The following is a 138,936-nucleotide window of genomic DNA, read 5'->3' on the forward strand; positions in this document are numbered from 1 at the left end:
ATGCCCCTTCTTAACAAAGAGAACGTTTCTAGCTAGACTTTACTAACATTGTTTTATTTGCATACTATTTATTTTTATGATCTTTTTCTATTTGTGGCAAGTTATACAAATTTTCTATTTACCTAGCTATATGAAATAGCCTTTAAGATACATGTAGATCCTACAAAGGGAAATGATTTAAAGAAAAATGCTAGGTAAATAAGGGCATGAGTGTCATGTGTTAGTGGCAAAAAATGGTGGCAGTGATATAGGAAAAGAGAACTGCTGAAGTGTGGGAAATATTGACACACGCCTCAAAAACCTGACTGTCCTGAGCTGAGAGGGCCAGGCTGCCAGAGAGAAACCCTGCCGAGATCACTGGGGAGGCTGACGCCAGATTAGCCTTGCATTCAGAGAGGCGCCTGGAGGTGTTGTTCTAGAAAGAGAACGACAGTAAAATTGAAACAGTCAGATCTGGGATCTGACATCTCATAGGGTGACCCCGGGCCAGTTACTCGAGATGATCCTCTGGCCTCTGCCTCCCAAGTTAGCTGGGGCTACAGGTGCGTACCACCACACCTGTCTAAACTTTTTATCTTTTTGTAGAGACAGAGTGTCCCTATATTCCCATGCTGGTCTTGAACTCCCGGCCTCAGGCGATCCTCCCGCTTCGGCTTCCCAAACCACTGGGATTACAAGTGTGAGCCGCCGTGCCCGGTCATTTCTGATCTTCACTTTTCTCATTATGAGAGGGTGGTAATAACACCCAGCCCCTAGGTAACTAAGATAACATCACGCAAGCTGCCAAAACCTGTGGCCAGCACCTACTTTGGTTCTACGATCGGGTGGATCACGTCACCCCACCCTAGCCCCTGCAAAAGACATCCTCAGGACAATATTTATTGCTTCTCCCTAAGAGAGAAGGCCTGATAGTGATGAGGTTATAGCTGGAGTTCACGTGCACCATCAACTCAGTCTCCACCACCTTCCCTAGCCCCATTTCCACCTCCAAAAACTCTGGGCAAGACCTCTGGGCTCTTGATCCAAGGCTGTTACTGGCTGTAGGACCTTGTGCAAGTCTGAGCCAAGAGCCTCTGAGCCTTCATTTACTCAGCTGTAAAACGTGGATGCCCTTGTCCTCTTGAGTACTCAAACCCCACATATATCCCCTATCTATCTCTGGCTGGTGAACAGACGCTGTCAACATTCAGCCACGCATAACAAATACAAAGCAAATGAATCGACAAGTGAAACTGCCAGTCTTGCAAAGTATGGGATTTCATGAAGTTGGTGGAAGCAACGCAGGAGAAATGGAACAGCCGCTGCCCACAGAGAAAGGGAACGTCTGCAAGGGAAGTGACCCAGACCCGAAAAAAGGCACTGGACTATCAAAGGATTCAGAGTGATCCTTGAGTTTGAGGAAGCTCTCAAATATTTTTGCAAAAATGAATCTCTTACTGCAAAAACTAATTCAGAAGGGAAGGATGCTACATACTCAACTATTACAAGAAAAAGTAAGACTTCCAGTGTTAACATCTGATTCATTCTTGGTTCATTTTAAGGCGTGCCTGGTTGCAATCATAATCTAAACTCCGTTAATCATGGGGTAAAACTAATTTATCTTCGTAATATTTAGCTTCTTTTTCTAGGTAAAATCCCAATCAGGCCAGGTTTTCCCCACCATCCTGGTGAATTTTTGGTCTTCTTTTAAATAGATTCACCTCGGGGGCCTTCCAGGGTACAGGATGTGGTGGGGAGCCCTCCAGACGCCTGTCCCGGCTTTCCAGTCAAGACCACAAACACCCTACCCTCAATAGAGAGAAAGCCCCAAAACAGCTGGGCGCCCCCGAAGGCGCATTACCGTAATTCCCCAGGGCCTGCCAACCACCATCGCAATGCAAAGAAAAGTCTCCGCCCGTCGGGCCGAGTGCTCCCCGCGCCCCCCACCTCTTAACAAGCGCGAGGTTGATTTCGTCAACCCTTTTGTTGTACAGAAAGAGAAACTGAGGCCCGATGGGCACAGACTTGTTGGCCCACTTCCACTCGGTGGCAGAGCTGGCCCAGGGGAAAATGCAGGTAACAACAGTGAAGACTTGGTAAGCTCGCTCCACGTGCCGAGCTGGGACCCGCGGTAGCCGTTTCAGCGGGGGGCGCCTCGTACGTAGTTGGCGCTGAGGAAACCTGAACCAAGAAAGCCGAGCCCCCCCCTCCAACTCTCGGCCCCTCACGGGGGTGGGGCCTCCGTCGGGGTCCGGACCGCTCTGCAACAGAGCCCACCGCCCCGGCCCGCACCCCTCGCCCCGAAGTTAGGCTGGAGCCCCAACCCCAGCAGCTCGGCGGGCCGGGGTCACAGCGGGGCCGCAGCCTGCGACCGCTTCGGGGGCCTCGCCGCTCCCCCTGCTTCCCCTCCCCCCGGGAGGGAGGAGGAGACTCCGCGGCCCTCCCTCGGCCCCTCCGGCGGCGGTTGCAGCTGCACGGTGCCCGCTCCACCCCGCCGCAGCGGCTCGGACGTCCGGAGCCCGCAGGTCCCGGCCCGAGGTGAGCGGGGGCGGCAGGCCGGGGGACGGCAGGCAACGGCGACCCGGGAACTCGCTCCAGGCCGCGCGCCTTCCGCGGGAAGGAAGGGGTTAAGTTTTGGGGCGTGCTGGAGGAGCAGACACAGTCGGGGCGCCCGCGGCAACCCCCGAACTCAGAGCAGAACTTTCTAGACCCCTCCCCGGCCTCCCTCACCCCCCGGAACCCCAGGTCTTAGGTGGGGAGGGGCCGCGGGGAGATGGGGGAGGGGAGGCGCCTCCGGAATGCCGCGGCCCGGGCCGGACGGGAGGGGGCGGCGGGCGGGGACGGAATTTGGAACTCTCCCGGGGGACCCAACGTGGTCGCCATGGCGAATATGGGATGGACGGGCGGCGCTGGCCAATCAGAGCACGGCTCCCTGCCCAGAGCCGCGGCGGCTGCCAATGGGGGCCATGCGGTGGGGTGGGCGGGACCGCGCGGCGCGGGCCAGGAACCCCCTACACCCTCCTCCCGCCGCTAGGGGGAGCGGGGCGGTTCGCAGGGCCGGCGGCTTGGGAGGGGGCGACTAAGTGAGGACTAAGGCGACGCAGGGCTGGGGCTTCAGTTTCTGTACCTTAGGTGGGAGTGGTGTCCACCTTCCCACCCCCGCTCTTCCAGGGCTCTTGTGCGGGTTGGATTGGTTTGGGTTCGCGAGGTCTGCCCACCTGTTAGAGCGTTTAGGAATGTTTTTAGTGCCTCTCCCCATCCAGTAGGTAGGGGAACTGAGGCCCAGAGAGGGCAGGGACTTGCAGATATCACACAGCATATCAGTGATGGAGCTGGGACTAGCGGGATGTCTGCTGTACGAGAGTGAAGAGTTCACGGTGTTGCTGAGAGGGGTGGGGCTGGGGTCGGGGTGGGGTTGGGGTGGGTCCCCATGAAGGTTCACCCCACCATCCCAGCTGTGCGTATCCACTTGGCCTGGTGCCTGCAGACCCCATCGTGTAGGTGCTCCCGGGGGCATTGTGCCCCTCAGGTGGCTAAGATCCAGAAAAGGAGGCATCCCATCTCCAGCTCCCTACCCTAGCCTTGCTGCTGGTCTACGGTGTGGACACAGACACGTAGCTGTCCCTCTGGGCCTCAGTTGGTCCATATGTAAAGAAAGGAGTTCAAATCAATGATCCAGGCTGTCTCTGTGGCTCCTCAGTCTAAGATGGGGGTACCTGGGAACAGGCCAGGGGTCCGTACCCCTGGGCTCAGGTCCAGCCTGGAGGCCTAGCCCCCATCCCTTCCTTTCCCACCAGCCAGCTACCCCCGGAGGTCCTACAGCTGGAGCCTGGGCAGCAGGTCACAGGGACAGGTGCCCGCAGTCTGTGGGCTGACCAGCCTTGGGCCCTGCACTTATTCAATCAGGCTGTCCTCTGTGGTTTCCCACTGGGCTCTGCTTTCTGTCCACAGCCAGGCCTGTGGCCATGGGCTTGTCCCAGGGCCCTACCTGAAAGGCTCTGGGAGGATCTACAGGGTTTCAGAGCTGGGGGAAAGGGTTGGGCCACTGGGCTCCCCATCCCTTCAGCTGGCCCCTGTCCAGGCCTTGGCATTGCTCATTCCTCCCACTGATACGGAGAGACCCATCCAAACATGCTGAGGACAAAACACAGCGTTGTTCCCCAGTGGGTCAATTAGGCTTCCCCAGATAAAAGGTGGGACAGCCGACCTGGCCGTGAGATGACCTCTTACTCCGACCCTGGCCACAGGCAGGCTCAGATACCTACCTGTCTCAGAGCCTGGCCACGGACTGACTCCTGATCCTTAGGATGACTCAACCTTCCCAAACTCTGCATGGTCACAAGGGTACCCCTAAGAGTGGTACCACCTTCTTAGGGGTACCTTCCATCCATCACGCATCTGCTGTATGCTGGGCCCTGTGCTGATGTCCTCGTTCGTGGACTTCAAAGTGAGGCCTTTGCTGTAGAACAGGGAGGTGCCTGGTGCTTTGGGAGCATACTCTGTGCAGAGAGGTTAGAGAAGCCTTCCCAGGGGAGGGGACACTGGAGGTGGGTTTTGAAGGATGTGTAGGAGTTTGCTGATGAAGGAAGGAGAGATATTCCAGACAAGTCCACAAGCAACAGGAACCACTGGGTCACTTTCTGTGGTCAGGGCTGATGAGGGCCTAGCCTGCAGCAAATGTCAGATCAAAATATTCTTGTTTCTGTCCTGGAGTGAGCTACCAGTGAGCACAGCTGTGGGGCTGGGGTTCAGGAGCTCTGGTTCCCACTCAGCTCTGCTGCCCAGCTAAGGGGATATGAGGTCATAATTCAGTCTTCTGCTCTCCAGCCCACCAGCTAGCATTAATCAGCTAGTATCTGTGGGGCCTGTCCCAGAAGCTCTAAGTGGCACAAGTGTCCCATCTGGATGGGGGAAGCCTGTACTGCCAGAAGAGAGATGGCAGCTTGCCAGGCCTGGCTGTGGGAGGTTGTAGGGCTGTGGTCCCCAGGTGGAGGTGGGGGTGGGGAGATCAAGGCATTTCCTGGAGTTGGTGGCAGCTGAACTTGAAGATGGGTGGGGGTTTTGGAGTCTGGAACAGGGGCATTTGGAATACAAACCCAGAGACTTAAAGCAGTAATAGACCTGTTGGGAGGCGGGACAAGGGAGGGTGGGGTAGGAAAGGCTCCCCGGGGCCTGTGGTGGCTGGTCCCTCCCTGACCTGTCCCTTGGTGGGGCAGTGATGCCAAGGGGACAGGAGGCCACGCCCCACGCACATACACACCCCATGGCAAGAGGGCACTGAGCCTGGTGGAAGGGGCGGGCAGGGCAGCTGGGGCATCTCCACGACTGTGAGCCATGCTCTGCGCTGCTGCTGCCCCTCAGTGAGTGTGTGCGTTACCGGGGCTGTGTGTGAGTGTGAGTGTGCATGTTACTGGGGCTGCATGTGAGTGTGTGCATTACCAGGGCTGTGTGTGTGTTGAGTGTGCATGTTACTGGGGCTGTGTGTGAGTGCAGGTCCCTGGGGCCATGTGTGAGTGTGAGCGTTACTGGGGCTGTGTGTGAGTGCGGGTCCCTGGGGCTGTGTGTGTGTGTGTGTGTGTGTGTATGTGTGTATTACTGGGGCTGTATGTGAGTATGTTTCCCCAGGGCTGTGCTGTATGAGTGGGGCAGGGTAGGGGGAGGCGTTGCAAGGCAGGGTCTGGCTGCCCTTGGGTCTATGTGGGAGTGCAGGATTCCTGGTGCGCTGGGGGCAGGATGGGCTTCTCCAGAAAACTCCCCTGAGGACCCCGACCCCCACCCCTTCCCACACACCCGCTCCAGGGGACCCTGGGCCTGAAATGCAAAGGTAGGAGTGCTGTTCCAAAACTTCCCTGCTCCTGCTGTGCCCCTTCCTCCTCCCCCAGCCCCTAGGAGGGGCCTGGCCAGGCCGCTGGGAAGGAGAACGAGCTGAGTCTGGAGCCCCCATCTCTGCCTTTAGCGTGGGTGCCTGGAAGCCATTAGAGACCTGGGTGGTGCCTGCCCTGGCCCTGCCCAACAGGCTTGGATTCCTGGAAGGAGCCGGTGGCCCTCTCCGGGCCAAGCCCTGTGCCAGGACTGGCAGCTCCCAGAGGCAGGGAGGATGTGGCAGTGGCCCCCTCCCTGCCAGGCTCCTAGTTCAGCAGCTGCGGTAAGGACCCAGCAGACAGGGCCCGGGCCCCCATACCCAGCACAGCTACCGGCTGGCACTCGGGTTTCCTGCCTCCTCCTCCTCCTCCCCTCCCCCACAGGCTCTCACATTGTTTTTCTTTTCCAAGAGCTTCTCTATGTGGAGCTAGGCCAGGAAAATGAGGAGTGTGTGTGTCTGCCTGTGTGTATGTGTGTGTGTGTGTATCTGCTTCGCTTGGGGATGAGCATGTCTCCTTGCATGTCCTTGTACCTGTGTGTCAGTGTACTGGCATGCGTGTCTTCAGGCGTGTCTGTGTCTACAGGCGAATATCTCTCCATGCAGCCGTGCAGTTGTGTGTGCCTATCGGTCCATCTGAGCATATGTGTGTCTGCCCCTGGGTCTTTGCATCTGTGCATGGGATTGCATGTCTGTGTGTGCACAGATGTTTGTGAATGCACACCGGCATCAAGGCCAGCCAGCTCACTGCACAGTCGGAGAGACTGGGTCACAGAGGCACAGGCTGCTAGGGATCTCCCGGAGTGTCAGTGGTGTACATGGAACCAGAGCCTGGATCTGTATGGCTGTGTCTGGGTGTGTGACACAGATGTTATCAGGGTCGGGATGTACATGTTGTGTTTATGGAACTGTGGGTAGTAAGAAAGCATTGCCAAATACCCAAATATCCCAAACTAATAAAATGCAAATTCCAAGCTCCACACCTACCAAACATGACTCTCTCAGGTATAGGGCCATGTGTCCGGGTGAATCTGAAGGATACCCTGATGAAGAAGCACTGGTCTCTCTCACACGTCCCCCCTTCTATACATGGGGAAACTGAGGCCCAGAAAGGGACAGTGGCTTACATGAGGTTGGTGTCAGAGCTGGGCCTAGACCTCATGCATGGTAAAGGCAGACAGACAATAAACAAACAGCACACGGCCTAGAGAAATGCAGCGGGGTCACTGAGCAGCACGGAGGAACCTTTACAAAAGGTCACGAGTTTTAAAAAATACTGCCCCACGTGGTGGTGTAAACCTCCAATGCCCATAGTTGAAGGTAAGAGTGGGCAAAGCAGTGGCGGGAACAGGGTTGGCGTTTGCCAGGAGAGGCCAGAACAGGAGGGGCCTAGGGCACAGAGGTTGCTGGCAAGGGAGAGATTAGGAGAACAGAAGGTGAGCTGGGAAGGAGAGGGACATGGGGGTGGGCAGTGCAGTGGTGGGATCAGTGGCTTGCGGCTCCTGCTGGGATTGGAGAGTATTTGGAGTTGAGTCCTAGAAGGAGTAACCTTAGAATTGAGGCTAGGAAGGAATCAGTATTGGTAATGACACAGGGAGGGGCCACCAGAGTGGTCAGGTTCTTATAAAAACTCACTCTGGCTATTGCTGTTGAGAATGGATTTGAAGGAGGTGAAAGTGCATGATGGGCAGGGAGGTGGGTGTGGGTACTGTTGCCCAGGTGAGTGAAGGTGGTGTGGACCCTGACAGGTTAGTGACTGTGGACAAAGAAGGTGGATGGAAGGCAGATGCACAGCAGATAGACTGACAAGGTTTGGCGGTGGGTGGGGGAGGAGAGAAGGCAGATTTCAGGGTGCCCCCAAAGCTGGAAGGAGTGAGGAAGTGCCTTCTCTGGAAGGAGTGAGGAAGTGCCCTCTCCCAGAGGAGCATCCAGGTGGAGCTGGTCACGGGGGGAATGGAGGCAGCAAGTTCTGTTTCGACCAAGATGAGCCTGAGTCGTCTATCAGGAATCCGGTTGGAGGTATGGGAGGCTCCGAGGGCAACCTGGGCTGGAGAGAGACTTGGAGTTGGGGACATAGCGAGATGGCTCGGGCAGGGATAGCATGAGAGGAGAAGGGGGCCCAGGGCCCGATGACAGTCACACTCGAGGGATAAGCCCAGGGGGTTCACCTGGGAGGCTGACGAGCAGCTGGAGAGGAGGGGAAACCTGGAGAGGAAGACCTGGAAGCAAGTGAGGCAGGGAAGCAGGTGCCATGGTGGGTCCAGAGGGCACACCGTCACAGGGGACTGGAAACCAGCCTGGCACAGGTGGCCGGGTGACAGAGAGCCAAGGAGGTAGACAGAGTGGAGACAGCAAGTGTGGACCACTTTGGAAAGGCCTTAAAAGGGAGGTGCCAGGGGAGGGGAGAAGAAGGTGTCTGGAGACACTTCAGCAGGGGTAAGACCCCTGGAGAGGACGTCACTGGCTAGGGTGGGACTGGCAGGAGGGAGGCCTTCGGCTCAAGGAAGGAGAACCCCTCTGTCCGCTCAGGGGCAGAGAGGAGGGGGCCGTGGGGCTTGACAGCTTCCTTTTTCACTGCAAACCATGATGATAGATCATCTGCTGAGAATGAGGTGGGTTAGAGATTGGAAGAGGGTGGAGAGGGGACATAGAGGGCTGCCAGGCAGCCTTGGGGACAGCCAGTGCCGAAAGTCCCACCGACAGTGCACTGATCACTCAGAAAGGGTGGGTCTTAGGGGCAGGTGTGAAGATCTGTGGACCAGGGCTCTCTGCCTAATGAGGAAGGAAAGGTGTGATGTCCCAAGGGGCTGTTGGTGGGTGGCAGTCAACAGAGGCCGCAGTGGAGGGAGACTGGGGACAGAGAGGGACATGCCTCTCATTTAAGGAGGGGGTGCATGGCCCATAAATGGCAGAGCCCAGTGCTGCGTGATGGGGACGCTGAAGTGAGACACAGAGAACAAGAGAGCTGTTTGCGGTGAGTCAGGGTGTCAGGGAGGGGTGGTTCCGGCGAGAAGGGGAGAGAACATCCTGCTGCACTCTCAGAAGCCCTTTCCATCTGAGGACTGGTTTATTTCCATCATCATCCCCAGTGCGTGCATTCATTCGGCAAATCCTTACTAGAGTTTGAATTTGGACTCATAGATACCATAAATGGAGGTAATCATTTTCTTCACCTCCACTCTTTAAGGAATAAATGAGATCGTTCACCTAAAGCCGTGGGCACAGTGCCTGGCTTGTGGCCTGCCCTCCACAAATATCATTGTCGTCATGTGTTGGGACTAAAACAGTGGCCAGGACCCAGTCATGGACCACAGCGAACCCTCACAGCCTTGGTTAAAGGTACAGAGCAGACACATAAATGAGAGGGTAAGTTAGTGCAGTGATGGAGACACATAAGGGGCTGATGGACCTGGCCTGAGGTGCTCCAGGAGGGCTTCCAGGAGGAAGTGATATCTCAGAAGAGTCTTAAATATGAGAAGAGTTAGCCCCGTGCAGGAAAAGGCAGGGAGGGGACTCCTGGCACCAGCCCGGTGCCCCCGCCTGGGTCCCGTGCGGAAGTTGGATAGTAGTATAGTATAAGCCATCAGTGTGTGAGACGGGACCAGGAGAATAAAGAACAGATCAAGGTTTCAGATCAGCGCCGCTGGGTGAAGGGATTGGAGCAGGGAGTCTGGAGGCCACTGAGGAGGCCTTTGCGGGCCCTTGCTCCACCAATCCTGCCTCACTGGGACTCTCCTGGAATAGAACTCTCTCCTCCCACCTTGGCCGTTCTGTTGCCTCCGCCAGGGCCTTAGCGCGGCTGATCTTCCAGACTGACGGTGCTCACAGTCCAACAACGGTTGTGTTCTCCCGTAGGTCCGAGGAGGCGTCCTCTGCCCGGTGGCCCAGACGTAAGCAGGGCACGGCGTCATCATGCACAGTTGTATCGCGTCCGCCGCGCGTCCCCGGAGCCGCCCCTGAGCCCGGCCGCGAGTTCGAGCCCAGGGCCCGCCCGGCCGCACCATGAGCCACGGGCCCAGCCCTCGGCTGGCCGAGTCCCCGCAGCTGTCCAAGGGCAGCCTCCTGACCATCCTGGGCAGCCCGTCGCCGGAGCGCATGGGTCCTGCCGACTCCCTGCCGCCCACGCCGCCCAGCGGCACGCCCTCGCCCGGGCCGCCGCCCGCACTGCCTCTGCCCCCAGCGCCCACGCTGCTGGCCGACGGCGACTGGGAGAGCCGCGAGGAGCTGCGGCTGCGGGAGCTGGAGGAGGCGCGGGCGCGGGCGGCGCAGATGGAGAAGACCATGCGCTGGTGGTCGGACTGCACTGCCAATTGGCGCGAGAAATGGAGCAAGGTGCGCGCTGAGCGCAACCGCGCGCGCGAGGAGGTGCGCCAGCTGCGCCAGCGCCTGGACGCGCTCACCAAGGAGCTGGCGGGCGCACGGCGCGAGCGCCAGGAGGCGCAGGGCGAGTGCGAGGCACGGGGCCGCGAGCTGGCGCGGCTGAGGGGCGCCCGGGGGCTCGCCGATCAGACGCGCGACGGCCCCGAGCCGGAGGCGGAGCGCGAGCCAGTGCGTGACGTCGGGTCCGAGAGGCCGCCAGGCAGCCAGGTGCGCGGCGCGGGCGGGGCGTTCGCGCTCCAGTCTCGAAGTGGGCGGGGCCGATTGGCCTGAGCTGCTGGGCTCAGAAACGAGCTAGTAAAGGCCTGGCCTCCTGGAGGTTTCACTTCTACAGGTCGGGTTCTACCCTTGAGGGGCCTCACGTCATCTTCCTTCCGGAGACCTCAGGGTGGAGAATCCCAAGTTCTGTGATCCCTCCACTCCCACACCTGAGAAGTCAACTGAACCAAGGAATCATCCCCTTTGAGCAGGAGAGGGATCCAGCAGCTTGCCTGGAAGTTAGCCGATTCGTAGCAGAGCTGAATCCATTGATTCAATCAGAGCTGAGCGGTGGGAGAAATCAGGGCACTGGGATCACAGAGGAGGTCCCTGACGCAGGCTTCACAGAAGCTTTCCTGGAAGAGGTCACATTCAAGCTGAGACTAGAATGATGAGTAGGAATTAGCTGTGAAAAGTGCCAGGAGGGCAGGACGACGTGGCTCGTACCTGGAGTACCAGCTACTTGGGAGGCTGTGGCTGCAGCGGGAGGATCCCTTGAGCCCAGGAAGTCGAGGTTGCAGCGAAATATGATTATACTGCTGCACTCCAGCCTGGGCAACAACTCCATCTCTAAAAAATAAAAATTAAGAAAAAAGTGCCCGAAGGCATTCCAGCTGATGGAGACTGCCTGTGCAAAAAGTCTAGAGGCCGAGAGGGCCTGGTGAGTTTGGAAAACGGCAGTAATAGCAACGGCCGTCATTCACTGGGCGTCCGTGCAGCACTTAGCCGAGCATGTGCGTTATCTAGGTAACCCCCACAGCAACCCTCTAAGATATTTGCTCCATGGGGAGGATTCTGAGGCACAGATTCAGAAGCAAGGTCTGGGCTGGGCGTGGTGGCTCACACCTGTGATCCCAGCACTGTGGGAGGCCAAAGCTGGTGGATCACCTGAGGTTAAGAGTTCAAGACCAGCCTGGCCAACATGGTGAAACCCCGTCTCTACTAAAAGTACAAAAATTAGCCGGGCATGGTGGCGGGCACCTGTAATCCCAGCTACATGGAAGGCTGAGGCAGGAGAATTGCTTTAACCCGAGAGGTGGAGATTGCAGTGGGCCGAGATCACACCATTGTACTCCAGCCTGGGCAACGAGAGTGAATCTCCATCTCGGAAAAAAAAAAAAAAAAAAAGCAGCAATGTCTGCCAGCCAGTGACAACTTGCTGGGGTTTGAACCTGGACAATCTGGCTCCAGAGTCCACGGTAATAATCAGGATGGCTGCTGCATTAACAGTGGGTGCAGAGGGCACCCTTTCCTGAGCCAGCAGGCCTGTTACCAGAAAGCCATCTAGGGGCAAGGTCCAAGCTCAGATCCCCAGCTTTGTCCCCACTCAGTCCCTGGACAGGCCAACTCCTCCAGATAAGACTGCCCCCTCCTCTCTCCTGCCCAGCCCTCTCCATCCCGTAGGGTAGCGCGGGCACTGCTGCCTCCTGTGGCTGAAGTCCCCTCTTCCCTGGGGCGACCTGGTGTTTGGAGGTGGTGTTCACTGCGCACAATGCTGTTCCTGTCCTATCCTTATTCCAGTTGTCGGTCACAGGCCAGAGGGCTGTGGGCAGTGGCAGGCACCCTAGGCTTGCAGTCTGAGTTTGTTCTCCAGCCCAGCCTTTTCATGCTGTGGTCCAGAACAAGTCCTTCCTCTCCCTGTTCCCCATTCATAAAACGGGGCTTTGGACCAGGTGCCACCTCCACCTGAATAATCTGAGATACGGAAGAGTAGCTTTCACCCCTCAGGGAGTCCTCAGGGCCACTGCTCCTGTCCAGCTAGGGAAACCGAGGGCCAGGCCAGGAAGAGCCTGGCCCAGACTCATCTGGAAAGGCTGTGGGAGAAGCTGGAACAGGGGCTGTGGTCCTTGTGGGTTTGTGTCAGAGACAGGCCTTGGAGATGGGCAGGGGCGGAGAAGAAGGGCAGAATGGCAAGGAGGAAGGGGGCTTGGCCCTGGGTTCCTAATTTCTCACTGCTTCCTGTCTGGGAGCTGGCTCTCCTCACAGGCACTGCTTGCCCGTGCCACCAGGCTTCCCATGCCTTACTGTTTGCCTCTGAAAAAACAGGATCTTAGAGCTAGAATTCCTTTGGAAGGAATCTAGGCTTAAGCCATTATAGGAATTCCTGCTTCAACATTTGTTCCCATCGGTGCCCCACCATAGGTTTGCATACTTCCAGTGACGGGGAGCTCACCACCTCTCCTGGGAAATCTTCTAGGATACAGGGAACCCTGGTGGCTGACACTCTGCAGCTCCAGGAGGTGAAGGGGGAGGCCCAGAGCAGGGCGTGTCTTCCTTCTCCAGAGATGGAGAGGCAGGCAACAGAAGAGGAAACTGAGGCCCAGAGACACTGTGTGACTTGCCCAAGGTTACCCATCAAGCTGATCTCAGACCCAGGGCCTGGCTTGGAGGCCACCGGTCCAGGCTCCACCTTGGTCCCCGCAGGAACTGGAGCTGGTGGAGAGCCTGCTGAAGAGCACGCCAGAGGAGTCTGAGGACTGCTGGGAGGCGCGCAGCCTGGGGGCCGGGGGCCCGCGGGGCAGCTCAGGCCGCCAGGAGCGCAGCCGGCTACCCTGGGAGGACACAGCTGCCACGGAGGAGGAGGCCTCCAAGTTGACCGCCCTGCGGCTACGGCTGGATGAATCCCAGAAGGTGCTGCTCAAGGAGCGAGAGTGAGTCGCGGGAGGCAGGAGGGGGCAGGGACAGGGCCAGGCCGTGCTACAGCGCCCTCAGAATCACAGAACATTAGACTCAGGAAGATGACAAGTGTCTTGGAACTGTAGAGCAGTGGTGTTCCACCCGAGAACTCAGTGCAAATTTTTATTTACTCATTCAAATAATACGTTACCAGGCACCTGTTCTGGGCCAGGCACTGTGCTCTGCCCTGAGGATACAGCCGTAAATAAGACAGAAGCCCCTGTCTTCCTGAAACTTACTTTCTAGTTGGGGGAGAGGGCTGTGGGCAGGGTAAAAGCAGGGAATGGAGACAGGGAAGTTGGAAGGTTGCAGCTGGGACCTTGGTTTTGGACATGTGAGTTTGAGATGGCAAGGAGGCAGCTGAGGACGTGAATGAGTCTGGAGTTCATGAGACAGGCCTGGGCTGGAGATAAAAATGCAAGAGTCACCAGTGAAGAGATGATATTGAAAGCCATGAGCTGGGCCTGGCGCAGTGGCTCATGCCTGTAATCCCAGCACTTTGGGAGGCTGAGGTGGGCAGATCACTTGAGGTCAGGAGTTCGAGACCTGCCTGACCAACATGGTGAAACCCCATCTCTACCAAAAATGCAAAAATTAGCTAGGTGTGGTGGCAGACACCTGCAATCCCAGCTACTCAGGAGGCTGAGGCAGGAAAATTGCTTGAAGCCGGGAGGTGGAGGTTGCAGTGAGCCGGAATTGTGCCACTGCACTCCATCCTGGGCAACAGAGCAAGACTCTGTCTCAAAAAAAAAAAGCAAAACAAAACAAAAACAAAAAATCATGGTTTTATTTTTTTTTTTGACAGAGCCTCACTCTGTCGCCCAGGCTGGAGTACAGTAGCACAGTCTCAACTTACTGTAACCTCTGCCTCCCATGTTCAAGTGATTCTCCTGCCTCAGCCTCCTGAGTAGCTGGGATTACAGGCATGCGCCACCAGACCCGGCTAATTTTTGTATTTTTCATAGAGACGGAGTTTTACTGTGTTGGCCAGGCTGGTCTCAAACTCCTGACCTCAGGTAATCCACCGACCTCAGCTTCCCATAGTGCTGGGATTACAGGCATGAGCCATTGTGCCTGGCCTACAAAAAAAAAAAAAAAAAAAAAATTAGCTGGGAACGGGGCTGTGCCACTGTAGTCCCAGCTACTTGGAAGGCTGAGGCGGGAGGATCGCTTGAGCCCAGGAGTTTGAGGCTGAGGCAGCTGTGATTGTATGAATGCACCAGTACCCTCCAGCCTAGGTGACAGAGATGCTGTCTCAAAAAAAAAAAAAAAAAAAAAAAAATTCTGTATAATGCCTCTGTGAAGATGTAGGCAGAGGTCAGGGTGATGCTTTTGTGGACATTGTTGCATCTTTGGCCAGGGAATACCAAAGATGGCCAGCAAACTGCCAGAAGCTGGGGGAGAGGCATGGAATGGATTCTTTTCTCGCAGCCCTCAGAGAACCAGCCCTGCCAACAGCTTGATCTTGGACTTCTAGCCTCTAGAAATATGAGAGAATAAATTTAGACTGTTTAAGCCAAACAAGCAAAAAAATCAACCTAGTGCACTAACTGAAATATAAAGTAGAAGTGAAAGTAACTTTTTTTTTTTTTTTTTTGGAGACAGAGTCTCGCTCTGTTGCCCAGGCTGGAGTACAGTGGCGCTATCTCAGCTGACTACAATCTCTGTCTCCCTGGTTCAAGCAATTCTCATGTGTCAGCCTCCTGAGTAGCTAGGACTACAGGCACACACCACCACGCCCAGCTAATTCTTTGTATTTTAGTAGAGACGGGTTTTCACCATGTTGCCCAGGCTGCTCTCGAACTCCTGAGCTCAGGCAGCCCACCTGCCTTGGCCTCCCAAAGCACTAGGATTACAGGTGTGAGCCACCGTGCCCAGCCTGAAAGTAACTTAAAATACACGTGTTGTGATATGGAAGTGCTTAGGCATAGCTCCTCTAGAAGAAATGGTGAAGTGGTCAGAGTGGGTATCTTTAAATGGGATGATAGTGATGATAGTTATAACAGCAAACACATAGCACATGCTCTGAGTCAGGTGCTATGTTGAAGGCTTACATGTATCTGTGCATTTAAGTCACCTTGCAGGACAGCTGCAAAGGCGGCTCATGCAGGTGTGCAGAGTTAGCAACTCATGCAGGTGTGCAGAGTTAGCAACTCAAAGACACAAGTGGTGTCACTGTGATGAGCTTTCTTGGGAGATGAACAGCCTTTGGTAAAGTTCTGAACAAAGCAAAGTGCAGCCGGGCACAGTGGCTCATGCCTGTAATCCCAGTACTTTGGGAGCTCGAGGTGGCAGGATCACTTGAGCCCAGGAGTTCAAGGTTGCAGTGAGCTGTGAACAGACAGGAACACGGTGGTCTTTAACAGATGAGCCTGGGGTACAGCAGGAGGGAGGTACTTGTCCAGAGATGCCCAGTGCTCTGGAGCCCTGACCACCTCCCCACAATATGAGCTGGGCACTTGCACTTGGGTAGGGAGTGCAGTTCCAGGGGGTGAGCTGTGATCTGCACTCCAGCCTGAGCAACAGAGCCAGATCCTGTCTCTAAAAACAAAGAAAAGTGTAGTCTTCCTTCAGTTTATACAGTGATTCCATTCCTAGAAAATTCAGTGTATGTTAGTATAAAAATTACTTTCTGTTTCGATGTAAATCAGAATGAGGCTGTAGGCTCAGATCATCTCCACCCCGAGCAATGTCCGGTGGGCTGTGCATGCGTTCAGTAGGATGCAGGATGCATCCTGATGGGCAGGATGCCCAGGGCATTGCAGGGAGTCAGGCACCCTGGACCCCGTCCACTAAATGACCCCTAATCATTGTGATAGGCAAAAACGTCGCCATGGGTTTTCAACATGCCTCCTACAGGGTGACGTTGTCCCCTCTGGGAACCCCATGTTGGAGGCGTGGAGTGTTCCACTCTCAGAGAGAGAGGCCAGTGTGGTGTGGGGTCATGAAGGGCAGCGTGCTGGAAGGTGATGCTGAGCTCAGCCATTGGTGAGCACCTACTCTGCCAGGGCCAGGCATCATACTTGTTACCTACAGTGCCTTATTCAAGATCAAGGCAGGGTGGGGGTTATGGGAGGGTGTAGGGATCCCACACAGTGACGATGGCAAGAGAGGACCCTCTCTTCGGGTCACTGGACAGTGTTTTCCAGTGTTTCTATCTGCAGAACCATGTGTTCAGACCAAGCCTTGCAGGGAACATAGTCTAGAAAACAGACAGGATCAGGGTGGTCTTTGACAGCCCTTCAAGAAGAACAAGTGGGGCAAGGAGTGGAGTGGCCAGTGCTGGGGCCGCCACCTCCTAGAGACATTTTCAGATGAGCCTGGGGTGCAGCAGGAGAGAGGTACTTGCCCGGGGATGCTCAGTGCTCTGGAACCCTGACCACCTCCCCACAATGTGAGCTGGGCACTTGCACTTGGATAGGGAATGCAGTTCCAGGAGAACTGCAAAGCCAGGGTGCTTCTAGCCACATACGGTGCCTGGGCCTGAATACCAAGGCAAGGATTTTGGACTTGGGCTCAACAAGTGCGGAGCGCAAACAGCAGGGCCACCCTTGGTGAGGACTCCAAGCAGAGGGCCTCGGTGGGCTCACCCCCATATCTGTCCCTTCCCCAGGGATAAACTGGCATTGAGCAGGAACATTGAGAAGCTAGAGGGAGAGCTCAGCCAGTGGAAGATCAAGTATGAGGAGCTGAGCAAGACCAAGCAGGAGATGCTCAAGCAGGTGAGTCTTGGAGACCAGAGGGGCTTCCTGGAGGCGGCAGGATCACACTGTTGAATTTCAGTAGTGGAGATGGAAGAGAGAATTCATTCATTAATTCATACGACAGTTGTTCTTTTTTTTTATGAGACAGAGTCTTGCTCTGTCGCCTAGTCTAGAGTGCAGTGGTGTGATCTCGGCTCACTGCAACCTCCATCTCCTGGGTTCAAGCGATTTTTATGCCTCAGCTTCCTGAATAGCTGGGATTACAGGCGCCCACCACCATGCCCGGCTAATTTTTGTATTTTTAGTAGAGACAGGGTTTCACCATGTTGGCCAGACTGGTCTCTAACTCCTGGACCCAAGTGATCCTTCTGCCTCGGCCTCCAAAGTGCTGGGATTACAGGTGTGAGCCACCGTGCCTGGCTTTATTTATTTATTTATTTTATTTTATTTTTTCTGAGTTGTTCTGAGTGCTGGGCAGGCAAGGTCCCTGCCTTCAGGAGCTCACTTTGTGGGGGCCGTGGGCATGGGAGACTGACAGTCACCAGGCAGATTCATAAGTTATGAAGGAGTCAAAACAGAATGAGAGCAATGGGGTGGTAGATCAGGGAAGGCCTAAGAAGGTGGCATTTGAGGCAAGACCTAAAGGGGCTAGAGGAAGCTGTCCTTGAGAAGATACAGGGGAGAGTGTTCCTGGCAGAAGGCACAGCGGTGCAAAGGTCCTGAGGCAGGAACAAGCCCAGTGTGTGCGGGAAACAGGGAGGGCCAAGTGGCTGGAGAGCAGGAAGTGAGAGGCGAGGCCGCAGGAGGGGGCCTTATAGACCAGGATGAAGATGAGGAGTCTGGATGTGGCAATCATTGGGTTCCTATCTGTACTAGGTGTTACCGAAGCCTCATGGCAGTCCAGGGAGCTGGGTCCTCATGTCCCCATCTTACAGATAGGGAAACTGAGGCTCCAGAGAAGGGAATCCACCACTGCAGTGTGGGGGCTCAGAGCAGGCTGAGCTGCCACTATGGCTTCCTGTGCAGGCCTCAGTGGCCACCAGAGGGCGCAGCCACCCAGGGAAGGCCACACTGGATGGGTGGGTTTCTAGCAGCTGGGAGGATCACAGAACTTCAGAGCCTGAAACTATCCTGGAGGGGACCGAGACTGGTCTTACATGAGAATCTCTTAGGAAATCTCCTAAAATACAGATTCCCAGACCTCGCCTCCACCCTTCTGAATCAGCACATTTCGGGGCTGGGTCCAGGACCCTGTTTTTTTAGTCTTTTCAAATTATGAAGTATAATCATTCGAAGAAAAGTGAGTGAAACACAAATGTATAATTTAGTGGAAATTATGAAGGTTCTCTTTTGTATCTGGTGTCTCTCCCTCAACATTGTGTGTTGAGAACTCATCCGTGTGTTGCAGGGAGCAGCAGTTTCTTGGGGTTTGCTGTACACCGCAAGAAATGTTATTGTCTTAAATGCACGCCAAGCAATTCTGATGCACCTGTGTGCAAAGCAGTGTTGGAATCAGTCACTGTACATTGAGGGCGGCCCTGTGCCCAGGCCATACAACGACACAAAGGTGGACAGACACACAAGCTCCCCGTCCTCCCAGGCTAGCTTTCCAGTGGGGAGTGGGTTGAGGAGGCCCCTCCTCCAGGCCAGGTGGACAGAAGAGGCATTCCTAAGGAGGGGGCCTTTAGGTCAAGGCCTGAGAATAAGAAAAATCAGTCCTACGAAGTGTCTCAGAAAGAATGTTCCACGCATGTGCAAAGGCCCTGTGGTGGGCAGGAACTTGGTGTGTCTGAGGAACAGAAAGGAGTCCATGGTGCCTAGAGTACAGTGAACTAAGGGGAGAGCGGCGGGTAGGTGTCCAATCGTGCAGGGCTTCGTGAGAGCGTGGAGAGGAGTTGGACTTTACCCTAAGGCACCTGGGAGCCATCAGGGGCTCTGTGGGAGGAGGGTGGTATGATTGCATTCATCTTCGTTAAAAGCTCCCTCTGGGCTGGTGTTGTGGAAAACGGGTTGACAGAGAAGGGCCAGGAGTAGACACTGGGAGGCTAGACAGCAATGAGGAGGAAAGACATTGGGAGGAGCAGAAGTGGTCAGATTCGAGGTCTGTTTGGAATACTTGGTGCCTGCCCCATTGGGTGCTGCCTCAGGCTCCAGGCTGAGCACTCCTGCACTGGCGCCCACCCCCGGAGCTGGTTCCAGGCTATATCCTGGTGGTTCTCATGAGCAGGTGGGGCCTTATCCCTGCAGCTCAGCATCCTGAAGGAGGCGCACCAGGACGAGCTGGGCCGCATGTCTGAGGACCTGGAAGATGAGCTCGGTGCACGCTCCAGCATGGACCGGAAAATGGCCGAGCTGAGGGGCGAGGTGAGGCCATGGATGGGACCCAGGAGGACCTGGGTTTAGGGGTCCTGGGGCCCTGCCTCCATCAGCAGGTCACTGGGAACAGGGCAGGGGCCAGGACTGTGCTCTGAGGGGGGCCAGCCACATCCAATGGTGTCCTGATCTGCAAGAGGCAGGCCTCTCTCCCACACAGAGACCAGAAGCGCCCTCACATCCTGTACACCATGAAATGAGCCCAGCTTAATTATAGCCAATGCAGCTGGATCTGCTTCCTGGAGCCAAAAATGGCTCCAGGAGGTGGCGGGGGTGTCCAGCTTAGGCCCTGCATGCCCCCTCCCCTGGGAGTCCTCACTCTGTCCTGCCCTGTTGCAGATGGAGCGGCTGCAGGCCGAAAACGCCTCCGAGTGGGGCCGCCGGGAGCGGCTGGAGACAGAGAAACTGGGCCTTGAGCGGGAGAACAAGAAGCTACGGGCACAGGTCGGGGACCTGGAGGAAGCGCTGGCCCGGCGGCGGCGGCAGACAGCCAGCGCACTGGACTGCGACCTGAGGGCCAGCCAGGCTGCGCTCTTCGAGAAGAACAAGGTGGGGCAAGGAGTGGAGTGGCCAGTGCTGGGGCCACCACCTCCCCATCCAGACAGAGTGCAGCCTCCCTACTATGTGTCAGGCCTGGTGATAATTATGGTAGCTGCATGTATTCAGCACCTTGTGTGCTAGACCAGTTGGTATTTGTAGTAGCCGCATTCATTGAGCACTTACTGTGTGCCAAGCTCCACTCTAGGTGCCAGGGACACAGCACTGAACAGACAGATGTGGCCTCCCCTCTTCCCCTCATGGAGCTGAAGGCTCACTTGGGGGATGTACATGTGGCTCTCTCTGTCACACAGATTCATGCCAATCACACAGCTTCATGGTCACCAGCAAGAAGAGGGGATACCAGGAGACCTGGCTTAGGCCCACGGTCCTGGAAATACCTCCTGGAGGCAGTGACATTTTAAACTGAGTTCTCAGCCAGGCGCAGTGGCACACACCTGTAATCTCAGCACTTTGGGAGGCTGAGGCGGGTGGATCACCTGAGGTCAGCAGTTTGGGACCAGCCTGGCTAACATGGCGAAACCCCATATCTACTAAAACTACAAAAATTAGCCCAGCATTGTGATGGGCACCTGTAATCCCAGCTACTCGGGTGGCTGAGGCAGGAGAATCGCTTGAAACCGGGAGGTGGAGGTTGCACTGAGCTGAGATTGCACCACTGCACCCCAGCTGGGTGACAGAGAGAAACTCCGTCTCAAAAAAATAATAATAAATAAACTTTGTTCTCCAGGAAAAGCAGCCATTAACTGGTAATGTGTGGATTTAGGGGAGGGGATGGAGAGAAGTTAGGAATAACATGAATAAATGTCCATGGTGAAAGAGACACAGAGCTTTGGAGGAACAAGGCCAGTGTGCTGGAGGGGAGTGAGCGGGGGGATGTGGTAGGTGAGGCAGGAGTGGTGGGACTCCTCGAGAGAGTTTAAAGCAGGAGGAGAGTATGAGCAGGCTGTGTGGGCAGAGGATGGGAAGATAGGCTGGGGGGAAGCTGTTGACATTCCCTGGACAGCAAGAGAGGGAGGAGACCTGGACCAGGTTGCAGTCGGTAGAGATGGAACAAAAAGGATGGACTCAAGAGACCTTTAGGCAATGCCTATTCCCATTTTACAGAAATGGAAACTGAGGCTTGGAGAACTCACAGAGCTCTGGGGTGGGCACCTCTTTTGCTGGCTGCCCTTCCTCTTCCCAACCACTCTGAGCTCTGAGACACCCACCCATTCCCCAGCCTAGCTCATTCCCAACCCAGGGCTTTCAATGCCATATGCCCCTGAAGACTCCAGACCTCACCTTTCCCCAGAAACCCGACCCTGCTCCAACAGCTCCAGGGCAGATCCAGTAGCATCTGAAAGTTACACATCCAAACCGGAGCCACAGGTTCCACCCAGCCAGCCTTCTCACCTCCCTAGAAGGCACCTCCAGCCTCTGGCTGCTCAGCCAAACCTCTACTGCTGATATTTCAGACAACAGATGGAGAGATTCTGGGAGGGAGAGACACCCAGCGTCCCTAGAACTGCCTGACCTCGTGGGACTCCCTGGCATGGCGCCCAGGCTGATACTGATCCCCCCTCCCTCCCACCCCATCCCTGTGCCCTGTAGGAGCTGGCAGACCTGAAGCATGTGCATGGCAAGCTGAAGAAGCAGTTCCAGGAGAAGGTGGCAGAGCTGGCACATGCCAACCGGCGGGTGGAGCAGCATGAGGCCGAGGTGAAGAAGCTGCGGCTGCGGGTGGAGGAGCTCAAGAAGGAGCTGGCCCAGGCTGAGGATGAGGTGAGGACCACGGAGGGGCAGGGGCAGCCACAGACCTTGGCCAGGGAGGAGTAGGGGCCGCAGGGACCTCCTGGCTTCTCCATTCTCAGCCCCTGGTGCCTGGCACAAGCCTGGCTCTCAGGAGGCGCCCAGGGTAGAGTGGGTAGGTGCGTGATGAATGGATGGCAGGATAGACATGTGGGTGGGAGGATGGGAAGAAAAATGAACAGAAGACAAGATGGATGTGTGCATGGATGAACCGATGGGTGAAGGAATGAATGGATGGATGAATGGGAGAGAGAGGCAGGGCGGGCGGATGGATGGGTGGATCCAATGGATGTATGAACAGATGATGGCTGGATGGGTACACAGTGGACAGACGGATGGACAGCTGACTGGGTCAGTGGGTGGAAAAACGAATGCAGAGGGAGAAAGAAGGCCAGGTTGACGGGAAGATAGGTGTGTCCGGGAGAGCGGGAAGGCATGGCTAGGCATGCTAGATGGGCAGCTGATTAGATGAATGGATGGGGAGTGGTGGGTGACTGTCTCCATGGGCAGATGAATATCTCCCTGGACGAATGGTCTGATGGACAGACTGATGGGGACAGAAGGATAGGAGGTGGATGGCTGCATCAGTAGTGCAGGGCCTGGGAGGATGGGTAGATGTGCAAGAGGAGGCAAAGGGGATGGAGAGGAACCAAAGGGATGCTTTTCTAGAAGAGGTAAGCCTTAGCCTAGACCTCAAGGAGCAAGCGCTCTCGGAGGAGCACCTTCCCAGGGAACGGCAGTAGGAGTGGTTTTCCCTGGGCGGGTGGCCGGCATTGCCCAGCCCTGGGTGACCCTCATGCTTTCGGCCCTGCTCACCCCCACAGCTGGACGAGGCCCACAACCAGGCACGTAAGCTGCAGCGGTCACTGGACGAGCAGACGGAGCAGAGCGAGAACCTGCAAGTGCAACTGGAGCACCTGCAGTCCAGGTGGGCCCCGGGCAGGGAACAGAAACAGGGTGGAGACTTCCAGCCAGGGAACCCTCCAGTCAGGGATGGAGCCCAAACCAAGGCTGGAGGGGGAGACGAAGAAGGAAGAGATCCAGGTGCCTGGAGCCAGAATCCTGTCCCCTCCGGGCAGGAAGGGCCAGAGCCAGGAAACCAGGGCAGGGGGTGCAGGAAGTCAGGCCAGCTGCAGGCCCTGGAATTGTCTCCTCTAGCAGGAGGGCTGGTGGGTGGAGTGAGGGCCGGAAGAACGGGCTGAAGAGGTCAGGCCTAAGGGGTGGGGCAGTGGGTGGGGCCAGCGGGGCTCAAATAAGCAGCCTTCAGGGTTACTGGGCCCAGGTGACACCAGGACAGCAGGGATCTGAGAGACTGGTGAGCAGGGAATCGTGGAGGGGCCCCAGGCCTGGATCCCCTCCACTACCAACAGGCCCTACCCAGCACAGTCTGCCTCCCTCCCCCAACCCTGTCTCCATCCCAGCACTCTGTGAATCACAGAGCCAGGCAATATCAGAAAACTTCAGTCCAGGTCCCTCCCACTTCACAGCTGGGAGGCCCAAGGAGCATGGGAGCCACAGCATTGACCTGTGCCGGGCCTTGAGAATGCACTTAGTTCCATTCTCTTCTTTTCGTGGAATAGAGGATGCTGGGTTCTGCAGCCAGACTGCTTGAATGATGTGAAGCCTGGCTCAGCATTAGCAGCTGTGTGGCCTTGGGACACTTATTTAACCTGTGTCAGTTTCTTCATCTGTAAAATGGGGATGATGATAGTTCTTACCTCTTGACTGTTATGAGTATTAAATGAGCTGATCCATTCTTATGAAAGTACCTGGAGGCATGGTAGCTCACACCTGTAATCCCAACAGTTTGGGAGGCCAGGGCAAGAGGATTGCTTGAGACCAGGAGTTCGAGAACCCCTGGGCAACATAGCAAGACCCCATGTCTACAAAAAATACAAAACTTAGCCAGGCATGGTGGTGTGTGCCTGTAGTTCCAGCTACTTGGGAGACAGAGGCAGGAGGATCACTTGAGCTCAGGAGTTCATAGCTGTAGTGAGCTGTGATCAGGAGTTCATAGCTGTAGTGAGCTGTGATCACTCCAGCCTGGGAGACAGAGTGAGATCCTATCTCTAAGAAAAAAAGGAAAGAAAGAAAGAAAGAGAGAGAGAGAGAGAGAGAGAGAGAAAGAAAGAAAGAAAGAAAGAAGACACCTGGCACATAATAAATGCTGAGTAATTGTCAGCAGCTGCTGCTATTACTACTATTACCACTACCACTGGGGAGGGGCTTATATTTGGGTTACATATTGTGCTTTAGTATCACGCTGCTTCTATGAGAGAAAGGAAAGATGTTTTTTCCGAGGGGGCTGACAGATGAGGAAACTAAGGCCCAAGAGGGTAAGTCTTTCCATGGCCACACAGTTGGTGGGTGGCCAGGCAGAATCACCCCTGGCCATCAGCCATCCAAGCCCTTATTTATTGAGCATTTACTATATGCTGCTGTTTGCTGAGATCTTGTGGCTTAGAGTATGGGCTGCAGAGACCTAACAGCTATTGTGCCATGGTAAACTGAGCCTCGATTTCCCTATCTGCCTGGAATGATGCCCATAAAGTGTTGTGCAGGGGCCCAGGTGTGGGTCCAAGTCAGGACCCATGCCTGGCTGGCTCTGCCCGTTCTGACCCTGCAGCACACACCCTTCAAAAGACCACTTAGCCTTGGGGCTTTCTCGCAGTCTGGGTCACATTGTTCGGGAGCCATAAACTCCAGAAGTGGGCAGGCAGGCTCTGCTGGGCCTCTCAAGTGCTTCCATCAGGGAGGGTGGGGCCACCCAGGACCGCTGTGTCGTTTTATTTTCCAACTTTTTGTGCTTTAATGTTCCGGGGACAGCTCACTAAATCACTGTGCAGTAATGGAGGCCCCCGCCTGTGCCCCTCCCTTACGTGTTAATAATTCATGCCTTCCAGTAAGATGCAGCCAGGGCGGCCATTTTGCTGGGGGGTTGGGGGGAGGGATCGGCATCTCCTTCACCAGCCCTTCTTAGAGTCAAAGTTTTCCTCGTAAATTTTGACTTTAGGAATTTTAATGTGAGGAAGAACTAGGGCTGAGCCCTTTCTCACTGACACTGGGAATATAGAGAGCTCAGCCCAGCCCCCACTGTCGCCACCAACCAACTCTGCTCCCTGTGCTCTGAGAGCCAGGCTTGGGTTCAAATCCCGCAGCATGACCTTGAGCCAGCTCCTTCACCTCTCTAACTGCCCAGCTGCTCTGGCACCACCCACTTCAGTTCAGAGCTCTGCCCCACTCCCCACCATCTGTGTGACTTTGAGCAAATGACTTCATCTTTCTGTACCTCAGTTTCCTTGCTTGTAAAATGAGAGTGATAATGGCACCTCCATCATATAAGATTACAGGAGAGGAGACAGCAGGGAAAGCGCCAGGGAAGGCTTAACTGCTCCAGCACCAGCTGCAGCCGCCTTATGCGGGGACTACCGGCCAGGCTGCTCTAACCTCCTGTCACCCCCACCCTGCAGGCTCCGCAGGCAGCAGCAGAACGCTCCCCTCTTCGGGAAGATCCGCAGTGCTCGCTTTGGCACCGAGGAGGCCGGGGATGGAGCCAGTGACCTGGATGAGGATGAGGACCTGCAAATCCAGGTGGCCTAGAGCTTCCTGTGGCTGGGCAGGATGGGCCGCCCCATACCTGCCCAGGGTCCAGGCTAACCAGCCACTCAAACTGATGCAGCGCCTAGGCTCACTCTGGGACCAGTCCCTGCCACAGCCGACTTTCTTCTCTCCCAGGGATGGCGTCAACAGTCCCACCTACCAACACCCTGTGGAAAGGAAGTCTATGTTATACACACACACACACACACACACACACCCAGGAGTCTTTGGACCCATTTGGTTTTATAAATACAGGACAGCTCCAAGGCCCAGTTCAGATGACCTCACACACCCAGGACTTCATGCAGGGCTGGGCATGTCGGGGGTGGTTGTTGGAGCCCCAGCCTGGGCTGCCTCTCTAGGCTTCGCTGTTCATCATACAATGCAGTGAACCCAGTTATTTGTAATAAATGAAGTTCAAGTTCTTGGGGCATCTGAAAGTGTGGCAGATGTGGGCGGGGGTTGTGGGGGACGGCATCGGCCTGCACCTGACACTGAACCAGAGCTCAGGAATGTCAAGTAACTTAATAAATGAGTGAGTGTGAAGAAGAATGAATGAGGCCAGCCACAGTGGCTCACACCTGCAATCCCAGCACTTTGGGAGTCCAACACAGGTAGATCGCTTGAGCCCAGGAGTTCGAGACCAGCCTGGGCAATATGGCCAAATCCCGTCTTTACTAAAAACACAAAAATGAAAAAAAGCAAAAACAAAAAGAAACACAAAAATGAGCCAGGTATGGTGTCGGTCGCTTGTAATTTCAGCTACTCAGGAGGCTGAAGCAGGAGAATCACCTGAAGCCAGGAAGTGGAGGTTGCAGTGAGCCGAGATCACACCATTGCACTCCGGCCTAGGCAACAGAGCAAGACTCAGTCTCAAAAAAAACCCCACAAAGAATGAATGAATGAACATCTGAGCTGCTGAGCAGTCTGGTATCCACTCCTGTGGCGAGAAGGAAGAAAGTACAGTGCGTGTCTACTCTAGAGACTTCAGTTCTGGCCCCTAATGGATTCATGTCTCTGCCCCTTATTAGCTGTGCAACCTCTGGGAAGTTACTTGCCTTCTCTGAGCCTCAGTTTCTTCATTTATAAGATGTCTCAGAGCTGTCACAAGAATTAGATAGATTAACCCAGAGCTCGGTAAAGGTTAGTTATATTAAATACCTAAAGGTTTTCCCTGGAGAGGAGGGATTTGCCAGGTGGGCACAGGGGATGAAGTTCAGGTATTGATAGAAGTTTACCTAGAGGTAGGTGTGGACACAATAAATTACAACCCCTTTTTTTTTTTCCCGCAGCCCTGCCCTAGGTAGTGAAATTACCGGCAGTTTTATTTTTGGTATTTAATTTCCACACCTTCTAAAACCAGCAGATTTATGTTAAATCTGATGGAAACAGTGATTAGAAACATGGTAGCAGGCGGGGCATGGTGGCTCACGCCTATAATCCTAGCATTTTGGGAGGCTGAGGCAGGCGGATCACCTGAGGTCAGGAGTTCAAGACCAGCCTGGCCAACATGGTGAAACCCCGTCCCTACCAAAAATACAAAAATTAGCCGGGCCTGGTGGCAGGCGCCTGTAATCCCAGCTACTTGGGAGGCTGAGGCAGAAGAATCGCTTGAACTCGGGAGGCGGAGTTTGCAGTGAGCCGAGATTGCACCACTGCACTCCAGCCTGGGCGACAGAGCAAGACTCCATCTCAAAAAAAAAAAAAGAAACACGATAGCATACACTTTTGATCTTTCCCAGTCAAAGTGGCTTTTGGGGCATCTGCTCTTTTGATGGGACCCTTTAGGTAAATTCTCAGTACCCAGGCCTGCTTTCTGCAGAAGGAAGCATTGCCAGGATTATTCTAGCATAAAGAAGGTGGTGAGCTCCCTGTGTTTAGGGCTGTGCAAGGAGAGGCTAGGGCTCCAGCCTGGCACCAAAGAGCAGTTAAATTCAGTTGACAAAGGGGCTGCCTGCTAGGGGTGGGAGAGCTGCACTAAATGATTTTCTCTCTTGGAGTGGCCTAGTTAAGAGGGAGCCCTGAGGCCACAATGCTCAGAGCTGTCCCAGGGACACCAGGAGCCCTGGGGACTGTGAAGAGGAGAGAGGCAGACCCAGGAGCCCAGCTGGGCGCTAATAAATACGGGCACTGAAAAATTTTCCGTTGCCAACACTAAATTAATGATGTTAGCGAGGTGGGTTTGCTGCCATGGCAAAGCCCCTGGGCTCTGAGGGGGATGGAGAGGCTGAGTGACACAACCATGGGGACTCCCGCTTTGTGGCCAGTGGAAAGTCAGCGCCAGTGGAAAACAGGGCTTTGGGAAGAAGGTCATTTCCTGCCAGGGATCTGTCTGCTTTCTCTCCCAAATAGGAAGTTGGTCCCAGAAAAGGCTGAAAGTGCTGCCCTTTGACCCTGAAGAGCTAGGAGGCAGGAGCCAGGCCCTCACTGACACTGGCTCTAAGAGCCACCTCCGGCTGGACCTGCCAGACCTGCCATTCCCAGACACAGAGCAGACCCCGTCTGGCGCGGCCAGGCTCCCCCAGACTCGCTGGCACCACCTGTGAGATAGCACTGAGCAGGGGCCTCATTACAGCCCTATCTCCCAGGCAGACTGCTCCTAAGAATGTCAGCAAGGAGAGGGTCTGGCTTCCCACCTCCATGGTACACAAGAAAACAGGCCTCGGGAGGGGAGGGATGGTTGCAGATAGGGCTTGGAGATGGTCCCACCCTGGAACGCGTGCTGCTTCTGCTCACAGCCCTTCTGTGGCTCCCCAGCTTACCTGCAGAGAAAGTCACCTAGTGGTCATGGCGGCCACTGCCAAAAGAAGCATTAGCCTTGCCGCAAGTGATACTTTAAAAAAATATTTAATGCGTTGCTAACATTAGTAATGAGAGGTTTTCCCACAAAAGCGTGGGTTTACCTCTCTTGAGAAGTTAGCATCTCTGACCAGCCTGGACTCACTCCCACATGGCTACAGCTGCTGGGCTGAGAGGAGGCTGCTCCCTGGGGTGGGACATAGGCACCCTGGGCACCACAGTCCCCACCACTCCCTGCAGGCTTCCCCTGCACCACCCTCACTCATTTAAATTACTGCCCCACTCCTGGAGGCATTTGAAGATTTTTCCTCGGGCTTAGTCCAGTTTCTCTTTGAGCAAGTGAGGAAACAGAGAGAGGGGAGGCGCTGAGCCCGCCAGCATGAGATGTAGTCACGCCAAGAGCACATGTCACTCGCGGGCTCAGATCCCCTGCAGGCTCCTGGTCACTCCAGGGGTGACTGTCAAGAACAGCTAGAATGTGTTGAGCCCCCCTCCCAGCCCCCTGTGCCTCACAGGCATCATCTCACTGATCATTCCCAACAGCCACATGTGGTAGGTGTCACCATCATCGTCCTATTTTATGCTGAGGATCCAGGGGCTCAGAGAGACGGAGTGATTGTTCCAAGGCCACATAGCTGATTAGACATGAAACTGGGATCCCAGGCCAGAGCCCACACTCCTTTATTGTTTTTATTTATTATTATTATTTTTTGAGACAGTGTCTCTCTGTGTCGCCCAGGCTGGAGTGCAGTGGCACAATCTCGGCTCACTGCAGCCTCTGTCTCCCAGGTTCAAGAGATTCTCCTGCCTCAGCTTTCCATGTAGCTGGGATTACAAGCATGTGCCACCACGCCCAGCTGTTTGTTGTTGTTGTTGTTGTTTGTTTGTTTTTAGTAGAGATGGGGTTTCACCATGTTGGCCAGGCTGGTCTCAAACTCCTGACCTCAAGTGATCCACCTGCCTTGGCATCTCAAAGTGCTGGGATTACAGACATGAGCCACCGCATCTGGCCCACACTCCTGATCGTGGGCCGCCACCCCACCCTCCAAGGCAAGGCCCCATGTTGCCCCTGCCCTCTGCCGCACCACCACACTCTACTCTGCAGACGCTGCAGCTCCAGCCATGCCAACCTCCTTACTGCCCCGAGTACTGCCCTGCACTCATCAAAGTCCCACCAGCCCTTCAGAACTCGGTCTACTGGGTTCATTCTTAGCACATTAGAGGGTCTGTTTATGTGTCTGCTGCTTCTGCCTCCCTGGCTGCTCCTGGAGGGCAGAGAATCCTCTAGCAACCAGCACATGCCTTGGGCCTAGTGGGAATCTTTAAGTGTTAGAGGGGAGGCAGGAGGGAAAGCATGATGGATGCATGGAAGGATAGATGGAGGAAGGATGGATGGGTGGGATTGTAGAAGCTGAAACCAGAACCCCATCCCACCTCCAGCTCCACTGCAATAACTGCCAGGCCAGTTCTAGGAGGGTCTTGCTGCTGCCCAGCTAAGTCTTCCTCCTGGAGGAGGGCATGGAAGTCCCCCAAGCCCAGGTACCAAAAGCCACAGCAGCCAAGGGGCAGCAGTGCCAGGGCCTCTCCTCACAGGCCGGAGTGCCCAGGCGGACTGGAGAACCGGCTGAGCCAGACACTACCCCACCACCCGGCCCCTCCTCTCCTGTAGTGGGAGGGCTGGGGGCCCTGAGCCTATCCTTCCTCTTCAGCCAAGGCCATTTTGTCCAGCCTGACTCTACCAGGCAGCCCCTAGGGGTTCCTGCCTAGAAATCCATGTCCAACAGTGAGCCCTCTGCACTCCAGCCCTCCAGACAAACCTGGCTTCTGGCCCCAGCCTGCTCTCTGATTGACTGTGTGTCTTCCGGTGAGCTCCTGCCTCTCTCCCAGCTTTGGTTTCCCGATCTGTCAAATGGGGACAGGAACAAATGGGCTGTCCAAACCCGCCTTCACTGACATGACTGTGCCGTTCTATTCCTCCTCTGACTCTCCCTGCTGCCCTGTATATCCTCCCAAGCCCACACTGCCTTGTCTTCCTGGGGCCCTCCAGCCACTCCAGGCAGCACTTCTGGGCCAGTGGAGGGGGGCTGGAGGCAGCCGCAGCATCCAGAAGTCAGCTGCAGCTCTCAGCCAGCCGCCTCCCACCCCCACCACCACCGGCTCCCCTGCCTACTTTACTAATTGCAGGGTTGCAAGATGCCATCTCCCTCCCAGGCCCCAGGCAGGCGCCTCCCAATGGAGCAGGGCCCCCCCGGAAAGCCTCCCAGTCTTCCTCAAGCCCCACAGACCCAGCTGCACTGGGGGTGGTCTCCAGAGTGCTCAGATTCCCTCCACATCCCAGGGAGGGGGCCTGAAAAGGTGGAAGCATGAAGCCTTCCTCCGAGGCTTTCCCATTTCCCAGGCTTCCCCTACGTCAGAGAGGAGCAGCCTGGCCTTCCCCTACCCTGCTGAAGGCCTAGCAGGGCTGGCCACATCCTAGCTCCTGGGGTGCCCCAGACTCTCGCCCTTGAGCACATTCTCCAAGTGGGCTCAGCTCCCTGTTGCTCTAGGAAAAAGTCCAGATGGGCCCCTTGCTATGGCCTCTCCTCTTCCCCAACTGCCTTCCCCAACAATGCCACTGCACCTGCCTTGCGACCTGAGCACCAATGACCTGGTCTGACCGCATGCCAGAGAACACAGGGATTTGGGACCATGCTCCATCAGCCCACCCCTGGACCCTGAGCTCTGAGCTCTGAGGGCAGGAATCCTGCCTGCAGGAATCTGAGTGTGTCCCCAGGAAAGGAAGGAGAGTGTCATTCAGGGCTCATGCTCCTTCTCTATTTTACTGTTTAATTTTTACCTTCATAACCCCCTGGGAGGTGAAAAATGGCAAATGAGAAAACTGAGGCCCAGAGAGGGAAGGATCCAGCCAGGAAGTGGCAGGATCAGGATTCGAACCAAGGTAGCTCCAAAGGCTGGGCATTTGCAGCTACAGCACTGAGCCAGTGATGAGCTGACGGCTGTCACCAAGCCCTCTCCCTTCAGATCATTCTGCAAAGCCCTTTCTCACCCAGAGTCTCACCTGATCCCCTAACTTAGAAGGGTTGCAGTTGGGAATCTCATTACCTAGATGAGTAAACTGAGGTCCTGCGAGCAAAGTGGTTTGTCCCAGGATATCCAGCATCTGTGTCCTGAGAATCCCCAGATCCTCTCAATTGGGCCATAATCCATCACTCCTTTATCCCCCACCCATTCTTTTTTTTTTTCGTAGTTAAGGAAATAATGACCCCTTCATTATCATAAATTCAGAGAGCGTAACCAGACAGATGTGGATTTGCCTCCACCCCTAATCATGCAAGCCGCACAACTTCTCGGAGCCTCAGTTTCCACCTATGTAACATGGGATGTGCTGTGGGGCTTAGAAAGGACCTTTGTCATGCCTCTCGCACAGGATCCAGTATTGCTGTGTGTCCACCTTTGTCCCAGGGCACCTGTCAGGTCTGTGTGGGAGACCAGTTGTTCAGGCAAAAAAAGCACACTTGTCTACACTGGGGCAGTATCCTTGTCCAGGATCTGCCTGTGCCTACACGGCCTGCCCTACCCAGCCGCACGTGTCTCTCCCTGCCCTCAGTCCCCTCAGAAACCTCCACCCAATCACTCACCCAGTTATCTTTTTTTTTTTTTTTTTTTTTTTTGAGACAGAGTCTTACTCTGTCACCCAGGCTGGAGTGCAATGGTGTGATCTTGGTTCACTGCAACCTCCGCCTCCCAGATTCAAGCAATTCTCCTGCCTCAGCCTCCCAAGTACCTGGGACTACAGGCATGCACCACCACATCCAGCTAATTTTTGTATTTTTAGTAGAGACGGGGTTTCACCATGTTGGCCAGGCTTGTCTTGAACTCCTGACCTCGTGATCCACCCGCTTTGGCCTCCCAAAGTGCTGGGATTACAAGCGTGAGCCACCGCTACTGGCCCACCTAGGTATCTTAATGCCGAGCTATCTCAATTCCAGGATAGGATGGGATTGGGAAGTGGCGATGCTTGGAGAGCAGTGACACCTTTGTCTGTCCCTGAACCACCACTCTGTCCCCACCACTCCCGCCCTGATGGCTGATAAACTGGACTCAGGTGTATAACAAAATCCTGTAGGAATCAGTCTGGTAGAAATCCTTTATCAGATGAAGCTTATCTGGTCCCCCAATCCCTGAAGTGTAAACTGAAGAAGCTGCCAATCTAAGAAAGGTAGGGGCAGAGGGAAAAAAGAGGTGCCAGGCTAAACAGGCTGACTTCGTTATTTCTTTTGATGCTCCTGACAGCCCAGTGAGGTGATCACAATTATCCCCTGTAAGGGGATAGTAATTAATTATCTTACAGGTGAGAAAACCAAGGTTGAGATCTTCAGCAGCTTCCCAGGGTCTCAGAGCAACTAAGAGGCAGGGCTCGAACCAGGGCTGGTAACCCCACTGCATCTGCTGCCCATGGCACACCCTAAATATAACACACACCTCTTCCCAGGCCTCCCCGGGGCCCTGAGGTCTGGATGGTGTCTCTTTTCACAGCTTCATCTCCCCACAGCGCCCTCTCCCTGACTATATTCCAGTCCACTGGCCTCCTTTCCACTTGGTGTTGGAGACACCCCAATCCCACTCCTGCCTCGGGGCCTCCAGCCGGGCTGTTCCTCCTGCCCAGAACCACCTTTCCCTCCTTCACATCCTTCCAGTCTCATTTTAAAGGTCACTTCCAGGCCAAGTGCACTGGCTCACACCTGTAATCCCAGCACTTTGGGAGGCTGAGGCGGTGGATCACTTGAGGTCAGCAGTTCGAGACCAGCCTGGCCAACATGGCAAAACCCCATCTCTACTAAAAATACAAAAATTAGCTAAGCATGGTGGTGCACGCCTGTAAACCTAGCTACTAGGCAGGAGAATCACTTGATCTGGGAGGTGGAGGCTGCAGTGAGTGGAGACTACGCCACCGCATTCCGGCCTGGCTGCAGAGTGAGACTCTCTCTCAAAAAAAAAAAAAAGTTAAAGGTCATTTCCCAAGGGCAAGGAAGTGGTAAGGGCTTCCCTGACTCCTCTAGCTAAAAGGATACACCCTCTCCTGTGCCCCTATTAACCTGCATTTCAGTCCCTTGACATTGATTTTTCTAGATGGCTTTACTTTCCTCATTGCCAATATTTTCACCTAGCTGGTGCTGCCCTCCTGTGCCCTTGCCAGCCAGCGAGTTCCTCCTTTTTGCTCACCTTGGTGCCCCCACCACCTATGCCTGCCACATAGCGGGAGCTCATTAAGCATTGGGTGGATGGATGGATGGATGGTTGGATGGATGGATGGATAACCTCCCATGCTCCCTCTCAGGCCCCTGCTCTGGGCACTCGAAGGCAGCAAGAGCTGGAGAGAGAAACCAAGTCAGGCAAATGCACCGCGCAAAGTTTTTTGAGAGGAAACTCAAAGATGCAGTGCTATTAAAAATTGATATTTCAATGAGATAATCCCTCTCCTAGGCTTTTAATTGATTGTCTAAAAAGCCTTCTTCTGTTGTTGTGCTTCTTTATTTGCAGGGACCATTAATTTTTTTATGGACGATCAAACCCGGATAGGGTGGAGGGGCTACCACACGGCTGATTCAAAAACAGTAACAGAGGCGCCAGGGAGGAACATCTGGGGTCTGGCCATGGAGCTGGCCTTGGCCGTGGGTCCTGGCAGTGGGGGGGCCGACTCCCTTGAGGAAGGAAGGGAAGCCCCTATGCATCCAGGATACACACGCACGTGCACACACACACACACCCCTCTGCCCTCAGTCCCAAGGGACAGGCTTCGTAAAGGGAGGAGAAGGTGGAGGCTCAACAAGGGACTGGGGCAACAGGCCCCCCAACATTGAGGCAAAGTCCCATTCTGGGAGGTGGGACTCCTGGGTTTCTCCCTTGCCACTGGTGGCCAGTACCCCATCCACTCCAGGCATTGGTCCCTTGCAGGACAGGGCTGGAGGTGGACAAGGAAGAACAGAGAAGGGGACTCAGGATTTCTAGACGCTGCCCCTTCTCCCTTCTGGGCCTCTTTCCTCCTCTATTCAGTGGGGTAACAGTGGCTCCAGTCTCAAGGGATGGCTCTTCGGGCCAAGCACAGCACCTGGCACCCATGAGTGTGCAGGAAGAGCTTCTGTTGCTCTTACTGTTGTTAATCTCAGCTTTCTTCTCCCGCTCCCCAAGCAGCCGTCAAATCCTTGCCACGCCACTCCCTCCCACATGCTGGGCTTCCACAGCTTTGTGGCTGCAGAGGTGTTATGCAAGCACCTGTCTGCCAGGTCACCGGCCCCATCTGCTTCTACCGCATCTATCCACTCCATCAGCCTGACAGGCAGCCTCAAGGAGGCCCCAGAGGCTCTCCGGCTACCCGGCAGTGAGCCAGGGCTGGGCTGGGCTGCTCGCTGAGCTGGTCTCCCACCCTTACCTCCTCTCTGCTGCTCCACGCCTGCAAGACCTCTTTTCTGGGAGGAAGAGACTTGCCAAGAAGGCCCGCTTCATGGTCATGCGGGCAGCCTGTGCTGTCACTTGGGGCCCTACACTTCCGAGGGCCCAGGGCTTGGTTAATGCTCTATTGTCACTCCTCAGCAATTTATTAATAATTTGTCGGCAGGGCACATATTCTTTTTGTACTGGGCCCCGAAAATGATGTGGCTGGTCTTGCAGCCAAGGGACAATGCCGCTTCAGGAAATGGCCACAGGGTGCATCCCCAGGGCAATGCCCATACCTTTAGGACATGGACTGTTTCTGCAGAGGGTTGACCTAATCCCCACACCTTCCCTCTTCACCTTACCCGGGTCCTCCCAGCTGCTCACTGCAGATGCCCTTCAGGGGATGCGCAAGTTTGTGGGGAATGATTTCTCCACACATCGCTAAGTCTCAGACCCTGGAGAGGGGACTTAAGGGTTTGACAAGGGGGGTCCCCAAACCCATATGTTCACCAAGTCTCATCTGTGGACTCAGCAAATAATGTTTCACCCAAACAGGTATGACTCTTGTCAAGTGGAAGTTTGGAGTCCACATAGCAGAGGAGGAACAAATTAATTTAAATCGTCTGGGGAATTCCTAATAGCCTTTGGTCAACATATTGGTCTTGGAAGGGTTTTTTTTTTTTTTTTTTTTTTCAGGTACTGAATATTAAAGGTAAGACAGCTTTGACCTTGTGGGCATCAGAAGGTTTCCTCCATCAATGCCCGCCCTCAGATGGGAACAGGGCAGGCTGGCGAAATGCAGCAGAAACAGTTCACTTTGAGAAATCTCTCCTAAGGAAGTCTGTAAGCACACATCATCTCTAAGTGCAGGCGCAAATATTTAGCCACATGAGTGCTCATTGTGGCATTGTTTACAAAAGCAAAAATAGAGACAGCTAAATGGCCACGGTCAGGGGCTGGTTAAATAAATGACAGTGTGTTTCTCCAGAGGCATGTCAGAGACTGTTGGTAAAATTCACCTTGTCCTGCGAAAGAAGAGGGAGTGAGTGAAAAATCAGTTTTGGAAAAAAGCGTCCAACGTGGGCTTGGTTTTCTGTCTATATCTGTGGAGGCACTGAGACCATAATGTTCGTCTCAGGGTCATTGTTTTTCTTCCTTCTTATCCTTGAGTGTCCTGGCTTCCAGTAGCCAATCACCAAGGAGTCGGGGACACTTGTCATTCTGAAGATCTCTCAGACCTCTTCAGAGCCACCAACCTTCTCACTACTCACCACCTCTCTCCTTCGAGACTTGCTCTTGCTTCCTGTCTTGCTCCCCCAGTTCCACTCGGCCCCCTCCATATGCTCTCTAAGGACAGCCAGAGGGATGCTTTCTCAAAATATAAACTGGGGCCGGGCGCGGTGGCTCATGCCTGCAATCCCAGCACTTTGGGAGGCCGAGGCAGGTGGATCGCTTGAGGTCAGGAGCTCAAGACCACCCTGGCCAACATGGTGAAACCCCATCTCTACTAAAAAAAAATACACAAATTAGCCAGGCATGGTGGCATGTGCCTATAATCCCAGCTACTCAGGAGGCTGAGGCAGAATTGCTTGAACCCGGGAGGCAGAGGTTGCAGTGACCCAAGGTCGCGCCACGGCACTCCAGCCTGGGCGACAGAGTGATACTCCATTAAAAACAAAAAGTCAGTTGGACCTTATCTCCTGCTTCCTGTAAAACCCTTGACTGGCTCCCTGTTACTCTTAAGACAGAGATGGACCCTGGGACTGGCCTTCAAGACCCTGTGTCTGGCCTCTCCAAGCACCACACTTCCCCTCCTCACTGCACTCAGCCGCCCTGGCCTCCTTCCAAGCCCATCTCCAGGCCAGGTTCTCTTCTGCCAAGGGGCCTTTACACGTGCAGTTTCCTCTACCCAGAACACTCTCCCTCTCTTCTTCACCACGTTAACTAATCTTTCGCTTTCACCTTAAGGGTCCCTTCCTTAGGAAGCCTTCCCAGACAAATCAGATCTCCCTGTATCTCTGTCTTTTGTTTTTAGTTTTTAGAGATAGGGTCTCTCTCTGTTGCCCAGGGTGGAGTGCAGTAGCATGATCTTGACTCACTGCAGCCTTGACTTCCTGGGCTCAAGTGATTTTCCTGCCTCAGCCTACCAAGTAGCTGGGGCTACAAGCACATGCCACCATGCCTGGTTAGTTTTTTTTATATTTCCTTGTACAGACAGGGTCTCACTATGTTGCCCAGGCTGGTCTCGAACTCACAGCCTCAAGTCATCTTCCCACCTTGGCCTCCCAAAGTGTTGGCATGAGCCACTGTGCCTGAGCCCCGTATCTCTTCTAGCACCCTATAGCTGTTTCCACTCCCTCTGCCCTTCTCACAGTTGCACTTGCTGGTCACTTGCACTAGACCGTGAACTCCTCAAGGCCATGGGCTCTTTCTGTGGAACACCATGTCCCCAGTGCCCAGCGCCTGGCACAGAGTAGGTGCTCAGATGTTTGCTGAGTGAATCCATGAATCAGGCAGGGAGAGGAGGCTGGCCCAAGCACTCCTCCTGTCCAGGGAGCAGCTTGTCAGACCTGCTATTAGCATCTCATGCATGTGCTCAGGAAGGCAGTCCAGGGAGAACCCTATGCGGGGAAGTGGGGCTGGAATGTTGTCCCGGGCCTCCTTCCTGTGAGCTGCTCTCTGAGCCCATCAGAAATCACCCCTCGCCCAGCCTCCTCAGGAGGAAGCTAAAGGAGCTAGGGGGCCCCTGTCTCCTTCCTCTCCACGCCCCTCCTGGTCAGTCCACTTTGATGTGAAGGTTCCTGGGGAGGCTGGTTTGTGTCACTGTCGAGTCGGGGAGGGAGACAGGAAGAGGCCTCATCTCTCTCTCTCTTTTTTTTTTTTTTTTTTGAGATAAGGTCTCACTCTGTCACCCAGGCTGAAGTGCAGTGACACAGTCATGGCTCACTGCAGCCTCGACCTCCCAGGCTCAAGTGATCCTCCCACCACAGCCTCCTGAGTAGCTGGTACCACAGGCATGCACCACTGCGCCTAGCTAATTTTTATTATTATTATTATTTTTTTGTAGAGACAGGGTTTCGCTTTGTTGTCCAGGCTGGTCTTGAACTCCTGGGCTCAAGCAATCCTCCCACCTCAATCTCCCAAAGTGCTGGGATTACAGGCGTGAGCCACCGCACCTGGCCAAGGCCTTATCTTAACTGGCCAACAGGGCCAACTCTCAGTGCTCCTGTGTAGCTCTCAAGACACCAGCCACTCACCAATGTCATTTGAAAAGAATTCATGGCCAGGCATGGTGGCTCATGCCTGTAATCTCAACACTTTGGGAGGCCAGTGCGGGAGGATCATATGAGGTCAGGAGATTGAGACCAGCTTGCCCAACATAGTGAAACCCCATCTCTACTAAAAATACAAAAACTAGCCAGGCATGGTGGTGGGCACCTGTAGTCCCAGATACTCTGGAGGCTGAGGCAGGAGAATCATTTGAACCCAAGAGGCAGAGGTTGCAGTGAGCCAAGATCGTGCCACTGCACTCCAGCCTCGGCAACAGGGTAAGACTCCGTCTTTAAAAAAAAAAACCAAAAGAGAGAGAGAATTCACCAGTCTTCTGCCTGCGGTGACATTGCCCAGGATTCAGGGGACTCCAGGTGTCTTCCTCTTCCCTGGGCCTGGCACCTGGCTCTGTGGAGCTTACCCTTTTCCCCAAGAGTAGACCTGCGGGGTGTGGGGGGAGCAAGGACCTTGTGAGAGGCCCCATAGAAGGCTGACATGAACAGGGACCCCCATCCTTCTAGGTTATGCCAAGGCCCCAAGCAACAGAGTCTCCAGGGTCACCAGTTCAAGTCCTGGCATGACTGCATCATCTTGGACACATTCTTCTATTTCCTGGGCCTCAGTTTCTCTATCTGTGAAACGAGGATTGCTGCCGTGAGGTTCAATAGGCTAGTAAGGTGTCTCCCCAGGTGTGGAGCACACCATGGTGATAAATACAGTGATGTGAGCCACACTCCACAAAATGGCCTTAACCAACACTGGGCTGAACTATGAGAAAGCAATTCCCTATTCGTTTTTCTTGTCCTTCTCTGACTATTGTCAAGGGGAAAGCCTGAGACAGGTGGTAGCTTGGGTTTGGCCTCTCTCCGACATGTGCTGAACTCCTTTTAACAAAAGCCTTAGAGCTTTCCAGGCAGGCATTGTTTGCCAGCCCCGGTTGAATGTGCTTGTCTTATTTTCAAGGTATTTTATTTATACAGTTTGTTCTTGAGGCAAATAGAAAAATGTGAGGTGATTTAAAGAAAGGTCTTGAGCAAATAATAGTAGAGATGCTTGAATCTGGCAAAAATCACAGAGTAGCTAGAATGGCCGGGCTTGCGAAATGCTTTTATAACGTGGGCAAAAATTCCCTGAAAACTTTCATGTGTGGTATAAACACGGTTTGAGGTCGAGGGCATGGAAAAGTCACATCACAGAAGGGCTTTGCCTTTCCTGGGTGAAAACTTCAGGCTTGCGGGGGCTAAGGCCCAGAGAAGATGATTAAAACAGTGGTCGTCTGGGCATAGTGGTTCACACCTGTAATCCCAGCACTTTGAGAGGCTAAGGCTGGAGGACTGCTTGCGGCCAGCCTGGGCAACATAGAACGCTGTTTCTACAAAAAATATGAAAATTAGCCAAGCAGGCATGGTGGCACACATCTGTAGTCCCAGCTACTCAGAAGGCTGAGGCAGGAGGATCACTTGAGCCCGGGAGTTCGAGGTTGCAGTCCATGATTGCACCACTGCAATCAAGCCTGGGCAACACAGTGAGACCCTATCTCAAAAAACAAAAGCATACAGAAATTAGCTGGGTGTGGTGGTGCACGCCTGTAGTCCCAGCTACTTGGGAGGCTGAGGCAGGAGAATTGCTTGAACCTGGGAGGCGGAGGTTGCAGTAAGCCAAGATCGCACCACCGCACTCCAGCCTGGCGATGGAGCGAGGCTCCGTCTCAAAACAAAAACAAAACCAAAACAAAGCAAAAGCAAAACCCTTCAGTACTTGTGACAACAGGCCTCCCTCCATTCCATGAACCAGGTGGGTGCTTCCTCGGGTCTTATTTCACTGAACTTTTAGTGTTCTGATTTCCAGAGGAGGAAATTGAGGCTCTCAATGGTGAAAGGACCCAAGGTGGAGCTGGGATTGGCCCCAGATCCTTCCCTGCCTCCATTCTCAGTGTAGATTTCCAAGTGCCAGGGACGCCGCCTCCTTCCCACCCTCTCCCAGTGGATGCCTGGGTTAGGCCCTGAGGCGTGGGCTGCCATCTGTGCCCAGGAGGTAATCAGAGTCCAGTATGTAACCCCTCACAGAACACTGTCCCCACAGCACCCCCAAAACAGCCCATGGTGGGTGGGTGGGTAGAGGAGGGGCAATCACATCCCCACATGCCGGAGCCTGTTCCAACAGCTTTGTATCTATTTCCTCATGATTCTAGAAGGAGAGACACTCTTATTATCACCCTCATCAACCCCACATTACGGACAGCAAAGCTGAGGCACAGAGAGGCGAGGTGAGTTGCCCAAGTGTGGAACCAGGGCTCGGACAGCATGGTTTGGCTCTAGAACAATGTACTTTAGCACCATCCTTCTCTGCCTGGAATCTTCTCATCCTTTACAGCACAGCCTCTTGGGCAGGCCATGTGAGGTTCGCCCACCCCCATTTCCAGGGGGAAACAGAAGTGCAGAACAGAGTCCACCTCATTCACTGTCCCTTAATTGCCTCAGTTTCCCTAAGCATCACATTCTGACTGGAGGTCATGATTACCAGGGCCTTGGTGTTCCTTCCTGGCCGAGGAGTCGAGGGAAGCCCCAGTTCTGGGCGCCAACCTGGGGCTGCCATCACAACCCCAGGCTTCACCAGATAATGCCCAGGAGAGCATCCAGCTCTCTATCTCTCCATCTCTCTCCTTCATGGCTGCTCAAGCCTATTTCCTCCTAGACAACTTGAGGCAAAAGCCAGCACCCAGAGCCACCAAAAGCCCCAATAATGCTCAGGTGAGGAGTAAAGCCAGTCTTCCCACCTAGAAAGAGTGTTGGCCGAGGAATGAAAATGTAAGACAATAAAATCCATTTGTCGGGTGGGGCTGAGGGGCCCTGGTGAGGGCCATTTGGGGCTCAATGGACTGCTAACCTCCCATGACAGTGACGGCAGCCTTTTGACTCTGCAGGCTGGGGCCCAAAGGATCTAATAAAGCAAACACAGCTGGGACCAGCATGCTGCCCCCAGCCCCTCCTGGCCTCAGGCCCAGCATCAGTGCTGGACTGAAACAGGCTGAGGCCCCTGGCTGTGAGCTGGAGGGGTGTGCCCAGTCACACCATCCTCATTTAACCTCTCTTAGGCAGTGCTGGGGGATGGAGCGGAGACTGTCATCTATAAATTTCAGTGCAGCCCTGGGTCTCACCCAGGATTTTATTTAATTTATTTTTTGAGACAGTGTCTTGCTCTGTCACCCAGACGGAGTGCAGTGTCCCTATCCTAGCTCACTGCAGCCCCCAACTCCTGGGCTCAAGTGATCCTCCTGCCTCAGCCTCCTGAGTAGCTAGGACCAAAGGCATGCACCACCACACCTGGCTAATATTTAACAATTTTTTTTAGAGATGAGGATCTCGTTATGTTGCCCAGGCTGTTCTCAAACTCCTGGCCTCAAGTGATCCTCCAGCCTCAGCCTCCCAAAGTACTGGGATTACAGGTGTGAGCCACCACACCCAGCCCTATTCATGACTGGGGGCCCTGAGATGCCAGGAAGGAGAAGCACTTGCCAATGGCCTCACAACCAGAGGACATCAGGCTGTAGCTGAGACACACACTTCAGTCTCCACTCAATCAATTCTTGGTCATCCACAGTGCCCACAACCCCCGGCCCCGCCCACACCCAAGGGCGGCATGAACACCTATAGGGTCCAACTTCTAAGATCAGATTTGGAAACTGGACCTTGGGAAGATTTTTCGTAGCAATAGATTGCAAATACTCGATTCCAGGTAACACGTGAATGAAACAGTTTCAGATTTTGGTATGTGATGGAGGTATATATTGTAGATGCTGTATTGTGATACATATGCGTTGTGTGTAAGCATATGTGTGTGTGTCTCTGTGTGTGTGCACACGCGTGTGTGTATGGAATCATACAGAATGTACTTGTCTGGCTTCCTTCACTCTTACTCAGTGTAATTATTTTGAGATTCATCTATGTTGTTGCAGTAGTTCACCCCTCTTACTGCTGAGCCGTATTCCAATGTATGTATATGTCTATTAAATTATTTTAAAATGCAAGCTGGCCAGGCACAATGGCTCACACCTGTAATCTCAGCACTTTGGGAGGCTGAGGCAGGAGGGTGGTTTGAGCCCAGGAGTTTGAGACCAGCTTGGGCAACATAGTGAGACACTGTCTCTACAAAAAATAAAAAAAATTTTTTTAATTAGCCAAGTATGGTGGCACATGCCAATAACCCTAGCTACTTGGGAAGCTGAGGCAGGAGGACTGCTTGAGCCCAGGAAGTTGAGGCTGCAGTGAACCATGATCACGCCTCTGCATTCCAGCCTGGGTGACAGAATGAGACCCTGTATGTAAAAAATAAATAAATAAATAAATAAACAAACATGTAAGCTAATAGATAGTGATTGAAGATAAATCAGTGGTTGCCTGGGGACTGACAGGGGCAGGGAAATGACGAAGAAGGAATGTAAGGAAGAAAAAAACTATAAAATGACAGATATACACACTAACTTAACTGTGCTGTTAGTTTCCTGTGTGTATAACTATGTCAAAATTCATCAGATTGTACATTTTAAATACGTGAAGTTTACTGCATGTCATATACTTCAACAAAACTGTTTATACATATGCATACACACACACACACACACACACAAACTAGCACCATCAGACCTGTGATTTAATGGATATTCTTGCTTATTGCCTAGTTCAAGGGCAGAGCAGAGCTGGTGCTTATTTCTTTATTTTTTTAAGTGAGTTGGTTCTTCTGCTTCTGAGATGATGGAGTAGGCCTACTTTTTCCTATTCTTCCCAGTAAGTACAACTAAAAACCCTGGAAGTTATAACCAAAACAAACACAAGAAGACTCTGAAAGATGGAGAGAAGGCAGACAGACTAGGGAATGTGGGACTCAAGCAACAACACAGTGGTGATTTTCCTGGGTTTTCCTTTTGCCTCATACATGACACACTTGGAGCTGAAAAGGCCAGCAACCCAGAAATGTCAGTGGGCACAGAGCAAGAAACACCACCAAATGAGAAAAGCCTGCTCTCTCCAGCCAAAGGACCAAGAAAGGGACATCCTGGCTAGACATAAAATGTTTGGACAATAAGCACTCAGCTCCAGCCAAAAACCACAAAAACAAAACAAAGCAAAACAAACAAAACAAAAAAACTGGTCTCACCTCCACCCATACCAGCAAAGGCTTAGTGGAGACTCTAGGTTTCTTTTGAGACAGGGTCTCACTCTGTCGCCCAGGCTGGAGTGCAATGGCATGATCTCAGCTCACTGCAGCCTCGACCTTCCTGGGCTCAGGTGATCCTCCCACCTCAGCCTCCCGAATAGCTGGGAATACAGTCTTACACCACTATACTTGGCTAATTTTTTTTTGTTTTTGTAGAGATGGGGTTTTGCTATGTTGGCCAGGCTGGTCTCAAACTCCTGGGCTCAAGCAATCCTCCCACCTCAGCCTCCCAAAGTGTTAGGATTACAGGTGTGAGCCACTGCGCCCAGTCCAGGACTCTAGATTTCTGCCCTCGTCAGTCTATAACAAGGCACCTTAACTTTCCCACCAGCCAAAATTGAGACTTTCCTGCTGCCGTGTCAGTGTAGACCACATGGGAAGCCTGGACCTGCAACTGACCTGGTAGTAATGAAGTGTCCCTCTCCCTCCCTTCTGGGGTGATGTCAGAGGTGAAGAGTCAAGTCTTTCACTACTGCCCAGTAGTAATGAAGCCACCTCCACAGTGGTATCAGTGGAGAACATGAGGATGCTGGAACTTCCATCCCTGCCCAATAGTAATGAGTGGGCAGCCTCCTGCAAGATATAAACAGAGGCCAAGTGGAGAACGTGGACTTCTATCTCCACCTAACTGTAACTAGGTGGTGCTCCCCTTCCCCTGCTGGAGCAGTAATCAGAGAAAGCCAGCTAAAACAGGAGGCTTAACAAACTCCAAAGTCTCATAACATAATACGAAAATATCCAGGTTTCCAAAAAGCACTCATCCTAAGAATCAGAAATATCTCATACTGAATGAAAAAAAGGCAATCAATAGATTTCAACACTGAGATGACAGAGATGTTAGAATTATCTGACAAAGATTTTAAAGTGGCCATTATAAAATGCTTCAAGGACCAACTGCGAACGTGCTTGAAACAAGTAAAAAATAAAACATAGAAAGTCTCAGCAAAGAAACAGAAGGTATAAAGAGATCCAGTGGGAATTTTCGAACTGAAAAACACAATAACTGAAATAAAAACCTCAGTGGGTGGGCTGAATAGCAGAATCGGGGAACAGGAAAGAATCAGTGAACTGGAAGAGAGAGCAATAGAAATTGCCCAATTTGAACAACAGAGAGAAAATACACTGAAAAATACAGGACCTGTAGGACTATAACAAAAGATTTAATATTTGTGCCATCAGAGTCCCTGAAAGAGAGAAGAAGGAAGACAGGGCTAAAAAAAAGTACTCAAAGAAATAATGGCTGAGGCCAGGCACAGTGGTTCATGCCTATAATCCCAGCACTTTGGGAGGCCGAGGAGGGCAGATCACCTGAGGCCAGGATTCAACACCAGCCTGGCCAACATGGTGAAACCCTGTCTCTACTAAAATTATAAAAATTAGCCAGGCTTGGTGGCACACGCCTGTAACTTCAGCTACCCAGAGGCTGAGGTGGGAGAATCGCTTGAACCCGGAGGCGGAGGTTGCAATGAGCTGAGATCACGCCACTGCACTCCAGCCTGGGCAACAGAGCGAGACTCCATCTAAAACGAAAAGAAAAGAGGCTGGGTGCGGTGGCTCACGCCTGTAATCCCAGAACTTTGGGAGGCTGAGGCGGGCGGATCATGAGGTCCAGAGATCAAGACCATCCTGGCTAACATGGTGAAACCCTGTCTCTACTAAAAATACAAAAAATAAAATAAAATAAAATAAAAAATTAGCCAGGCGTGGTGGTGGGCGCCTGTAGTCCCAGCTACTCGGGAGGCTGAGGCGGGAGAATGGCATGAACCTGGGAGGTGGAGCTTGCAGTGAGCCGAGATTGCACCACTGCACTCCAGCCTGGGAGACAGAGCAAGACTCTGTCTCAAAAAAAATAAATTAACAAAAAATAAAAATAAAAAGAAGAAAGAAAGAAAAGAAGAAATAATGCTTTTCCACCTATCTTGGTTATTTCATCGTGTTAAAGATCTAAGTTTTTGGCTGGGCGCAGCGGCTCACACTTGTAATCCCACTTTGGGAGGCCGAGGCGGGCGGATCATGAGGTCAGGAGTTCAAGACCAGCCTGGCTAACATGGTGAAACCCTGTCTCTACTAAAAATACAGAAATTAGCCAGGTGTGGTGGCAGGCACCTGTAATCCCAGCTACTTGGGAGGCTGAGGCAGGAGAATTGCTTGAACCCAGGAGGCGGAGGTTGCAGTGAGCCCAGATGGTACCATTGCACTCCAGCCTGGGCAAGAGAGCAAGACTCTGTCTCAAGGAAACAAACAAAAAAACAAACAAAAAAAAAAACAGGCTGAAGATGAAAAATCATATATTATATCAGTCAGTATAGAAAAGCATTTGACTAAATTAAACATTCATTAATAGTAAAAGCTCTCAAAAAATAAGAGAGGAGTACTTCCACAATTTGATAAAGAGCATCTACAAAAAACCTACAGCTAACGTTGGTCCTTAACAATGAAAAATTGAACGCTCTCCCCGAAGATCAGCAACAGGGCAAGGATGTCAGCTCATACTACAACATAGTGCTGAACATTTTAGCCAATGCGATAAACCACTAACAAATAGGTAGAAAAAGAGGAAAAAAACCTTTTCTACATGCAGATCACATGATTATCTATGTAGAAAATCTCAAAGAATCTACCAAAAAAAAAAGAAAAAACCTCCTAGAACTAATGTGTTCAGCAAAGTTGCAAAATATAATTATACAAAAATTATTTCCATATACTAGCAATGAACTCATTCATAGGCAGCAAAATTAAAATGCAATACCATTTAAAATCACCAAAAATAAGTAAATAAAATAATTAGGTGGAAAGCTAACAAAATGTGTATAGAACCTGTATGCTGAAAACTCCACAATGCTGATGAAAGACATTAAAAATAAATAAATAAATGGAGAGACATACTGTGTTCTTGAATTGGAAGACTCAGCATAGTAAAAAAAGTCAATGCTCCCCAATTGATATACAGGTTTAATGTAATTTCTATCAGAATCCCAGCAAGATATTCTGTAGATATAGATAACATTATTCTAAAATTTATATAGAAAGATAGAGAATATTACTAGGACAGCTGAAACAATTTTGAAAAAGAGTAAGTTGGGGCTGGGTGCAGTGGCTCAGACCTGTAATCCCAACACTTGGGAGGCCAAGCTGGTAGGATCACTTAAGGCCAGGAGATTGAGACCAGCCTGGTCAACATACAAGAACTCCATCTCTACACAACAATTTAAAAAATTAGCTGGGCATGGTGGTCTCAGCTACTCAGGAGGTTGAGGGTGGCAGATTCCTTGAGCCCAGGCGCTCAAGGCTGCAGTGAGCTATGATCATGCCACTGCACACCAGCTTGGGGGACAGAGTGAAACCTTGTGGCAAACAAACAAACAAACCAATAACTTGGGAGGAATTAATAACAATCTACCTCAGAGGTCCCCAACCCCTGGGCCACAGACCCGTACGGGTTGTGGTCTGTTAGGAACCTGGCTGCACAGCAGGAGGTGAGCAGCTATGAATGAAGCTTCATCTGTATTTACAGCCACTCCCCATTGCTCACATTACCACCTGAGCTCTGCCTCCTGTCAGACCAGCAGCGGCATTAGATTCTCATAGGAACAAAACCCTATTGTGAACTATGCGTGCGAGGGATCTAGGCTGTATGCTCTTTATGAGAATCTAATGCCTGGTGATCTGTCACTGTCTCCCATCACCCCCAAATGGGACTGTCTAGTTGTAGGAAAACAAGCTCAGGGCTCCCACTGATTCTACATTATGGTGAGTTGTGTAATTATTTCATTATATATTACAATGTAATCATAATAGAAATAAAGTGCACAATAAAGGTATTGTGCTTGAATCATCCTGAAAACAACTCCACAACATCCATGGAAAAATTGTCTTCCATGAAACTGTCTGTGGTGCCAAAAAGTTGGGGACCACTGGTCTACCTGATTTTGAGACTTTTTTTTTTTGAGACAGAGTTTCGCTTTTTGCCCAGGCTGGAGTGCAATGGAGCGATCTTGGCTCACTGCAACCTCTGCCTCCCAGGTTCAAGCGATTCTCCTGCCTCAGCCTCCCAAGTAGCTGGGATTACAGGCACATGCCACCACACCCAGCTAATTTTGTATTTTTATTAGAGATGGGGTTTCACCGTGTTGGCCAGGCTGGTCTTGAACTCCTGACCTCCAGTAATCCACCCACCTCGGCCTCCCAAAGTACTGGGATTATAGGCATGAGCCACTGCTCCCGGCCTTAAGACTTACTATATAGGTATAGTAATCAAGACTGTTATTAACAGAGAGATAGACATGCAGATCAGTGAAACAGAACAGAGAATCCAGAAATATGTCCAACTGATTTTTTACAAAGTTGCAAAAGCAATTCAATGAGAGTCTTTTCACCAAATAGAGCTAGAACAATCAGACATCCACAGGCAAAAAAAAAAAAAAAAAAGAAAAAAAGAAAAAAAAAGAAATCAAACCAAAACCAAAAAAAGACATTAAAACCTCTATCAAATCTCACACCTCCTATAAAATTCAACTCAAAATGGATCACAGACTTAAATGTAAAATAAAATTATGGAACTTTCAGAATAAAACACAGGAGAAAATTCAAAGAGTGTTTAGATTGGGTAACAAAAGTGTGATCCATAAAAGGAAAAATGGATAATTCAGACTTTATCGAAATTTAAAACTTTTGTTTTGTGAAAGACTCTGTTAAGTGGATGAAAAGACAAGCTACAGACTGGGAGAAAATATTTGCAAACCACATATTCAACAAAGGACTAGTAGGTAGAATATACAACTCTCAAAATTCAACAGTAAAAAAGCAAATCATCACATGGGGTGCAGTGGCTCATGCCTGTAATCCCAGCACCTTGGGAGGATGAGGCAGGTGGATTGCTTGAGCTCAGGAGTTTGTGACTAGCCTGGGCAGCATGGTGAAACCCTGTCTTTACAAAAAAAATCCAAAAAATTAGCTAGGCGTGGTGGTGCACGCCTGTAGACCCAGCTACTGAGGAGGCTGAGCAGGGAGGATCACTTAAGCCGCGAGGCAGAGGTTGCAGTGAGCTGAGATCACACCACTGCACTCCAGCCTCAGTAACAAAAAAAGATGGCTTTTTATTGTGAAAATTCATTTGTGTTGTTGTTGTTGGCCAAAGCTCCCCTAAAGGTTTCTGGTATTGAAAAACAGTTTGCTGTGATGAATCAAGTGCTGGGAGCTTTATGGGCTGTGGTTTGAAGCAAAGCAGGTGAGGTCAAGTTTGAAAGATGCATAGGGAGGTCAGGAGGTCGAGGCCCAGGCTAGCGTGGCCATGGGCCTGGGGCTGGTTAGCTCAGGCTGATCACAGACACCACAATGACCATCAGGGAAATTTTCAGACATCTAGAGGCAGCCTCCTTTTAAGCTCCCTGGGCAAGGTTCTCCAGACACCTGAGGCCCAGGTGTCTCTGGGGCAGGGGCATGCATTCCATGGGTGGGTGTTGGGATCCTTGGTCCCTCACTGCTTTAGGCCTATTCCTCTGAGACACCTGGACAGTAGCTGGATGTGGAGGTATTTTCACTTCTCAGGATTTTGGCTGTTCAGGTGGCCTATTGTTTTGTTTTGTATATGTGGTCTAGAGCAGTGGTTCTCACACATTAGTGTGCATCAGAATCACCTAGCCTGTTAAAACACACTTTTCTGCTGGAAACCCCCAGAAATTCTGATTTCATAGGTCCGAGTAGGGCAGGGAATTTGCATTTCTAACAAGTTTCAAGGTGATGGGAAGCTTCTGGTCCAGGGACTACACTTTGAGAAGCCCTGGTGTAAAAAGGTACAGATGTGAAAACCAGAGGGGGGACAGCTCCTCCCCAGAGGAGGCACTGGGCAACTTCTCTTGTCCCTGCCTGGCACAGCTGAGGCCTGTAATTGGGGATTCCGACAGATCAGTGACTCAACCGCTGCACAGGCCCGAAGGGCAGAGGTGAGGGGGTGGAGGCTGGGTGGGGGGAGCAATGAAGGGGAATGAAGTTTGGGCTTGAGGGCAAAGTCTCAGGGGGACCCAGAATGGGAGAACTGGATGTTTTGAGGGTGGAGAGGAGACCAGGGAAGACAGAGGCGCTGGTGCGGCTACTTGAGGAGGGGTAGCAGAGGAGGTCACTGTGGGACTGGGAGAGCTGGGCTGTGAGGGCCCAGAGAGTCATGATCGGGTTAGGGGAGCAATGGGTGTGTATGTGATTCCTGAAGAAGTGAAGGGGTTGAGATGTGGGGGTCTGGGAGCTGATGTGGAGTTCAGCTTTCAGGGGCTGAGAGGCGATGTGGGCTTTGGGGCCCAGGGAGGGGCGGTGGGAATGAGCTGGGGGTACCGGGGGCGACCTGAAGCGGGTGCGGGAGTGCCAGGGCGCCAGGGCAGAATCGCGTGTCCCGCGGCTCGGAGGAATACGGCGGGGGCCGGCCGCCAGGGCGGGGCAGGGGGCGGGGCGCAGCGGCGAGACCAGGCGGAGGAGGTAGCGGAGCGAAGTCCCAGCCCCAGCCCCGGCCCGAGCCCGATCCCGAGCCCTGCGGCCGCGCCTCCCTCACCGTACCCGCCTGGAGCCCGGCGCCGCCGCCGCCCTGCCGCCCCCGCCAGCCGCGCCGTGACGCGGGCATGAGCCTGCTCCGCGGCCCCGCTGAGCAGGCGCTCCTGGCCCGGGCCTCGGCGCCCAGGTAAATTGGGGGGCGCGAGGCAGGGAGGGGGACATAGGCCGCCCAGAGCCTGCGAGAGCCTCGGCGACTCCCTCCCCTGAGGACCCTCAGTCACTTACTGAACCTGAGGACGCTCCGTCCCATGGGACCTTCCTACTCTCGGGTGGGGGACTTAGAGACCCGCCCCCCAAAAGCCAGTGCCTGGGCCCTGAAACTCCCTGCGCTCTCTCCACCCGCAGCTTTCCTCTCCGGGGGAGCCCAGGTCGCGAGCTGACCTCACCCTCACCCACACAAACCTCATCCGAGCAACCCAGGCCCTGCGCTCCCGGGCCTGCCAGCCGGAAGGGGCATAATCCAGCCCCTGGCAGCTCGCAACCTTCTCTCTGCCTTCCTGCTCCTCCCCGGGGCCTCCTGTTCTCTCAACTCCTCCAAATTCCAAGAGATGATATTCTGTACCCCAGCTGGCACCCACTGCCGACCCCCTCCTGCGTATGGGGTTTCTCCCCACAGCCCAAACTCATGGCCAGCTGCCTTCTGTCCTTGACTTTCTCCATTGGCCCCCAAGGTCCTGTCCACCTTCTCCCCCATGGCCCGCAAGGCCCTAGATCCAGTTACATGCTTTGTATTACTGAAAAGGGGCATGAGCCGAGGCTGGGCACCTGGGTGATGTGGCAGAGCAGGGGCTCCCAAGCCATGGGGACACGTCAGTTGCTGGGGTGCTTCCGCTTGGATGGAGGGTGTGGGTTGGAGGGGTCTGATGGCCAGGGCAGCGAGGGGCCTGGCAGCAGCTCTAGGAGACTCCACTTGGGCAGTGTGGGGTGGGCTTGCTTAGGGCGGGTTCTTTCCTGGACCCTTTCAGAGGGATGTGGCGCTGGTACAGGCTCTTCCTGCCCCTGCCCCCAACTCTGATCCCAGGAGCTGTGCCTCCTCTCCCCAGTTGCTTGCCTTGCCGTGCTGGTACTGGTTACTCCCAACACTTCCCTCCTGGGCAGGGCAGCAGGGCTGGGCATGACCTCACCCCACAACCCTGGCCAAGGTGGGGCCACCCAACTAGGCCTGGCCTCGGTGTCAGCAGCACGCTCTTCCCTGAGGCAGCTCTGAACCACACTGCGGGGCTTGGGCGCAGCTGGTTCTCCAGTAACAACAGCCTGCTGGCCATGCCAGTCAGCTCTGAGACCCAGGAGCTGGGAGCCCACTGTGGCTCACGCACCTCTAGAAGCTGAGCCAGGTCCAGCCAGATGGAGGCTGGTGGTGGTGGAAGAAAGGATGGGGAGGAGGACAGGTCCTGGAGAGAATTACGCGTTCAGCCCCCAAATATTGAGCATCTCCTCCCCACCGGGCACCATTCTGGGACCTGGGATAGAGCTGTTAACTAGACAGATGAGGCCGAGCCACCAGGGAGCTGACATTCCAGATGTCTCTCTGTGGCCAGAAACAAATGGACAGATGTAAGAACAAGAAAATCCCATGGTGGTGTGCGATGAAGACAGCTGCACCTGATGTTGTGAGAGAGGCTGACTAGTGGGGGTCCTTTGGTGACGGTAGTCAGGGAAGGCCTCCTGGAGGAGGTGGATGAAGCAGTGGAATGAACCATGAGCATGTGAGGAAACAGTGTTGTAGCTGGGAAACAGCTAGTGCAGTGGTCCCTCGAGGGAGGGGGTTTGGCATGTTGAGGGGTGAGCAGGGGACCCAGGAGAACCAGAGTGGTAATGGGGCCACAGCATTACTCTCCTGGCTTAGGGTCTGGGAGACCGTGGCTGTTCAGATGCCCCCTCCTTCTGCCGTCCCTGTCTGCCTAGGTGTGTATTTGGTCTGTCTTTGCCATCCATCTTGATGGGACTCACCATGTTGCGGCTGGTGGCCCCTATGTGGATCTGTTGGGAGCACTCCCAGCCGGCCCCTGATAACAATCTGGGAGTGGGGTGGGGGCAGAGCAGCAGGTGATGGGAAATGGCCCTGGTGCTGGAGAGAATCCCACAGATCCGATCTTCGCCGTCGGGTGGAGACAGCCAGACGACACTGAGATGGTGTCCAGGTAGTGCTGTTCCTGCAGCCCTGATAAGATCCGATCTGTCAGGGGCGGGGAGGCCCAGCCAGGCAGGCAGCCGCCCGCTCGGTCGCTGGTTGCCAGCCTCAGCGAGTAGTGTTTGTTCTGGAGCCAAAGCCTCCAGGCAGAATCCAGGTGCGAGAGGGAGTGCTCAGCATGGCTGCCCCGTGGGGCAGGTGGGCAGTGAGGGCCCTGGGAGTCTCCCTGCTCCCCCCACCCCAGGACACCTGCCCTTCCCCGGGAGAGGAGCATTTTGGAGCTGGCTCTCCCTGCGCGGAAGCCTGTGGTGGCCTGGTACCAGGCAGGTACTGTCCCTGCGTAAGCAGCAGTGTTGGTAGCAGGCTGGGAGGTGAGATGCGGGGGGCCCTTACTCCCCTCCTCCCTCACTGGAACCCTGAGAGGAGCTGCTGGACACCCTGCTTAGCTGGGAGCTTGGAGTTCAGTGTTGGGGAAGGACCCAAGACCTCAGGTCCTCTCGAAGCAGCAAGCATTCTTCCTGCTGCAGGCCTGTGAGGCTGGTGGTGGCTCAGGAGTGATGGGGACAAGGGCCTGAGGGACAAACAGGGCAGGGGCTACTTCAACCCAATTCCCGGCCTGCCTAGCCTCAGCTGCCCTCCACTTTTTTTTTTTTTTTTTTTTTTTTGAGACGGAGTCTTGCTCTGTCGCCCAGGCTGGAGTGCAGTGGCGCAATCTCGGCTCCACCACGCCCGGCTAATTTTTTGTATTTTTTTAGTGGAGACGGGGTTTCACTGTGGTCTCGATCTCCTGACCTCGTGATCCGCCCGCCTCGGCCTCCCAAAGTGCTGGGATTACAAGCGTGAGCCACCGCGCCCGGCCCTCCACTTTTTATATTTTTTTAATTGATTTTTTTGAAATTTTTTAGAAACAGAGTCTCACTCTATCACCCAGGCTGGAGTGCAGTGGCTTGATCATAGCTCACTGCTACCTGGAATTCCTGAGCTCAAGTGATCCTCCCACCTCAGCCTCCCCAGTAGCTGTGACTACAGGCACGTGCCACATGCCCAGCTTATTTTTTCATTTTTTGTAGAGACGGGGTCTCTCTGTGTTGCCGGGTCTGGTCTTGAACTCCTGGCCCCAAGTGATCCTCCCACTTTGGCCTCCCAAAATGTTGGGATTACAGGTGTGAGCCACAGTGCCTGGTCTGCCCTTCACTTCTTGCTGTCCTATTGGGCCTTCACAGGCTCAGCTTGGGGGCTGCTTCGCTTGCTTAACGCAGTGCATTCCTTCTGGAGGATGGTGAGTTGGTTCTGGGCCCCCCTCACCACTTGACCCCACTGCCTGTCAAATTTGTGGGTCCACCTATTGGCCCTGACCTTTCCCTCCTCCCCTTCCCAACCCCTCTTTGCCACACCATTTTGGGTCCTAAGTTAGGTCTTGCTCTTGCAAACATCATTAAGGACTAAGTGTGGCCAGGGGTCCCTGTGACTCAGGGCCGGAGTGAGCTGGCAGGACTTTGGCACCCAGCCTTTCCCGTGAAGGTCACTCTTCCCGCTGGGGACCTGGGGTATGGGACAGGGTGGGGCCTATGGACAGATGCAGCAGGAGCACTCCTGAGAGCTTGGGGCCACAGTCCCTGGTGGGGCAACACTGGGAAGGAGCAGGCTGGCTTCTGGTGGTTTCACCGCCCTGTCTGGGCAGCAACTCTTGAAGAAAACTATATATATATATATACATACACACAGCCCTTGGAGTTTTCAAGGCAGAAGCTCTGGCCAGGCACGGTTACTCACACCTGTAATCTCAGCACTTAGGGAGGCCAAGCCTTGTGGATCACTTGACCCCAGGAGTTCAAGACCAGCCTGGGCAACATGGTGAAAACCCATCTCTAGGGGCTGGGCGCAGTGGCTCACGCCTGTAATCCCGGCGCTTTGGGAGGCCGAGGTGGGTGGATCACAAGGTCAGGAAATCGAGACCATCCTGGCTAACACGGTGAAACCCCGTCTGTACTAAAAATATAAAACAATTAGCCGGGTATGGTGGCGGGCACCTGTAGTCTCAGCTACTCGGGAGGCTGAGGGAGGAGAATGGCGTGAACCCGGGAGGTGGAGCTTGCAGTGAGCCGAGATCGGGCCACTGCACTCCAGCCTGAGCAACAGAGTGAGACTCTATCTCAAAAAAAAACAAAGAACAAAAAAAAACAAACAAAAACCCCATCTCTACAAACAAGTTTTTAAAAATTAGCTGGGCATGGTGGTATGTACCTGCAGTCCCAGCTATTCAGGAGGCTGAGGTGGGTGGATCACTTGAGCCTGGGTGGTTGAGGCTGCAGTAAGCCGTGATGGCACCCCTGCACTCCAGCCTGGGTGACAGAGCAGGACCCTGTCTCAAAAGAAGAAAAAGAAGGCTGGGCGCGGTGGCTCACGCCTGTAATCCCAGCACCTTGGGAGGCAGAGGCAGGCGGATCATGAGGTCAGGAGATCGAGACCATCCTGGCTAACACGGTGGAACCCCGTCTCTACTAAAAATACAGAAAATTAGCCAGGTGTGGTGGTGGGAGCCTGTAGTCCCAACTACTCGGGAAGCTGAGGCAGGAGAATGGCGTGAACCCAGGAGACGGAGGTTGCAGTGAGCCGAGATCGCGCCACTGCACTGCACTCCAGCCTGGGCGACAGAGGGAGACTCCGTCTCAAAAAAGAAAAGAGGAAAAAGTAAAAGGGTAGAAGCTCTGTGTCCCAAGTGGGCAAGCAGGTGCCTCATGAATTCATTTCCTCATTTAAAGTAGGTAGATTTATTCTCATTTTTTTCCAATGGGGAAATTGAGGCACAGGGTCCTAAGTGGCTTGCCCAGGACCACACAGCCAGCTGGATTCACACTCCGGGCTGTGCTATGTCTGGGCTATGTTGGATGAACCTGGGGGTCCAGTGGCTTCCTGTGGGCGTGTTCTGACTGGGGGCTTCCACACTGTAGACCCACAGCCAGTGATCAGCCTGCTAATCATCTTGGAGGGGAACTCCTGAGCTGGTCCTTGCTCTGGGGAGAAGGCAGCCCCAGAGGCAGACGGTGAAGACAGAGCTGAGAAAATTGACCCATCTCTGGCTGCCAGAGCCCAGGTGTGGCAGAGCTGTTGGGGATCAGTTGCCAGTAAGGGGACCCCAGACCAGACCTTATAGGAGGAAAGTAGACCGCCTAACTGTGGGAGGGTCTTGGACCCCAGGGAGCTGGGATAGAGGCAGTGAATGGGCAGGAGTGGAATTGAGGGGCTATCCGGGTGCAAGTGGGATAGGGGCACATTACCCTCTCTGTCCCTCCCTTGTTTGCGTGTGCCCACTGGGGTAGTCCCATCTGTTCCTTGTTAGGCACTCAACAGACAGGCCTCCAGGACATTAATTAATGCCAAGCTGCTGGCACAACCAGCAGCATGCTTCTCCCAGGGCCCCGTTCTGGCAGCACAGATACCCAGCTGACCCCAGAAATGCTGCTCCATTCCCACCCAGTGATCCTGAAGACACAGGGGCCACATTGCTGGCATAACCCTGCCCCCGAGGCTGGATGGCAGGGAAGGCTTAGGTGGTGGCAGGCAGCCAGAGATGGCAGCAGGATGCTCCCCCCACAGACTGGTCTCCATCACCACCCTGGACCTTCTCCTTCATCCCTGGCTCTGCCCCAGGCCTGCTGTGTGACCTTAGTCATGTAGCTTACCCTCTCTGGGCAACTTTCTTTCCCCATTTATAAAACTAAGGGGTTAGACTGGGTCATCACTGAAGTCTCCCTCTGAGTCTGAGTCTTTGTTTTCTGTAGATCTGCCTGATTTGAGGTGGCTCTGCTGGTACCCCCATTTCCTGCTCCATATTTACCTCCCCTTGGTGTCCCACATTGTCTCCTGCATGTCTTGTTGCCCAGGCCCTGGCTGGTTCTCCTATAATTAACTCCTGCCCATGCTCAGGACATGGAGGCCCTGCTTGGCTTGGCCAGACCCAGTGGCCTGTTGGGGCCCGGGCCCCACCCTCACAGACTGGCCGGCATTCCCAACCCCAGGGCCAGGGCAAGGCGTCTGCTCCCACAGTGGCTACCTCCAGCCGGCCCAGCACATTCCTCAGGCTTATCTGGGGGCCCGCCCCACTGGACTCTGCCCTCCCACCCAGGAAGCAGCACCCAGAGCTATGTGCGGAAGAGTTGCAGGGCCTGGGAACAGGCCCTGCGTGAGCTCAAGGTAGTGATTCTTAGCCTGGGGCTGGAGAGAAACAGAGGACCGGGTGGGGCAGGAGGGCAGAGGGGTTTGTGGGGGCTGCTGAGCTGACCAGGCAAATTGTCTTTAACATTGCAGAGCATAGGGTTCACTCAGACACCCAGGAGTCATCTCCTGGGACCCTCCTCCCCCATCTCTGGGAAGCGCTTCCCCGCTACCCCTGGGAGTTCTTGTACCCAGGAAGGGGCTTTTGTTCTTGGCAAGTTGCCCTAAATTTGCACCAGAGTTATCACAGCTGATGGGGCCACGAGCCCAAAATGCTGAGGGACAGCAGCTCCCTGCCACTTCCCTTCCTGGATCCCCACCTCCACAGTAGGAGCCGGAGCCAGTCCTCCCAGGAAGGGGTTAACTGCCAGCCCCAGCCGTGAGGGAGGGGACTGGGCTGGACCATTTTCCTCACTGCTGCCTCCACCTCGGTTTTCCTGAATGGTTCTGTCGTCCTGGGGTGGGGAGGGAAGGGAAGGAAGAAGGGCGGGAGGAAGGAGGGAGGGAGGAGGGAGGGAGGAGGAGTGTGGGAAGAGGAAGGAAAAAAGAGCGAGACAGCGAGAGGAAGAGAAAGATGTCACTGTCTCTAATCTCCCTGTCATTTTTATTTCCAGCAGGCGAGGGGCAAAGGAGCTGCTAGAACAATGCTGAGGCGGGTGAGGTGAGGAGCAGCCCCTCGCGGCAGCCCGACAGAGTGTCTGGAACAGGTGATTGGAGGAGCCGGAGACCCAGGCACCTGGGCATCCTTCCCCTCGCCTCTGCCAGGCCCTGCGCCCCTAAAAGGTGGGAATACCATGGCGACCAATTTCAGCGACATCGTCAAGCAAGGCTACGTGAAGATGAAGAGCAGGAAGCTCGGGGTGAGTGACCCTGAGCTGCGGAGGGGCCCTGCCGAGGGATGGGGGCCTGAGGACTCGGTCCCAGGCTTGGAGGCATGGCGTGTGGGGCACGCGGCTGCCCTCCGGCTGCTGGGCATCGTGCATCTGTGGTCTTGGGGCTCCTCGCCAGCGTGCTGCCTGGCATGTGCCTGGGCTGGGTTCTGCCTGCTGCAGCCCCCGCCCCAGAGGGCTGGCTGGCATCCCAACAGCTGGGCCAGCGGTGGTGATGGTGGCAGCAATGGTGGCCACCGATGGGCAGGCGGCTCCCCTGCTATTGTTGAAGTTATCACCACAGCAGCAGGAGGAGCGGCTGGCAAGGCCGGGCTGTGTCTGAGCTGAGAAGCAGCGTCTCACTTCCCCTGGCCTCCTCTCCCTTCCGTTTGCCCCCCGCCCCCGGCCTCCCCTCACCTCTCCTGGCCTCTTTTCTTTTAGGTCATCCTCCCCCCTTGCTTCTGACTGCTTTCCATGTGCAGATATTTAGTAAATTTTTGGTTGTCGAGTTTAATGTTAAAGAAGTGTTTGAAAAGGGGAGTGGTTGGCTGGGGGAGATGGGGTGGTGTGAGGCACTGAAGCTGATATTTATGTGGTTTCCAAATGAGAACTTTGGGCAGAATGGTCCAGTGCTCTGGGACAGGCTGCTTCCCTCCAAGTTGTTGGCAGGTGACTCTGTGCTTGCTTGGTGCTTGGCCCTGAACTGGGGGCTTGGAGGGGCTACGGAGAAGAGGTCTTACTGGGCATGCATCCTGTCCTACCCCCTGTAGACCCCCAACTGGTGAAGACCCCTCAGAAGACAGGAGCAGAGGGGATCAACTTCATGATCTCAGCGAGGCTATCTGAAAGCTGCCTCTATTCCTCTGCCAGGCCCCCCTGCCAAAGACAGGTCTGGCGGCTGCCCCTTCCCCTGTAGGAAGGACAGCCCTGGTGACTGAGGTCACTCAAGTCTTCTGTTTGACCCAGGACTCCTGTCCCTCTCTCCCTTCTCTCTCCCATTGCCTTGAAGGGGGCGGGTCGGCTCAGGCTGCTCAAGGATCCCTGGCTCAGCCTGAGTGGGGTGGGGGGCATGCGGAGTGGGATAGGGATCTGCCACCCAGCTTCCCTACCTGGGTACCAGACAGAGCAGGGCTGGCCTTGGAAAAGGTGGTTCTGGCCTCACTTCCCCTCCTGTGCCTCCCTGCCCTGGGGCTCAACCTAGTTGAGACTGGGCCCTGGCAGCCATGGGCTACTTTGCTCTTCCTCTGAAAGAGGGATCAGCCCACTGACTTGGAGCACAGAACAAAGAGAGAAGCTGAGGCTGAGGTAGGGAGGCCAAGGAGGCAGAGGCTTCGCTTCTAACATCACTCCTCATTCCTATGGCCTCAGACTTAGCAGGTCCCCAGGGGCCAGCTGGGCTGAGGCCTTGCCCAGGGCAGAGCGTGCCAGGAAGGCACCAGCCACAAGGGCAGCCACTTGGGCTCAGTATCAAACCTGTTCCAGAGGGAGACTGAGTGGCTGACAGGTGGGCACAGCCCGGATGGGGAGGTGGGATGCAGCCGGGCCCTATCCATGCAGGGAATTCTCTTCCCTCTAAAGCCAGGAGCCTCACTTCCCCTGGTGTGAGAGGCTGTGGTCCCTCCCCAGCAGCCATTCTCATCTCAGCCCACAGAGGTGAGGGGGGAGGGGCTGAAAGAGATCAGGAGCCGGCTCTCCTACCTGCCAGGGCCTTTCTCCCGTGGCAGAGCTGTGGCAGAGTGTTTCTGAAGCACTGATCAAAGCCCTGTAAGAAGTGGGAAGGAGGGCTCTTGAGCGCGTGGCTCCCTGGGGCTGTGAATGTGTATCCTGTAACCAGGCAACCGGCATGCTCAGGCCCCCAGGCCTTCTGCCCCTGAAGCTGTGGGCTGCATGGAGCCCACCCTGGCAGGGTGTGTCTGGGTCGGCAGCATCCATCCATTCATCCATCCATTCATTCACGGTTCCTTCATGTGGTCATTCACTTGTTTAGCATGGCTGTTAATGATGCTACCAGGATATGAGTGAGGATTCCGTGGATAAAATTCAGTGTCTGTCTTAAAGGAGCGCTGCAGCTGAGAGCTGAGGGCTGCTGTGGTTTAGGTGGGTAGAACAGGGGCCAAGCCAGGGTCAGGGGCGCAGGAGCAGACATGCCTCCTAGGGTCCCAGATACGAGCCAGAAATGGCCTGGCTCTGAGTGGTATCTTGAAATGGGGGCTGCCTAGGGCCACTGCACCCTGGGACCCTGCCTGCCAAGGACCTAGTTTACCCATGGCACAGTAGGGCCGAGGAGGGGGTGGGGCCCAGTGGTCCCCGGCCTCCTCTGCTGTGCTCTCGGCCGCCACTCAGTCTCCCTACTGTTCCCAGTAAGAGGAACACCAGAGATGCCTGGGGAACAGGCTCTGCCGGGCTTTTGGAGTGCCCGCTGCAAGGAGTAGGTAAACCCCAGCCACAGACTTTGGGCAGAAAAAAGCCTAGGCAGGAGGGAGGGGTCGTGCAAGGGCAGCTCTGGCCGGTGGCTGGGGCCAACCTCCCCTTCACCCCACATGAATGATAGGCCGGTCTGTCCCTTCAATCCTACAGTGGTCACTCCCCTCCCCTCCCCTCCCCACCCCCTTGGGGGAGTCCCTGAAGCTACAGAGAATGTAGGTGGTTTAAGGTACAGGGGCCTCAGCAGTGGCCAGGACCAGGAGGGAAGGCACCATACTGTGGGAGGAGCCTCAGATTCCTAGCTCCGCCCCTTTACCTCAAACAGCTTTGGGTTCCCAGCTGGAACAGGGCCCCTTACACTTCAGGGTTGGTAAGAGAATGAAAAGAGAGGGTGAGTGAAAGCCCCAGGAGACAAGAGTGGGGGTTACCTACGTAAAGACCCTCACCTGACTCAGAGAACTAGGGGCACGGGGATGTACAGGTGGGCAGGGGGCAAGGGTCTAATTCCTACCCCCAGGAGACCCCTCTGTTGTGGCTGGCACTGCCCGAGCCCTGGCCAGATCCTGCAGTGGGCTGTGAGGGTCTGCCCTGGATCTAGACTGTCTGCTGCAAATACCAGCATCACCATTCCTTAGTGTTTTGATGCCTCCCTTTCCCCATCTATAAAATGGGGATGCTAACAGAACTGATCTCAGGGAGTGGCCCTGAGACTGTGCAGTGCTAATAACAGGTGTGAGCAGGAAGCACTCAGGAACGTTGGCTACTCACACTGAACTCAGCAGTGCACACAGTACATGGCAGGTCAGGAGAGCACCCTTTGTGGAACAGCGTTTTGGAGCCAGCCAAGAAGTCAATGACTTTGCAATTTGGGGAGGAGGCTTCTCTCCCAGGGAGGTGACACTGCTGGTGACTCCCACCCCTGGTGTCCCCAGGCTGGTGCTCCAGGGATGGCTGTGCAGCACCACCCCCTGTGGCAGGCAGGGGTGGCTGCAGGGCCGTGCTGGTGGGGTGGGAGTGGTCCAGGGAGGCCTGACCCCGTCATCTCGCTCCACAGATCTACCGGAGGTGCTGGCTAGTGTTCCGGAAATCCTCCAGCAAGGGGCCCCAGCGGCTGGAGAAGTATCCAGATGAGAAGTCGGTGTGCCTTCGGGGCTGCCCCAAGGTTAGGAGGCCTGGGCCCTAGCTCCCCCAAGTGGCAGGGCTGTGGGGGATGGAGAGAGAGAGAGAGGGAGAGAGGGAGAGAGAGAGAGAGGGAGAGAGGGAGAGAGAGAGAGAGGGGAGAGAGAGAGAGAGAGGGGGGAGAGAGGGAGAGGAGAGAGAGAGGGAGAGAGGGGGAGAGGGGGAGGGGGGGAGAGAAAGAGAGAGAGAGAGAGAGAGAGATATGCACTGGCCTGGCTAAGTCCCTTGTGGATGCTGTCCCAGGTGACCGAGATCAGCAACGTCAAGTGTGTCACGCGGCTCCCCAAGGAGACCAAGCGGCAGGCAGTGGCCATCATATTCACTGATGACTCGGCACGTACCTTCACCTGCGACTCAGGTGAGGCGCGAGTATGGGCCTCCATCTGCCTCCCCTGGGGTGGTCGTGGTCAGAGGTCCAGCTAGGAGCAGGCAGAGCAGGGCTAACCCTGGGTGGAGATGGTGGTGTGGTGCGTGTGGGGTTGGGGGTGCTTTCAGGGAGCAGGCCCTCAGGGTTGAGGCAGGACAGGCAGGCAGAACCCACTGTCCTTACCCTCCCTGCTGTGCATGGTGGCATAAGTCAGGCTGGGCAGATGGGGTGGGCTACCGGGCTCTGGAGCCGCATGATGAAGTAGCATTTTCTTCAGAGCTGGAGGCAGAGGAGTGGTACAAGACACTATCTGTGGAGTGTCTGGGGTCCCGCCTCAACGACATCAGTCTGGGAGAACCTGACCTCCTGGCCCCAGGGGTGCAGTGTGAACAGACAGGTGAGGCCGGGCCCTGGCCCTGGGGGTAGGGAGGGGGAGGAGGAAGAGGAGAGGAAGGGAGGGAGGAAGTCCCCATCTGGGGCAACTCTGGGCCCACTTGTCCACCCTCCCCCACTCCAGATCGCTTCAATGTCTTCCTGCTGCCCTGCCCCAACCTGGACGTGTATGGCGAGTGCAAGCTGCAGATCACCCACGAGAACATCTACCTCTGGGACATCCACAACCCCCGTGTGAAGCTCGTCTCGTGGCCCCTCTGCTCACTGCGTCGCTATGGCCGGGATGCCACACGCTTTACCTTCGAGGCTGGCCGGTAGGACCCTCTCGCCTCCCAGCCCTGTCCCACCATGGTGTGATGGTGGCTGCCATTCACTCTGTGTTGGGCACTGTGCTAGGGGCTTAGTTTACTTATTGGCCTAGCAATCCCAAGGGGGAATGTAATGTTCCCATTTTACAGACGAAGAAATGAAATGGAGGCTCAGAGGAGTAACTTGCCCACAGCATGCAGGTCAAGTGAAGCTATTTACCAAAAGTCATATACTACTTTGGCTTAAGTCAAATGCGGGTTCAGGCACGTATTACTTCTGCGACTGTGGATCTGAGTCTGGGTTTCGGGGATAATAAAGTACCTAACCTCCTAGAATTATAGTGAAGACTGGGTATCCCCTCGCTTGAACTCTGGAGTCAGTCTGCCTAGACTGAAATTCCATCTAATCCTCTGCAGAACCTTGGTTGAGTTAGCTTCTGTATGCCTCAGTTTCCTCATCTGTAAAATGGTTTGGGAAAATGCATAACAATGAGGAAACCATTAATGGTACAAAGACCAGAGGGAGGTGGTACGGAAAACTGAATGGGTTAATTCTTATAATGCATTTCAAGCACCAGCTGGTATAGAATATGCTCAGCACATTTGCACCGTGTGGTCAGACCCCCAGACCACAGCCCTGCCTGTCCTCCCGGCCTGGAATGCAGCCACAGCTTGCAGTTGCAGGAAAGCCTAACTAATCACATGCATGTCTGTGATAGGTCCCCACCATCTTGCCCTCTGTGCTATCTGTGTCCCCAGGATGTGTGATGCTGGGGAAGGACTCTATACCTTCCAGACCCAAGAGGGGGAGCAGATTTACCAGCGCGTCCACAGTGCCACCCTGGCCATCGCAGAGCAGCACAAGCGGGTCCTGCTGGAAATGGAGAAGAACGTGAGGGTGAGGCAGCGGGCATCAGTCCAGGGTACGGGGGGAGGGGGGAGGGGGGAACGGGCGGGCAGGCAGGGCCAAGTGCCTGGGGTACACAGTAGAGGCAGGTAGGGTCTTGGGGTGGCTGCTCAGGGATACTGTAAGCCACTAATGGGAGTGACCCCTTCCTTTGCCCCACAGCTGTTGAACAAGGGCACAGAACATTACTCGTATCCCTGCACACCCACAACCATGCTGCCGCGCAGTGCCTACTGGCACCACATCACGGGTTCCCAGAACATCGCCGAAGCCTCCAGCTATGCTGGTGAGTCGCTTCCATGCCCCACACCCACCTGCCAGGAGGCTCTGTGGAGGATGAGGCCTATTGGGCAGGGGTCTTTCGACCTAGCTCTGAGTTCTGAGCCTGCTTCTGTGCCCACAGGTGAGGGGTATGGGGCAGCCCAGGCCAGCTCGGAAACAGACCTCCTCAACAGATTCATCCTGCTAAAGCCAAAGCCCAGCCAGGGGGACAGCAGCGAGGCCAAGACCCCATCCCAGTGACCACAGTGCTGGCGAGCACCGATGACTGCTGGGGGCTGCCTGCTGCGGGGCTGGCTGCAGTGTACCGTGGACAGCCTCAGGGGGCTGTCGGCCAAGAGCCTGGAGAAAGGGAGCAAGCTGCCCCTCCTTGCCCCCAAGGATGAGGCAGGACTGAGGCAAAGGGCTGGCCACACCACCTGAGCATGTGTGAGGGGTTGCAGCTACCGTGGGACTATATACTGTTAATGATTTTAATATATATGGCTTATGACATACTCTGTATCAATGAGATCCCCTCACCCTCACCCCATCCTTCCCCACCAATACACACACATTTTTTAATCCCATGACCAGGCCACGGTCAAGGCTGTTTTTGAGTATGAGGGCAGTCGTGTCCATCCTCCATGGCACAGCCCTCCTGCTGCCAGGACCTGCTTGAACTACCAGGGCCAGAGGAGGGGGATAATCAGAGCTTGAGGCTGGCACTCTGACTGCTGGCTTTTCCCAAACAGCCCAAGGGCCGGAACAGCAGGTGGCTTCTCAGTTCCTCTGGGCCTGGAGTGACACAGGAAGGATCTGCGCTTCCACTGTGCTGCTTGCCAGCCTTGCAGTTGGAGTTTTAAGCAGAGGTGACATCTGGTTGACGCCTCAGGTGAAAATCTGGTTTTAAAATGTAACTTCTGCACAGGCTCCTTCCTGCTTTGTAGGCTGGGTAGATGCCCTCGGGGTAGGGGTGCTGATTACCTCAGCCATGTGGAGGAAGGCTGGAGCTTGTTCCTGCCCCAGGGCCAGGCCAGGAGGGAAGGCCGCAGCAGGACTGCTGTGGGGAGCACCCCTGCTGCCCCCCTCTCACTGACCAGGGGTGGACAATGCCCAAGCAGAGGGAGCCCCCTGGCCCTGTTTGGCCACCCTCTGGCCAGCCAAAAGCACTCTGAAACCAAGACCTTCCCATTTCCTCCTCCCCACATGGTGCTGAGGCTCCCTGCTGTAATGCAATTAAAGCAATTGATTTTCTAGTGCTGGTATTTGTTGACTACCAAGCAGAAGGGCTATCTTTCTATTCACGTCAAACCTTTGGTTGTGTGGGGTTTTTTGTTGTTGTTTTTTGGGTTTTGTTTTTTAATACTTTAGGGTCCTGGTTTGTGGGAACAGACTTTCTTGTAAATAACCACTATTTGAGTTGTGGCAGGAGGATGATAAAGCACTCGGCCCCTCCCAAAGGAGCCCTTGAGCTAGGGAGGTGGCGCAGTCAGCCTCGCTGTCAACGTGACCCGGGGAGTGACCACCCAGAGGGATGAGCTAGCCTGTAGAGGGGAACTGGGGTCCAAAGGTCTTTGGGGAGGGTGGCAGAGCTGGCTGGCTCAGCTAAGTGGCACGATGACGCATGAAGGAGATTATGTTGTGCTCTTTATTGCCAAAAATAAACACTTTTAAAAAGACAACTTCTGTTAATCAATAAATATCCTTTCCTTTCTGTACTAGATCTCTGGTTTTCTCCAGGCTGCCTAATTAACTGCTTTGTGCATGTTCCTATCTGGAGACAGTGCTGAGGGGTTAGGGCCAGAGCCTTCGTTAAGGAGAAATGAAATACTCCTCCTGTGTATGTGGGAGGGGCCCTTGCTCCTGCGGCTGCTTCCACCCCCACCCCCACCCCCACCAAACTAAATGATCAGGCCATTGGAGGTGAAGGGGTTCATAACTGCTGGACAGAGAATGAAATATCATGTTTATTTGGTGGGGAGAGGACAGCCAGGGTCTAATGCTATTCCAAAAGGTTACTTCTCACATTAGGGACACCTGGGAATTTGAAGTGCTAGCAGGCCAGCCCTGGGGCAAGGACTGGAAGGGTTTATAGGCCCCTTGAATAAAGGCTGTGGCACTTGATCCTAACACCAGACATCTAAGGTACAACTGAAAATGACTCATTTTGGACAGAAAGGGTTTAGAGTAAAGAGCTGGACTAACCAGGAGAGAAGTCTAGTTGGTTCCCTACAGGTGCACTGGAAACAGTCCAGCAGGGACCTTCTGGGATCTGGGGAGCACTGCTGCCAATTATTAACAGCAGTCAGGGCCAGTAAAGACCTATCCTGCCTAAACACCACTGCATCCCTGGTAATCTATCTGTGACCCGCTTCTAGTTGGTACTGATGTCCTGCCAAGAAGCTCAACCAACAGTAGACTAGATTCTCAGAAACTAGAAGAGTCTGAAGAGAGACCCCCATATCCAGCTGCTGGCCTGAATCTCCGTTTTTGCTGAAGCAGGCAAGCTGCAGTTAATTTATGGTTAGCACATCACTCTGGATCTCGTGGCTTAATTGAGTTTGTAAATCACTCAGTTTCTTCTTCAATCCGGAGAGGGCTGACAGGACAATGGTTTCAGGACGCAGAGAGCCACAGGACTCCACGTTGTAGTAAAACCTAGGAGGCAAGAGTCCAGTGAGCGCACTGCGAGGCAGGCTGGCCGACCCGAGCTCTGGCCATGGACAACCCTTCCTCCTTCCAGGTCTTGGCTCTGTTTCCACATGGAACTTGACCTTGGGCCAGGGCTAACTTCCTTTCATGTAAAACCTCTTACATAGGGTAGTTTCAACACACTTTGCAAAACCTCAAGGAGGCTACAACTACCTCATAAGGTACCTGTGAAAATCCTAAAGTTCTGTATGTATGCATGCCCCCTGAGGAGAGAGTGGAAAACCAAGTGAGCAGTGACCAGTGACAGACCTTTCACAGTCACCCTGTGGAACTGGGGTCCAAATCTCTGCCCCTAGTGTTGACCTGAAGAATCTCTTCTTTGGGGGCTGAAAATCAGAATAGGAACCACCTGGATAACTGGAGGGTCCTCTTTGTCAGTGACCAAAAGGGGGCTGACAACCTGCCCCTGGGATGTGCACATACCACAGGTCTAGTTTAGCAGTCAGCAGCCCCTCCTCAGCTTATGAGAACTGCGAGGTGGGGGAGAGGGACTGCCTAACTCACGGCCTGAACCAAAACCATCCCTTCTTACACACTTCACCTTCCCATGTCCGACCAGGCTCTTACCTTTCTGGCTTGCCGTTGGGGTCATAGGGAGCCTGCGACTCATCCTCATCCAGCTCCGAGTACTCACTCTTTGGCCTGAGGTCAAACACAGGTCAGCACAAGGTTGCCACTGCTCCTTTTGAGGCACCCAAGTTCCTAGACAGCCTGCCACATCTCAGTCAACAACAGCCATTTCTATGCCACACCCATCCCAAATGCCTGCCATCACCCCTAAGGGGAACATACCATTCCTCGGGCTTGGGGTACACTGTGTGCCTCAGGGCATTGTCTGGATCATATTCAAAAGCCACCCCTGCAGTAGGGTTCCACTTGGCATGCTCCTTGCCAAAGCCCTTTTTGGCATAGGCTCGAAGTCTCAGCTCCTGGCCCTTTCTCAACTTGACGATGAGGATGTCTGCAGGGAGAGGCACAAGTCAGTCAAGGGCCAGGAGAGACATGGTTCTCCAAATTCTGACTTGGAGTGCCACTGCAAGACCACACACATCTGGAAAAATGGTCTAAAGCCAATTTTTGAGGAGACCAGGCAGCAAGAGAGACTGTGTCTGGTCCCTCCTTTCCGCTGGCCCACACGGTGACAGGTCAGGAAGACTTACCATCCTGCTCCACGTAGTCATTGGGGTCATTATCTCGGTTCCGGGACGTCACCTGTAGGGAGTCCACCAGGCATTCATTAGCTGCTCACCTCCCCAGTCACCTCCTCTGGCATCCATATCCCAGCACCTCTAGACTGCAATCTGTCAAGCAGGGAACGAACACCTGACAAGATGGTGGCACAGATGCCCCCAGGCCTCCAACCCCCACTTCAGGGTGTGGTGATAGCCTCAGGCAAAACAATTCCATGGCCTTTAAAAGAGTCCCTGGGTGATAGAGGGCGCGCAGCACCAACGATGCTAACGATGCCCAAGAAGAATCCAGAATTAGCACTTCTAGGGATCAGATTAAATCAGAGGGTAACAGGGAAAGTCAACATTTTCTAAGGATCAACGCCGGTCTGGTCCACTTGGAGCCAGCAAGAGAAGAGAAAAGATCCCAGGGAAAAGAGGATGCTCTCCTGCACTGACCGGAATGACCCGGGGGCTGTTGGAGATGAGGTCTCGAGACGTGACATGTCGCGTCTGGTCTTCATTGCATCGCACATCGAGGGTGAACTCCACTGAGCACTCGGGGCAGAACTCCTCACATGTGCAGTCCTAAGGCAGGAAGGGAAGCAGGAATGAGTCAACAGGGAGATGGCAACTCCTGCCTTGGCTCCTTGTCTTGGCTTCCTGCATCTAATGGCCAGTTCCTTAAGTTTCTTCACCTGTAAAAAGGGGTTCACCAGTATCCAGGTTCTTGTGGGCTGTGACAATCTGGTATACCATTCTCACGGACTGCCCAAGTTTAGAGACAACTTATACATACATTGGCACCCACATTTCCCTCCCACTCCCACCAGCTGCCAGGCCACCTCTGGGGACACACTGCTAACATCTCCCTCTGGCCCTTGAACTACTCTTCCTCAGAGAACCAAGGCTATGAGGCAGAGGAGGATGTTTTCACACTCTATAGTTCAGCTTCCCAAGAACTAAGAGGACCAGCTTGGGAATGTAACCATCATTTAAAATAAAACCACCAAGGAACGGAAAAAAGTACCTTTCAAGTTCTAGACTACTCACCTTTTCTAAAAAATCCTTTCTATTATGGAAAATTTCGTACATATACACAAATAGAGAAGCATGTAAGAAACTGCCATCCCATAACCATCAACCACCTTCCATAATTATTAACATTTTGCCATTCTTAAAACAACTGACTCATTCCCATGTTAGGGACTATTAATTGCAGTTTCACTTCAGGCAAGAAGACAGTTACTAGGATGCAATCAAGCAAGCTGTTCTCTCCCTCATACCAGTGAGGAAAACCCAAAACTCTTTTGATGTTTGCATGATGAGGAAGAAGCAGCAGCTAGAGGTCCCACCTGGGTCGTCTGCAGTCACACACAGGTGAGGTAGGAGGGCAACCCAGACCCTTGAGACAGAATCACTTTTAGAAATATGAAATGGGGCTGGGCACAGTGGCTCATGCCTGTAATCCCAGCACTTTGGGAGGCTGAGGTGGGAGGATTGCTTGAGCCCAAGAGTTCGAGACCAGCCTGGACAATATGGCAAGACCCTGTCTCTGCAAAAAATACAAGAAAATTGTATTTTTTGGGTGTGGTGGTGCACAGCACCTGTAGTCTCAGCTACTTGGGAGGCTGAAGCAGGAGAATCATTTGAGCCCAGAGGCTGAGGTCGCAGTGAGCCAAGATCATGCCACTGCTCTCTAGCCTGGGTGACAGAGCGAGACCTGTCTGAAAAAAATAGAAAAATAAAGAAATATGAAATGAGAGAATCAAAATGTAATGCAAGATAAAAATATGAAAAGTTATTTAACCTAAAAAAAATGTACTGAAAGGAGAGGAGTCTGTTTGAGATGAAAAGAGACTAAAGTGCTATGAGGACCAAATGAGTCTTCACTGGATCAAGACTGACCCACAAACAAACAGAAAAACAATAAAGGAAATTTGGGGAAAAACTAGGAAAATCTGAATATTGATATTACAGATTAATGCTAACTTTCTTAGGCACAATAAAAGTGTGGTTACATAGGAAACTATTCTTATTAGGAAATGCATACTGAAGTACTTGCAAGTGTTAGGATGTCTGCAACTTTCACACAGTTCAGCAAAAATAACAACATGTATATGAAAAATAAGGCAAATGTAAAATATTAATTGGTAACTATAGGTGAAAAGTAAAGTGTATTATTTTAGTTTTTCAACTTTTCTACAGATTTTCAGAAAAAGCCAGAGAGAGAGAGAGAGAGACCATGCCATCTTTGTGCAATAAATACTAGAAAAAACTTTAATGAAAGGAACTGCTAGGTGATAGAGCATGCGTATCTTTATGTAAGATATCGCCAAATTGCTCTTAATTGGTTGTACAACTGTCCCCACCAATATCTATGTTTTATTTATTAAAAAACAAAAATCTGGAGATCTGAAACAAATAGGGCAAAATGTTAAAATGTGACAACGTAGTATTAGGTGGAAGCATGAGTATTTATTACACTAGCTCCATGCTTTTCTGTGCTTGAATATTTCTTTCTTCTTTTTCTTCTCTTTTTTTTTTTTTTTGAGATGGAGTCTCGCTTTGTTGCCCAGGCTGGAGTACAGTGGCACAATCTCGGCTCACTGCAAGCTCCGCCTCCCGGGTTCATGCCATTCTCCTGCCTCAGCCTCCCGACTAGCTGGGACTACTTGGGAGCGGGACCACGCTCGGCTAATATTTTGTATTTTTAGTAGAGACAGGGTTTCACCGTGTTAGCCAGGATGGTCTCGATCTCCTGACCTCGTGATAAACCCGCCTCAGCCTCCCAAAGTGCTGGGATTACAGGCGTGAGCCACCGCACCCAGCTGAGTATTTTTTAAAAAATACACACATATTTATAAGATAAATCAAATTAGCCATCACAAAAATGACATGGCCCTTGAGAATTTAGAAAATGGACTGATTCTGGATCACCCAAAGCCATCAAGAGGGAGTAGCCTTAAGCTGCTGTGTAATGCAGCCTAGTGAAAGGATGAAGGTAACCTACTCCTATCCCACTCTCTCCAAACTCTGAAGTCCTGTTAACATGCCATCAGGGAGCAAACACGACCAGGAGGAAGGGGGTGAGACACTAAGAGTGTGGCCATGTTTAAGCAGCATCACCTGCGAAGGAGGGGACAGCATGAATCTGCAGAAACCAGGACTAGTCACCCAGGAACTGCTCTTGTGAGACAGCTCCCATTCCCTCTGCTCCTTGCCTACCCCAACCTTCTGTTGACTCTCCTGTAGCATCCTAAGGCCCCTGCTACTGGGAAGAGATGCTTTGGAAGGAAGAACCTCCACTCTAAGTATAAATGGGCATTCTGGTGGAGCTGCCCAACAACACTCCCTGATGTTCTGCGTGCTAATCAATCTGAAGCCCCATCAGAACCAAGGACCAAGACCTGCCCAGGCTCTAGACAACATCTCCATATTGTTGTTCCAGAACTACAACACTGTGCAAGCTGGATGCCAAATGTCAGGAAAAATCCCTTTGAGAACCAAAGCCTCCCCACCAAACCTCACATTCCACCCAATCACACAACATACCCGAGAGTACTGCAGCTTGTCCACAATGTCATCACTAATGAGGGGAATTAATCCTGTGAAAAACAGAAAAGCACTTTAAAGAAAACCAAACAGCCAAGCCAAAATGAGAACCCAGAAGCCTTCTGGGGGTGAGGCTGGAAGGAGGCCCCCTCCTGACACTAGGCACAATACCCTCCCTTTAACCTTCTAATAAAAGGAGTACTCACCAAGCCTGTGAGCGATGAATTCATCATGAAGGACTGAGGAATTGGCATCAATCTGAACCCAGTCAATGGCTAAAAAATGAAAGAAGCAGACATGGAGTTTAGCCATCAAATTTACCTACAGACTTAAGGCAGTGGTTCTCAAGATTTAGGAATCACCTGACACTAAACTGCAGATCGCTGGGCTGATTCCACAGCATTAGAGTGGGGCCCAGGAACTTGCATTTTAATAAGACCCACACACATCACACCTCACCTCCCTGCCCAGGTGAATTTAATGCAGGGGGCTCCCGGCTTCACAGAAAACACTGACTTACAGAATATTGTAAGAGTGGAAACGTGTTTATTTGAGCTGAGTATTTCCATGAGAAGCACTTAAATCTGCTACCTGTGCCACCACTAAATCCAAGAACATGAACTATTTGAGCACTTCAAAGTCAGGGAAAACCTCACAGAAGTAACACAGACTTATGGGCCATACCTCATTTTAGGATATAATGACTGGACTGCCCAACTTAGCACTTTTTAAACACTCAATCAACAAATGTTTACCAAATTCTTTTAATGCGCAAAGTATACTAAATATAGAACCCAATCCCTAGCAGCAATGAGCTGGTAGAAGGGTAAAGACTGTATTATCGATCACACACTCTTGACTTAAACACACATTTATTCATTCATAAACATTTGCATGGAACCAACTAAATCCAGGAATCAAATGGCACTGGAGCCCAACTGCCAAATGAGGGACACAGACACTAGGAACAGCAGTCGAAAGAGGACCTCCACCTGCTCTGTCCTGCTATGCTTCCCATTGCTTCCCCAGCCCAAGCCAACTGAGAGAACCCTGACCCAAGTTTTTCTGCCTCTTTAATCCCCCGGCCCTTCCCTCCAGCACACCCTTCCCCTCCTCGCTGTACAGGTTAAGATCCTCTGTGCCTCCTGAAAACTAAGCCTTGCCCGCCCTCTATGCTACAGGTGTGACACTCCCTCCCTTTCAACTCCTCTCTCACAAAACTCTGTTCAGACTTCCCTGAAGACACTTGTCATAGGGTGCCTTGTGTCATATTTGTGTAGCTATGTCTATACCTCAAGCTTCAGAAATTCCTTCATGCAGGTCCTGGGATGTCTTTGTATTCCTAGCATGGGTGCTCAATACTATTTGTAGAACTGAATTTGTCGGGAAAGAGGCATTTAGACTCAGAATGGCAGGGCTGCATCACGAAGTACAACTCCCTCACCTGACTCCTGATGAAACTGAGGTCCAGAGGCATGAAGTGCTTAGGCAGGGGGAGGTCCAGCACTCCAAGCTGAATTGAAGAAGTGACTGGGGCGGGGGGGAGTGGGGGGGGTGCTGGTAGTGGACAAACTACAATGTTCTCTTGCCTAATCATTTGGCCTGCTTATTTCCTTAAAAGTCTAAATATTTGATGCCACAGCTATGACTTATATTTATTTTGCCTAACCCAAACTCTCTGAGCTGACTCTCAGAAATGCTTGAAGTATTTCATGCAAGTATAATCAATGCATTAAGCACCTGGAGCAGAGTGGCTGGAACCAGACCAGAAATTGATCTTCCCTCCTCTAAGAGCCAACTGCACCATAACTATGCTTCTCCTGAACTAATGATCAAAGTCTACCTTGCTTTAGTGTTGTCTGTGGATTCATCTCTCGCCTGCAACCTCACTGTGGACTCCATGAGGGCAAAAACCCTGTTCTCTACAGCTTTGCATTCCCAGAGCTTACCACCATGCCTGCCACTTACATGCTCCATAAATGCTGTTGAAGGAATAGATTAATAAAAAAGCCATCTACCAGCACTGAGCACTCACTAAACACAAAGAACTTATATGGATTACCTCACTTAATCCTTAACATTACCCTGATAAGGATCATTAGTGGCCAAATGTTACAGATGAGGAAACTGCAGCACACAGAAGTTTAATAACTTGCCTAAGTTTCACAAAAATAGTAAGTGATGCAGCCATAAGAACGAACGAAATCATGTCCTCTGCAGCAACATGGACGTGGCTGGAAGCCACTATCCACCTTTTTATTTTCTTTTGTTTGAGAAGGAGTCTCACTCTATTGCCCAGGCTAGAGTGCAGTGGCATGATCTCGGCTCACTGCAACCTCCACCTTCTGGGTTCAATCAATTCTGCCTCAGCCTCCCCAGTAGCTGGGATTACAGGTGGGAGCCACCACACCCGGCTAATTTTTGTATTTTTAGTAAAGGCGGGGTTTCCCCATGTTGGCCAGGCTGGTCTCAAACTCCTGGCCTCAGGTGTTCCTCAGTCTTGGCCTCCCAAAGTGCTGGGATTACAGGCGTGAGCCCGGCCTGGAAGCCATATCCTAAGAGAATTAACACAGGAACAGAAAACCAAACACTGCATGGGAGCTAAAACTGGGTACGCATGGACATAAAGATGACAATAAACACGCTGGTGACTACTAGAGCTGGGAGGGAGGCAGTGGGGCTAGGGGTGAAAAACTACCTATTGGGTACTATGCTCACTACCTGGGTGAAAGGATCATTTATACCCCAAACCCCAGCATCACGCACTATACCCAGGCAACAAACCTGCACCAATGTACCCCGACTCCAAAATAAAAGTTTAAAACATTTAAAAAACTTTTGTAACAATAGTAGTGAAAACAGTATTTGAACCCAAGTCTGCACACTGCTAAACCCATGCTTCTCAGCAATGCATACACAGGACAAGGGTGGACCTAAGTGGCCCGTGGGCGCCAGGGAGGCGGCCACTGAGCCAAGGGCACAGGCTATGGTCAAGTCTCCAGCAATGCACTTTTCTCAGCACTACCACCCTCAGCCAGAACCAAGGACTGGAAGGAGCCCCAAGGAGTGTGGGTGGAGAGCGGGGCAGGAACCCGTGGGCCCGGGAACGAGGAAGGGAAGTCGCTTACCTATTACGGGCACCTCAGCGATGAAGACCCTCCGAATCGAATTGGCCACCCTGAAAGATGAAAAGCCAAGGGGCGTGAAGGCGCTGCAGCCTCGACAGGCTGGGCCCGCGCCGCAGGCTCCCAAAGCTAAAGCCCTTGGTGCAGGGGGGCAGCTCTGGAAGGACATCACCCCCACCCCACCCCACTACACCCCCGCCCCCTGCCCCCGGGGCCCCGGCTTGGACCTCCCGGCGCCCCAGAGCCGCCAGCCTCTTCCCTCGGCAGCCTTACGCCAGGTCGGTGTTCTCGATGATGAACTTGACATTCTCGTCAGTGAGCTCCGTGATCCGCACGGTAGGCTGGTTAGCGTACGGCATCGCGGCCACTGGCGACCAGCCTCGGCGACAGCTCCGCGGTGACTGCGCGGCGCCACCGCCAACACCGGAAGTCAGTCAGCGAGACCTCCGCGGCTTCCGCAAAGACGACTCACAGCGCCGCCTGCTGCTCGGAGGCCAGAACCGCCGAGTGTCTTCTACCGTCTCCTGCTTTAAAATGGACCAGATTCAGCTATCTGGGAGGGTAGTTTGGCAAAACACGCATACGTCCTTGACTCAACAGTAACACTTCTAAGAATTCATACTGCAGAAACACTTGCAGTTGTAAACAAAGATACGAGTGCAGGGACGTTCGTGGTAGTACTGTTTGTACTGTCCATTGATAAGAGACCTGGTGAAGTATACACACATGCAATACTATGAAGCCCTTAAAAAGAACTTGTGTATCTATAGGAAAACAAAAGTATATTTTAATATGAACGTATATTTTAGCAAAGTATGCCTGAATTGTAAGTAAATACCCTTTCCCTTGCAGTCTCAAGTATGGACCATGCACTTCTGAAAACTTCAGGAAAAGATACAATGTTCTTTAACCTAATGCTTCCTCTACAGTCTGTGTGGCTGTGGTGGGTGAGGGGGAGCTCTTTGTCTCTGCATCCCCAGTGCCTGGCAGTGGGCACCATGTGGGGTGCATGCTCAACAAAGAACTACTGAAGTCCCCTAAACAGACTGGAGAGAGGTTTAAATGGGCCTCAAAAAAAGTGGCAGCTGCTCCAACAGAGAAAAGCTCTAAAACAGAACTTGGCAGGACCTACATTTAAGAGTTGGGAGAAGAGTAACCAGATAAAGAGGAGTTTGCCTTTGCAAAGTGACACCTCTTCCTGAAACGGAGGGTGGGCACTGACAGAACCCTGCTCCATAACCTGTGTCATCTTGGTAAATTAAGAATTATGTTGTCTGCTGAGTGTGAGATGGATGTTATGAAGGAAAAAGGAGAATGCAATGAAAACTGGAACAGCTACTGCAAAAACTTCACAGGATGTCAAGAGATACAAGGAATTGAGAGGTGCAAAAAGGGTCCAGTGGAAGACCCACAAGAGATCTGAAATTCAATTAGTTGCTGACTTCCCCCATTAATATTCAGCTGACAGGCAGAAGAGAGCAAAGCAGAAAACAGAGCTAACCAGACATGCAAAGGGAACCCAGCCAGTGTAGAGGCTGAGAAAATTACTGGGGCTAAAGAATGTACCACTAAAATCATCAGACAAGAGCAGCCAAAGGAGCTAATGGTCTGTGGGAAGGCTTCTGTTACCCGTATTTTACTGATGGGAAGACTTGAGCCCAGAGACGCAGAGATACCGTAATTACCACTATGTATTAGGTAGTGGCAGCGCCAGAACACAGGTCTCCTGGCTGCCATAACTTAACCTGTCTCCCTCTGGGGTCCTGGATACCTATCATGATTGATAAGGAAACTAACTACACAACGGGAAACTACTTCAAACATATTTATTATTTTTACAGACTCAAAATACAGTAATAATCCTGCAATGCATGCTGGTGTCATGTGACACCAGGCCTGGAATCACACCTCTGTCCAGCAGGCACTTGTCTCAGGTGAGGCAGTTTTCTGAGGGGGCTCCCAGGAGCAGCATCTCAGGACACCTGAGAGGGAGGGGGCTGCAAGGAACACCTCTGTGTGCACACGCCTGTGCCGTGCTGGAGATGAGCTGTCACCTTGAGGTGGCGTCAGACCTTGACTCTGGCTTGGGAGCCCCAAGGTTAAGGGAAGGTTAAGACATGATCAAGGTGCCCATGAGATCGTGACAGGGACATGCTGGGTTTCTGTGGCTTGACTGCTTGGATGAACATCTCATTTTTCAATCACACAGTTGCAGTGCAGAAAGGCATCAGGAGGCTTGGTCTGGTATTAGGAACTGAAGAAGCAGCCCAATCCCTGACCAGAACAGTAGCATCAAATGCCTTGTGGTTTCCAGGTGGCTGTGGTAGTGACTCAGGAGTCCTTTAGTGTGTTCTCATGAACACCAGGTTATGTGGATGGCACCTTATACTTTTCAAAGCTCTTTCAATCTGTCCGCTCATTCTCTTCTAGGCAGTGTAGCTTACACCCCTTCCTCTCACCGACGCTGGTTTAGACCTGTCAAGTTCTTGAGCTGACAAGGGAATGGAAATAAAGAGAATAGTGAGGGCTGCCTCTAGACTCTAACAGAAAAGACCTAGCTTTTCTTTTTCTTTCTTTTTTTTTTTCTTTTTTGCATAGAGACAGGGTTTTGCTACGTTGCCCAGACTGGCCTCAAACTCCTGGGCTCAAGCGATCTTCCCAAATCGCTGAGATGATAGGCATGAGCCACTGCACCTGGCCAAGATCCAGGTTTGCAAGGTGGCAGGTGTGGCTATGATACAGAGACTTGATATAGCAGGGTCCCAGGAGTCAGTGATATCTCCTGATGACAGGAAAAAATAAAGAAGTGGGGTTTTTGGAACCAAGACACTAGGGCTGAACCACTGTCAGCCTTATTATTAGATTGTTTCCAGGTTAGGGCTACAAAATGATGTGAAGTCAGTAACACATGTATCACAGGGCTGGAGTGGGAGAGAGGAGAGGCAGGGATGTGCTGGGCAGTACTCACCGTCACTGCTGCACCCATGAGTCCTTGCACCAGTGCCTCTCCCGTGGACTTTACCTAGAAGGAGTCAGTGTCAGGTTCCCTTAGGCCACCAACACAAAGTTAAAGTTGAGACAGGCAGGACAAATCAGGAGGCCTATGAGCCCCAGAAGGTGGAGACAAGGGGCCCACATTACTGGAAGGAGAGCTTTGGACAACACAATCACAAACGGGCAAAGTGTGGCTCTTAGGGAAGGGCTGGCCTGAGGAGGAACCAGCCAGGCCCCCTGGGAAGGCCCTCAGGACTGTCAGCTGAGGCCAAAAGGGAGCAAGACCAGCTGTGACCTGAGGAGAATAGGTATGCCTTCTAAAGAGGGTTCCCCAATGGCTAGTCCCCAGCTACCTGCTTGGCAGTGTGGCCCATGTTCATTGCATCATTAACCCGGTTTTCCAGGAAGCGCCAAGTGTCCTCAAAGTCTGGAGAGGAGTCCTGCATCATCACCAGCTCTGTCGTGTTGTAGATGGCAGCCAGCATGGCTCGGCGGGTGTACCAGTTAAACTGCAAAGAAACCCACACTACCGCTGTGGGCTGGTGCAAGTCTGAGGCAGTTCCTACCCAAGGCCATGGGAACTCCTGGGTTCCCTCTTGACTACTTTTTTCTCTCACAGATACATCTGGCCCTCTGGACAACACTACCATCTCAAACTTGACTGAGCATCAGAATTACCTACTTGATTAAAAATGCAAGCTCCTGGGCCCAACCTCTTAAGAGCAGAGTCAATGGATCTAAATAAAGTGCCAGGAATCAGGAAACTTAATAAGTATCCCAGATGATCTGGCTACATCCAATCCATTTTGGAACTGCTAGTAGAAAGCCTACATCTTAGGACATCTGAGTCCCAGAAGATGCTGTAATCAGCCAGCTAGGACCAAACCTTGGTGTTCATCAATAAAGTGAGGGCTGAGACAGGCTCATGGACAGATTACAATACCTGGGCAAAGCTGAGAGTTCAAGTCCCTCAGCAACTTCTCATTGTTCTGGCAAACTACTCTTCAGAGGACCAGCTCAGCTGCTTGGTGTTTTATTCCTTTAATTTCTTTGCTTTCTAATTTCATTTTCCTACCGTCTCTGTTGGCGTTATATTCCCACATGGAGGAAGTTTATTAAAACACTTTGTTATAACTATGGTGGGAGTATTTCTGTGCCTCCTCATCCAGGATTCCACAAAGTATCATCACATTTTCTTTTATGAAGGTGTATTTTTTAAAATTTCCTACCAGAAATATGATAGCATTAACAAGTCAGATTCTTTCCTGGTGCTGTTGAAAGAGCTTTATTGATCTCTTAGCAAAACAGGCCAAGATGGGCTGGGGAAGGGAATTTCTTTTTAAAGCAATGGGTGCCTCCATGGCATTTCTTTTTTTCAAAAGATGAATTTTGCTGCAGAATCTACATCTTAGGAGAGAGGGAAATGATAATAAAATGGCAGCCCAATTAGCTTTTGCCAACGCTAAAGGCTCTCTAACAACTGGTGTCACCACAAGCTGGAAGAAATAATAACTGGTTTGTGGCTAGAATGCTGGTCCCTGAATGAAGATGACCTAGATCCCACTTTGGCTTCTTGATGACCTTCCTCATACCTTAGATGGGAATGACACTGCAGCCCCCCTGCAGGGGCTTGTGATCAAAAAAATTTCACAAGCTTCTTAAAGAAATGCTTAACACAAGCCTTTCCCAGCCTCCTGTGGGCCTGCGAAATGCTTAACACAAGCCTTTCCCAGCCTCCTGTGGGCCTGCAGAAAGCACTCACATCAGTGGACTGGTCCCCAGCGTAATGCCACATGTCATCCACCATGCTGGTGAGCAGGCTCAGGCTGGACGGGATGTTGTGAGGGAGCATGAGGACGCTGAGGGCCTGGGGAGAGAATGGCAGAGGAGTAAGCTCTGCTCACAGGTAATGGTGCATAGTTGACCAGCATCTATCTCTCCAAGAGGTGTATGAGGGGGACTGCCAAGCTCTGGTTCTCTGAGACCAGCATCTTCACCCACCGGTGTGAGTTCTGGGCAGCTAGCAATGCTGACTACAGCTGAGGAGAGCCCAGGGGCATAGCCCTGTCTTATGCAAGCCTAAGCACATTCTCCATCCCTAGCATTTGGAACTGGGAATGCAGAGGACGCGAGGGTCTAGACTGGTCTAAGCAAGGATGGGCAAAGATACCCCAGTCTGTCACACAAAGGAAGAAGCAGAGATAGGAGTCCGTTCACACACATCAGCTCCTACTGACAAACAGAACAAGGTCCTGCCACTTTACCAATGCTACATCCACTGGGGAGGTGGTCAGAGAGGTCCTGCATTGGCTGTAAGGTTTTCTCTTAGTGAGGTAGCCCAGAAGAAAACACTATGCTGAATCAGGAAGGCAGCTGAGGGCCTCATACATGCACTTCCACTGCTTTAACTGCAAGGTGGAATGAGTCACACTCGGCCTGGGGTTAGGCACCACCATAAGTGTTCAAATGTCTATCAACTGAATGACTGAAACTACGTGCTCAGTAGTCTTCCAGCTGAGCAAAGGACACAAGATATCTGAGTCCCTCTCACTTCGGGTGTACTTTCACTCTGTACTTTCTTCACTCAGAGAATGGCCCATACTGTGACATGCTTTAAAAACAGAGGAAAAAGGAAGCTTCAAAAAAGGTGAAAAAACCCCTTTCAACGAATACGCCAGTCCCCAAGCATCACACTGACAATTGACAAATCCCAGTCCTCGAGATCTAAAATGCCACAGGGCTGTTATTCAAGTGAAGACGGCCAATAAAATCTTCTGACTCTTCTAACCTCCTGCATGGATTCCTCCTCCCTGCAGACCTCGTGGCACGCTCAGGCCACTAGGAGAACCCCACCCAGGATGGGATCCAGTACCCGGACCACTCACATTTCCAATAACTGAGACACAGATGGCTCAGAGTCACTTTCTTTGGTATGCCCAAGTTTGAAACCCAGCTCTACCAAGTGTACTAAGTATTCTCGGGTTTATAGAGATTGAGGAGCTAAGTTCTGAACAGTGTACAAAGTCATCTGAGTGAAAGGTGCTGAGAATGATAAATATTAGGATTATTGTTGCTCTGGGGCCTAGATATGGACTTGGTACCCGGGGCCAGTGCTCAATGTACGGGATCAGCATTCTCAGTCTGGTTTCCACTGCATCCCTCAGGAACTGGTCTGTCTTCCTCTTCCTGGGAGAGGGAAAAGAAAACAGTGTGTCTCTGAGTGAAAGGCAGGGGCTCAGTGCTCCACGGTTTACTCAGCCCTAGGGAGGAGGGTCCCACCAGCTCCTGATGCTGGCCTGACTAAAGCTGTCAGAGACAGGCTGCCAGGTTTCAGTCCCATCACAGCAGCAGGGCTGCCCAGTGCTGCTCTCTTTGGGTTCTGCTTGGATTGGCCTCCTGGGGATAGCTGGTAGGGCCCAACTTCCCTGATCCTTAGCTGCCACCCTGAGTAGTAATGCCATGGGACTTACTCCGCCTGGCCCAACTGTACCAGCTTCTGCTCCTCTTCCAGCACACGTGTGAGCCGGGTATTGCACTGGGTCACAAAATGCAGTATTAGCTCACTGCCATCCTTCCCAAACATGCTGGCTGCTGCACTGGAGAGACCCAGAGACTACAAAAGGGGAGACAGAAAACAGAAAAGCAGTGCCCAAATGTCGGGTACATTTGTTGCCTGTTCATCACTAGAGTCTCTTCCTAGTAACAGCAGCTTGATTTCTTCACTCTGGGTCCATGTGATTTTGGTGAAACTGACCACCACTGGTCCCTCCACCCCGCAAAGCCCCTTGGTGTGTGTGCAAGAGTGGGATCTAGGCTTGAATAACAAGTTCACAGAGACTAGCTCAGGGATGAACGTATCAACAGGTCTTCTTTCTTTTTTAGAAACTAAGCCTGCAGCTGCTTTCTCCAACTTTGTACATCTAAGGCCAGTCTTTCCATCTGTTGTCCAGATCCCACAATTCTTGCCTTCAAGGAACCTCATCCTCTTGATTTTGACTATTTTCTCTTGTAAATTCACCCTCACTCTTGTTTCTTTCCTTTTTCTTTTTTTTTTTTTGAGACAGTGTCTTGCTCTGTCACTCAAGCAGTGGCATGACTGCAGCCTTGACCTCCTGGGCTCAAGCAATCGTCCCATCTCAGCCTGGGACCACAGGCATGCGCCACCACATCTGGCTAATTTTTAAATGTTTTTGTAGAGACGGGGTCTCGCCACATTGCCCAGGTTGGCCTCAAACTCCTAGTGTCAAGCAATCCTCCCGCCTCAGCCTCCCCAAGTGCTGGGATTACACATATGAGCCTGGTCCACTCTTGTTTCTGTACTCTTCCCATTTGTGTTCAATCATGTGCAAACTTCCATCTGTTTCCTCTGCTTGGTGCACCCTAGTTCTCTTCTACCCCTCGCAGCCAAACGCCTCGCCACTTCCTCGCCTTCTACACACACCTCGATCCACTCCAGTTGATTTCTGATCCAGTCCTCCACCCAAACAGTTGTTGCTCCAGTAACCAGTGTCTAGCTGCTTAATCCACACTCTCCTGCTTTGCCTCCAACATCAGGATGCTCTGACTTAGACTTTGATGGCCCATCCTATTCTACTCTCTCCTTAAATGTCCGCGTTCCTTGAGAGTCTGGACTCCCCTCTCATATGACATTATATTCTTGCCCTGGACAATCTCACTGACTTCCATAATTATTATATATATATATATATATATACAGTATATATATGCACGCTGATAATGCCCAAATGTGTATCTCTAGTCCAGCTATCTCCTCCAGTTCCCGACCTGTATGCTTGATACCTCCGCTGGTTGACTCAAAAACTCCTCATACTCAACAAGGATCAAGACTGTACCCTTCCCCAAAGCTGGTCCTCTTCCAATGGTCTTCACCTTAGAAAACACCACCATTGTGTACCCACACATGCAAACTTGCAACTCTGGTGCCATCCTGTCACTCCCTCCCACGTCCAAGCTATTCCTGAACTTACCCACTGCCATTACTCTAAGCCAGACCACCTCATCTCTCCTGTATGTCTGGCAGCAGCCCCCAATGAGTCTCTCTCTGCCTCCAATCCACTTTTCATCCGGCAGCCAAAATGAGCATTTTCAAATGCCAAATTTAATCCAATATCTTCAATTGTTCTTAGAAGAAAAGCTTGACTCCTCATCATGACCTTTAGGACCTTGCCTGATTTGACCTCGACTGACCTTTCTAGCCTTGCTCATCTCCAGTCTCTCTTCCTGCACTCTCTGCATGGTGGTTCTCTGTGGTTCTTCTAATGTACCATCCTTCTTTTTCTTTCCACCTTGCCTGTGCAGTTTCTGTATTTGGACTTGTCCATCTCCTACCCACAAAGTCAGGTAAAGCCTATTCATTCTTCAATTCTCAGCTCAAAAGCCTTTCCTGACCACCCTGTTACCCACCCCATATATGGTTTGAGACAAGATCTCACTCTGTTGCCCAGGCTGGAGTACAATGGCATCATTATGGCTCACTGCAGCCTCGATCTACCAGGCTCAAGAGATCCTCCCACCCCAGCCTCCCAGGTAGCTGGGACCACAGGCAAGCACCACCATGCCTGGCTAATTTTTGTATTTTTTGTAGAGATGGGGTCTCTCCCTAGGTTGCCCAGGCTGGTCCCAAACTGCTGGGCTCAAGTAATCCCTCTGCCTTGGCCTCCCAAAGTGCTGGGATTATAGGCATGCGCGACTGTGCCCAGCTCTCCAACCCCTTAATAGGGCAAATTAAACTATTTATCATAGTTTAATAGGCAACATGTTTTCTTTTTTTACTGATGCACTTAAAAATGGTGCTTCTTACAACCAATGGCATCTTAGAGTCAATGAAATATGGTAGTTTTGATGACAGACAATTCTTGCCAATAGGTTGCCTTTAGAACACAACTCTTAAGAACAAATTCCATGGTTCATTACTTTTATATCTACAAAATAAAGCCATTTCGACCCTATTTAGGGAAAAAAAGTCAATCTTGCACCTGTGACCTGATCTAATGATCGGGTCCCTCCATTATACAGCCCAACAGCACCTTTCCTTGATAGCACTTACCACATTTTCTAAGTAAACGTCTGTATATATTTTATTAATGTTGCTAGACTGGAAGCTCAACAAGGGCAGGAAGCAGGTCCATCTTGACCACCTTGACCCCTGTCATGTCCCTTGGACTAGCACAGTGCCTAGGGCACATTATTTGCTCAATAAACATTTAAAGAATGAATCATATAAAGGGTTTTAATTTGAAAGATCTAGGCATAAATGTTGACAGTATGATCTTTGGTGTGATTATAGGTGTTTTCTACATTCTTTTTTATATTTGTTTGTATTGTTCAGTTTTCACAATGAGCCTACAGTGGAGTCAGAGCACCCGCATGTCACTAATGAGACTTCTGTTACCAAATGTGCACTTGGGAGTGAGAGAATACAAGGAAATAACAGTTAAATTTCAGTAAAGCAGCAACCTTGCCCATTGTCCATGGGTAGATGCCCTGCAGCAAGCCTGGGATGGGAGATGCAACTCTGTCATCCCCTCAGTCTCTTGGAGGATGGTATCTTGCTATGCTGGAGGATTCTCTATAACATGGCCTGAACATGAGCCTACTGCCTAATCTAAAGCAGCAGTCTGTACTAATGCAGGAAATGCTATTAGTTTCTGGGAAAATAAGATGTGTTCGTCTCCAAAGTGGTGCCTTCTTGGGGGTTTTCAAACACCGTATGTCATTAATTCTAAGATGCAGATATATTTTTCATTTTAAAAAATCAGTGTGAATCATGGCAGTGCCCTGTCATAGTTCGAAGGGCAGTATGTTTTCTTTTTTACCGATGCATTTAAAAACGGTGCTTCTTACAACCAATGGCATCTTAGAGTCAATGAAACATGGTAATTTTGATCACAGACAATTCTTGCCTAATAGATTGCCTTTAGAACACAACTCCCAAGAACCAACTCCATTGTATGTTCTTTATAACTACAAAATAAAGCCAGTTCCACCCTATTGGGGGAAAAAAACCCAGTCAATCTTGCAGCTGCAGCTGTGAGGGGCTCTGAGCTAGACTGGAAGAAGGCATGAGGCCCTCCGCTCTGCCTGGTGTGACTCCATCCTGGCTCATCTTGGTCAGGTGGCCCCACCCTCACCTATACACACCTGGGCTCCTTCTGCAATCGCCTCTGCTGTCCACCCGTGGGCGGGCACAAACTCCAGGGCTGCCGTCAGGATGCGATGCTGCAGCTGCTCCTCACTTTCATAGTCCTCCTCCTCCTCGCCGCCCTGGTCTGTATACCTGAGACAAGAGGACACAGCCCAGCATACTTCATCTCCTGGCATGTACAATGGGTATGACCAGAAACTAGGGGCTCTGGATCTCCTCTAAGCACATGCTGGGAAGACATTTACTCTTGTGTCACTATCAATGTGGTTTTTTCGTTTGTTTGTTTTTTGTTTTTGAGACAGAGTCTCCCTCTGTCGCCCAGGCTGGAGTGCAATGGCGTGATCTCAGCTCACTACAACCTCCACCTCCCGGGTTCAAGCGAGTCTCCTGCCTCAGCCTCCTGAGTAGATGAGACTACAGGCGTGTGCCACCATGCCCGGCTAATTTTTGTATTTCTAGTAGAGACAGGGTTTCACCATGTTGGCCAGGCTGGTCTCGAACTCCTGACCTCAAGTGATCCGCCTGTCTCGGCCTCCCAAAGTGCTGGGATTACAGGCGCGAGCCACCGCGTCCAGCCAGTATCAATGTTTTAATGCCAACAGAGTAAAAACTAGATCATCCTTCCCCTCCCCATAGGCACGGAGAGGAATCCAGCAAATGAGGCCATGTGGTATGAAGGCATTCCTGCACCCTGGAGTTCCCTGTCTTCAGCCCTTAGCACACTGTGCTCAGAAGGTTTCTTCATCTAAACTTACACCAGACTACCTCCCTGAGGGCAGGAGTAATGCCATATTACTCACAGGGCCTGGCATGATAGTAGGGCCTCAAAAAATATTTCTTGAATTGAAATGAAAAGTACTTTAGTTAGGAAATCAGAAAAATGAAAAGGAACACGCTAATTTCAGATATAGAGAAACTTTTCAATGGCAGGATTAGGAAAAAAAACACTAATGGAAATGTAAATTAGTATTACCTTTCTGGAGGGCAACTGGCCCACATAAATAACAAATCTTTAAATGTACATATCCTTTGACTCAGTGCTCCCACTCCTAAGGAGAGATTCACACACTTTATCACATTATTTCTTATACTAGTGAAGGAAATCTAAATATCCATCAATAAAAGACAGGTTAAATAAATTTCGGCACAGCTATTTGCCGGAATGTTATACAACTATTAAGCTATGAAAAGACATTACAAATGTACTGTTGAGTGAAAAAACAGGTTCTAGAACAGCATATAGAGTTTATACACATTATATCTATTCTATACAAAAATTTACATATGAAATAAGCTTAGAGAAACATCTAAAAGGATATTCACAAAAATGTTAGCACGGTTATCTCTGTAATTTTGGATAAAACTGCTTTATTTTTGTGAACGTCTCTATACTGTTTAGGTGTTTTAGAACAAACAGGCACCAATTTTATAAAAACAATAGGTTCTTTCCTAAGATAGCCTTGGGGCCAGGTGCATTGGCTCACACCTGTAATCCCAACACTTTGGGAGGTCTAGGCGGAGGACAGCTTGAAACCTAGGAGTTTGAGACCAGTCTGGGCAACATAGCGAGAAGCCATCACTACAAAAAATAAAAAATTCTAAAAAACAAAGATGGCCTTGGAAATGAAGGAAGGTACAAAAGGGGATGGGGAGGAGAGAGGAAGTGAAGGAGGAACAGACATACTGAAGCTTGTGAAGTAGCCAGAAATAGGTGGATTGGTGCCTACCTGGGGGGTGAATGAGAAGACTCTGGATCAGGTTTTTCTGCCCCCTGTGTCTCAGAATGCTGCTGAGAAAAAGAGTTAGGAGGCTGCTGCTTCTGCTCATCTGAAGACCTTAGGCCCACAGCTGAAGCATGGAAGGCACGCGGCACCAGGGCTTGTCGGCAACGGGCCACTGAAACAGAAACTGGTCAGTCAGGGACATTCAACAGAGAAGACCCTTTCAGACCCAGAGTGGTAACACAGATAAGGAGGAGGAAAAGCAGGCCAGAGACTCCTGTAGAACCACTTATCCAAGTGTTGGGTCCCACACAAAAATATTGGGTAAACTGGGAACTTTGGGACATGAAGTGGTAGCAAAAGTGGTAAGCCAGGAAAAAAGATCTACCTAGCATCTTGACCTGTTTCTACCACTTGTTACCTGGGTGGTAATTGGCAAACAATTTCACCCCAATGTGCAGATTTTTAAATCTGCAAATTTAGAGTAATAATCTCTACTTGCTCAATGAGAGCACTGTGTGGCCCAAACAAAAAGTAAAAGTGCTTTTGCAAATGTTACAGATTTATATATATTATGGCAAGAGCTCTGGAATAGTAATTTAATGTCTCAGTCCTACTCCTCCAGTGTTTATATGGTATCTTTGGACAAGTCACTAATCTCTATCTGCTTTCTCATCTGCAATATCTGCAACATCTCCATTTACTTTAAGAAAGATGAGAAGTATGTTTCCTAAGCATCAACTCATAGTACTTTGTTATTTCCCAACATTTTTTATTCTAATTTTTTTTTTTTTTTTTTGTCAGAGTCTCACTCTGTCGGCCAAGCTGGAGTGCAGTGAGATTATCTCGGCTCACTGCAACCTCTGCCTCCCAAGCTCAAGTGATTCTCGTGCCTCAGCCTCCCGAGTAGCTGGGGTCACAGGCACCTGCCACCACTCTCGGGCTCATTTTTGTATTTTTAGTAGAGACGGGGTTTCGCCATGTTGGCCAGGCTGGTCTCAAACTCCTGACCTCAAGTGACCACCCGTCTTGGCCTCCCAAAGTGCTAGGATTACAGGTGTGAGCCATCATGCCCAGCCTATTACAAAAATTTTCAAACATGCAAATTGAAAGAATTATGGAATGAACACCTGTATATCTGCCACTAGGTTCAACACATCTGTCATGTTCTTCATTCATCCATCTTGATTTTCAGTGCATTTGTTGCAGATATCAGTATTATTCATCTCTAAACATTTTAGCATGGAAGACTTCTGTGTTCACTGTTTTGTTATTCAGATGCCATTTACACACAATGAAATGAATACATCTTAAGTTTCTATGAGTTTTGACAAATGTATACACTTGCACAACCTAAACCCAATCTAAACAGAGAACATTACTGTCACCCCAGAAAGTTCCCTTATGCCTTTTCAGTCATTCCCCATTCATACTGTTCTGAATTTTTCACTCTAGGTTAGTTTTTGCTTGTCTTAGTTTTGCCTGTCCTAAGATTTCATCTACATGTACATGTTTCAGTAAAGCTCCTTTCACTTAGGACTATATATGTGTGTGTGTATATATATATATATTTATTTATTTTAAGTTTAAATAGAGACAGAGTCTTGCTATGTTGCCCAAGATGGTCTTGAACTCCTCGGCTCAAGCAACCCTCCCACCTCAGCCTCCCAAAGTGCTGGGACTACAGGTGTGAGCCACCACACCTGGCCCACTTAGTATATTTTTGAGATTGATCCATATTTTTATCCCTCTCAGTAGATCTGGCAAAGATTCTCTCCTTGATCAGGCTCTAACCAGGCTCCTCTGAGCCCTCTTCTTTTCTAGGCCTCAACCTTGGCCTATAAAGACTTGAACACACACTAACATAAGCATCACTCAGGGCCACATCCCTTAAGATAACCCTACCCCTCTTTAAAGTGCCTGCCTGAGAAAACTCAAGGCTGTCAAAAAATTTTTTTACTGTTTGTTCTGGCTAACACTTAAGAAGGATAGGGCTTGTCTCCCTGTGGAAAAACAGAATCCTAACTTTGTTAACTGCCAGCTAGCAGACCAATCTTATTTATAATTATTCACTTTCCTGACTCTACTGAGTCCCCACCTGCCTTCCTCCCTCCTCCCTCATTTTTTCTTTGAAACACCCAGTTACTTCTGCATGCACTAAACTCAAGGTTGGGCTCCGTTCATGCTAGACTGTTTTCCCTATTGCAATAGTTATTACTGTTAATTAAAAACGGTCCTTATCACTTTAGTGTCCAGCTTTCTCTTTGACTGATTTTTAGTTTTTATTGCAGAATAGTATTCCATAAAAAATAATATTTTGTTGCTAGACAACTGGACTGTTTCTGTGTTTGGCTACTATGAATAAAATTGCTATGAATATACTTGTACTAACTTTTTTGTAGACACATACCTTCATTTCCCTTGGTGGATTTGCGGGGTCATAGGCATTACTTTTACTACACATCTTTAGTTTAGAATTTTGTATAAATACAACAAAAGGGGGCTAGGCGGTGGCTCATACCTGTAATCCCAACACTTTGGGAGGCTGAGGTAGGCGGATAACTTGAGGTCAGGAGTTTTGGACTAGCCTGGCCAACACGGTGAAACCCCGTCTACTAAAAATAAAAAATTAGCTGGGCATGGTGGCACAACCCCAGCTACTAGGAAGCCTGAGGCAGGAGAATCAGTTGAACCCAGGAGGCACAGGTTGCAGTGAGCCGAGATTGTGCCACTGCACTCCAGCCTGGGTGACAGAGTGAGATTCTGTCTCAACAACAAAATTAGCCAAGTAGGGTGGCACGCACCTGTAGTCCCAGCTCCTTGGGAGGCTGAGGAGCCAGACCCTGTCTCAGAAAAAAAAGAAAAAGAAAAAAAAGAAACAGAATAGTATGTAAATATCAATATTTTAATACATGTACGGAAAGATACGGCACAAATACCCATAAAACTTTGAAAAGGAAGAAGCAGATGCAAAGTATGACTGTAGTACCACTGAGGGTCATGAGAAGATTTTAGGTGAGATACAGGTGAACGTTTCATCAGTTATGTATGTATGCTAAAGGGTTAATGCATACGTTCTAATTAAGAAAGGCGATATTAGCTTTCCATTTATGACAGTGATATCAAGTTTCCTCTTTAAGAACTCCTATTTAAAAATAAAAATACTGAGTACATAGTGGCACAGGTGGTAAGAGAGTATCACAGAATTCGTGAAGTGGTGAGGAAACGACTGGCTTTCGGGAAACAATGGACTAGGCTCTCTGTGGCCGTGTCCACCTGTCCTTCCAGTGGACTTGGCGATGGAGTTGAGAATGGGTCTGCGACTGCCAGTTCTGTAACCAACAGGCTCAGGCTGCGTGACCCTTGTACCCCCAGCCCTCTCTGAGGCTCTGCTAACTCCATGAAATGTGGGTGACAGGCCCTGCTCCGCTGCACCTGCCCCTCACAGGCAGCGGAGCAGGGCCGAAGCTAGCCAGGCGGCTCGCCCGAGCCCGCGCCGATGCCCTTCACCTCACCTTGCTCGCGGGCCGCCCCAACGGCCTCTTCCCCCCACCGTCGAACCCGGCTGAAGCCGGCCTCGCGCCCCCTCCGCGCTCCCCGCCTCTCCCTGGCTTGGCAGCCCCCTCACCGGGCAGGCATCGCAGCTGCAGGAGCCTCCAGCCCGCCCGGCCAAGCGCACCAGACACCGCCGCCGCCGCCGCCATTTTGGAAGCGGGCACGTAGCCCACGGCGACGCGACCGGCAGCGTCGGGCCACGGCGCTAAGGAGGGCGGAAGTAGTCGCGCCGTGGAGGCTCCTCCTCTCGCGAGAGGCGCGAGGCGTGGAGTCGACGGCTGGGGAGAAGCCGGGAGCGAGCCCGGGCGGCAGGTGAGAGTGGTGGGGGCCAGCTGAGCGCCAGAGCTCCCTCAACTGTCCCCTCCCGGCCCACCCTCGTCCCCACATCCTCTCATTTCCTCTTCCCACCCCGTTCCTCGATGGGAACGCAGCCACGGCCGCCCCGCTGAAAGCCCCGGCTGGTTTATTCCTGAGAAGTCGGTGTGAGGGGCCAGGGCCGGCCCTAACCGCCCCGGGGTCCTGACCGGGAATTTCTGCCGTTCCCCGGCTGCCTCGTCCCTTGCGCAGCCGGCCCTACTCTGAGGCCCCGGGGACACCACGCTGAGGAGAAAGGGCCCCGAGCTCTGGGGTCCGGGAGACCTGGTTCTGAGACCCGGTCCTACCAGTAGCCAATCGTTGTGACCTTGGGCCTCAGTCCCCGTGACGTTTCGGTCCCTGGGGGTTCCTGGCAGCAAAGCACGAAAGCCTTGGAGTCGGGGGGTACCTGAGCTCACGATTGTAATTTCGAACCTGCAACTTGTCCGAACCCCCAGCGTGTTGAGTTGATATGATTAAGTATCCAGATCGGAAGGATGCTTGTTACTAGAACAGACAGCTAGGCCTTTGTCCAGAAGGATTGATTGAGTGGGTCTGGGTGTGGTCCAGGAATCTCATTTTAACCACTCCCTCGGGTGATTTGTAGGATCTGCAAGTTCGGGGAAGGCTGGTGCCCTTCATTCTGACATTACTGAATGCCAAGCTCTGGATGGCTCAAGGAGGTCACGGTCCAGCCACTAACAGAGCACTTCACCGGGTGTCATCAGAGAAGGCTTAGTAGGAAGAAGTAAATGGTTTTTGGACTAAGAGTAACTGACGACAAGAGCATGTGATTCTGTCGATTTTGTGTTTGCAGTCAGACCCCATCTTTGTATCTGTTAAAGTTGTGCTTTGCACACCCCTTGTCAAATCTAGTCTTTTCAGAATATCCGGCTCCCCCCTGCACGGGTGTGGGGAAGACCTCCTAAGCCAAAACTTACCCCAAAGGTTAAAATTTTAGATCGATATTTCTGGTTTTAGGTAGAACACTCCTCTCCATGAGGATTTGTTTCTGAGTTCTATCCATCCATCTTTGAATGAGCCTTTCCTGTGGAAATTAACATTTGGGTATCCTTTGTGAAACCCTAATTCCTGACACACGCCAAATGCCTGGAGACATTCCTTTTTAATTGTTGATTCTCACTTTTTAAAAAAAATTCTGGGCCAGGCTCATGCCTGTAATCCCAGCAGTTTGGGAGGCTGCAGCGGGTGGATCACTTGACATCAGTAGTTCGAGACCAGCCTGGGCAACATGGCGAAACCGCATCTCTACAAAGAATACAAAAATTAGCTGGGCGTGGTGGTGGGTGCCTGTAATCCCAGCTACTTGGGAGGCTGAGGCGGGAGAATCGCTTGAACCCCGGAGTCGGAGGTTGCGGTGAGTCAAGATTGTGCCACTGCACTCCAGCCTGGGCAACAGAGCAAGACTCTGCCAAAAAAAAAAAAAAATCTCTAAGGTCTTAGTCTAAGTGTCTAGACAGAGTGTTCTCTTGAGGGCAGGGAACAAGTGTCTTCTTGTCTGTTTCCCGTGTAGGGACAGGCACATAGTAGGTTTCTTAGGTCTCATTTGCAGGTTCTAATTGTGCCTTCCTACCATTCTGCTAAAGCTGGCAGGGAAACTGAGGCCCAGAGAGGGGCAATGGCTGACTAGGATTGCACAGCAGGCTGGTTAGGCCCACTTGGTACTGGTCACCCAGAGGCCAGGCAGTGACATGTATGTGCACAAGAGCTTCAGTTAGTTAATTTTATTTTTTTAATTTAATTTTTTTTTATTTTGAGACTGAGTCTCACTCTGTCTCTCTGGCTGGAGTGCAGTGGCAAGATCTCGGTCCACTACAACTTCCGCCTCCTGAGTTCAAGCAATTCTCCCTACCTCAGCCTACCAAGTAGCTGGGATTACAGGTGCACGCCACCATGCCCAGCTAATCTTTGTATTTTTAGTAGAGACGGGATTTCTCTATGTTGGCCAGGCTGGTCTTGAACTCCTGACCTCAGGTGATCCACCTGCTTCAGCCTCCCAAAGTGTGGGATTACAGGTAAGTCACTGCACCCAGCCCAGTTAGTTAATTTTAATTAAGATTTTCCTTTCTGATAACTGTCAGTATTCTTGGAACTTTTATGCACCTGAGTTAAAGAATTTTTTGAACTGAAGCCCAAACTTCAGTGTTATTTTTTACTTTTGTCCCCTTTCACCAGAAGAGAGACCAAATGCCTCAAGATTTGATGCTTACTGGGCACCTAAAAAACAGTCTGTTCTCAGACATCCGCTTTTACTGCCTGCCAGTAACATTTTAGAAGGGCCATGCACATGTGTGTGCCTCAGTCAGAGTTGGAGAGGTACCTAATAAGCTCAGTGACGTGACAATGATGCTACCTCTTATTATGAAACTGGGTCCTGACTCACAGCTTCTAAGCATGTTGTCTTAGATACTGGACACTTTTTCCTTACGGGTTTTTTTGTTTTAAAAGACAAATTCACAACAGCAACATAAAACTCTGATGATGAAAAGTATCACACTTTGGCTTTAGATATTTAAAAGAATATTATCTCCTATTTTATTTGAAAAATGCTGACTGAAAGTAGTGGCTATGCCTGTTTTTTGAGGGTTAATGTTTAATGAATGTAGTTCATAAGCTCCCCTTGCCGTAAGATTAGTTTTGGGAGATACGGAACGCAAAGCATTTTACATTCTTCTAATTTACTGACACAGTCCCACTGGAGTACTGTCCAAAGATCATAAAGCGCAGCTCTTACACTAATTCTAACAATGAAAAAGCAGCTTCCCATCACTCCCTGGGGTGTCCTCCTATCAGGCATGGCTAAGGAGAAGCAGGGTTTTATAGGACTGTTTGAAGCAAAGGCAGGTAAACTAGCCACAGAGAAGTGGAAGCCCAGAGTTCTAGAACATTACTTTACGGAGCTGTGTGTGCTAGAGCCTGCTGAGTGCCTTGCATATTTTTGTCTTCTCATTTGCTTCTTACAGCAGCCTCGCAAAATATGAGGTTTTTATCCCTACTTTACTGATGAGAAAACAAATTCAAAGAATCTAGTGACTTATCCATGGTCATGTGCCCGTAGGATCCAGTGGTAGATAGAACCCTAGGTCATCTGCACTCAAAACCTGTGCCCTATAAAAGCCTCCGTAAATGTTGCTGAAAAGGTCTAGACATTTGGCTTTTTGTTTTTCTCTAGCTAATAAGTAAGCTTTTGCCCCTTGTTTTCTTTATGAGGGTTTTTCTGTAAGTACAGTGCAAAGTTGTAGTAGTCTAGTAGGTGGGGTCTTTTTCATCCTTTTCTATTGTCCCAAGGAAGAACCTATTCCAACATCATTCTAGAAACAGGTCATTTTTTTTTCTTATAACTTAATGCCCAGCAATACATACTCCCATCTTACCTGGCTGGTTCTTAAATGTGAGATTGATCCCATATTGCACACCTTGAAGTTTGCAAGGGTTCTTCCTCGACATCATGTGCCAGTTAAAAGTTTCAGTTCTTGATCGTGTGCTGTTTAGGGATTTAAAAATCAAAATCGGCCAGGCACGGTGGCTCATGTCTGTAATCCCAGCACTTTGGGAGGCCGAGGTGGGCGGATCACTTGAGGTCAGGAGTTTGAGAATAGCCTGGCCAACAACTCTGTCGCTACTAAAAATACAGAAATTAGCCAGGTGTGGTGGCGTCCACCAGTAATTCCAGCTACTTGGGAGGCTGAGGCATGAGAATTGTTTGAACGCTGAAGGCGGAGGTTGCACTGAGTTGAGATTGTGCCACTCCATTCCAGCCTGGGTGACGGAGTGAGACTCTGTCTCAAAAAACAGAACAAACAAACAAAAACACCACAGAATTAGCTGGATGCCGTGGCTCACACCTGTAATCTCATCACTTTGGGAGGCCGAGGCGAGTGGATCACCTGAGGCTGGGAGTTCAAGACCAGCCTGACCAACATGGAGAAACCCCGTCTATTAAAAAAATGCAAAAGTAGACGGGCATGGTAGTGCATACCTGTAATCTCAGCTACTCAGGAGGCTGAGGCGTGAGAATCGCTTGAACCCAGGAGGCGGAGGTTGTGGTGAGCCAAGATTGCACTCCAGCCTGGACAACAAGAGTGCAATTCTGTCCTCCCCCCGCCCCCCAAAAAAACATAATTATTCTCTTTTTAATTTTTTTTTCTTTTTTTTCCATTTTTACTTGCCCTCTGTCATTAACAAAAACAGTTAAACGACTAAAGAATCCTACCTGTCTGATAACACTTAGCATCCTTTTAGGGGCGCTTACAGTTGGATCATATGGAAGGAGCTAGATAAAAGGCATGATGAAGGGAAAATGCAAAGGGTTTTCATAGAATAAGGAGGGATCACTTTGGAGTGGTGGGAGATACAGGTAGAGCCAGATTATGGAGGCCGTGGATCCAGAAGGCTAATTGACATCACTCTAGCAAATAAAACCTTTAGTAACTCCTTTAGAAAAAGAGTGACAAATCAAAGTGCTATAGTATTTAATGCTTGAGTGTTAAATATTTAACATCCTGGGTATGTTCTGTAGGCAAAGAGGAGAGTTACTTGAAGTGAACTTTGATTTTTTTGAGACAGGGTCTGGAATGTAGTGGCACAATCTTGGCTCACTGGAGCCTCAACCTCCTGGGCTCAAGCAGTCCTACCACCTCAGGCCCTCTCTTCCACCCCAGTAGCTGGGACTACGTAAGATTACCACATAAGACTACCATAGATTCTGCCACCACGCCCAGCTAATTTTTGTATTTTTAGTAGAGATGGGGTTTCACCACGTCACCCAGGCTGGTCTTGAACTCCTGGACTCAAGGGATCCACCTGCCTCGCCTTCCCAAGGTGCTGGGATAATAGGCATAAGCCACCACGCCCAGCTATAATTTTTTATTTTTTAGTAATTGATTTTTTTTGAGACAGAGTCTCACTCTGTCACCAGGCTGGAGTGCAGCGGCACGATCTTGGCTTACTGCAACCTCCACCTCCCAGGTCCAAGCGATTCTCCTGCCTCAGCCTCGTGAGTAGCTGGGATTACAGGCATGCACCACCATGCCCAACTAATTTTTGTATTTTTAGTAGAGATGGGGTTTCACCATGTTGGCCAGGCTGGTCTCAAACTCCTGGGCTCAGGCAATTTGCCTGGCTTGGCTTCCTAAAGTGCTGAAATTACAAGTGTGAGCCACTGTGCCCAGCCGAAGTCAACATTTTAAAAGAAACAAGAGTGTAGTGACTTGGCTTGAATTCAGTCTGTATCTGTGGTGGCATGATTGCCACTGAGTTGGCCACCTCTGCAGAAGTCTGAAGTGTTCAACATAAAACTAATCCATTTTGACCCCTCTACCACAAATTGTTTGTTTCATTTATTTGAGCTATTTTAAATTGGAAACTGGTGTCATTAATGTTTAAGAAAGAAAGGAGGAACTGAGTAGAGTACTATCTCTTGACCTAATTTCTTTGTGAGCATATTATATACACACCTCAGTATCAAGTGGAAGAGAAAGTTGATCTATGGAGGGAAATTTCCATAGGTTAAAAGCATGGGATTTACAGTCAGATGAATTTGGGTTCAAATCCCAGCTCTCACTTTATCCATGTAGCACTCACTAGCTGTGTGACTTGGGCAACATAAATTGCCTGAGTTTCCAGACTGTAAAATGGTAATAATATCTAGTTTAAGGCTGTTCTGAGATGCAGTTGAGATAATATTTAGAAGATGCTTTGAACAGTCTGGCTAATATTAAATGGTACAGACATAGTAAGTATTCTTGATCACTACAAATTCAGTGGAATTAAATTATCATATTTTGATGAAAGGGGAAATACCAGTATTCAGTTTGCAAATTTTAAATGTGTTGTTTCTTTTTAAAAACATTGAATCTGTGGTTGGGTTATTTCTGTCAATTTATTTGCCTTCCTTACCGAGTAACACTTTGGCTAATTGATGTCCTGTGTGTTTTCCATTCCCTTCATGCTGAATTATCTTAGGTCAAAGAGAAAATCATCTTTCTGCCTCCAACCTTCTTACTTGCCTCTAATCCCCTTTCTTGACTCTTCCAAGTCAGGATTCTCACCAAGGAAGCTATCTGCCTTCTTTGGGAATGTTGGGATTATGAAGACTTGAGATAATGGGGTTCATGTATTCAGACTCTTTAGCATATACAGTAGGGTTTCTAATGTTGTCAGCATTCCCTAGTGGGTGGTTACAAGTTAGGTTGGGATTCTAATCACATTTTATGATATCTCACAGATTAAATTGCACTTTGTCTCTGCCCAGTCTTGATTCTCTTTTAGCCAGCAGTTTTTAGGTCCGTCAGTACTGCACTGCAAGAATGGCAGATTTTGGGATCTCTGCTGGCCAGTTTGTGGCAGTGGTCTGGGATAAGTCATCCCCAGTGGAGGCTCTGAAAGGTCTGGTGGATAAGCTTCAAATGTTAACTGGCAATGAGGGCCACGTGTCTGTGGAAAACATCAACCAGCTGTTGCAGTGTGAGTACCCACCCACGTTGTCTTTATGAGGCTGGAGGGGTTTCCATGGGAGTGTTGCATTTCTGTGGTTCCTTGATATCTGAGTTTTTGTTTAGGGTGGCATGTGATAGTGGTGGCTGGTCACCCTGTTGTTTTTCAGTTGAGATGTATTGGAGGAACCACCCCCAATAATTCAACGTAAGTTCTTTTCTATTTCCCCTAAGTATCGGCTGGTCTGAGAAATAAAGGGAAAGAGTACAAAAGACAGAAATTTTAAAGCTGCGGTTCCATGATGCCCCCCAAACCGCAAACCAGCAAGTTTTTATTAGTGATTTTCAGAGGGGAGGGAGTGTATGAATAGGGTGTGGGTCACAGAGATCACATGCTTCACAAGGCAATAAAATAAGGCAAATGGGGGCAGGACCCCCATTTCGCAGGACCGGGTGAAATTAAAATTGCTAATAAAGTTTAGGGCACGCATTGTCATTGATAACATCTTATCAGGAGATAGGGTTTGAGAGCAGACAGCTGGTCTGACTAAGATTTACTGGGTGGGAATTTCCTTGTCCTAATAGGCCACGGGAGACCAGGGCTTATTTTATCCCTTATCTTCAACCATATAAGACAGACATTCCCAGAGTAGCCATTTTAGAGACCTCCCCCTAGGAACGCATTCTCTTTCTCAGGGCTGTTCTTGCTGAGTAAAAGAATTCAGTGATATTTCTCCTATTCACTTTTGTAAGAAGAGAAATATGGCTCTGTTCTGCCCGGCTCTCAGGCAGTCAGACCGGATAGTTATCTCCCTTGTTCCCTGAACATTGCTGTTATCTTGTTCTTTTTTCAAGGTGCCCAGATGTCGTATTGTTTAAACACACATGCTTTACGTACAATTTGTGCAGTTAACGCAATCATCACAGGGTCCTGAGGCAACATACATCCTCAGCTTATGAAGATGATGGGATTAAGAGATTAAAGTAAAGACAGGCATAGGAAATCACAAGAGTATTGATTGGGGAAGTGATAAATGTCCATGAAATCTTCACAATTTATATTCAGAGATTGCAGTAAAGACAGGCGTAAGAAATTATAAAAGTATTAATTTGGGGAACTAATAAATGTTCATGAAATCTTCACAATTTATGTACTTCTGCCATGGCTTCAGCCGGTCCCTCTGTTTGGGGTCCCTGACTTCCTGCAACAGAGATACTCTGAGCTTAGGAGTGTAGTTGATGATTTCCATAAGTATGTTCTTCTTTCTTGGTAGCTATTCCGTGTTTTTTTAAAACACTCACTGTATTCATCCAGCTTCTTGGATGGATATTGAGTGGTGTCCGTTCTCTCAGGGTGAGGTCTGTAGCTTTTGTTGGGGGTTGGAAGGGACCAGGAGATTGTCCCAGGCTGAGGAGATTGCTAATTAGAGTCCTCTTCATTTCAGCTGCCCACAAAGAATCCAGCTTTGACATTATTTTGTCGGGTTTAGTCCCGGGAAGCACCACTCTGCACAGTGCTGAGATTTTGGCTGAAATCGCCCGGATCCTTCGGCCTGGTGGATGTCTTTTTCTGAAAGAGCCAGTAGAGACAGCTGTAGGTAAGGAGATCTTCACTTGAAAAACATGTTTGACAGGGTTGAGTCTTTGAGTATGCGTACTGCATCTCCGTGAGCAGGAGGTATCATTGGGAGATCAGTATTCCTGTAGCAAAACCTTTTCCTTGGGGATAAATTGTTAAAATCTGAAGCAACATATCTGGAGAAATTGTAATCTTTGGCTGACTCATTATGTAATAAAATAGAAGGAAACTGCCATCTAAAAATGGGTCCTTTTGCAGGTGAATAAACTTTGATATGTTCATAATATGGAAAGTGATGCAGCAATAAAAAGGAACAAGCTAACTATATGTACATCAGCTTGGATGGATATCAAGGGAAGTAGCTGAGTGAAAAAAGCCAATCTCAAAAGACTCTGTGCTGTACAAATCCGTTCATATTCTTGAAATAACAAAATTATGGCAGTGGAGATCAGAGTTTGCCAGAGGTTAGAAGTGGGAGGAAAGGGGTGTGTGGAGCTATAAAGGGGTAGTATGAGGGTTCCTGTGGTGATAGAACAATTCTGTGTTCTGAATGTGGTGGTGGTTACATAAATCTACACACGTAATAAAATTACATAGAACTATATAGCCCCCCTCTGCCAAACGAGTACATATAAAAGAAATGAAATCTGAAAAAGCTATGTGGACCATCAATATCAATTTCCTGGTCTTCATATCATGCTATAATTGGGTAAGATGTTAACTGTGGGGAGAGACGAAGTGAAGACCTCCTTAATATACAGAACTTTTTTTTGTTTTTTCCAACTTCCTGTGAATCTGTAGTTATTTCAAAATAAAAAGTTTAAAAATAATGGCTGAACCCTGGGAATGATGTGGTAATTACTGATTCATGTGAAACTAATGACAGTGTTCATGAAGTAAAAACTTTTTTGATCAGTGGTATAGCTGTCAGAGTGATTCAAGTCTGGATTTTTAATATTTTTCACTAGATTTTCAGTCAAAACATAACAATTTCATCAAATAGAATAATAGAAATGAAAGTATTTTGAAATGTATAAAGGTGTTCGTTGTTTATTTGGAAATAGAACTTTGTGTTGTGTGTAGTATAAATCAGCATTCTTTGCTGGGAATTTAAACCTTACATGACTAAATGTAGTGTCTTAGAACTATACAGAGAGAAAAAAAGAACTATTCAGAAAGAATACTTGTATTTCTGTGCACTTTGTAGTTCATAAGCCTCTTTTCATAGTCATTATCTCACAACCTCTGGAAGGGGTTTCAAGAAGCAGAGAGTGATAAAAAACAATAATAATGGAATTATAACATTTAAGAGCTTAGGTAAAAACACTTCGAACAACAAAAAGGATTTGTCAGATTAAAATAGTATTTCACTATGGCCAGGCACAGTGGCTCACACCTGTAATCCCGGCAGTTTGAGAGGCTGGGGCAGGTGGGTTGCTTGAGTCCAGGAGTTCGAGACCAGCCTAGGCAACATGGCGAAACCCCGTCTCTACAAAAAATACAAAAATTAGCCTGGTGTGGTGGTGTACACCTATAACCCCAGCTACTTGGTGGGGACTGAGGCAGGACGATTGCTTGAACCTGGGAGGTCGAGGCTGCAATGAGCCGAGATCATGCCACTGCACTCCAGCCTGGGTGACAAAGTGAGACCCTGTCTCAAAAATAATAATAATAATAATAATAATAATAATAAAAAAATAGTATCACTAAAATATATATACAGTTGTCCTCATCTTACAATGGAGTTACGTCCTGATAAATACTATTAAGATGAAAATGCATGTAATTCATCTAACCTACTGAACATAATTGCTTAGGTTAGCCTAGCCTACCTTAAACATGCTTAGGACACTTGCATTAGCCTACAGTTGGGCAGAATCATCTAACACAAAGCCTGTTTATAATAAAGTGCTTAGTATCTCATGTAATTTACTGAAAACTGAAGTATACAGTTTCTACTGAATGAGTATTACTTTCACACCATCATAAAAGTTGAAAAATTGTAAGTAGAACCATCATTAAGTCAGGGACCATCTGTACATTAAACAGAATAAGTTATTATTTTTTTTTGTTTTTTCTTTGAGATCAAGTCTCATTCTGTTGTGCAGGCCAGAGTGCAGTGGTGCAATCTCGGCTCACTGCAACCTCCACCTCCTGGGTTCAAGCAATTCTTGTGCCTCAGCTTCCCAAGTAGGTGGGATTATAGGCATGTGCCACCACACCTGGCTATTTTTTTGTGTGTATTTTTAGTAGAGATGGGATTTTGCTATGTTGGCCAGATTGGTCTTGAACTCCTGGCCTCAAGTGATCTGTCCACCTCAGCCTCCCAAAGTGCTGGGATTACAGACATGAGCCACCACGCCCGCCTGGTTATTATTGTTTGAATGCCTGCTAACCCATATAGGATTGAGCCTTTATTATTTTTCCTACTTTGACCTATAAAGCTATTAATTGGGATTTTCCTTTTGGCAGATAACAATAGCAAAGTGAAGACAGCATCTAAGCTGTGTTCAGCCCTGACTCTTTCTGGTCTTGTGGAAGTGAAAGAGGTATGTTTGTAGACAACTTTCTTTGCTGCCCTGCAGGTGAGGTAATCAGTATTGCCTAGAACTAGGAAACAAGAAATGCTGTGCATGTAAGATACATGATGCTTCAAAGGACAAAACTTGGGAGAATCGGCCGGGTGTGGTGGCTCATGTCTATAATCCCAGCACTTTGGGAGGCTGAGGCGGGTGGATCATGAGGTCAGGAGATCGAGACCAGCCTGGCTAACACAGTGAAACAAGAAAATTAGCCGGGCCTGGTGGCAGGCGCCTGTAGTCCCAGCTACTCGGGAGGCTGAGAATGGCGTCAACCTGAGAGGCGGAGCTTGCAGTGAGCCAAGATCACGCCACTCCCCTCCAGCCTGGGCGACAGAGTGAGACTCCGTCTCAAAAAAAAAAACAGACAAACAAAAAACTTGTGAGAATAATCAACTTCAAAGAGACTCAGCTTGGCCCATGTGGGCTGGGGCTTGTTCTTGTCTCCTTGGTACTAGTTTAGTGGTGGTGACAGCTGAGGGGCATGAGTAGCAGCTCTGCTGCTTCCAACACCCACCTCTCAGTAGACCCGAATCCTAGGCCTGGGTGAACACTGCCTCCTAGTTCAGCCTCACATTTTTGGTGGGAGGCTGGAATAGGTTAGGGAACAAAGTTCCTTTTCTGACAATTCAGTGGAAATGTTTAAATTAAGCAGAAGTATTTATGTTTCTACACTCTTTGATGTTAAAATTTTCTTGGATGTGGGAGAGGTAAATGTTACAGTATGATAGCTGTTGTGCCTGTTATTTCTTACATAATGTAGGACCTTAAATTCTTTGTTTTTTAATTTTTTTCTTCTTTTTTTTTCTTTTTAAAATTTTTTTTCTTCTTTTTGAAGACAGTCTCGCTCTGTTGCCAGGCTGGAGTGCAGCGACACGATCTCTGCTCACTGCATCATCCACCTCCTGGGTTCAAGCAATTCTCCTGCCTCAGCCTCCCGAGTAGCTGGGATTACATGCGTGCGCCACCACACCTGGCTAATTTTTTGTATTTTTAGTACAGGTGGGGTTTCGCTATGTTGGCCAGGCTGTTCTCGAACTCCTGACCTCAGGTGATCTACCCGCCTCGGCCTTCCAAAGTGCTGGTATTATAGGCGTGAGCCACTGTGTCCTGCCAGGCCTTAGATTCTTTATACCAACCCTTTCTTATTTTTCCTTTTAGCTTAAGGTTTTCTGTGCTTGATTTTAAAATAAGGAATGTGTATTAGGCCATTCTTCTGTTCCTATAAAGGAATACCTAAGACTGAATAATTTACAAAGACAAGAGGTTTAATTGGCTCACTGTTCTGTACAGGAAGCATGGGACTGCAACTGCTTGGCTTCTAGGGAGGCCTCAAGGAACTTTTACTTGTGGCAGAAGGAGCAGGCACATCACATGGCAAAGGCAGGATCAAGAAAGAGAGGAAGAGTCAGGGTGGGGAAGGTGCCACACTTTACAATAACCACATCTGGTGAGAATTCAGATGGTGCTAAACCATTCATGAGAAATCTGCCCCCATGATCCAGTCACCTCTCACTGGGCCCCACCTCCAACACTGGGGATTACAGTTCAACATGAGATTTAGGGGGGACACATATCCAAACTATATCAGACTCCTCATAAAAATTCACTTTACACCAAAGCATACAGAATATAAAGTGACATCCCACTTCTTGCTCACACTTCCCTCCCCAGAGGAAGCCACCAATGCCTTTTCGTATGTCTGTTCAGACCTTTTCCTATGTATTTACAAGCATCTACATGCACATACTTTTTTTAAAATTTAAATAAGATCATATGTATACATTGTTCAATCACCAGCTTTTTTCCCACCCTTAGATATCATAGACACTTACCTACTTCAGTGTATTTCCCTTCATTCGTATTAATGATGTAATAGTATTCCATGCAATAGATGGACTATGATTTATGTAACCAGTCTATAATTATTGGACATAGAGGTGGCACCCTGACCCTTTTTTTCTACCTTTGCTCTCTGCTACTTTATCCCAAGGAACATAGAAAGGATCTTCCTCCCCCTTTTTCTTTTGGGATATAAATTTCTGCTGTCTTCATTGTGGGCGTTCTTTCTGTTACACAGTAGGACCACATCTGGTTCATTTTCATAATTATATTACATCCCAAATAACTAGCATATGCCTCATCCGTAATATTTTTAAAGTACTTTTACATTTTCCAAGGGGTAGGCTCCAAGTAAACATGCAGACAAAGGTTATACTCTAGGGTTCTGATCAGTGAGAAACTGAATGTGAGGCATAAAGTGATATCTGTTACCATCCACTGTTACATCCTTAATGCACAGAAATGAGTCTTTAACTCCTGTGTAGGTAGACATAGTAAACCATTTTATAGAGGAGGGTGGACTAATCCTTTTGATGTCTTGAATTCTAGCTGCAGCGGGAGCCCCTAACCCCTGAGGAAGTACGGTCTGTTCGAGAACACCTTGGTCATGAAAGTGACAACCTGCTGTTTGTTCAGATCACAGGCAAAAAACCAAACTTTGAAGTGGGTTCTTCTAGGCAGCTTAAGCTTTTCATCACCAAGAAGTCTTCTCCTTCAGGTAAGGCTGGCCTAGGGACATTCTTCTGTTTGAATGGGCTTAGAGGGACATGTTAGAAATTGAGCCAGCTGGCCGGGCGCGGTGGCTCACGCTTGTAATCCCAGCACTTTGGGAGGCCGAGGCGGGCGGATCACGAGGTCAGGAGATCGAGACCACGGTGAAACCCTGTCTCTACTAAAAATATAAAAAAAAAAATCAGCCGGGCGTGGTGGCGGGCGCCTGTAGTCCCAGCTACTCGGAGAGGCTGAGGCAGGAGAATGGTGTGAACCCAGGAGGCGGAGCTTGCAGTGAGCCGAGATTGCGCCACTGCACTCCAGCCTGGGCGGCAGAGCAGGACTCCGCCTCAAAAAAAAAAAAAAAAAAAAAAAAAAAAAAGAAATTGAGCCAGCAATAAATGAAATGGTGATATTTTTAGAGAATTAGTCATTTGATTTCTGCCATTTCCACATAGAATACTTAATGTACTATTATCATGGGCATATTAGGATCCAGAACTGAAGTAATACATAGGTATTATCTAGTTCAGCTCCTTCTTCTGCACCAGAAGATACTGAGGCCTCCTAATTCTATAGGACTGAGTCACACAGTTTAATTAAATGAGGTCCTTCCAGGTCCCAGAATAAACGTTTATCCTCAGAAGGCCTCACAGTGTAGTGATAATGGTGGATGAGAGTGCCCTGTTCCTGTTCTCATGTGCTTTTTTCCCCGTGCCAGGAAAATCATCTGTTCTTACTTTGAGGATGCTAAGACACTTACAAAACTATATTTCTTCTGCCTAGAAAATTGTGTACAAGCACACGCGTACGCTCGTGCACACACACACACACACATACACACACACACTGCCCCATCCTCATCCTTCCTATCACTATTTTTAAATGCCTGAATTGACCCAGCTGTGAGGTATGCAGACATTTACAGATATTTACTGGTACATCCCCACTTGTATGGTTTTGACTGTCTAACCTCAATCTTCAAGAAATCCTTTGGAATCTAACCTTTCGATTCATGGTTCCAGAACGGGTAGGAATAGCTTAGAACAGTTGGCCCTGTGGAAGGTATGAGCATCCAGCTGTGACAATGATCACTAGAGGGTACTCTTACCCCAAGGGCCTGTGAGGATTTGCCCACACTGCCTCTGAGCCTCAGCTCTCTGGCTCTTCCTTGTATCCTCCTGACTAGACAGAGAACCAGGAGGTGTGAGGTTTGTCTGCCACTGATGGTGTTACCTTGCCACCAGCAGCTCTAGAACCTATTTTCTTGTATGTAGCAGGTTTACATGAGGCTAAAGCTCTGCTATTTTTGAAGGTTTTGACACATTTCTCATTTAATCCTCAAAACACCTGCAGTAACATAGGAAGTACGATTTAGATTCATGTTGTAGAATGGAAACTAAGGTATCGAGGAGGAAGCAATATGGAACGGAGGTTAAAAGCATCAGACAGGCTTTGCAGCCTGTGGAACCAGCCTAAGTGTCTAAACCTGTTTCCACAGCGGTAAAACTAGGATGACAGATAGTTACCTCATAAGGTTGTCAGCAGAATTAAGTTAGATAATGTATATAAGTGCTTAATATGGTGCCTGGTACAAAGCAAGAGCTTAGCAAATGGCGACTTCTGTAACTATCAGAAAGTGGTTGGCCCAAGGTCAGACCTCTAAGAGGGGAAGAGCTGGACTTTGAACCCACATCTTCTGCCTCCCAGGCCAGTGTGTTCTCTTCTACACAGCAGAAAGCATTTATGTATGTTTGTAATTAATAGTTTCTGACTGCGTTTATGGAGTTTTTTCTTTTATTGCTTGGACTCAGTGAAGCCTGCTGTGGACCCTGCTGCTGCCAAGCTGTGGACCCTCTCAGCCAACGATATGGAGGACGACAGCATGGTGAGCTGGCAGCATTGTCACTTGATTACTTTCTTTCAGGCCTCAGTTTGGGTGTGAACAGCTATAGTGCCCTTTCTGGGCTTGTAGGTGTGAACGTATTTAAAGCCCAGATTTGTGACTATGCCTGTCACATCTTTGATTTAGAAGGAAACTCCATGTTGGTGGTTTGTTGTTGTTGTTTTTTTTTTTTTTTTTTTTTTTTTTTTGGAGACAGAGTCTCGCTCTCTTGCCCAGGCTGGAGTGCAATGGCACGATCTCAGCTTACTGCAATCTCTGCTCCCAGGTTCAAGCGATTCTCATGCTTCAGCCTCCCAAGTAGCTATGATTACAGGCATGTGCCACCACACCTGGCCAATTTTTGTGTTTTTAGTAGAGACGGGGTTTCACCATGTTGGCCAGACTGGTCGCAAAACCCCCGACCTCAAGTGACCTCCCTGCCTCGGCCTCCCAAAGTGCTGGGATTACAGGCGTGAGCCACTGCGCTCAGCCATGTTGGTGGCCTTTTAAATTTTTTAGCATCTCTTTTTCCCCACATAATTTCTTGTTCTCACTTCATGCAATATGTTGAAAACTCTTGTGGGCATGTGTAAACCTGAAAAGATTTTGTCAGCTTAAATAGTTTTATTGGCACCTTTGGGCAAGTTGCTGACTGTTCCATGCTTTAAAAAGCACTATTTTCCATCTTTGATGGGCCGTGTCTGTAATAAAGTTCTTCATTTCTACACCTCTACTATTGAAGTTAGAGTAGTGAGCAAAATAAGTGAGGTTCATGCTCTCATAGGGTTTACAGACTGTCTACACATTTACAAAGAATTACATAAATGTATATATAATTATTTGATTTTTATCTGGGATTATGTAAAAGATATTTTATTCCCTTTTTCACATGACTCTTCATAAACACTTCTCTCTCTCTCTGTTCTGCCTGTTCCCTCCCTTCTCCCCACTCCTGCTCCCAGCCCCCAACATGTGTATATTCTCTACACATTGCTGGCCAGTCATACAGCTTTTCCTCATGTAAATTTGTTTCTAATTCCTTCGCATGCTAGTGCATCTTCTGTGGATGTAGTTTAACTCACCGTTGGCCTCTTGAGCATGTGGTCAGGTTGAACATGATGATCAACCAAAAGGAGGACAGGGTGGACACCTTCTTTACCCTGGACTCCACGTTTCCTCTGGAAGCCTGCGGTCACTTTAGCTTTTCATTAGCAGAGACCACGACTGTATCACTCATTGCTTTGAACACTCTCCAGGATCTCATTGACTCAGATGAGCTGCTGGATCCAGAAGATTTGAAGAAGCCAGATCCAGCTTCCCTGCGGGCTGCTTCTTGTGGGGAAGGGAAAAAGAGGAAGGCCTGTAAGAACTGGTGAGTGTTGGGGTGACTAGAGCCTGCCATGCTGCCTCCAGTGGCTTCATGCTCAAGTCATCGCGGTGCTGTACTATTTTTAAAACATACATTTTCCAGCCTGGGCAACACAGGGAGACCATCTCTGCAAATAATTAAAAAAAAAAAAAAATTAGCCAGGCATGGTGGTATGTGCCTGTGGTCCCAGCTACTTGGGAGGCAAAGGCAAGAGGATCACTTGAGCCTGGGAGGTCGAGGCTGCAGTGAGCCATAATTGTGCCATGTATCTAATTTCACTCTCCCTCAAAACCCTACCAGTAAGCCACGATTGTGCCACTGCACTCCAGCCTGGGCATCAGAGTGAGACCTTGGTGTCTTCGCATTTGTTTTTATAAATGGATGGGAAGGATTGTAGAAAGTTAATCAGCGGTGTTCATCATCAGTGTTAATCATCAGTGTTTTTTAAATGTAAAAGCTGCCAGCATTTACAAATCAGGAAATTTCAAGTGAAAACACAGATCTTTTTCCCTTCTGTTCTTGAATTTGGAAAATATGGCAAACTGGGTCCACTTTCCCCAGCATGATAACCAGCTGAAGCTGAGTAGTGGCTGCTCTCTGTAGACAGAGCACACACGGTACTTCCCTCATCCTCCTCCCACTTCTGTCTCCCTCAGCAGCCTCTCACATTGCTGCTGTCTGCCTGGCCCATAGGCTTCTGAGTTATGACACTGGTGTGAAGAGAAAAGGCTTAAAGCACATTTTGGCACTGTAAGGATTTGGGATTTCTGGGTGGTGACAATTCTCGTTCATTAGTTACTGATTTTCCCACAGCACCTGTGGCCTTGCCGAAGAACTGGAAAAAGAGAAGTCAAGGGAACAGATGAGCTCCCAACCCAAGTCAGCTTGTGGAAACGTAAATATCAGGATCATTCCTCAGCATTCATAAACCCCCCAGGGGGATTAGACCTCCTTCTAAACTAAACACAGACAAGCTGCACCTCAAATATTTGAGTAACAGACGAACGCGTGAGCACACGAACGTAGGTAGTAATGGGGATAGAGGCTGTCTCCTGAGAGTGAGAGTGGGTTAGCGTGCTTGTGCTGGTCAGGGAGGGTCTTGTTGCTTTTTATTTTTGGCCCATTTCTTTGTACTTCAGAGTGGGACCTGATGGTTAGACATTTAGCTAAATTTGGTTGTATTTTGAACTGCATAGAATATAGAACTATGGCCGGGCGCAGTGGCTCACGCCTATAATTCCAGCTATTCCAGAGGCTGAGGCAGGAGAATCACTTGAACCTGGGAGGTGGAGTGAGCTGAGATCGCACCACTGCACTCCAGCCTGGGTGACAGAGGGAGACTCCATCTCAAAAAAAAAAAAAAAAAGGCCGGGTGCAGTGGCTCACGCCTGTAATCCCAGCACTTTGGGAGGCCAAGGAGGGCGGATCAAGAGGTCAGGAGATCGAGATCATCCTGGCTAACATGGTGAAACCCCATCTCTACTAAAAATACAAAAAAATTAGCCGGGCATGGTGGCGGGCACCTGTAGTCCCAGCTACTTGGGAGGCTGAGGCAGGAGAATGGTGGGAACCCAGGAGGCGAAGCTTGCAGTGAGCCGAGATCGCGCCACTGCACTCCAGCCTGGGTGACAGAGGGAGACTCCATCTCCAAAACAAAAGAACTATGGCCTCCTAGGGAACTTTTCATGATTATAGTTTTTCACGAAACCAGAAATCTTGAAAACTCTTAATATTTTGGTCTCAATTGGACCTGCAAACATACTCAGCCATTTCCTTCAGGCCACTGTGGCCACATTATGAAATTAGACATTTGTTTCTTCTGGCTGGTATGCCTGGGATAAGCTGACCCTTGGCTTCCCCATTCTCTCTCTGCAGTGCTACCTGGGCGATGCCTTCCGGTGTGCCAGCTGCCCCTACCTTGGGATGCCAGCCTTCAAACCTGGGGAAAAGGTGCTTCTGAGCGATAGCAATCTTCACGATGCCTAGGAGGTTCCTGACATGGGACCCATCTGCTCCTCCAGCCAACTCCTGTCCCTCACATCCCACCATGGTGGCTTCTCCCACCTCCTCTGGATTTGTTCACTCAGATCTATTTGCAGAGTGGGTGCTTAGCAGACAGAGTGAAGCTGGCTGGGGGGCACAGTGGTGTATAGTGCTGCTGTGTATCAAAAGACCAAGGTATTATGGGGCCTGGTTACTCAGAATGGGATGGGTTTCTTCACCTCATGTTAAGAGAAGGGAGTGTGTCATGAAGAAGCCCTTCTTCTGATGTTAAAATGCTGACCAGAACGCTCTTGAGCCCAGGCATCCTTGAGCATTAACACTCTGTGACAGAGCTGCATACCCCTGCCTTGAGTCTCATCTCAGCAATGCTGCCACCTGCTTGTCTTTCAGAGTTGTTAGTTTACTCCATTCTTTGTGACATGAGTCAGCAAGTGTCTCACAACCTCCTCAGGGCACCAGAGGACTCACTCACTGGTTGCTGTGATGATATCCAGTGTCCCTCTGCCCCCTTCCATCCCCAACCACATTTTACTGTAGCATTGCATCTGTGTCCTATTGTCATTTATGTTAACCTTCAGGTATTAAACTTGCTGCATATCTTGACATATCTTGAGATTCTGCATGTCTTGTAAAGAGAGGGGATGTGCATTCGTGTGTGATGTTGGATAGTCATCCACGCTCAGTTTGGACCATTGGAGGAACTTAGTGTCACACACAAATGGGGCTATTCCTATGCTTAGAATAGGGCCTGTCTGCCCACTTTAGAAGAGCCCAGGTTGGTGAGCATTTAGAGGGAAGCAGGGCAGAACTCTGAACAATATGTCTCTCTGAGCAGAGACCCCTTTGTTCTTGTTACCCACCCGTACGGACTTGGAATCAATCTTGCCAAATATTTGGAGAGATTGTGTGGATTTAAGAGACCTGGATTTTTATATTTTACCAGTAAATAAGAGTGTTCATTGGTATCTGTCCTTGAAACTTGATTTGATTCTCCAAGTTTGCTTTGCTTATCCTAGTCCCTGCTGGTGGATTTTAGTTGTTTGTGTGGCTAATTGAAGTTTGGCTCCAAAACCCCTTTTATACACAGGTCTAAGATGACACCTAGTGACTCATGCCCTTGTATAATAACCACCCCCTGAGTTTCAGCAGGACCTGTGAATGTGATGGGATAATCCCTACTGCAATTAGGTTACATTCTGTGGCAAAAGTGAAGGGATTTTGTAGATGTAATTAAAGTTCCTAATGGACTTGAAATTAATTAAAAGGGAGATTATCCTGAGTAGGCTTGACCCAATCAGTTGATCCTTTAAAAGAACTAGAGAAGAATTTCTCTTGCTAGCTGTGAAGAAGTAAGTGCTGTATTAGTCTGTTTTCATACTCCTATAAAGAACTGCCCAAGACTGGGTAATTTTTAAAGGGAAGAGGTTTAATTGACTCACAGTTCTGCATGGCTGGTGAGGCCTCAGGAAACTTACAATGATGGCGGAAGGCAAAGGGGAAGCAAGACACCTTCTTCACAAGGCGGCAGGGAGGAGACATGCCGAGCAAAGGAGGAAGAGCCCCTTATAAAACCATCAGATCTTGTGAGAACTCACTATCATCAGAACAGCATGGGGGAAACCGCCCTCATGATTCAGTTACCTCCACCCCTCTCGCTTGACAAGTGGGGATTATGGGGATTACAATTCAAGATGAGATTTGGGTGGGGACACAAAGCCTAACCATATCAGTTGCCAAGTAGGGAGAGGGCCATGGGCAAGGAACTGTGAGTGCAGGCTCATGTGCTGGCAGACAGTCGAGAAAAAGGGGACCTTAGTCCACAGCTGCAAGGAACCGCATTCTGCCAACAACCAGGTTAGCTTGGAGAGGACCCCAAGTTCCAGATGAGAATGCAGCCTAGCCAGCACCTTGTAAGATCCTGAGTAGAGGCCCCGGTCTTCTGTGCCAGGACTCCTGGCCCACAGAACTTGTGATAAGAAATGGGTGTTTTAAGCAGCTAAATGTGAGGTCGTTGATTACACAGCAGTAGGAAACTAATTCAGCTCCAGAATGGTTTGACAGTAACAAAATTATTATTTTTTATTATTATTTTGAGACGGAGTCTCACTCTGTCGCCCAGGCTGGAGTGCAGTGGCGTGATCTCGGTTCACTGCAAGCTCTACCTCCCAGGTTCAAGCGATTCTCCTGCCTCAGCCTCCCGAGTAGCTGGGACTACAGGCATGCACCACCACACCCAGCTAATTTTTTGAATTTTTAATAGAGACGGGGTTTTACCATGTTAGCCAGGCTGGTCTCAAACTCCTGACCTTGTGATTCACCTGCCTTGGCCTCCCAAAGTGCTGGGATTATAGGTGTGAGCCACCGCATCTGGCCTGATAGTAACATAATTATTAAGCTGCAGGGCCACTGTTGGTTGCTTCTGCTGCACTTGCCCAGATGAAGGACAAAAATCTCAACCTCCAGGTTGAGGACAAGAGATCCTGAGCCAGAGCTTCCTGGACAGGCCTAGCAAATGCCACAAGCCCTCGCCGATTCTTGTTCTGAGTCTCAGCTGCTGCTGGCAAAAAGGATGCTGCCACCTCCTGTCTGCTGCAGTTGGCATAGTTAATGATTTTACGCCGGCAGTTGCTGTGTCACTCCACAGGGTCCGGGGCAAGCCAGCCAGCTCAGAGTCTGGGGCCCAGAGTGAGGGAAGAGTCCTTGCCAATCAGCAGCACACACCTGAGCCAGGGGCTCAGCCACACCTGCACCTACACCTGCACCCAGTGAGGCAACAGCCAGACAGGCTAGAGGTTTCAGCATTCAGCAAGCTCACAGTATTGGAGCCAACATGGGCTCTTATAATCACTGAATGCAACCTCATATCTGAGGAAAGGGTGAGACTGGGAGGGTAACCTGCTGCCACCATTTACCTGAGCACCTCTTAAAAGTACTGAGGCCTGGCTGGGTGCGGTGGCTCACGCCTGTAATCCCAGCACTTTGGGAGGCTGAGGTGGGTGAATCATGAGGTCAGGAGATCGAGACCATCCTGGCTAACACAGTGAAACCCCAACTCTACTAAAAATACAAAAAATTAGCCAGGCATGGTGGTGGGCGCCTGTAGTCCCAGCTACTCAGGAGGCTGAGGCAGGAGAATCGCTTGGACCTGGGAGGCGGAGCTAGCAGTGTGCCAAGATCGCACCACTGCACTCCAGCCTGGGAGACACAGCAAGACTCTGTCTCAAAAAAATAAATAAAAGTACTGAGGCCTGGCCCGGCACAGTGGTTCACACCTGTAATCCCAGCACTTTGGGAGTCCGAGGCAGGTGGATCACTTGAAGTCAGGAGTTCGAGACCAGCCTGGACAACATGGTGAAACCCCACCTCTACTAAAAATACAAAAATTAGCCAGGTGTGGTGGTGCATGCCTGTAATCACAGCTACTTTGGAGGCTGAGGCAGTTGAAGCGCTTGAACCCGGGAGTCGGAGGTTGCAGTAAGGCAAGATGGTGCCATTGCACTCCAGCCTGGGTGACAAGAGTGAAACTCCATCTCAGAAAAAAAAAGTACTGAGGCCTGATGTCCTTGGACGTTCTGAGTCAGCCCAATGTGGACCGAGGTGGGGCTGGGGGTGTAGTATATCTTCTTTTTTAGTTTTCTAAAGTCTCTAGCTTAAAACTTGGCAGCGTACATTTGGGACTTCCCCCTTCTGAAATCACTCAAAAGCAGTAAATGGAGGGGACAGCAGAGACAAATCACACCTTCCTTGGGGTTAGGAGGCAGCCAAAACAGAACCACAAAATACTTGGAAGGAGATGAGAGCAGAGGCTTTGGAGCCAGAGTGTGGACAGGAGAGAAGGGAGAGCAGATGAGGGTGCAAACCTGCTCCAGATGAAGATACCCGTGAGCTGCAGAATGGGACCCCATTTGTAACAATGGGGTCCAAGTGCACAGGCAGGCAGTGGGGCTGAAGGGAGAACCCCACAGTAGAGCCTGGCATGCTGGAAGCACCCTGGTCTCTGCACTGGAGAAGAGAGACTGTGAACAGCCCAGCTGCCTGTCCTCGTGGCAGGGAGAAGGCTAAACAGAAACCTTACCAAGTATTGGTGAAAATGTGGCCAGGTGAGAACTCATTGTTGGTAGGGATACTTTGGGCAATGTCACCCTCATGTCACTTTGAACACTAGCTGCATATTAGAATCACCTGGATAGCTTCCAAAAATAAACCAAACCAAAACAAAAAAAAGCCTATTCCTGGGTTTCCTCTCCAAAACCCAATTCAGTCAGAATCCCTTGGAGTAGGGCCCAGGACATCAGCAGTTTTGCAAAACTGTCCTAGGTCATTGTAGAATGCAGCCAGGATTGAGAACCACTGCCCTAGAGAAATTCTTTGGCCCACACACCAGGAGACAAGTATTCAAAGCAGCAGTACTTCTAAGAGACAATCCAAATGGCCATTAACAGCGTGAATGAATGAGCTGTGTGTCCGAGCAGTGGAACACTGCACAGCAATGATGAGCTATAGCTGTGCACTTCAACATGGAAGAATCGCGAAGCAAGAGAAGCCACAAAAGCAAGTCACAGAAGTGTGTGTGTGTGTGTGTGTGTGTGTGTGTGTGTGTGAAATATTTCATTTACATACAGTTCAAAAACATGCCAGATCCATCAGCCTGTCATTAAGGATAGACACATACATATGTGCATATACATGATGTATACACACGTGTGTATGTGTGTGACAAAACTAATAAAGAAGCTCAAGGGGAATGATATAATTCAGGATCACAGTTGGCTCCAAAGGGAGACGGGAGAAAGAGGCAGGACTTCATCAGCAGGAAAGTTCTATTTCTTAGGCTGGACGGTGGGTATACAAGTGTTTATTTTTATTGGTTTGTATACCTGCCATATACATGATGGATGTGTATTTCTTCTTCTTTTTTTTTTGGAGACAGAGTCTCGCTCTGTCACCCAGGCTGGAGTGCAGTGGTGTGATCTTGGCTCACTGGAACCTCTGTCTCCCAGGTTCAAGCGATTCTCCTGCCTCAGCCTCCCAAGTAGCTGGGATTACAGGCATGTGCCACCATGCTCAGCTATTTTTTGCATTTTTAGTAGAGACAGGGTTTCACCATGTTAGCTGGGCTGGTCTCAAACTCCTGACCTCAGGTGATCCACTCGCCTTGGCCTCCCAAAGTGCTGGGATTAACAGGCGTGAGCCACCACGCCCGACCGATGGATTTGTATTTCTAAGACACTTCATTGAAAAAACCTGAAAACCTCTCACATAAAACCCTGGGTCTTAAAGAGAATACTGCTAGCCCAGGACAAAGTCCTGCATCTCCCCAACACGAACCTCCGTGGAACACTTGACCCCGTTATCATCTCATGCAAAATTTTTAAAGTGGAACTAGTACGGCATCTATATAAAGCTGCCTCAGAATAATAGTAACAGAGGGAGAAGGTTGTCACAGAGCAGGTGAATACTGTTTGTGACCAAAATTTTTGCTACAAATTACACAAATGTATAAAATACCTTTGTGCTGAGTAGGGGTGGCGACGGGGCAGCTCTCGAGTGGCTCTTACTTCACCCCTCTCGGGGAAAGCAGGGACAGAAGCCCCCACTCAGCCCTTAGTGACTTCAGGTCTCACTTTCAATGGTCATTCCTGGTGGTCAAGCTGGTGGTCTGGTCATTGGTTACCCACGGACCACCATCCAGCATGAGGCTTTCACCTCTGCAAACCTCTGTGCTGATCTGGAGACTGCATTCAGACTCAGCTGAGTTAGAATGCTCCCTCCTTTCCTTCCTTCTTTCCTCCCTTCCCGCTTCCTTCCTTCCTCCCTTCCTTCCCCTCCCTCCTTCCCTCCTTTCCTTCCTTCCCCTCCCTTCTTCCCTCCTTTCCTTCCTTCCCCTCCTTCCCTCCCTCCCTCCTTCATTCCTTCCCCTCCCTCCCTTCCTCCCCCTCCCTCCCTCTCTTCCCTCCCACCATCCATCCTTCCTTCCTTCCCCTCTTCCCCTTCCTTCCCCTTTCTTCCTTTTCCTTCCTTCCTTCCCTTCATTCCTTCCTCCCTCCATCCCTTCCCCTCCCTCCTTCCTCCCTCCCTCCCTCCTTCCCTCCCTTCCTTCCTTCCTTCTTGATTTTCTATAATTACTTAAACATTTTATCTCTTAAATCATGAAAGATTTCAAATACAGAGAATTTCCAACAGACAACTACCTTTGCTGTGTTTGATTCCGATCGCTCCTTTTTTCATACCCAAGTGTTACAGCAGTGGCGAAATCCTTTCGCTGCCCTCCCAGAGGACTTCTTTGTCCTGAGCTGATGTATGTCTCATCCAAGCCTGCTACTCTACAGAAAAGTGAATATTGAATATGTCTTTTTATGAAATTTGCATAACATAAAATGAACGATTTAAAATAAACAATTCGGCAGCATTTGGTACATTCACAGTGTGGTGCAACCACCACCTCTATCTAGTTCCAAAATGTTTTCATTACCCTAAAAGGGTTCCAAAATGTTTTTGTTACCCTAAAAGGAAAACCCATCCCCAGTAAGCAGTCCCTTCCCATCTTCCTCTCCCACTACCTCTGGTCACCACCAGTGGGCGTTCTGACTCCATGAGTTACTTCTGACATTTCATATGAATGAAATTATACAGTGTGTGACCTTCTGTGGTTGGCTTCTTTAGCTTAACAGAGTGTTTCGAGCTTCACCCATATCGTAGGGCGTATCCATGCAGAAAAATCTTCCTTGTACGGTTAGACCACTTTTGTTTATCCATTCATCTGTTGATAGGCCTTGGGCTGTTTCCAGCTTTGTGCTGTAGTAAATATCCCACCATGAACATGTAAGTGCAAGGACTAAACAAGTCTTTTGAAAGCTGATTTTTGGCTGTGACAGTTTCTCAGACTTTCCTTGTTTTGGATGAGCTTAATCATTTTGAGGAGTACTGGTCAGGGTTGGTTGGTTGGTTTGTTTTGAAACAGAGTCTCACTCTGTTTTCCAGGCTGGAGTGCAGTGGACTGATCTGGGCTCACTGCAACCTCTACCTCCCAGGTTCAAGCAATCCCCCTGCCTCGGCCTCCCAAGTAGCTGGGATTACAGGTGTGCACCACCATGCCCAGCTAATTTTTGTATTTTTAGTACTGTCAGAGTTTCACCCTGTTGGCCAGGCTGGTCTAAACTCCTGACCTCAAGTGATCCGCTTGCCTTGGCCTCCCAAAGTGCTGGGATTACAGGTGTGAGCCACCATGCTTGGCCAAAGGCTGACTTCTTAAAGCCCTGATCCCTTTGCTCGTCTGAGTATTTCACCCCTGTGGTTGCCGTGCTGGCTTTGGAGAAGGGCACAGGGAATATCCAGGTGATGGCAGTTCAATTATGAGGAAGTGGCAGGTTTTCTTTTCTTTTCTTTTTTTTCTTTTTTTTTTGAGACAGAGTCTCACTCTCACTCTCTCACCCGGGCTGGAGTGCAATGGTGTGATCTTGGCTCACTGCAACCTCTGCCTCCCAAGTTCAAGTGATTCTCCTGCCTCAGCCTCCTGAGTAGCTGGGATTACAGGCATACGCCACCATGCCCGGCTAATTTTTGTATTTTTAGTAGAGACGGGGTTTCACCATGTTGGTCAGGCTGGTCTCGATCTCTTGACCTCATGATCGTGAGCCACTGCGCCTGAACAGAAACGGCAGGTTTTCTAAGACTGTGGTCTGCTAAGGGCAACGTGAGAGGTAGAGGAGTAGCCATATTGGCACGTCCCCAAACAGGTGAGAGAAGGTCCAGTTCCATTGCTTCATGGAGAAATAGGCTCAGACAGGTGAGGCTCCTGTGTCCAGGTCCAACGGCCAGTCAGTGGCAAAGCAGAGACTCCAAACAGGTCCCTGACCCTTTGTGTTAAAATGTACTTTCGAAGATAAACTTTTTTTAGCTCCCACATGAGTGAGAACATGAGATATTTGTCTTTCTGTGCCTGGCTTATTTCACTTAACATAATGACTGTCCATCCATTTTGCTGCAAATGACAGGATTTCCTTCTTTTTTTATGGCTGAATCGTACTCCGTTGTGTACATGTACCAAATTTCTTTATTTATTCCTCCATTGATGGACACGGGTTGGTTTCATATTTTGGCTATTGTGAATAGTGCTGCAATAAACATGGGGGTGCAGGTATCCTTTGATATATTGATTTCCTTTCCTTTGGATAAATACCCAGTGGTAGGATTGCTGGATCATATGGTAGTTCTATTTAGGGGAGAGGGGGTGATGGGGAGAGATTGGTTAATGGGTACAAACAAACAGCTGGATAGAAGGAATAATTTCCAGTGTTCGATTGCACAGTAGGGTGACTATAGTAAACAATTTATTGTGTATTTCTTTTTTCTTTCTTTCTTTTTTTTTTTTTTTTTTGAGACGGAGTTTCGCTTTTATTGCCCAGGCTGGAGTGCAATGGAGCAATCTTGGCTCACTGCAACCTCTCCTGGGTTCAAGCGATTCTCCTGCCTCAGCCTCCCGAGTAGCTAGGATTACAGGTGCCTGCCACCACATCCAGCTAATTTTTTTGTATTTTTAGTAGAAATGGGGTTTCATCATGTTGGCCAAGCTGGTCTAGAACTCCTGACCTCAGGTGATCTACCTGCTTTGGCCTCCCAAATTGCTAGGATTACAGGCGTGAGCCACCATGCCCGGCCTTTTTTTTCTTTTTGAGACAGGGTCTCCCTCTGTCACCCCTGCTGGAGTGCAGTGGCGCCATCACAGTTCACTGCAGCCTCGACCTGCTGTGCTCAAGTGATTCTCCCACCTCAGCCTCCTGAGTAGCTGGCAGCACAGGCACATGCTACCATGCCTGGCTAATTTTTGCATTTCGTAAAGACTGAGTCTCACTATGTTGCCCAGACTGGTCTCAGACTCATGGGCTCAAGTGATCCTCCCACCTTGGCCTCCCAGAGTGCTGGGATTACAGGTATGAGCCACTATGCCCAGCCTATTGTATATTTCAAAATAGCTAGAAGAGAAGATTTGAAACGTTCCCAACACAGTGAAATGATAAATGTTCGAGGTGATGGATATCCTGATTACCTTGATCTGATCACTATGCATTGTATGCTTGTGTCACAGTATCGTATGTGTCCCATAAATATGTACAGTTACTATGCATCAATTTAAAAAGTTTAAAATGTACCCACAGGATTTGAATTGATGGAGGTGACTGAGTGACAACACAGAGCGAATAAGGCCACTGAAAGAAGAATTTATCGCTTGCATCTCCCAGGAGAACAGGGCATGGCACACACGCAGACCACACACGGGGGCCACAGGGGGAGCACCAAGTTTGGTCAGGAGGCTGAAAGGAAGGATCAGAACAGCACAGGCCACAGCCTTTTGTGGGGTTTCCACCTGAAGGGCAAGGCAGGCTGGGGGAAGCAGCCCAGGTCTGGCTAGTTGGAATAATTCCAGAGGGCCTTGGGCATAGGGGCCGTCCCTAGTTGTCTCTACCCGGCTCTGGGTGATTTAGGGCAGGGGAAATACTGGCTTGGTGTGAGAGTTAAACAGAGATGGTTGGGGGGTCTGTGATTGGGATTGGTTGGAGGGTTTGTAACTATTATTACTTTCAAACACTTGCAAAAACCAGCTCGCAGCAGAGGTATAAATGCCTTTGGCCCTGTGATTTGGCCCTGTGATAAATGGATGCCAAATGGACCAAATACAATCTCTAAGAAAATACAGTGAAACACCCCGGCCCACAGCTCTTGGCACTGCCCAGGTTGCGTCTGGAGTTAGTGGCCCTGCTAGTCCCAGCAGCGTTTCTTCCTTCTTCCTCTTCATCCAGCAAAACCCAGACAGTGTAATTGGCGGTTTCTTTGCTTCTGTTCCCACAAGAGGAGAGCTGGCCAGCTACAGACACCCTTGCCCCAAGGCCTAGTGCAGCTACAACCAGATGTGGCTGATCCCAGCCCCTGGGGACAGCAATGGGGCGGGAGTCCGGCTGGTGAGGTCGGGGACTCTGGCGCATCCGCCTCAGAACTTCCTCCTAAGAGCAGAGTGCCCTCTGGTGGGCCATTGGAAAACAACCCAATTCTAATTTCCACGTTTGGAGATGCAATATGCTTCAAGCCCGGTTATTAGGGCTCCCCAGGAAATTTCTCTTTCCGCACTAGTGCCCCTTGTGGAATTCACCTGAGCAGCACTGATGAAAATGTATAAATCAAATATACACTATGTACGAAGCTTTTTTCCCTCCTCATAAATGAGTCTTGTACTGTTTCCTGACCCAAATACCTGCTCAGTGAGTTTATTGGGTAAATCACCCAAGCAGCTCCAATTACAAGGGGTAGAGTGTGGTCAGGATTAGACTGAGGTGAGCGTTGGGTGCAGGTGGAGGACACACAGCTGAGGTTCAGTAGGCTGGCTGCGGTGGAGGCAGCACTGAGTTGAGCGTCGAAGAAAAACTGGATTTCAGAATAGTGGCTCACGCCTGTAATCCCAGCACTTTGGGAGGCCGACGTGGGCGGATCACTTGAGCTCAGGAGTTCAAGACCAGCCTGGCCAACATAGTAAAACCCTGTCTCTTCTAAAAATACAAAAATCAGCCAGGTGTGGTGGCGCACACCTATAATCCCAGCTACTTAGGAAGCTGAGGCATGAGAATTGCTTGAACCCCGGAGACAGAGGTTGCGTGAGCCAGATCGCACCACTGCACTCCAGCCTGGGTGACAGAGCCAGACTCCAACTGAAAAAAAAAAAAAAGCAGGGGTGGGGTGGGGGAGGAGGGGAGGCACCTACCTAGTGAAAGAAACAACGTAAGTCTGGCGCTCCTCCTCAATTTTCACCCCGAACCTGCCCATTCCTCTTTTTCCCTCCTGGCAGTCTTTCCAATCACAGTAGTCTCCAGGTCACACCTCCTTAAAATGCCCTAAGGTCACATGGCAGTTGTCCTATCTCTTGCATCTCACCATCCCCCAACTTGCACCTGATGCTGCTAGTGAATACTTGGATTCTGAATCCTGCATTTTGTTGCCAGTCTTGGATCCACCTCTTCTCTGCCTTTATGCAACGCCCCCACCCTATCTCACTTTCAGGGACCCTCTGGCAATTCCCCACCTCCTCACAGGCCTCCATGGCAGCTCTACTTAACTAAGCTTACAATACGGGCTTCTGAGTAGGATTTCAGTAGGGAAAAAAAAAAGGTCTTGCTTTTTTAAACGAAGTTTGCTGGAGGCCAGGCGCGGTGGCTCATGCCTGTAATCTCAGCACTTTGGGAGGATCACATAAGGCCAAGAGTTCGAGACCAGCCTGACCGACATGGTGAAACCCTGTCCCTACTAAAAATACAAAAAAATTAGCCGGGTGTGGTGGCAGACGCCTGTAATCCCAGGTAGGCTGAGGCAGGAGAATCGCTTGAACCTGGGAGGCGGAGGTTGCAGTGAGCTGAGATGGAGCCATTGCACTCTGAGAGTCCTTCCAGCTCTCGCTTGCAGAGTGCAGGGGTCCAGACTCCGGCTGTCTCTGGCCTTTGCTGTCTTAGGAGCTTCTCCTTGCCTCCCTCCCTTTTTAGATCATCCTTCTTCCACTCGGTGGATTCAGAGGACAATTTTCCATGAAGAACTCAGACTGGGCCACCCCTAGGACTCTGGGTCTTAGGCAGTTGTTCAAGGGATCCTCCTCGGCATCCGGACAGGAGATGAGCCCACTTGCGGCTGAAGAGACCCTAGAGTCACAGGCAAGCCAGTTCACTGGTTTTATCAACCTTGTTATCGCTGTGCCCCTACTGGAAAGTAAACTTGCGTTCTATAATCTGCCCTGCAATGAGCTGACTGGCCACAAGGGAGCAGCAGGAGGCAACAGCCAGGCCTGGAAATTGCCCTTCTAACCACAGCCCCACCAAACAATGCCCGCCACAAGGTCCTCGGAAGAGAAGGACCCGCGCCCCTGCCGCCAAACTGTGTTCAGAGAGAAGCCATGGCTTCATCGCTGGTTGGGAGAGTGAGAGAGAACTAGAAGGCGAAGGCCCCGACTCTTCTGTGCTCAGCCCTTAGCTGGGCATGGGCAGAGGGGTCTGGGGGTGGGGTGTCCTGAGCCTCTAGTCCCCATCTTTTTGAGCACAGGGGTGCGGGGTCCCCGGAGTGGCTCACGGAGCTCTCAACCTAATGGAGGAGCTGGGACTGCCACACACACACACACACACACACACACACACACACACACACACACGAACCAATGAGAGAACCACGCGGAGAATGGGTCGGCTTCAGGGCGGTCCCTAAGAGCTGGGGGGAGCGAGTCGGTGGGCGGTTGTGCTGGGCCGGCTTCCGGCAGGCTGGGCGTAGCTGAGCTAGGGGGGAGGTCAGCCCGGGCCCGGGTGGGGATCACACTTCAGTCAGGAGGAACCACAGGGCCGCGTGGCGCCCGCCTGCCTGGGCCTGGAGGCGGCTAGGAAGGCAGCTGCAGGCAGAGAACCCAGGGTCCCGGCCAGGACCCAGGACCCACAGAGCCCCCTCGCCCTGGAGCAGTTCTGGAGTTTGAGCGGGGAGAGGGAGCCAGAGCCAGGAGGAGCCGGGCCAGCTGGATTGCAGTGAGTGCAGGGGGAAGCAAGGACAGGGCTGCAAGATTCCCCCACCCTGGGCCAGGGGACTCCCCAGCACTGAGCAGAGCTGTGGCCTGCGGCAGGGTCCTGGCCAGTCTGTGAAATTGACTCCAGCACCTCGGGGAAGCTTGTCCTCAGCTCCACGTGGGGCAAGAACAGGAGCTGGGCTGGGGGGAAACCGGGAGACCTCGGGGTGGGTAGGGAGAGAATCCAGCGGCCGCCTCCCAGGACCCCGCCAACCCCGCCCCTGCCCGGGCCTCTCACCAGGGCCTCCCCTCACTGGTACGTGGTCTGCAAAGCCACGTGCCCTTCTCAGCCTCAGTTTCCCTTTCCGACCTGCACAGGGCAGGACCAGATGTTTTCTGAGGACCCTCCCAGAGTGACAGGCCGGAGTGGAAGCGCATCTTGTGCTGTGGGGACAGACACGCTGACACAGACTGAGGAGAAAGACTTTAATTTGGGCCTTTTGTGCCCATGGCTCCAGTTCAGACAAGGGGATGGGATCTACTTCACTGTGGCTCTTCTTCGTCCTTGCAAGGCCTCCCCTGGACCCCGGCGCTCAGAGTGGGGGCGGTGACACCAACAGTGGAGGTCGCAGGTGGTCCCGGGAGACAGTCAGGAGTCTGGGGTGAGGAGGCTTCAAAACCTGTTAAGGCTTTGCAGGTATTTAACTGCATTCTTCACTCTCTTGTTGTTGGGGTCAGAACAGATGGCCCTGTCCTGGACAGTTACAAAACTACACAGAAAGAGGACGTTACCAGGAGTGGCAGAGGGGGAAGGGCCCCTAGAGTCCCTGGGACGGCCCGCACTGTGCTGACCAGGATTCCAAGGCTCCAAGAGGTGCAGGAAGTTGCTGCAGTCACACAGGGCATTGGTGGCAGATCTGGGACTTCAGGCTCTGTCCCGAGTAATCTCGACCCTCCCAGGGAGCCAGGGCTGCAGGACCTTGTGCCCACCCCTCAGCCTGCCCATGTCCCCAGACAGCCTAGAGCCTGGGACGTGGAGACTGCGGGCAGGGCTCAGGCCTAGGCCAGGGGAGGTGACCAGGGGAGGTGACATTGCCCCTGACCAGCTGTGTGACCTGGGGGTGTTCATCGCTCCTGGGGCCTTGATTTCACCACAAATCAAGGAATAGGTTGGACCTCATGGCCTGCGGCCCTTTTGGGTCCCACAGCGTGGGGAACATGAACTGCCCCAAGGAGCCTGCAGGGGTCGGGGAGGAAGGCCCTGCTGTCTCTTCCCTGCTCCCCAGTGGCCGTCCTGGGAGCTCCAGGGTGCACTTGTCCCCATGCTTGGCCCTGAGTAGCAGGGGTGGAGCCAGGGGGACTTACACGATGGCATCCCTGGAGCAGTCCTCAGATGTCTGGTACCATGTCTTCAGCTTTCTAAGGGGAATGGCTCCCTTGAAGTACTCCAGGCAGCACTCCCGGCCCACATTGGTCCCTCGAGCTGCAGGGAGAGGAGCGGGGCAGGGGTGTCTGTGAGTGTCTGCATATGTGTTGCGGGGACCTCTGGGGGGTGTTCGTGGAAGATCTGCATGTGTGGGTCCATGTGTGCATGTGTGTGGTGACTGCATGTGTATCACTATGTGTATATGTGTGTGTCTGTGTGTTACCGTACACAGGTGTGTGTGAGGCTGCTGTGTATGTTGTGGGGTGCCGTGTGTTTGTGGGTATGCATGTTTGTGTGTGTCTGTGGGGGATCCTGTGTGTCCTGTGAGTGCCTACGTGTGTGTCTCTGTGCGTCTGTGTGCGTCCCTATATGTCTATACCTGGCAACCTTATTTCATCTTTCCTTTCCCAACCTAATACAAGAATCTCTTTTTCAGTCTGGGCGCCGTGGCTCATGCCTGTAATCCCAGCACTTTGGGAGGCCGAGGTGGGTGGATGGCCTGAGGTCAGGAGTTCGAAACCAGCCTGACCAACATGGTGAAAACCCATTGGTGGCGTGGTGGCCGGGCACTTATATTCCCATCTATTTGGGAGGCTGAGGCAGGAGAATCACTTGAACCGAGGAGGCAGAGGTTGCAGTGAGCCGAGATTGCACCATTGCACTCCAGCCTGGGCGACAGAGCGAGACTCCGTCTCAAAAAAAAAAAAAAAGAATCCTTTTTTACATGCTCTTGGAAACAATTCTCATATCTTTATGCTGATTCCCTCATTGTGCATAAAACCTGTTAATAAAACAGAAGCTAATAAACAATTTTGAGAATTGTTCATTTTCCATTGCACAACTACAGCCACAGCCCCCACCTCACAGCCATTGCAGCCCAAGATGTGCTCGCCTTGGTCCTCACCAAGCCCACCCGCAAGAACTGGGGTATCGTCATCATCAACATTTTTCTCTGCTTGTTTCCCTCAAAATCCTAGTGCTATGGGCTTTTCATGTCTTTTGTGGGAGTAGGTGGGGTGTAAATAATACACAAAGATGTATGTTGCTGCGGTGGTCTTCATGCCCCCAACTCCTGTCCTCCCAGTGCCTGCCGCTGGCCACCTGTCCCCTGCTCTCACCTGCATGGATGTGCTGCAGAGAAGCCCCCAGGAGGAGGGTGACCAGGGCCAGCATCTTCAGTGGGGCCATGCTGCCAGGAGCCCAGGAGGGAGTCTCTGTGTGCAGGTCCCTCTGCTCAGGGAGACACCCTGCTGAGAGTCGAGGGTGGCAGTGACCTATTTAACCTCTTTGGGGGTCTTGCCCCGCCTTCTGTCACCTCCTCACATCCTTCCCTAGACCAGTGAAGTTCGAAGAATTTGAGATAATTCAGGAGAAGTCCAGCTCTTGGAATGTTTGTGGATTTCCAGAGAATGGGCACTCAACTAGAGACAGAGGTGGGGTACATGTGTCTGAAGCCCATGGCAGTGACACACTTCTCCTTTCAAAGGGGACATTTCTTGGTTCCTCTATTAGAATTGAAAAGCCTCCATGCACAGCTGGGTTCATCTCTCTGTGGCTGGAGAGCATCCTTCATGCATGGTGGCTTGAGCGGGGGGTAGACGGAAGTGTTGGGGAGTCAACCAGGCAGAACCCAAGCAGATCTCTTCTCCTGGACCATGAGTGAGCTTCAGGGTGCTGCCAGGGCCACCCTGGCTGCCGGGCATGGGCACATGGGCATCACTCTGCAGGGAGGTCCATGCTTTATCTGCCTCGGAGAAGCTGAGGCCCAGCCAGGGCACAGAGCAGCTTTGGTTGGTATCCCATCCCAGGTGAGGCCCTGACTGCAGGAGGCAAGAGCCCAGTGGTGCTTCGATCACCATTCAGTCCAAATAGCTCAGGAAACCACGTTCCCCTAAATGGGATGCCTTACACTAAGATACAGAACAGAACGAAGGGGTCAGTGGGAGATGCTGCTTCTCACTTCTAGCAGAGCTGTGTCCCGGAGTCAGTACTGGACACCTGGTCAGGGTCCAGCCTGAGCCAGGCCCTGAGCTGACTTTCCAGGCACCCCAGCTCATTGCAGGGCAGATGACAGAACCCAAGTCCACTTTCCAGTGGGGGCAGGAATAAAACAAGAATTGCAATAATAGGGAGGTTGATAAAGTTGGTGAACTGGCTTCTCTGTGACTCTAGCGTCTCAGCCCCAGGTCACAGCATCACTGTATGTGGGTCAGGCCCCTGGCCACCCGAGGAAATTACCGGTCGCCCTGTTGGGGCTCCCAGGAGCCAGAGCACGGGCATCCCTACAGTAGGATGAGAGTCCCATGGCCTTCAGGTGGGCAGCACCAGGGAAGGGCGGCTCCAGGCAGGGCAGCACCTGGACTCTGATTGTGACATGGGGGACCTTGGCCTGGCTTCATCCTGTCCCTGCATGACCAGGGCCAACTCAAAATGACAGCACTGCCCCTCCAAAACATGGCACAGGTGCCTTCCACCCTCTCACAATCCACCCTGTGTTAATCACTGAATCATTACTGAGTTTTTCACTAACTGTCATGATAACTGCAACAGCCGCTATTTGTCATGAGGTTTCTGTTTCTTGTTTTTAGATTCTGGGGATACCTGTGGAAACCCCACACTACCGGAGCATCGCTCAGAGCTAACCTCATCAGTCCTTAGGTAGAAGGGCAGGGATCCTATGAGAGGAAACCAAAGACCCTCGACCTCGGGGGAGCCTCAGGCGCTCCTCTCCCCACCCCTCAACAAGGGTGGCCTGGGAGCCTGTGGCTGCTTCCGCACCTGGGAGTGGGGCTTCCCCGCCCATGGCAGAATCTTTCTGTGGGCAGCATCCCTTATGTGACCTCAGGTGGCTCACAGACCCTCTCTGGACCTCAATCTCATTACCTATAGAGGGAAGTTTGGTCTGTCCCACAGAGCCCTGCCAAAACGGTGGATCTCAGGGTGATGGGGTCCACCTTGGTGGGCCTCGCACCAACATTTCTCTGCTTCTCTGGGGGTCGCCTCAGCTGCCAGAGACCCTGACCCTGCCCCCTCCTCAAGCCACAGTCCAGATGGGTTCTTTGCCCCCAGCCACCCTTCCTGTGCCCAGGTCTGGCTTCCATTTGCACGTGCAGAGGAGGGGGAGGGGAGGCTGCTCTTCCTGCCTGGGCACCTCCTTGGTGCCAACATCCCAGAGAAAGGGAAGGGCAGCCTCAGAGTAGCTCCCTGCAGAGTCCCCCTGCAAAGGAGGCCGTGCTGGGCAGGGGAAGGTGTGCAGGCCCAGGGCAGTCCTGACCCAGAGACAGAGCCTGAGCCCACAGGTGCAGGGCCAGGCCTGGGTCCTGGGAAGAGGCAGGAAGGGGCACCTCTGCCAACCACCCCTCCCGCCCTCGCTGCCCTCCATCCGCTCTGCCCTCTTGTGGGGGCTCCACTTGCCGCAGAGGCCACCACATGCTCTTCTGTGCTACACAACTGCAAGGGACAGCTGTGACCCAGTGAGCAGCCTGATTAATGATGAAGCGGCTGCAGTCCCTGCTGCTGGGGAAACTCCCCGGTGGGTTCTGAGTCCTCTTTGCTTTCCCGCAGACTCAGAGCTTTCTCCAGAAGGACCCAAATTCCCCTGTTTGTTCTGGGGAATAAATCATGAAAGTAGCAGTGGAAGGTTCTGGACTAGGAAGGTTCTGGTTAAGTTCAAGGCTGGTGCAGGCTGCCTGGCTGGCAGGGGCAGCTGAGCCTCTTGGGGCTGTGCCCAGGGCTACAGGACAGACAGAGGCCAGATCCTGCTGTTGTGGGGTTTCACAGTGGGTAAGGGCGGGGGAACAGGGCCTGACCCCTCATAGGGACATGCAGGTGAGATTAAAGGGCTTCGGGGCACAGACTGGGGAGAGGCTGCCTCTGGCCAGAATTCGTGGAAGGCTGCCTGAAAGAGGCGGCTGTAGGGCGCAAAAGTGCAGAGAGGGGAATGTGCAGAGATAAATAAGGGCAACATGAAACCCTGGCATGGGGCACTGCCTAAATGCAAGTCTGAGAGCCAGTCACACGAGGACAGGCTGTGTCTACCTTGCCCCGCGCCGTGGGCATCCCCAGCACCAAGCATGGTGCCTGGCATGCAGTGAACCTTCGGTGTCACCCGACCGAGTAAACACAGGACTGAAGGAAGGGAAGGCGAGATGGACGCAAAGGGCCCAGTGTGCCTCAGTCTTCTTTGGGAGGCGGCGGGGACCAGGGACATTTTTGAGGTGGTTTCCTCTCCAGGGATTAACCGAGTTTATTCCTCCTCAGTTCTCTCAGGCTATGAGATGGATGCCAAGGGACCTTCCAGACACAATATCCTGAAGTCTGGGCCTGTGAGAAGCATCCTGAGAGATCTTTATGCTGCTGTGAGGACTCTGGGACCTGGAGGTCTGTTAGGGCAATCAGGAATGCTCCCTGGAGGAGGTGGCAGCGAGGCAGAACTTTGTGGAGGGGCAGCAGGGGAGAGAGTGCTGTGGCCAGAGGAAGGGAAAGGGCCATGGCAGGGAAGCAGGCCAGACACTGTTAGGCCTATTAGGAGAGTGTGAAGGGTAATTGGATCTGAGTGGGAGGAGCGGCTGTGGTAACTCCTTGACTCAATGCCTCTGACTAAATGGCCAGGCACACCACCCAGGCACCTGCCGCCCTTGCCCCAGGGGCTGCTGCAACACCCAACTTGGCTTTGGCCAGAGGGCACTGGGCCAAGCAGATATGGGGTCCTTCTCCCTGAAAGACAGGGAAGGAAGGTTCCTGCTCCAACCCCAGGCTGTGCCCAGGCTCGTGGAGAAGCCTGTCCCCGAGGCAGTGGGCGGAACCAGGATGCTCTCAGTCACAGAGCAGCCAAGCGGCTGGGGCCGCAGCTCTTCATCATCTTCAGTTGCATTTGACAGTTGTGGCTGACTGGGAGGGGGCAGCTAGGCAGAAGTGTCATCCTGGTCACACCAGTGTCACCTGAGTCTCATCAGGGCAGTGACTTGCCCGGGGTCTCCCGGAGCAGCTCAGTAAGGATTGAGCATTTGTTTACTCATCTCCATCGCTGACAGCTGAAACTGGATTCGTCCTGCCCTGCCCAGGGGGCCGGGAATCAGGGATCAGGGCCAGCTCAGCTGAGATGTGAGGGTCCCAAATGGTATTTCCACCCCTGACCCCAAAATAGGCCCCAATCCCCTGTCCCAAAGGCTTGACGTGCCCATTGATGTGTCTGTCATTCTTGACAGGGTGTCCTCTTGGTTCCTCAGGTTAGAAATCCAAGGGTCATCTCTGTCCCTGGGCTCTCCCTCACTGCTCACATCCAGTCCATCAGCAAAGTGTGTTAGTTAGCTACCTGCATGCGTCCTGAATCCGTCTCCTTCTCCTCCTCCATCTCTCTGCTGGACCACAGCCGTGAACTCATGCCCCAGCTTCCAGGCCTTCCTGGTCCAGTCCACCTTCCTCTCAAAAGCCCAGTGATCTCCAAAACACAAGTCTGAGCAAGGCTCTCCCCTCTTGAAATCCTTCAATGCCTTCCCATTACTCTCAGGACAAAGCCCACATTTCTGCCTACTTCTCCAGGCTCAACTTTTTCCTCCAGCTCCGTCACCCACCACATCACTTTGTCCCAGCCACATGGACCTTCTTTCAGTTCCTTGAAAATGCCGGGCCTTTACTGATGCCCAAGCCTTCGTACATGCTGTTCTTCCTGTCTGGAACATTCTTTCCTGTTCCCCCGTCTCACTTCCTTTCACTCCTACTCTCATTTTAGAGCACAGCTTGGACCCTTACTCCCTTCTTTCCTCTATGTCCCCAGAGTTCATTGACTTCCCTCATCTTGGCTGTCGTCATATTGTATTGTGATTGCTAGTTTATTTGTTGGGACTCACACAAAAGACTGTAAAATCCTTGAAGGATCTCTTTTGTGTTCCAACTTATCTCTCCAGGACTTAGTGCCTTAGTGGGTGCTCAATAAAATATGTTTATTAGGCCAGTGTGGTGGCTCACACCTGTAATTCCAATAGTTTGGGAGGCAGAGGCAGGTGGATCACTTGAGCCCAGGAGTTCAAGACAAGCCTGGGCAACATGGTGAAACCCTGTCTCTACAAAAAATGCAAAAAAATGACCAGGTGCAGTGGCTCACACCAGTAATCCCAGCACTTTGGGAGGCCGAGGCAGGCGGATCATAAGGTCAGGAGATCGAGACCATCCTGGCCAACATGGTGAAACCCCCTCTCTACTAAAAATACAAAAAAAAAATTAGCTAGGTGTGGTGGCATGTGCCTGTAATCCCAGCTACTCGGGAGGCTGAGGCAGGAGAATGGCTTGAATCCAGGAGGCGGAGATTGCAGTGAGCCGAGATCGCACCACTGCACCCCATTCTGGGCAACAGAGTGAGACTCCATCTCAAAAAAAAAAAATAGGTGTTACAGTGTGCACCTGTCCCAGCTACTCTGGAGGCCGAGTAGGGAGGATCACCTACATCAGGAAGGTTGAGGCTGCAGTGAGCCATGATTGTACCACTGCACTCCAGCCTGGGCGACAGAGTGAGACCCTGTCTCAAAAAATATATATGTTTACTGAATGTATAAATACGTGAGTGGTTGTATGGATGGGTGAATGAATGAATGGGTGAATGGATATGGATGGGTAAATTGAGTGAATGGATAGATGGTGGATGGATGATGGATGGAAGTGTGGATGAGTGATGGATGGATGAGTGGCTGGAAGGTGGATGAAAGAATGGATGGATGGATGGTAGATAAATGGATGGGTGGATGTTTGTATGGATGATGGATAGATGGATTGGTGGATGGATGGTGAAAGAATAAATAGATGGATGGGTAGATGAATGGATGGATAGATGGATGGATGAATGGATGGATAGATGGATGGGTAGATGAATGGGTAGATGGATGGATGGTAGATGGATGTGTGAATGGATGGTAAAAGAATAAATAGATGGATGGATGGGTAGATGGATGGATGGATGAATGGATGAATGAATGGATGGATAGATGGATGGATGGTAGATGGATGTGTGGATGGATGGTGAAAGAATAAATAGATAGATGGATGGGTAGATGAATGGATGAACAGACGGGTAGATGGATGTGTAGATGGATGATAAAAGAATAAATGGATGGATGGTAGATGAATGAATGAATGGATGGACAGATGGATGGATGAATGGATGGATACATGAATGGATGAATGAATAGGTGAATGGATGGATGGATAGATGGATGGATGACAGATGGATGGACGGATGGAAGGATGGATGAATGGGTTGATGGATGATGGATGGATGCATGAAACTGGATGGGTGAGCAGATGGATGGACTGATGGATGGGTGGGTGTATGTGTAGACGTATGGATAGATAGATGGATGTGTGGTTGGATGGATGAATAGAAGGATGGATGCATGGCTTGATAGATGATGAATGGATATATCCATGCATGAATGCATGGATAGATGGATGGTCACTTAGAGATTCTGAACTACAACATGGGCTCAACTTATATTCTATCCCAGGGCCTCCTTCATCCAAATTGTTTTTAAACCAGTGTGTACTATCATTTCATGAGACACACCCGAATCCTTCTGTCATGGATAAAGCAGAGGAATCTAACCAAGGACACCCTGACTCCTCCCCCATCTAGTTTACAACTTCCTTGTGGTTGTGGCCATTTTTTGCCAAACCTAAATTGCTTCAACTGTGGCTTGGATCTCAACCTTTATTCATCCCAGAGGGCCCTCCTTCCCTCAGTTGTGCTGCCATCTTCTAGCTCTTTACTGTCTCCAATCCCATGACCCCCTTTCCCTCTGCTGACAACATGATCCTGTCTCTCCACTTCCGTAAAGACCTCCCCTTGACCTCAACACACTCGCATGCTGCCTTCCCATTTCTCCTTTCATTCATGACCAAACTGCTCCGATGTGTGGTCTGTACTTCCCTCTACCACTTCCTCTCTGCCCACTTGTGATTTAATTAATCCTCAGCAATGTGGCTTCCAGGTCTGATGCTCTAGGAAAGGTGCTCTCACTGAGCCTCTTGATCCCCTCCAGCCACTCCCTGAACCTCCCATTGCCTTACATTGGGCAGTGTGGGGCAGTGATTACCAGCAGAGGCTCTGGAATCATTACCTACAGCCCTGAGTCCGAGTCACTCTTCTACTTGTTCCTGGTTGTGTGACCAACAGCAATTTTATGAACTTCACTTTTCTCATCTGTGAAATGGGTGTGATGATAGACACTCCCTCATGGTATGGCCTGGAAAACTGACTGAGATGAAGTCTGTAAAGTTCCTGGTGTCCAGCTGGCTCAGGGAATCGCCTTGTCATCCCTGGGAACCTACCTCCCTTCTTCATGCTCCTCCCACTGGGATTTGGGACATGGTTCTTCCCTGGGCTCCCTGTGAGCTCCTCTTCTCAGAAATGTCCCTGAGCTCTCACTATAGGCTGGGGTGGGTGTTGGGGCAGGGGAGTCTCAGCAGTTAAGTCTATTTGTTTACTTTGTCCTCACAACAGCTTCAGGGAGTAAGAACTATTAGTTTCTACAGATGAGAAAATTAGGAACTGACCAGAGTAGTTTAAACAACTGGTCCACTGTAATCCCAGCCCTTTGGGAGGCTGAGGTGGGAAGATCGCTTGAGCCCAGGAGTCTGAGACCAGCCTGGGCAACATAGTGAGACTCTGTCTCTACAAAAAAAATAAAATGAAAATTAGCCCATCATGGTGGTGCATGACGGAGCCATGACTGTGGCACTGCGCTTCAGCCTGGGCAAAAGAGCAAGATTCCATAAAAAAAAAAAAAAAAAAAAAAAAATCTACTTCATGGTTATAGAGGTAGCTGGTGGCAGGAGCAAGCCTGGGCCTCTGGCCTAGACTTTGTTTTTGCCTCAGGCAACCTTCTCTTCCTCCCTGACATCATCTACCCCAGATATTCTACCTCTGGATAAATACTTCTTAAATCTCTGTCTCCAGCCCTGACCAGTAACCAATCAGACACGCCCACCTGGACACTCCTCCTTCCGGCCCATCTTTCTGTGGCACCCCTCAGCTCTCTCTGCCTTGCAGCCTGGCCAGCTCTGTGCAGTTCTGTCCCCTACTCTAACCTGTGAGCTGCTGGGAAGCAGAAGTAGGTCCTGCTATGGTTCACTCAGCCCCAAGTACCAGAAGGGCAAAACCTTCACACCACTGGTGTGAGTTCCCTCTCACACCAGCCTCGCTTTTTCCTGTTCAAGCCAGCATTGTTTCCCATCTCCCCACCTGCCCCCCAGTCTGACACTTTGCCCTCGACTCATTCTTCGCCTCCATCCCCCACATTACATCAGGCAGAGACTCTGCTCAGTGCTGTCTTCAGTGGGAGCTTGGCTTCCTCACTTCCTCCTCATCTCCACTGGCTCAGCCCTCATCCTTCACACCCAGAGAGTCTCAACAACTTCTGGGCCTGTTTCCTCCTCTCTGGCCTCTCCTGCCACCTCCCTCATCAGTTGCATGCCCACATGTGATGGATCTTTCACAAGGGCTGCCCTCACCATATAATGCCCCCTTCCTCCAAAACCATCAATGGCTCCCTGCTTCCTTCCCCATCCAGTCAAAACTTTTCAGGCCAATCTTGAAGCTGTACCTTCCATCTAGCCCCTCCTTCCTATTCAGTTTCATCTCTCTGCTCCCCAACATTCAGCTTCCTTGAGGGCCTGTGCGTCCCCTCACTTTGTGACTTGGTTTGCTGCTTCCAAACTCCTGTCCCCTTCTTGTATCGATTATCTTCCCTCGATCCAAAGTCCATCCACCTTCCTCTAAGACATGCCATGAAAGATCCAGCGAGGGGGTCACCTCACAGTGGTGGGGTTAGGAGCAAAGACTCTAGGTCAGGTCACGTGGTTTTGAATTCAGCTCTCCCATCAGCAGGTGGTGACACTGTGAGCTCAAAGTCACTTCTCTCTGAGCCTCAGTTTCTACAGCTGCAAAATGAAAATAATAACAATAATTACATTAGAAGGCTTTGGTGTGCATCAACTGCCTTACTGCATATATCTGGCAAATAGTACACGTTTCTGACTTTAAATATCATCTATATGCCAGCCACTCCCAAGTTTCTCTCGCAAACTCCAGCCTCCTTCTACGTTCAGCTGCCTACTCGCCATGCCAAATAGGCAGCTCCAACCCCCAAGTCCAAAGCTGAATTCCTGATTCCCACCCACCCCTACACCTGCTCTCTCCTCCTTCTCTGCCAGCCCCTTCCTTCCGGTTACTAGGGCCAGAAACCTGGGCGCTATCCCTGACGCCTCTTCCTCTCTCCCCCAACTTCCCATCTGTTGGGTGAGCTCATGTCTCTGCTTTCCAAATACACCCAGAAACCAGCATCAATCCCTGGCTTCCTACAACTGCCTCCTGGGTGCTCTCCCTGTCTCCATCCTTGCCCCCTACAGTGTATTCTCAGCACAGCAGCAGAGGGACCATGAATCTCCTGTGTTCAGAACGTCCCCGTGGCTCTCCACCTCACCCAGAGGACAAGTCCAAGACCCTCCGGCAGCCACGAGGCCCCGCGAGCTCTGTGCCCTGTCCTCTGCCCACCTGTGTCTCCTGGTTCCCTGGTTCACACTGCCCCAGCCACACTGGCCTTCTCTCTATGCCTCAAACCAACCAGGCAGACATGCTCCTTCCTGAGGAGGTTTGCACGGACTCTTCTTTCAGCCTGGAATGTTCTGTCCCCAGATACCTGCAGGACTCACTCCTTCACCTTTTTCAAATCTTTGTTTAGGCCGGGCGTGGTGGCTCATGCCTGTAATCCCAGCACTTTGGGAGGCCGAGGCAGGTGGATCACTTGAAGTCAGGAGTTCGAGACCAGCCTGGCCAACATGGTGAAATCCCATCTCTACCAAAAATACAAAAATTAGCTGAGTGTGGTGGCAGGTGCCTGTAGTCCCAGGTACTTGGGAGGCTGAGGCAGGAGAATCGCTTGAGCCCAGGAGGCAGGGGTTGCAGTGAGCTGAGATCACGCCACTACACTGCAGCCTGGGCAACAGAGCAAGACTCTGTCTCAAAAAAAAAAAAAAAATATATATATATATATATATATATATATATATATTTGTTTAGATTACATCTTTCAGTGAAGTCAAATTGCATGCCATCCCCATCTCTTCCTCTGCTCTTTTTTTTTCTTTTTTACTGAAATGCTTATATCCTCTGACATGTTAGACCATTTGCTTACTTATGTCTGCTGTTTGCTATCTGTCTCCCTCCTGTACCCCCAGCCCCGTCCTACTAGGATGTAAGTTGCATGTGACAGAGGTTTCTGTTGCTTTTCTTTAATGGAATATGTCTTGGCACATGGTAGGCCCTCAATATATAGTTTTTGGATTAAGTGAGTGAATGGATAAATGGCTGGTGTTTTTCCTGAAGCAGAATGCAGAAACCCTTCTTGTTACTCTCCATTTTTACCAATGGACTTGTCTCAATGTCTCTCTGATGCCTGGGCTCCAGGACTTCTGAGCTTCCACTCAAGCCTTGTAAATGAGTGCCTTTTATTCATTGCTAGAGTCTGACTCTCTTTCCAAGGAACATCTGTCCCTGTTTCCAAGCTACTTCAAAGACAGGTCTATGGTCTCCTGATGACATTGGGAAAATTCGAGGTTCACCCCTCAGGGTGTAGTGACAGAAGTCACTGGGAACTCAGAAGTCCTCTGCTCCTAGTGTGGCAGCCTGCCTGCAATGGGGGTGGGGGGATTGTCCTGCCAAACTCGACCCTCTGGGCACCCGAGGAAGATCTGTTCAGCACCAGGATCAGTGACGAGCACCCAGCATCCTGGGAAGAAGCCTCGCACCCTTTCCAAGGAGCCTGGTGGATCTGGCCTCTTTGAAAGGCCTTGGGAATCTCAACCACTGCAAAAGCCAGCAGGGAACGGGGTCACGTCTCAACAGCATTTGGGGATTTGACATGTCGCACAGTGCCACCTGGGTCATGGCTCTCCCCAGGGGAGGCTGAGGGTATCGGGAAGGGATGTGGCCACTTCTGAGCAAGCCCCAGACCTGGAAAGTCGGAGTCCCTAGAATGCCCTTTGCAGGGAGGAACAAGCACCTCAGCTGCCCCCCGAGCTGTGGCTGTCCCTCTGCACCACTGGGCTTTCGACTGAACCACACTTGGCTAACGATAGTGTCCCCCTTCCTTTCTGCCTTGCCTGGGCTCTGCTCTCTCAGCTTATGGGTGACTGGGCTCTCTCCACTGTCTCAGGTTGAGTTCATTAAGGATGTGCTCCCTGGGGAAGTGGTGGGAAAGTGGGGGAGTGAAGACGGAGAAGGGGTGGAAGTCCAGCAAGGGTGTGACCTCAGGTGACATCCCTGGGGTGCAGCTTCAGCCAGATTCCTCGGAAGGGCACGGGAGAGTGATTGAAAGTAAAATCAACCAAAAGCAATGGGGCCTGGGTAAGGCACCAGCGTTGCTAACCACACTACTGTACCTATCACCAGGTTAACAGATGTATTACCACGTCACTGAGCCCTGTTTTCCTCCCCTAATCATAGCCTCTATGTACTAGAGGAACAGAATTTGGCAGCCATTAGTCCCACGCATTTCTTCACATCTCACTAACTCATGTGTGTATGTCCTTAAGCAATATATAGCATTGTTCATGCACATTTCTTTCTTTCTTTCTTTCTTTTTTCAGAAAGAGTCTTGCTCTGTTTCCCAAGGTGGACTGCAGTGGTGTGATCTTGTCTCACTGCACCCTCTACCTCCAGGGCTCAAGTAACTCTCCCACTTCAGCCTCCTGTGTAGCTGGGATTACAGGGGCGCACTGCCATGCCCAGCTAATTTTTGTATTTTTAGTTCCACCATCTTGGCCAGGCTGGTCTCAAACTCCTGACCTCAGGTGATCCTCCTGTCTTGGCCTCCCAAAGTGCTGGGATTACAGGTGTGAGCCACCACACCGGGCCTGTTTATGCTCATTTTTAAGCTTTATATCGACACCATCATCTTGTATCTATACTTCCACATCTTGAAGCATTACACCTGACAGTGTCATTTGTGTTGAAACATGCCAAATGTATAGTTCTTTCTTTTCATCATTGTATGCTATTCTATATACCAACTATACCAAATTTACAAAAAAAAAAAAAAAAAGAATAAGAAGAAGGGTGTCTGGAATGAGGCTGCCTGCTGGCTTAGTTACTAAGTGCGTGGCTTTGGGTAAGTTTCTTTTTTTTTTTTTGAGATGGGGTCTCGCTCTTGTCACCCAGGCTGGAGTGCAACTCGACTCACTGCCACTTCTGCCTCCAGGATCAAGTGATTCCTCCCAAGTAGCTGGGATTACAGGCACACGCCACCAAGCATGGCTGATTTTTGTAGTTTTAGTAGAGATGGGGTTTCACCATGTTGGCCAGGCTGGTCTGGAACTCCTGACCGCAGGTAATCCACCCCCGTTGGCCTCCCAAAGTGCTGGGATTACAGGCATGAGCCATTGTGCCTAGCCCGGGTAAATTTCTGAATCTCTCTGTGCCTTTGCATTCCCATCTGGAAAATGGGGCTCAGATGGAAACCAGCCCAATGCTCCCATACACTGTTCTTCGGACAAACATAGAAATTGACCCTTCTGGTCTTAAAGCTTGAAACTTATATTTGCTTTATCTGAGTTCCTTCCACAAGTAATGACCGTTGGGCCTTTCAAAAAAAAAAAAAAAAGTATCAAAGAACTGAAACCTACCAGATCACTGTAGGACATACCAGACCCCCTCATTCACCATGATTGCTTCCTTGCCCCTGTCTAGTTCCTGTTTTCTTTTATATTTTATAATTTTTTTTTTTTTTTTGAGATGGAATCTCGCTCTGTCGCCCAGGCTGGAGTGCAGTGGCGCAATGTCGGCTCACTGCAAGCTCCGCCTCTCGGGTTCACGCCATTCTCCTGCCTCAGCCTCCCGAGTAGCTGAGATTATAGGCGCCTGCCACTACTCCTGGCTAATTTTTTGTATTTTTAGTAGAGATGGGGTTTCACTGTGTTAGCCAGGATGGTCTCGATCTCCTGACCTCGTGATTTGCCCTCCTCGGCCTCCCAAAGTGCTGGGATTACAGGCGTGAGCCACCATGTCCTGCCAGTTCCTGTTTTCTTATACATTGTTACATTTCTTCTCTGCTGTATAAGCTCCTGGTTTTAGTCAGTCAGGGAGATGGATTTCAGACTGAGCTCCCATCTGCTTGGTTGCAGCGCTCGATTAAAGTCTTCCTTGGCAATACTCGGTGTCTCAGCGATTGGCTTTCTGTGCGGGGAGCAGCAGGACCTAGACTGCACCCATGGTGTTTTGGTGACACTATGAGCACGAGCTCATCTTTGAGCTGTGACAGGGATGACAATGAGAAAAAGCATCCAAAGGCTCACAGGGATGTCATGTGGACAGTGAACCTGATGAGAAGAAGGTCTATGTCAGGCCAGGCGCAGTGGCTCACGCCTGTAATCCCAACACTTGGGGAGGCCAAGGGGGCAGATCACCTGAAGTCAGGAGTTCAAGGCCAGCCTGGCCAACATGGTGAAACCCCATCTCTACTAAAAATAAAAAATTAGCCGGGCAAGGTGGCACACACGTGTAGTCCCAGCTACTTGGGAGGCTGAAGCAGAAGAATCACTTGAACCTAGGAGGCAGAGGTTGCAGTGAGCCAAGATTGCACCTTTGCACTCCAGCCTGGGCGACAGAGCAAGACTCCTTTTCCAAAAATAAAAAAAATAAATAAAAAAAAGAAGGTCGATGGCTTATTGATCAGCATCTCTGGCAATAAATGAATGACTCCTTTCCTCCACCTCTCCCCAGACCACCACTGCTGTTGCCCTGGTGGTTACCTGCCCCTGACACTCTGGAAAGACGGCCCCAGCCATGTGGATGGGATTTCTACTTCATTGATCTGATAGTGGTCGTGGCAATGTATAAGCACCTGGAAACAGGTCACACAGGTCCAGGTGAGAACCAGGGGTGGGGAGAAAGGGAGGCCCAGGAAAACATTCAGACGGCAGAAGCTCTGGCACTCAGAGAGTCCTGATGCAAGATCTTAGATTCATCAATGAGGCAATAATTCCTCTATATCCAGCTGTACCCAACCCCTATACCCCACTCTCAAATACCAGAGGAAGCAGAATTGTTCACTGTTCTGGACCTCAAGGATGGCTTCTTCTGCATTCCCCTGCACTCTGACTCCCAGTTTCTCTTTGCCTTTGAGGATTCCACAGACCACACGTCCCAACTTACATGGATGGTCTTGCCTCAAGGTTTAGGGATAGCTCTCATCTGTTTGGTCAGGCACTGGCCTAAGATCTAGGCCACTTCTCAAGTTCAGGGACTCTGGTCCTTCAGTATGTGGATGATTTGCTTTTGGCTACCAGTTCGGAAGCCTCATGCCAGCAGGCTACTCTAGATCTCTTGAACTTTCTAGCTAATCAAGGGTACAAAGCATCTAAATTGAAGGCCCAGCTCTGCCTACAACAAGTCAAATATCTAGGCCTAATCTTACCCAGAGGAACCAGGGCCCTCAGCAAAGAACGAATACAGCCTATACTGGCTTATCCTCACCCTAAGACATTAAAACAGTTGCAGGGGTTCCTTGGGATCACTGGCTTTTGCCAACTATGGATCCCCAGATACAGCGAGATGGCCAAGCCTCTCTATACTCTGATCAAGGAGACCCAGAGGGAAAATACTCATCTAGTAGAATGGGAACCAGAGGCAGAAACAGCCTTCAAAACCTTAAAGCAGGCCCTAGTACAAGCTCCAGCCTTAAGCCTTCCCACAGGACAAAACTCTTTATACGTCACAGAGAGAGTGGGAATAGCTCTTGGAGTCCTTACTCAGACTCGAGGAACAACCCCACAACCAGTGGCATACCTAAGTAAGGAAATTGATGTAGTAGCAAAAGGCTGGCCTCACTGTTTATGAGTAGATGCAGTGGTGGCCATGATAGTATCAGAGGCTATCAAAATAATACAAGGAAAGGATTTCACCATCTGGACTACTCACGATGTAAATGGCATACTAGGTGCCAAAGGAAATTTATGGCTATCAGACAACCACCTGCTTAGATACCAGGTGCTACTCCTTGAGGGACCGGTGCTTCAAATATGCACCTGTGTGGCCCTCAGCCCTGCTACTTTTCTCCCAGAGGATGGGGAACCAATTGAACATGACCGCCAACAAATTGCAGCCCAGACTTATGCCACCCAAGAGGATCTCTTGGAAGTCCCCTTAGCTAATCCTGACTTTAACCTAAATGCCGACGGAAGTTCATTCGTGGAGAATGGGATACGAAGGTCAGGTTATGCCATAGTTAGTGATGTAACAGTACTTGAAAGTAAGCCTCTTCCCCTAGGGACCAGCGCCCAGTTACCAAAACTAGTGGCGCTTACCTGAGCCTTAGAACTGGGAAAGGAAAAAAGAATAAATGTGTATACAGATAGCAAGTGTGCTTATCTAATCCTACATGCCCATGCTACAATATGGAAAGAAAGGGAGTTCCTAACCTTTGGGGGAACTCCCATTAAATACCACAAGGAAATCATGGAGTTATTGCATGCAGTCCAAGACCCCAAGGAAATGGCAGTCTTACACTTCCGAAGCCATCAGAAAGGTGAAGGAGAAAAGGCAGAAGGAAACCGTTGGGCAGACGCTGAGGGCAAAATTGCTGCCAGGTGGAACCTCCCATTAGAAATACCTATGGAAGGACCCTTGGGATGGAACAACCCTCTCCAAGAGATTAAGCCCCAGTATTCCCCAACTGAAACAGAACGGGGACTTTCACAGGGGGATAGTTTTCTCCCCTTGGGATGGTTAATGACAGAAGAGGGAAAGGCACTCATACCCGAAGGCAGCCAGTGGAAAATACTTAAGACCCTCCACCAACCTTTTCATATGGGTATTGAAAACACTCATCAAATGGACAAATCCCTATTTACAGGGCCAAATCTCCTCCAGACCATCCGACAAGTAGTCAAAGCCTGTGATGTGTGCCAAAGGAATAATCCCTTGGCCCATCGTAAGGCCCCTCTGGGGGAACAAAGAATAGGGCTCTATCCTAGAGAGGACTGGCAGTTAGACATCACTCATATGCCTAAGTCAAGGGGATTTCAATACTTGTTGGTCTGTGTTGATACCTTTACAAATTGGATAGAAGCCTTCCCTTGCAAGACAGAGAAGGATCAGGAAGTGGTTAAAGTCCTAATTCATGAAATAATTTCTAGATTTGGGCTTTCCCAAAGCTTCGCAATCCAGCTTTTACACTCTTACATTTCCAACCTCACCTATTACACAAGCAATGAAAAACCCATACACAGCCCTGTAACCACGAATACTATCTTAACTTTCCAAGCCCTTTTATGCATCCAATGCAACCTGTTATCAGGCCTGTCCCTGGGGCACCTACTATCTCATCAGTGTAATTACACCCTACAACTTCAAGCCCCAACTGATCATAGTAACTTCTGACTCACCCAAACAGCTCCATTCAGATGGCTTGTCCGCTTCTCAGGGCCTCCAAAAATCATCTCCTGCTTCCAGCTTAACAAACAGTCCAGGTTTTGTAATGGCAAACATATTCCCTGCATGACCATTCACCCCTGGACCTCCTGCAGCACTGCCCCCACCACTAGTGAATGCCTCCTCATCCCCTATTTCAATCACTCTCTTGAATGTTTCCTAGTAGATACAAAACAATTTTTTCTCCAACGGTAAAATAGAACACAGGGAGCCACTCAGTTTGCTCCCAACACTCCTTTCCAACCACTCACCAGAGCT

At 50.7% G+C, this 138,936-nt stretch overlaps 6 protein-coding genes and 1 long non-coding RNA gene across 32 annotated transcripts; 4 read left to right on the top strand and 3 right to left on the bottom strand.

Moving 5' to 3' along the window:
- The first annotated feature begins 1,898 nt into the window (after positions 1 to 1,898).
- On the top strand, positions 1,899 to 25,601 carry CCDC102A (coiled-coil domain containing 102A). Its single transcript, XM_055233193.2, has 9 exons — positions 1,899 to 2,055; positions 9,695 to 10,426; positions 12,899 to 13,125; positions 16,764 to 16,872; positions 19,102 to 19,218; positions 19,567 to 19,776; positions 21,379 to 21,549; positions 22,401 to 22,504; positions 25,047 to 25,601. Exons 2-9 carry the CDS (start codon positions 9,842 to 9,844, stop codon positions 25,174 to 25,176), a joined length of 1,653 nt encoding a protein of 550 aa, XP_055089168.1. The 5' UTR covers positions 1,899 to 2,055; positions 9,695 to 9,841; the 3' UTR covers positions 25,177 to 25,601.
- Positions 25,602 to 48,284: 22,683 nt separating this feature from the next.
- Positions 48,285 to 64,167, top strand: DOK4 (docking protein 4). Of its 20 annotated transcripts, none has more exons than XM_063611840.1 (10): positions 49,368 to 49,558; positions 54,514 to 54,656; positions 56,395 to 56,637; positions 60,125 to 60,232; positions 60,493 to 60,607; positions 60,894 to 61,013; positions 61,134 to 61,323; positions 62,077 to 62,215; positions 62,387 to 62,510; positions 62,628 to 64,167. In XM_063611840.1, the coding sequence occupies exons 3-10, from the start codon at positions 56,572 to 56,574 to the stop codon at positions 62,744 to 62,746; spliced, it is 981 nt and encodes a 326-aa protein (XP_063467910.1). In that variant the 5' UTR covers positions 49,368 to 49,558; positions 54,514 to 54,656; positions 56,395 to 56,571; the 3' UTR covers positions 62,747 to 64,167. The 20 variants fall into 20 exon arrangements, with proteins under 20 accessions (XP_063467914.1, XP_063467905.1, XP_055089173.1 ...); XM_063611843.1 differs by having other exon boundaries at positions 62,387 to 62,506; XM_063611844.1 differs by lacking the exons at positions 49,368 to 49,558; positions 54,514 to 54,656 and adding an exon at positions 48,285 to 48,836 and having other exon boundaries at positions 62,387 to 62,506.
- On the bottom strand, positions 64,116 to 73,568 carry POLR2C (RNA polymerase II subunit C). The gene is made up of 9 exons (XM_055233214.2): positions 73,320 to 73,568; positions 73,050 to 73,099; positions 70,128 to 70,196; positions 69,922 to 69,974; positions 66,826 to 66,954; positions 66,358 to 66,409; positions 65,990 to 66,158; positions 65,765 to 65,839; positions 64,116 to 65,143 (listed from the first exon to the last, which is right to left on the bottom strand). The coding sequence occupies exons 1-9, from the start codon at positions 73,403 to 73,405 to the stop codon at positions 64,999 to 65,001; spliced, it is 828 nt and encodes a 275-aa protein (XP_055089189.1). The 5' UTR covers positions 73,406 to 73,568; the 3' UTR covers positions 64,116 to 64,998.
- A 1,290-nt stretch (positions 73,569 to 74,858) lies between these two features.
- COQ9 (coenzyme Q9) lies at positions 74,859 to 88,694 on the bottom strand. Of its 4 annotated transcripts, XM_055233205.2 has the most exons (10): positions 88,555 to 88,681; positions 87,731 to 87,769; positions 84,933 to 85,101; positions 83,202 to 83,337; positions 79,511 to 79,653; positions 79,142 to 79,226; positions 77,803 to 77,907; positions 76,394 to 76,549; positions 76,015 to 76,068; positions 74,859 to 75,537 (listed from the first exon to the last, which is right to left on the bottom strand). In XM_055233205.2, the coding sequence occupies exons 1-10, from the start codon at positions 88,628 to 88,630 to the stop codon at positions 75,502 to 75,504; spliced, it is 999 nt and encodes a 332-aa protein (XP_055089180.1). In that variant the 5' UTR covers positions 88,631 to 88,681; the 3' UTR covers positions 74,859 to 75,501. The 4 variants fall into 4 exon arrangements, with proteins under 4 accessions (XP_055089180.1, XP_055089181.1, XP_055089184.1 ...); XM_055233206.2 differs by lacking the exon at positions 87,731 to 87,769 and having other exon boundaries at positions 88,555 to 88,694; XM_055233209.2 differs by lacking the exons at positions 87,731 to 87,769; positions 88,555 to 88,681 and adding an exon at positions 88,442 to 88,459.
- CIAPIN1 (cytokine induced apoptosis inhibitor 1) lies at positions 88,673 to 107,862 on the top strand. Of its 3 annotated transcripts, XM_063611849.1 has the most exons (10): positions 88,726 to 88,793; positions 89,443 to 89,583; positions 95,110 to 95,321; positions 96,736 to 96,888; positions 99,342 to 99,418; positions 101,840 to 102,008; positions 103,816 to 103,889; positions 105,143 to 105,258; positions 106,069 to 106,150; positions 107,131 to 107,862. In XM_063611849.1, exons 3-10 carry the CDS (start codon positions 95,165 to 95,167, stop codon positions 107,239 to 107,241), a joined length of 939 nt encoding a protein of 312 aa, XP_063467919.1. In that variant the 5' UTR covers positions 88,726 to 88,793; positions 89,443 to 89,583; positions 95,110 to 95,164; the 3' UTR covers positions 107,242 to 107,862. The 3 variants fall into 3 exon arrangements, with proteins under 3 accessions (XP_055089185.1, XP_063467919.1, XP_055089188.1); XM_055233210.2 differs by lacking the exon at positions 89,443 to 89,583 and having other exon boundaries at positions 88,673 to 88,793; XM_055233213.2 differs by lacking the exons at positions 89,443 to 89,583; positions 105,143 to 105,258 and having other exon boundaries at positions 88,727 to 88,793.
- Positions 107,863 to 119,520: 11,658 nt separating this feature from the next.
- Positions 119,521 to 122,023, top strand: LOC134731810 (uncharacterized). Of its 2 annotated transcripts, XR_010114403.1 has the most exons (3): positions 119,521 to 119,798; positions 120,155 to 120,473; positions 121,639 to 122,023. It is a non-coding gene; the product is annotated as an uncharacterized lncRNA (long non-coding RNA). The 2 variants fall into 2 exon arrangements; XR_010114402.1 differs by having other exon boundaries at positions 120,155 to 122,023.
- On the bottom strand, positions 120,249 to 122,476 carry CCL17 (C-C motif chemokine ligand 17). The gene is made up of 3 exons (XM_055233216.2): positions 122,321 to 122,476; positions 121,142 to 121,259; positions 120,249 to 120,546 (listed from the first exon to the last, which is right to left on the bottom strand). The coding sequence occupies exons 1-3, from the start codon at positions 122,388 to 122,390 to the stop codon at positions 120,450 to 120,452; spliced, it is 285 nt and encodes a 94-aa protein (XP_055089191.1). The 5' UTR covers positions 122,391 to 122,476; the 3' UTR covers positions 120,249 to 120,449.
- Positions 122,477 to 138,936: the final 16,460 nt, after the last annotated feature.

This window comes from Symphalangus syndactylus, chromosome 11 (assembly GCF_028878055.3).
Source record: "Symphalangus syndactylus isolate Jambi chromosome 11, NHGRI_mSymSyn1-v2.1_pri, whole genome shotgun sequence".
NCBI lineage: Eukaryota > Metazoa > Chordata > Mammalia > Primates > Hylobatidae > Symphalangus > Symphalangus syndactylus.

Bases quoted from the DNA above. Each gene is read 5' to 3' on its own strand.
- DOK4 (XM_063611835.1), top strand. From the start codon at position 56,572: ATGGCGACCAATTTCAGCGACATCGTCAAGCAAGGCTACGTGAAGATG. The intron at 60,608-60,893 runs GTGAGGCGCGAG...CATTTTCTTCAG, and splicing joins TACCTTCACCTGCGACTCAG to AGCTGGAGGCAGAGGAGTGG. The intron at 61,324-62,076 runs GTAGGACCCTCT...CTGTGTCCCCAG, and splicing joins TTTACCTTCGAGGCTGGCCG to GATGTGTGATGCTGGGGAAG.
- COQ9 (XM_055233205.2), bottom strand. From the start codon at position 88,630: ATGGCGGCGGCGGCGGCGGTGTCTGGTGCGCTTGGCCGGGCGGGCTGG. The intron at 79,654-83,201 runs GTGTGTATAGGT...CCCCTTTTGTAG, and splicing joins CGATTGCAGAAGGAGCCCAG to TCTCTGGGTCTCTCCAGTGC. The intron at 76,550-77,802 runs GTGAGTGCTTTC...GTTTCTTTGCAG, and splicing joins CTGGGGACCAGTCCACTGAT to TTTAACTGGTACACCCGCCG.
- CCL17 (XM_055233216.2), bottom strand. From the start codon at position 122,390: ATGGCCCCACTGAAGATGCTGGCCCTGGTCACCCTCCTCCTGGGGGCT. The intron at 121,260-122,320 runs GTGAGAGCAGGG...CTCTCCCTGCAG, and splicing joins TCTGCAGCACATCCATGCAG to CTCGAGGGACCAATGTGGGC. The intron at 120,547-121,141 runs GTAAGTCCCCCT...CTTTCTGTGTAG, and splicing joins TGCTCCAGGGATGCCATCGT to TTTTGTAACTGTCCAGGACA.
- POLR2C (XM_055233214.2), bottom strand. From the start codon at position 73,405: ATGCCGTACGCTAACCAGCCTACCGTGCGGATCACGGAGCTCACTGAC. The intron at 66,410-66,825 runs GTCAGTGCAGGA...GACTCCCTACAG, and splicing joins ACAGCCCCCGGGTCATTCCG to GTGACGTCCCGGAACCGAGA. The intron at 65,144-65,764 runs GTAAGAGCCTGG...CTTGCCTCCTAG, and splicing joins CCCAACGGCAAGCCAGAAAG to GTTTTACTACAACGTGGAGT.
- CIAPIN1 (XM_055233210.2), top strand. From the start codon at position 95,165: ATGGCAGATTTTGGGATCTCTGCTGGCCAGTTTGTGGCAGTGGTCTGG. The intron at 102,009-103,815 runs GTAAGGCTGGCC...GCTTGGACTCAG, and splicing joins CAAGAAGTCTTCTCCTTCAG to TGAAGCCTGCTGTGGACCCT. The intron at 106,151-107,130 runs GTAAATATCAGG...CTCTCTCTGCAG, and splicing joins CCAAGTCAGCTTGTGGAAAC to TGCTACCTGGGCGATGCCTT.
- CCDC102A (XM_055233193.2), top strand. From the start codon at position 9,842: ATGAGCCACGGGCCCAGCCCTCGGCTGGCCGAGTCCCCGCAGCTGTCC. The intron at 19,219-19,566 runs GTGAGGCCATGG...GCCCTGTTGCAG, and splicing joins TGGCCGAGCTGAGGGGCGAG to ATGGAGCGGCTGCAGGCCGA. The intron at 21,550-22,400 runs GTGAGGACCACG...TCACCCCCACAG, and splicing joins TGGCCCAGGCTGAGGATGAG to CTGGACGAGGCCCACAACCA.